This window comes from Chaetodon auriga, chromosome 24, assembly GCF_051107435.1.
Source record: "Chaetodon auriga isolate fChaAug3 chromosome 24, fChaAug3.hap1, whole genome shotgun sequence".
Lineage (NCBI taxonomy): Eukaryota > Metazoa > Chordata > Actinopteri > Chaetodontiformes > Chaetodontidae > Chaetodon > Chaetodon auriga.
This window is the reverse complement of record NC_135097.1, coordinates 18692713-18836891: the sequence shown is the minus strand read 5'-3', so window position 1 is coordinate 18836891 and position 144179 is coordinate 18692713. Positions and strand designations below refer to the sequence as shown.

Below are 144179 nucleotides of genomic sequence, written 5' to 3'. Positions count from 1 at the left end.
TCGTCTTCTTTCGTGGATGTTGATTCATTTTTCATTCCTTGTATTTATTTTAGCGCTGTTTTGACTGGAGAGGGAAGTAAACCGGAAACTGGTTTGCTGATTTCAGGCGGAATCGGAAGTACGTCACGAGGCTTGTGCACAGAGCCTATTGGCACATTTGAACATACTTTATCTAGTTCTTCTATACACTCCAGCCTCACCAGTTCTGATTCAGGAGCAAGATGACACCATTCATCACGCATGGGTCCATGCTGCTCAAATTCCTCAATGGCTTTCTCAATCTCCTCATTGTGTTTCTCATACTTGGCTCTGTTTTCCTGCACAATTTGGCGCACAGGTTGGACTACGTCTGACCCTGGTAGGTGAACACAGGCACAAGACAAGAAGGACTCATATGTTGGATACCACTGACTTTTTAGCTGTGTCTCTGAACGGTGTGGGAGGTAAAGTTTTAGTAGTGTGCCGTAAAATTCTTCAGGATTTTTTTCTTGTGAGTAGCGATGATATCTGATTACAGCATGTCCTTTTGTTCTGCTTTGAACAAATCCCATGTCATTTAGAAAGGGCACAACATTTTTACCATTTTTTTGCCTGCCATAGACAATCCTGCAACTTGAAGCAAAATCCGCCAAGCACATAGTTTCAAAGTCCTGTGTTTCAGGTCTGGCTCTGTATTTTTCTCTTAAACCTGTCATCCACACGTCTACTGACTCATCTGTTTTGTTTTCCAGCAATGACATAGGATAGCTCATTTTCAGTGCATTATCGTCTGTCGGTAGAAATATGACTTTACGAGAGCATTTCTTCATGTGTATGCCACATACACGAGTTACACACTCCTGAGCACTTACTTCTCTTTTTTTGGAATAGGCTTGATTTGCTTCATTTCTTCATCATCAGTACTGTTGGTATCAGTGTTTTGAATCAGTGTTTTCAGGTATTCACTCATTCCATGTTCTGCTTTGGTGATGTAGGATGTTATGAACATTATGCATGAATATGGGTTCAGAATGTATTGAATATCAATATTGGCATCCCAAGCATCGAGTAGGTAAGGATTGTATCCATTTATCCAGCAGTCTTTTGGATCACGCTTCAGTATCACAACACTGGAACTGGTCATTAACTCAAGGCATTGTTTATACTCTTCATAACTCAAATGACACCTAGTCAGCAACTCAGGTAAGTCCACAAATTGAGTTTGAGGGTCATTAAGCAAGTCTGTCACTGGTTTAAGCTTCTCTTTTTTGCTGCTGTCAATACTGCAGAGTCAGTATTCTCTTCAGGTCGTGTGACCATGGTGTGATTGGCAGGAGGCTTAGGAAAGCCAAATTGGCAGCCAGGCGTCTTATTTTTATGACATGATTTGGAGTGGTTTTTACTGTGCATCTGCAGCTCTTTTACCTTTCTGTGCAGTTCTGGCTGAGTGTTTGGGTCAGGCAACTGGGCTGTTATATACTTATCAATGAAATCACACACAGTCTTATCGGAGTCCTCCTCAAACACAGGTGCTCCTTCTACCTAAGAAGAAGAAGAAGAAGAAGAAGAAGAAGAAGACAGTGTATGTGTCCGGAGCCTCTAGACTGGAATTCAAGGCGATAAAAGTAGTCAACAACCTTACCAATGGGCTGTGCAGGAGACAGGATCAGATGTGTGAATAGTGCATTCACCCGATGTTCAAACATGCGCATGGTTGTCACAGGGTTACTTCGTAGGATCTCACACTTTGTTGCCCAGTCAAGCTCTTCAAAGTTAACGTGTTCACCTTGTTGAGTCTCTATTGCCTCTATCACTTCAGGCCATCTCATTTCTGCTGCACTAAATGTACAGAAAAATCTCCGAGTTCCTAATTGCCTGATCATAGCAAACAGATCTCTTGTTGTTTTTGCCCAGTATGCAGGTGTGCCTCTCAGTGGCTCCATAAATCTGACTGCATCTTTATTTCGCACTAGTTGTTCAACCTCACCTTTGTCTTGCAGCATTCTGGAGTTTATTTTCCATCCATCTCGAGTCACAAGCTTTCCTTTGCGCAGCTGTATTTTCATGCTGGAAGTGGCTATGTGTACTTCTGTTACAAATTGTGCAAAAAACAAATAATTTGTATCTCTAGCGAAATGATCATCAACACAGAAAAGCCTTGCTTTGAAATAATTACTGGGTGATAAATGGATAGGTCTGTCATCATCAAGTGTATTTTCACCAGTGGGATATTGAACAGGAAAAGCAATAGCCTCCAGTTTTGGTGTTTTAAAAAAGCTTACAGGACGTTTCCCCTCACAGGGTGCCAGGCAATAAATTACCTCACTAAAAGTTAATATGTCCTCTCCAATGTCTGATGGCTGAAGGCATGATTCTAAGACAATGCCACCATTGGAGTCATCACCATCCTGCTCTGTAGCAGCTGACTGGTCCTCCAATTGGTTATTACATGGCAGAATATTATCATTTTGTTCACGTTCATGTTCCTTTTGTGCTTCTGACATTGCTCTGCTCTCACACCTGTCAATTTCAATCAAATCATTGTCATCATACTCATCACTCTCCATGTTTTCTTCTGTGTGATCATCATCACTATCGTCATCAGCAACAGTTGGATCACAAAATGCGGCTTCATCTCGTATAGTTATACTGTTGTACTGGGGATGGATATTCGTGAGCTTATGCAAGGATCTCATAAGTTTAGGCCAACTAACTGTCTGGAAAACTTGATGCCCTTTGTAGCACAACCTTCTTTTCAACTTCACTCTCATGACTTGAGACTCACTTGTAAATCTGGGTAGAACATCAGCAATGTCTTGCACTTCTGATGGCACACACACCACATTGCCATGTATTGCTCTCTGTTGACCTTTAGGAAGAGGAACAATTTTTGCAAAGGTAATACATTTGGCTATGAGATGCCTTTCCAGTATGTTCAGATCAGACAGTTCAGGAGGTATTTGTGCCAGCTCTAACTTATTGGCTACAGCAAGGCTGGACATGGTTCCTCTCTTAAGGTGGTCATTGCATGTGTAACAAATCCACTCTTTTGTTCTCTCATCAGGTACTGTGCAACGTTGTGGACTTTGACAATCATTGTTACAGACATGAACATATTTTCCTGTCAAGCAAGCCTCAACCACACGTGAATTGTTAATGTAATTATTTCTAATGCAGGGTCTTACTTGATTTGCAAACAAAGCCCGGTGACAAACAGTACACACATAAGTGGGACCATTTTTTATCTGTGACTGAAAAACCAATACAGCTTGCCTAATTACACTGTTGTCACTCTGAACATTGCGTGTGTTGTACATATTCACTCGTCTGTATTTTGTCTTAATTTTCATAGCACATTGCATGTTATGCAGCAATTTAAATACAACATTTTTTCTGTACTTGTATTTCTGGTGTAGTTTCACGATTTGTATCTGTTTCAGCCTGAATTCAGGATTGTTTGCATAATGACTCTTTATGTAAGCTTTCTGTCTATTTTGGAAGGCCAAATCATGTTTATAACAACTAGTAATATAGGACTTCTTCTTTTCCTGGAAGTCAGTATCTTGTTGGTAGTGTCTGGTTGTGTAAGACTTTTGCTTTTGTTGGAATACTGTATCTTGCCTGTAACGGTGAGTAATGTAAGACTTTTGCCTCTTTTGGAACAATTTATCTTGCTTATAACGGTCAGTAATGTAAGATTTCTGCCTTTGTTGGAACGATTTATCTTGCCTATAACGGTCAGCAATGTAAGACTTTTGCCTTTGTTGGAATGATTTATCTTGCCTGTAACGGTCAGTAATGTAAGACTTTTGCCTCTGTTGGAACAATTTATCTTGCCTGTAACGGTCAGTAATGTAAGATTTTTGTCCGTGTCGAAACAATGTATCTTGGCTGTAATGGTCAGTAATGTAAGATTTTTGCCTGTCTTGGAACAATTTATCTTTGCTGTAACGACTAGTCATGTAAGACCTCTTCTTTTCTTGATAAACTTTATTTGTTGCATACATCTTTCTCTTCTTCATTTTTAGAGCTTCTTTTCTGTCTATTATGTCTTTGGTTGGAATCTTTCCCTTTTCCAAATGTTTGGCCCTTCTCTTAGCTTTGTTTCTTTGTTGTTTGTTTAATTTTGACAGATCTGGCATATGTGTCTTACCTGTTTCTGCTATTTCTGCTGTAGAATGTTCCACCATAATGTCAGTTACATTGCTTTGCATCATCTGATCTTTTCCAGAAGATTCAGTTGTAGTTGCATGTGTGTTAGAGGTCAATGTTAAACTTGAGTTATTGTTACTAGGATACTGTGTGGGGAGAGAGATCATGTTTGGTGAACTTTGCATGTGCTGTTCAGCCTGGGTATCACCAAAAATGATGTGATCTTTGTGCTCACTCACAAGCGATACAGAAGTATCAATAGTATTGCCTGTGTGTAAGACATTGTCATTCTGACAAAGCATGTCATCACTGTGAAACAGCACAGGTGTCAGCTCATAAACACAGCTTGCTGATGTGCCAAAGATATTGTGACACTGGATCAGTCTGTTGATCATGCCACCCAAACATGTGAAAGTCAGCATTACAGCTGTGCCAGCTCTATGTGGCAAACCGTCATAACTTCTGGAATGTGAGTCAAAGAAACCATATCTGCCTGAATTATCTCTGAATACAGCAATACATAAAGTAGCCATCATCAGGAGTGCATACTTCACATCTGATAACAAACAGCAAAGTCCTGCCTCTAGGTCCAGTAAGCTGTGTCCACCTTCAGTTGAAGTTTCTCTGAATGTGCCATACCTGGAAAACTGCTTTGTCACATTGTATACATGGCTGCGTGCTGGTACTCTGTCTGGGAGCTCATCAGTGTTTAGAAAATCATTAGCATGCCTTTGCTCCTGAGCTAATTGTCTCACGACCTGTGTATAAATCACATCACCTTTATACAGCACCAGATCTAGGTCTGCTCTTGACAGGTTTTCATTCTCATGGAGGAATGCAAGAAGAGTTAAAGAGTTGCATGTACACTGCTTGTTCCTGGAGAAGCAGGGGTATCTACTGGAAGCTTGACTGCGAGATGCTAAAACACGTGTAACATCAGACCTGCCTCCCTGAGATACACTGTGAAAGTGAGATGGCCCTGGTAGACACTGAACATCACTGTGACTTCCCGTCTTTACACCATCAGCATAAGACAGCTGTGACACAGACACAACATCAGCAGGCCTGTGACCCTCCTCTACACAGTCTGCACGCTCTGAGGACCAAGAGAGACTGTGACTGTGGATTTGGTGACACATAATCAGATAGACACACCCTCTGCCATCGCACTTTTGCAGCTTGAGACCTCTTCCCTCTCTTTGGCATGTTTACACTGAACAATAAAAATTTGTCTTCCTGTTGTTTATTTTCAAACAATGTAAAACAGATTCTGTCAACCACAATATTACAGTGAGATTAAATGTGTAATGAAACTTCCTGAAAATGAGTTCAAAACAGTAATTGTGTTGGATTTGTGCTTCACACCAATATTCAAATAGGTTAATGTACCATATAATGGAACAGGATACCACAAAAGTTTTAATCCTTTCACAGAGCAATATTTAATATGTCTTTGATATCTCAACAGATACTGATGTATCGCTTTATAAAAATATGCAAATTATACTGGGTCAATAATTTACTCTTGAATAGTAATTTGTATTTGGAAAAGTCAAACACACCTTATAACAAGACACAAGATCAGAAAGATCATACACTTTTTAAGTAGATTTGAACAGTTTGAAAGGTTTTACATTTTTAACCGTTTCAACAATTGAAACTGTTTCAACAATTGAAAATTTTGGACAGTAAACCACTGTAGACCTTCAAAGCTTCAACAGTTTTCAACAATACTTCAACAGAATGGACAGTTTTTCAACAGTATTTCAAAGGATTGTTCAACACAAGTTTTCAACAGTATTACAATTAAACAGGTTCAAACAGTAAACCGCTGGACAACTTTCAACAGTTTTCAACATTTCAACAGAATGATCAACTGTTTCTCAACAGGATTTCAAAGGATTTTTCAACTCTTCTTCAGCAGGATTTCAACAAGTGTTATATAGTTTTCAAAACATTTTTCAACTCTTTTTCAACAGGATTTCAAAAAGGTTTCAACAGTATTTCAAAAGATTTTTCAACTCTTTTTCAACAGGATTTCAACAAATTTTCAACAATATTTCAAAAAATGTTCATCTCTTTTTCAACACAATTTCAACAATATTTCAACAGTTTGTTCAACTACTTCAGCAGCAGTGGAGAACTATCCAGACTAGACTTTGACTACCTAAAACACAGAAGCAAACAACATTAAAAAGACAGTCTTGAGAAAATAGCAATTCTTTTCAAAATTTGTAGTTTTAGTGTGCACAAGATTAACATATGAATGTCTTTCCAAACAGTAAACCTATAAAACAAAAATGCCATTGTTAATGTGCCTCAGAACAATATTACTCCAAAATAAACACTCACAATATACAGTCTCCTCTTTGTAAAGAAATAAATATCAGGTGAACCACTGAGCAAACAATAACTAACTTGTTTCCCATGAATTACCTCGAAAAGGCGGGCCGCTACAGTCTAGTTTGTCCCCCCACAGTGTTAATGTTTTGCATTTTAAACATTAAAAGTTAAATGCGACTGGCTGGCCATAGTTTCACATGGGCAAGCAATGCATATTACCGATGACATAACACCGATGCATACAATTTGCAACACCGGCACGTGTGCGCGCACACCCACACACACTCCAACGAAAGCCAAAAGCCACAGCAAAACATAGTCCTCTGTTGTTACAGAGACATTGAACTGCCACAACTACCGTCTCACAAAGGGGAAATGCCACCTTGTGGTGAAAACTGAGAACACACATTACAAGGATTAGACTGTTGTACATATGAAAGCATTGCAAAACTGTGGCTCTTCACCTCAGAAGACATACTTTCTCTGCACTGTAATAAGCGATTTGCTTCACACAACCTGATCATAACTTTCTGGATGGCACACGTGCAACCAGTGACATACAGACCTGAAATGGCAAAAATATTATTCTGGTAACAGGGTTTGGTTAAGCTGGACTTTGATTTCAGAAAAAAAAAAACACAACCCTCCATTATAGAGATACAACAGTTATATCTACATACCAACCAAGATGTAAACGTTTCAACCATAAGACCATTTTAACACGGGTGGCACGGTGGCACAGTGGCAACACTGTCACCTCACAGCAAGAAGGTCCCGGGTTCGAATCTCGCTGCGGGCACTGGGTGTTCTCCCCGTGTTCACCTGGGGTATCCTCCGTAAAAATATACCCCCACTAAAAACATGCAAGAAGATCACCACCTGACCAATGGTGACGAAGAAGATGGGTCCCCGGGCGCCGGTCTGGCTGCCCACCGCTCCTGGTCTGCCGCGGAGGAAGGACGACCAGGATGGGTCAAAGGCGGAAGACAAATTTCACCTCCGTGTGCTGTGTGCATGTGTGTGTGACAATAAAGGGGAATGTCTCCCCCTGATTCTTCTTCTTCTTCTTAACTGATCCAATAGCTCTGCTGGTTAAACCAAGCATGCAATGAACAATGGCAGCAGTAGCAACTGTTGGCTAACCACGCCCAATTACTCGTTAGCAGCTGCAGAAACCACACTATTTGTAACGACGTTAAACAACAGAATGCAAAAGTCTAGTGGTGCAGAACCACACATATGGAAATTAACGATGTGCATCATAAGAACAATACAGAAATGATACTCACGTCGTGCATCCACTTAACTCACTCAAACACACTTCCAAACACAAAACAGCTAACAAAGAAGCTGATGGTGCAGCTGCAGGTTGTGCTTAAGTACGCTCTCAGGTGACGTGCCACCTCCCCTGGAGAAGGAGGGAGGGACCTATACACACGTCCTCAGAATTAATGATGGGAATTTCGGCTCTTTTAAGAGAGCCGGTTCTCATGGCTCGGCTCTCTTGAAAGAGTCGGCTCTTTTGGCTCCCAAGTGGCTCCTCAGATGTTTTGTTGCTTAAATTAATTTATTACCAAAATAATGTAAAATTATGTGTAAAATGAATTACTAATGTACAAAGCGTACTTTATATCAGATTTTAGTGCATTTCCTGCGGTCACTCATTTTCTCACCTTTCCAGCGTTTCGTCTCTGTCACGGCTCTCTGTGTGTGTGTGTGTGTGTGCGCGCGCTGTGTCTGTAACTCCCGCCCCTCCCCCTCCTCAGTGTGTACACACAGAAGCCACCACACATCATATAGTTGACCAATCACATGCAGCTTGAACAGAAAAGAACTCAAGAAAAAAAAAAAAAAAAAAAACACCCCGCAGCAGCTCTGGCTCCCAGGCAGGAGCCAGCTCCGATTGTTCACTTCAAAGAGCCGGCTCTAAGAGCAGTTTCATTCGCGGCCAACACATCACTACTCAGAATCATAGCCTTTTATACACTATTCAATGCAAATACAAGATAATAAATGCTGTATGCATTACGGGCCAGAGGAGCGAAGACATGAGGAAGCCTAAAACAAACGTCTGTAGAAGGATAGATAGATACTTTATTCATCCCCACGGGGAAATTCACAAAAGCACAGTGTTTCCGCATGGCCTCAAACTGGCACCACTCGCTTGCTAGGCCAATATGATAACCACTACACTACAGACATATGAATATACACTATGTAGATAACAGCTTAAAAGGTAAAACGTTACGTCGTCATACTTTCTGGTAGAAACATGATTGAAACCTGCCTCTAGCTGGCAGCAATCCATGCAATACACACCCATTAAATAGATCTGAAGGGTCGGAAAACAGCATAAAACTTCAATTGTGATATCTCACAAACTATGACAAATACCAAAACGATGTCTACAAAATTTAAAGTAGCCCTTATTGTGACCCATTTAAAGGTTGAATGAAATTTCAAGCTGAAAGTATGAAGGAGTAGTTAGAGTTCAAAGAGGGCTGGGTTTGAGCTTTTTCAAACGTGTTTCTCATTGACAACAATGCAAAAAATATTGTGGAAAAAAAATAATTATTGAAAAAGTACAAAAGATATCAAAAAGTTGAATTGTGGAAAAATTGTGCTAGGTAAGTGGAACATTTTACAAGTTGAATGAAGTTTCTGGCTGGAATTATGAAAGAGTTAAAAATGTTGAAATATTGCTGATTTTTGAACATTCATTCCAATTCATTCCAATGGCAAAAAAAGTTGAAATAAAGTTGAATAATTCCAAAACTATTACAGATATCACCACCAAAAGTAAAAGCAACTTAATTCAGTAAGTAAGTTGCATTTTTTGTTTGAATGAAATTTTTAGGTGAAAGAATGCAGAAGGAGTTAGGTGCCAAAAAACTTGGAGAATAATAATAACTAGAAAAATTGCATTTCCTGAAGAAAATGCGTGGGAAGGCTGGAAGATGCAGAAAATTTAAGCCAAAACCCGCAGAAAACCAGAGTTTAATAAAGGTGCTCTCCTCACTGGAATTAAAACCTTAAATGCTATACCTCAAAAAGCACAAAAGGTATTGAAAAGCTGAACAGAGAAGGCGTCACAAGTGGAGACATGGTTCAAGTGTAAAGCATGTACGTTTTAGTGGAATGTGTCTTTTAAAGCGTGAGAAATTTAAAGGTCTGACCGGGTCAACTGTGGTATAGTCAGGCAAATTTTGAACACTGAAACATCACCATGAGTGCCGGTAGAATTAGAATTAAAAGTAGTGGCAGTTTTATCTTGGTGGGAGTAGTAATAATCCAAGTATTGATAGTGGTAGTAATGATAGTGTCAGTAAAGCTGCTGTAAGTCTAAAAGTGGATTTGTAGCAATAGAAGTAGTGGTTAGATTAGTAATCATCATAGTAGTGATATTAAGAGTGCCAGCACTATCCTTGGATGAGCACTGGTGTTAGAAGCAGTAATACTGTTAATAGAGAACTAAGAATAACGTGTTGCATTCTATAAAATGATGTCATAAAAACAGCATAAACTGTGATAACTCAAAAAGCACAGACTATATGAAGGTACCATCATATAGTTTGAATATACACCTACCATATGAAGGTGTATATTGCAATAGGTGTTTTTGGTTTCAAGAATGTAATAATGAAAATGGCTTACAGCATATATGCACACATCACCGGGGCTAATTTATATATTACCTGCAGCTCCCTATGTCCACATCATAATTGCACACTGTGCAAAATGCATGATGAGGAACTTTAGAGGGTTGAAAGGATGGCCACTGTTCTTGATATTTACTCACAAACTTCTGGGGGACATGGACCCTCTTCTTTTTGGCAGGTCTGCTGCCCTGTCCCTCCCTATCTTCGTCTTCCTCATCTGTGGTTGAAAAACTTGCTGCAAAAGATTTGTTGGCTACATGTTTAAACTGTATGAATAATTACATTCCTCCTTATATACAGGCCTACTGCAATGGATATATATATAAAGGCTAAAATACACACACACACACACACACACACACACACACACACACACACACACACAGATGCACTGCTCCCTCGCACCCTCTTCTTTCTCTTTTTTCTTTGACAATGCATTAGGGTCATTAGCGGAACATGATCAATAGATTTGCTAAGAAATAAACCTTGCAAATCTTTTTTTTTTTACCCCCACTTAGACTTCGGCTCGAATGTTTCCACAGTGAAAGTAACGTTATATGTAACTATGAGGTGCCGTCAGGGACATTATTCAGAATTACCTCTCACACACACATGTGAAATGCTCTTACACACTACAGAAACACTCTCACACAAACAACTGAAAAATTATTCGCTCGCATACACTACTGAAACGCTCTCACACATACAAGTGAAATGCTTTTATATACACTAGTGAAATGCTCTCACACACACTACTGGAATGCTTTCATACATACAAGTGAAAAGCTCTCACACGCACTACTGAAATGCTCTCATATACACTACTGAAATGCTCTCATATATACAAGTGAAACGCTCTCACACACACTACTGTAATGCTCTCATACAAACAAGTGAAACGCTCTCACACACACACTACTGAAATGCTCTCATACATACAAGTGAAACGCTGTCATACACACTACTGAGAGGCTCTCATATAAACATCTGAAATGCTGTTGTAAAAGCAGTCTGGAAAGCAGAAAAGATCAGGTGGTGGCAGCAGGGGGCGAAGAAAAAAGCCGTGGTCAAGTCGGACAATTTCCAGCAGCCTTCAGTCTTCTTCTTCGTTTTTGCTTAATTGCGGATAACAGTTTGCATTTGAAGTGTATTGTCGCCACCAGCTACATTGGAGTGTGGACCAGCCTTACAGCAAGTCACAGAAACACTCACATCCCATTAGATCTAATTCAGATTTCTTAAAATGTTCTCAGACTCATACATCAGTTTGTACAGAGTCTCTCCAGTTGTTTTAATAATGGCATTGAAGTGTTCTATATGTGATTTGTGCTTTCTATTCATGGTTAAACCTCAATGTGGCATGAATTCTCATGTAATTCAGCATCTTATCAGTTTGCTGCTGTATATAAATGAGCTGAGCAGACCTGTCCCTCTAAACCACATCAAAACATTAAAAACATTAATAGTCAAAGAGACAAAGAGGACAAAAGCTATATGATATTATTGATCTGTCAGATACTCAGACTGTCAGGGATTCACGTCTGTACACATGTTTTTAACAATGACATTACTTATCAGAAGTTTTTGTGTTGATAAAGACTTTAATATTAAAATCAGTGCAATGTTAACATATATTAGACAACAAGTATTGTAGGTAGTTTATGATCTGTAAAACTGTTTATTCAGCCACTGATCACAATATTCAGCGAAACGTTTCTAGAAAACTTCATATAGTACAGTCAACATCTAAACCAATCAGCTGTTAGATTAGGTGAGAGCCAGGCATTTCCCATCATGCCCTGGGTCTTGAAGTCGGTGGAGAGCAACGCAGGTTTGGAAAACTGTGTCCGCCTCAATTTCATGAGGTTGTTCAGTGAATTCAGACCACTGAATGACGTCAGAGCAAGTCAGGACCAAGTCGGACACAAATCTAACCGGCATGCATTGTGTGTCGATCGCTGGTGATCGATTCTGCGCAGGCCTGGCTCATCTCAAACAAGCCTATATTGCTCCGATAGCATCTCGAGTCAGACAGACTGCAGATTGAAGGATATGGATCTAAACAGCCAGTATCATCTGGAGAACTGCTCATTCCTACAACATACAGGCATTGTGGTTAAATTTTCAAACAGACCTAAAGGAGCATGTGACACTGTTCAGTTGCTCCTCAGAGTTGTGTTGTATCTCTGCGTTGTAACTGCTTTTATGCAATAATGCATAAATCACAATGTACAGCAGTAATAATTTCTAACTAGACTGTTATAACTAGTCTTACAATTTATGTTATTATATGACAACTGTAAATGCAATAAAACCTTAATGAGTAAAATGCCAATATGTTATTTATCAAGCCACTTGTTCAACAAGCACAACTGAGTTTGCTATGAATTTTAAAATTTTGCAGATTGTTGTAAACAGTCTCTCCTCTCTCTACCTGCTGCAACAGGCAGTGACAGTCAGGGGAGGACACATTTGAATGACATATGACTTTTAAAAAAAATATGTAAAATAAGGCAGTTTTTTTTCATGTCCCCTTCAGGAATCACTCTCTGAAATTTTAGTGTTTATTGTCTCCCGCAACAATGAAATATAGCCGATATATGCCTGTGAAAAACATTAACCTTGTATAAAAACAAGAAAAGATGTATTATACCAGGTTTTAGCAAAAATGCTATTTTTCACCTGTAGTCCCTGGGCAGGGACTACAGGTGAAACCATGTGTATGTGAGACCATCAAGGACCCTTTTAGTACATTTGTTGTTGTTTTTTACCATTTAATAAAATTGTGCTAAATATAATAATTTTTTCCAAAAAGAAATATATATTTTTCTTTCTCTGTTTAAGATTGACTCCGAAGAAGAAAATGACTGTTATCCCATTACTACCAGATCAACATTGAGCATGTGTGCAACTAAGGGCAGCGATGATGATTGTGTTGAAGTTGATGGTCCTCAGATTCGCACAGACATGAGCAGTAATGGCACCACCACCATAAGGAGGAGTAATGAGTATCCCAGTATTAGCAGTCATGATGGAGATGGAAAACCTGGCACTAGTGCTGGTCATGAAGACAGCTATGGCTCCAATCACACTGTCAGCAGTAGTGGTCATGATGGAGGCTGCCTTGCAAGAGGTGATGGGAATCCTGGCACCAGTGGTGATGATGGAAACTGCCTCGCAAAAGGTGATGGGGACCCTGGCACCAGTAGTGATGATGGAGGCTGCCTCGCAAAAGGTGATGGGAACCCTGACACAACAGATCATGATGGTGACTACGCTTCATATTTGACACTCGTGGCTACTCTTCCGCCTGACTCTTCAGGTGATGAGGAATTAAACCAAGCCATAATTGCCAGTATGGAGAGTCAAATGTGAGTAGCACACACATAGTATGTGAGCTTGAGAGATCAGGATAACTCTCGAGAATGATGTGATCTCATAATTGATATGAATCCTTTATTCCTTACATTATCACATCCACGTTTTGGATTAAATCGTTGCTTACAACCAACAATTTCACAAAATACAAGTTGTTGTAAATTATGTCACATCAATCAATGTGTGGCTGATCATTCATTTTTGATTTTGTGTTTATAGTGCAGAAAAAGTCCCGGTCCAAGAGATAGTGCTTGAACTGTCAAGCAAAATTAGCACAAAACGGCAGTGCAAATTTAATATAAATCGCTCTGCTGTCTGGGAGGGAGCCATGTGGGGCTTCCGAAGGGTATCCTACAACTCCAACTTGATGATCTGTGTAAAATTCTCCGATGACATGGGGAGAAATGAAGAAGGAGTTGATTTAGGAGGACCAAGAAGGGAATTCTTAAGACTGCTGATGGAGAATATTGAAAGAAAACAACAAGAACTTTGCTCTTGACAGTACTGGTAATGCCTGGTTTTTCTAAAAATACATGATGTGAGCCATTTTAATTGATAGTGATTTTGACATGCAACTTGTAGCTTTTGAACTGATTTACAGTGTATTTAATATTATACTGGAAATCCCATGGTTAAATGTAGTAGAGTGTCTTAATGTATTTCCTCAAATAGTGACGTGGGCCTATACTTACCTCAACTGCAGAAGGTACCAGGCTTTTATAAAGTGGGCTTGTTTTAGAGGCAAGGCTTTTAGCATAATTGGTCATATTTTAGTATGTAGCATTGTTTTAATCTGCCTGTTTGCCCTGTTACAGTTACTGCATTATGTGGTAAATTCAAACTCAGCACTTTCTGTATCTGTTTTCAATTAAAACCCCTCTACAGTTTCATCAGATTGAAACCCTTCTCTCAATACATCTTTTATTGTGAAACATTTGCGGGAATGTGTTGTGAAAAACTTTGACTTGCCACGTTCCCATATGGCCCTTGAAATTTGGGTACTGTCATCTTGTGGCACATGTATGGTACTATACAATCCAGTTTCGCTAAGAAATGCATCCACAGTGACTGAATTTGGATAGTCACACTGAAAAGGAAAAGTCAGTATTTTTCACATTGGACCTGGCAAAATTATATTGCTGAATTTATTAGATTAAGTTATTGGAAATGTACATCATCCTTGGCATGCATATTATATGACAGCTCACTTCTCCACTTATGTTTTAGACCTAACTTTTATTTGTTTGTGTCAACCATGGCCCCAGTCATCATTTGAGACCCGACCTTTAATTGACAGTGTTATGTGTACGAACACCCTGAGACCAGAGGAAGGCGAACTCACTGTGAAGGCTTCAGAGAGAACACAGGGCACAGGCAGGTAGAAACAAAAAGGGTTTATTAACCAAGGGTGTCCACAAAAAACGGGTAAACAAAAGGCGAGAGCACAAAAACCACTCTGCACAGTTCAACCAAGGGTGTCCACCAAAACGGGAAGAAAACAAGGCGAGAGCAAAAACACGCTCTGATGAATCCGAGCTCCAACTCCTCTCACAACCGAGGCTGGGCTGAGGGCTATCCACAGGGCAAAAAGCTCCTACAAAAGAAAAACAGAGCATAGGTTAGCGGACCGAAAAGACACAGGGGATCAGAAGGCTGGCAGAGGAACAACTGAATACCACGGAGGTAAGCAGACGATCTGATGAATACTGGAGAGAGGAGCCGGGGTTAAATGCAGCAGCTGATTAGGAGGTGATGAGGTGATGACTTGCAGGTGTGTGAGAGGAGGCGGGTAGGAGGAGCTGCCGAACAGGTGCAGCCTCACAACACGGACCTGGACAGACAGGGGAAGACAGACAAGACCACAAGGGGGCAAAGGAAACACAGGGAAAACACGGCGAAAAAAAGGGGAAGACAGAGCCCTGCCTGACAGACAGCCAGTGTTTGTTTGCCGAAATGTGTCAATATTATATTTCCTTTTATGCCATTGTTTTGCAGCTCTAAGAGAGGACTGGTACTACATTGCTGGCAAAGCCATCGCATTGAGCTTGGTACATGGCGGTCCACCACCAAACTTCCTCTCGCCAACAGTATCTTGTCTTCTGGTCAATGGTTCAGCAAATCCAAAACTAGAAGACATAGCTGACAGAACTCTTGGAAGAAGTCAATAAGGTCAGTTGATAGCTTTCAAATGTTATACTGCATTAGAATTAGTTTACATTAAAAGGTTCTGTTGTTGTTTTCCATTATGAAAAGGAGTATCAGCCCACTTTTTCCATATGTTGTAGTTTGAAAGCTACCACTATTCAACAGACAAGTGTCGACAGCAAAACATATTTTCCTTGTTATTTATCACATTGTAGCAATATGTGGAAAAAAAACCTGTACTGCCATGAACTGTTAGGGCACCTCTAGGCATTCTGTAGTATGCAGACCACTAGTGTCTGGGTTCTTAAGAATAAGTTAAAAGACTAATAACTTCCCTAACAAGCCATTTTGCCGCTTCTTGTGATGCTAGGTATCTGAAAGTACAACCCTTGAGGACCTTGAGAAGTCAAGTGCACCTTTGCTTGACTACTTGGCCAATGCAGGATGTGTGAGGCCTATGCGGTCAATAAGAGACAGAGATCTGCTGGTTCAAGACATTGTCATGTTTCAGATGATCCACAGGGTTCAAGGTCCATTTCTAAGGTATTCAGTGTTAGTTGTTTGGTTATTGGAGTAATCATTAACCAACAAGGTGTAAGACTAGCTTCACAAAATCTATTGTGTTTGTATAAAACCAAGGGACAATTTGACAGTGTACAAGTGAATTATGGATTGTACAATTTTTCCATGCTGCTTGTACAGATTCTGTGAAGGACTGAAAACTCTTGGGGTTCTGGACCAAATATGATAACATCCAGGCAGCTTTCGACCCCTGTTCTGCTATGAGCTGAACACACTGTCTGCTGACCAGATGGATGATCTTTTCAGCATTCGTTTTGAGAAATGAAATACTCTTACTGGACAATTTATTCAGTATCAGTTGATGTTAATTGCTTTAGAGATGATTCACATACATGTAACCCCAGCCCCATGTAGCTAATAAATACTGACTGACAAATTATTGGGGCGTTGTAGTACAATGGGACGGGGCCTGAGTTCATCTGGAGATGGCGCTATATACCTGTGATAACTGTAATAATGATATAAAATAACTTGGCGGTGCCTTCAATAACTTTTAAGAAGAAAACACAAAATTTGATACTTCCCTTTTAAAATAAAAGTTCGCATTAACTTGTTTTATATATTTCTAAAAAGTATCACCCTCGTAATTAGAACACAAGATTTAGTTCAAACAACCAGAATTATTTATTACAAAGTCACACATTAGTCATCTGCAAATTAGTTAACTGGTTCACTGTTGACCTTTAAGCATGCACTGATAACAGTATTCAAACCTCTAATATAATACTCTGGCAGGTTTGACCCACAAATGATCCCTGATGAATCGAACAAGAAAATGTAAGATAAATCTAAATAAACAGGGAAACTCCAGTGTCCACAGCCCACACTCACACGCTCATTCACACAGGGCTATTAAATGTAAAAAAAAAAAAAAAAGACTTTGCAGGCCCAGTCGATGCTTGTGAGCGGGGAGGCCGGAAACAAATGGCCATTTCACTGGCTTTAACCAGCACAAACAAAAACGCACGTGCAAAGTGTCAAGTGTACTCACAAGTCCGCCAACAGTCAGAAATGAAGATGGGGGAAAAGGGCAAAAAGCAAGGTGTAGTTTCAGCAGCAAGGAATGGAGCGTGCAGCAACACGTGCGACAAACCACGCTCGAGTACAGCAGCTACAGTCTCTCTACAACAGTCCAGGGCTCTCCCGGTCTTCACTCTCTGGGACAACTCTCCGTCAGTCTTGGAAGTTAGTAGTTTGTTCACATTACTTTTATAGCTTTCAGCTCTCCTGCTCGGACGCTGATGAAACAGCCTCTCCTACCACTAACTTTGCCGCGGCGTGTCGGTGACACTAAGCACCTCCTCCTGAACAATGTGAGGACAGGACTGACTAAAGACCACAGACATACAGAGGTGAGGGAATAAAAAGATGCTTCACTGCCCCACAAACAACATGGTCTCCTGTCATCTGTGCTGACAACCAACTAGAAATGTTTTTTAAAATTAACACCACCCTTTTGTCTCTGACTTTTAACTATATATAAAATGACTGTTTTTTAACATGTTATAATCCAACAGTTCATGAAGTGCAAATATGATTAAAAATGTAATGTTATTTATTACCAACATAAACATTTTAATCCCTGAATATGAATGAATGACAATAAGAGCCACAGGGCTACATACACATTAATTTGACCAACTACCACTGATAATATTTTTGTTTTTACAGAAGAGGAAGGGCCATCCAAACTAGAGAAGATATTGGCTTTCACAACTGGAGCATCTGTGGTACCACCTATCGACTTTTCCCCAGCTCCTTCTGTCCTTTTCATTCACAAAGGAGATGATGACTTCTCTACATCAATGTTCCCTCTTGCCAACACATGCGTTAACTGCATCAAGTTACCACTACATGTGTCTTACCAACTGTTCAAGGAGAAGTTTGACTTTGCATTAGGAAACACATATGGGTTTGGCAGAGCATGAACATGTCATGCTCTGAAAACTTGAAACTTTGTTTTTTTCTTTCTGTGTCTCACTTTCTCTGTTTGTCTCTACCTTTCTGCTTGTCTCAGTCTGTTTTCTGAAAAAAGTTACTAGCTACTAGAAGACAGTTACTAGTTTCATTTCTGAATGCCGTATGCAATATGACTGATGTATTTTATATAGTTTCACCACAATTCAGTTGACTCAGTCAGCCAGTGTTTTAAAACATGTTTACATTTATTTTTAACGGCACGTTTCATATTCTTACCAAACTTTCTTTTAACATATACTTGTTTACAGTTAAAATTTAAACATTTAGGCTAAACATATGCTCTGTATCCCTTTCTGTGACTCACTTTCTGTCTCTTACTTGTCTATCAATCTGTTTGCCTCTGTGATGTGTCTGTTTCTCCCTCTGCCTGTTTAAGTCTCTGTTTGTCTCTCTTGTCCTGTCTTTGAATGTTCGTTCCTTTGAACAAATGTTTATCATGTTCATTTATTCTTCACAGAATACACTGCACAAGTGAAGAAAACATTTTAACACACCTTAATTTAACTCCCATGTTATTCACTGAAAAAAGTGCAGAAGTGAAGAAAAACATCTATTCCATGGTTCCCATCATTTTCAAGTGGGTTCACTTGTTGAATAATGTTCATTGTGGTCTCATTAATGATTACATCTATGTCTGGAATTACAACATTATCATTGGTTTGAAGTTCAGGTAATGGCCCTTCTTCATCAATGCCATAGTAGTTATCGGCATCAAAAATGCTGTTTATAGCTGGATGGATTCCTGCATTGTTAATGACACCTGAATGCAACAGCTGAAGAGGTGTCTGCCCCCCTTGTGTGGAGAGGCCATCGTTGTTCCATTGATTGACGAATTCTGTTACTGCTCTTTCAAAATAAATGTAGTTCATACAATGAATCCAGTACACCCTGTTCCTCCATGAAGTTAAAGATGTTTATAAAGTGTCTAGATACAACTCTATTGAGTTCTGCCCATAGTCTCTCAATCCTTTGGTTGTGTACTGATACACCTGTAATAACACTGTTCAATCCTCTTCTTTCCAACATAAAACGGGCAACATGACATTTTCCATACCATGATCACATCTGACCCTTAAGGGCAAGCCAAAGTTCTGTACTCCTCCTAGAAATAATGACAAGACGGTTGAGGCTCTATTTGTGGACAAGCAACGTAAGTATAAAATCGTTCGGCTGAAGCCATCCACACAGCCATGAAAGACCATCCACCACCTGACCAGCTTGTGGTTGCTGTCAAAATGCCTGTTGGGAAGAAATATACTTAAAACTATATGTGTGTGTGTGTGTGTGTGTGTGTGTGTACAGTATATGTGTGATGCACAACACACACACGTACATATGTATATATGTACTTGTTTTCCTTATACATAACATTGACTTACCATAATTGGTTAGGGGCCTGAACACTGTAGACTCTTTGAAGCATAGCAAGACGACGTCTAAATGATCGCCCAATAGGATCCACATGATGCAGGCTCTGTCTGACCTACCACTACTGAATACTCAAGCCACATGACCTCAGGCTTCCGATTAAGTATGCTTCACCTGCATTTGGAGTGTTCTGTAGTATACTAGTTACAACTCTGTCCAGGTCTTCATTTGACAATATAGAATACCGTAATGGCTCAACTCCCAGTCTTTGTCTGTGTCTGTATAGTGTTCTTTGACTAATTCCAAAGCATGATGCAATTCTCTGCCATGACATACTGATGGACACACAGTGAGAAATCTGTTCAGTGGCTATGCTGTATCTGGGCAGTCCTGGATGGCCAGTCAAGGTTGTTGGAGGTGTCAAATTTGTGGTCACTTCAGTGGATCTCTGTCTGGCCTCATGTTCATGCAGCAAGTTGTGAAAGCATCTATACAGTGATCTTAGAAGTTTACTGACATCCCTATCATCACACACAGCAAGAAATTCAGATAGAGTTTGAGTGTGCTCATTAAGCTCTCTATAAAGCCTCTCCTGATGGAAATTGTCAGACTCCTCTCTTTGCAGCCTCTCAATGCATTGGAGAGCACTAGTAAAAAAAAAAAATTGACAACATCCTCCTCATTGCCTCTCACTTTAAAGAATAAAGCTTGGACTTGAAAACGAAGAATATCAGATGAACATACATTGTGGTTGAAGCAAGGGTTGAATTACTTCAAACTCAGCAAAAGCACATGCAGTTCCCTGTGTGGAGTCTTCCGGTTTCCATCAGATGACAGGAAGGCCTTCCTGTTTAACTGTAGTTTTCATATTCACTACTGAACTGTTATAGTTTACAATTCTATATCAGAGCAATTCAGCTGTATATATGAGCACATTTTACTAGTATGTGGTAAAAGTTTTTAGTATGTAGCGTAGAAGTCCCTCAAAATATGAAAAAATGTTGGGCGCCAGACAGGAGAATATTCAAAGAAATCAACCTGCCAATATTTTAAAATAAATACGACCAGAAGTTTAAAAAATAACCCAGCAGCTGTCTTCTTCGCTCCAAAATGACACAATGAAAACTCAACCAAGATGCAGTTAGTAATCCTTCTTATTTTCAATCAACCATTAATCAAAACATATCAATTCAATAATCAACTCAAATATCTCTCAATTTCATACAGATCCATTCATAAAACAGAAACCCAAGTCAAAGGAAATATCCTGAGAGTAACCACTACATCCAAAGTTCGTTAAATAAATAGTAACATTTCCCATCTGTTAATGAACAAAACAAACGGTGGTTAGGTGGATTGTGTGTGAGGGGGTGTAGTTTGGGTGTCTTCAGTCCAGTTCAGTGCAGAAGGTATTTGTGTTTGGAGGGAGGTGGAGTGTAATTCAGTCCAGAGGGATGTATGTTTGAGGAGGGAGAAAAAAACAGAGTAGTTTGAGGTCTGATGTTAGGAGAAGCCGGGAGAGTTTCATGGAAAACGGGACTTATCTGCTTGTCGTTCGTCACCCAACTCGGACAGAGATCTCTTCCACTGTATCCAAACAGGCCACGGACCGTAGAATAAGCTTCTTTCTGCCTGCTCCAGGGATCAGCTTCTTCCTCCAGCGTCCAGTTGAATGTCCTTAATACTAAGTTTAATTCATTTGCTTTTTTGAAATGAAGCCGTCAACTTAAGCAAGATTTGAGTTATCTCTTTTTCTTTCTTTCTCACTTCTTTTTCAGTCCATCTTCAAAACTCGTTTGTCTGATTTCCCCTCCTCCATGAGCTCGCAGTTGACTCTGATGTATCATCTCCCTCCCCCTTCATTTTCAGCTCAGGTGGAAAAGGCTGGGTTGTTATTTCCTTTTTCCTCCTTCCTGCTACAAGTAGTTTATGCAAATGTTGTGCGTGTAAGAGACCATTTCACTTGTATATATGAGAGCATTTTAATAGTGTGTGTGAGAGCATTTCACTTGTATGTATGAGAGTGTTTCACTTGTATGTATGAGAGCATTTCAGTAGTGTATATGAGAGCATTTCAGTAGTGTGTGTGAGAGCTTTTCATTTGTATATATGAAAACATTTCAGTAGTGTATACAAGAGCATTTCAGTAGTGTGTGTGAGAGTGTTTCACTTGTATGTATGAGAGCATTTCAGTAGTGTGTGTGAGAACGTTTCAGTAGTGTATATGTAATTATTTCAGTAATGTGTGTGAGAGCGTTTCAGTAGTGTGTGACACACACACACACACACACACACACACACACACACAGTTTACCTTTTTAAGCGCCAACTGCAGCGAGTGGGGAACGGAGGACGGAGAGGGAGGCAGAGAACAGGAGGAGGCAGGGAGGAGGGGGGTGGGGATGTTACACTATAGGTTCGGCAGACTCATTATTCTCCGCTTTTCTACAAAGATTGGCTGAAACTGCTTCACCACACTGCTGCATCGTGTTGTCAGACATGAGTACCACACGTGCACATTTGCCACAGAACTCACGTCCGCAGCTTTTTGCGTAGTTTAGAGGGGCAAGTTGTACCAGTGTATTTAGATGTCAAAGTGCGTACTTGCTACGCAAAATGCGTACAGGTTGGCAGGTCTGCTGAACAGGCTGCCTCGGTGTGTTGGTGCGCATTGTTTTGTTTTGTGTTTTAGACCTGTTTTTTTTTTACGAGTTCTACTGCCGCTTTGAAAGACAAAGGGACAGTCCAGCAACCATCCCCCACAACACCTCCCAACAGCTCCAGCTCCAGTCACCTCCACCAATAGCCACCTTAAAGCCCCCCCCCCCACCCCACCTCAGTGACGACTCTTTTCATCCATGAGAGGGATGTCAACAAACTCTGCAGGAGACAGAACCCCCGGAAAGCAGCTGGACCGGATTCTGTCTCCCTGTCCACCTTGAAGCACTGCGCTGATCAGCTGTCTCCAGCGTTCACAGACATTTTTAACACCTCACTGGAGACACGTGCCAGCCTGCTTCAAGTCTTCAACTATCATCCCTGTTCCCAAGAAGCCAAGGACCACAGGACTTAACGACTTCAGACCCATCGCCCTGACCTCTGTGGTCATGAAGTCCTTTGAGTGCCTTGTGCTCTCACACCTCAAAGACATTACTGACCCTCTCCTGGACCCCCTGCAGTTTGCCTACAGAGCCAACAGGTCTGTAGATGATGCAGTCAACTTGGCCTTCCACTTCATCCTCCAGCACCTGGACTCCACAGGAACCTACGCTAGGATCCTGTTTGTGGATTTCAGCTCTGCCTTCAACACCATCATCCCAACTCTGTTTCAGGAGAACCTCTCCCAGCTGAGCGTGCCTGACTCCACTTGCAGGTGGATTACAGACTTCCTGTCTGACAGGAAACAGTGCGTGAAGCTGGGGAAACACGTCTCCGATGCTAAGACCATCAGCACTGGATCCCCTCAGGGCTGTGTTCTTTCTCCTCTGCTCTTCTCCCTGTACACAAACAGCTGCACCTCCAGTCACCAGTCTGTCAAGCTCCTGAAGTTTGTGGACGACACCACCCTCATCGGACTCATCTCTGATGGCGACGAGTCCGCCTACAGGTGGGAGGTTGACCATCTGGTGACCTGGTGCAACCAGAACAACCTGGAGCTCAACGCTCTAAAAACAGTGAAGATGGTTGTGGACAACAGGAAGAACTCAGCCTCACCTGCCCCCATCACCCTCTGTGACTCCACTATTGACACTGTGGAGTCTTTCCACTTCCTGGGAACTATCATCTCCCAGGACCTCAAGTGGGAGTCGAACATCAGCTCCCTCATCAAGAAAGCACAGCAGAGGATGTACTTCCTACGGCAGCTGAAGAAATTCAACCTGCCAAAGACAATGATGGTGCACTTCTACACAGCCATCATTGAGTCCATCCTCACCTCCTCCATCACCATCTGGTACCCTGCTGCCACCGGCAAGGACAAAGGCAGACTGCAGCATGTCATTCGGTCTGCAGAGAAGGTGATTGGCTGCAATCTCCCATCTCTTCAGGACCTGTATGACTCCAAGACCCTGAGGTGTGCAGAAAAGATTGTGGCTGATCCCCCTTCTTAACACCATTAGGAACTGCAGCAGTGATGAGCCTTTGTTTTTAGGAGATAATTTTAACTGTACAGATAATCCAGAGCTGGACAGAAACCACCAGGAACCTCATCCTGCTTCATCATGCAGGTTCAGACAGTTGACAGCAGTTTATGAGCTGTTAGATGTGTGGAGGGTTTTCTGTCAGAACCACAGAAAGTACACCTGGTGTCAGTACCGCCTGTACTCTTTTAAACACCATGTGAACATTTTTAAAAGCTGTGACATCAACCCAGTGGTCTTCTCAGATCCTTTTGAGAGTAGCTTTTGAATGTTTTTGGTTTACCCAGAGATCATGTAAATCTGACTTTGCCTGTCTCCAACAGTGGTGGGATTTCAGGAAAGTACAGATCAAGCAACTGCATCAGGAGTTCACTAATGCCACTAGAGACAGATCTATGAGGCACCTGGAGACTCAGGTGGTAGAAGTGCAGAGTTCAGCTGATTCTACAGGAGACTAAGAGCTTTTAGATTCCCTTAAATCTAAAAAGGTGGCTCTAGCCAACCTGCTGGGTGTTGCAGCTCTGATCAGACCCTCTCGGTTCTTCTTTGGTCTGGAGATGAAAAACAGACAGAGAAAGAAAGTTCACTCTCTGCGGGCCTACAGCGACTCCATAATCTCAGGTTCGTCTGAGATAATAATGATGATAATAATAATTTCATTTTGTTGAACCATGCATTCCTCTAAGACAGAATTCATCACCTCCTCCCGTCAACAGGCTGTTTTGTCTTCAAACACAGAAACCGTAGAAACTGTTATTAAACCTGTCGCAGTTTTAGACTGTTTTCACCTGTCGACCTCCACCAACTCATTTCAATAATTTCGTCATCAAAATCATCAACCTGTATTCTAGACCCCATCCCAACTAAGGTGCTTAAAGAAGTTTTACCTTTAATTGGCTCATTAGACATGATCAATCTGTCTTTATCAACAGGCTTCGTACCACAGTCCTTTAAAGTAGCTGTAATAAAACCTCTACTTAAAAAGCCTACTCTTGATCCAGTTTTAGCCAACTATAGTATTAGGCCCTAAACATCTTAGAAACTCACTTTCAAGATTCAAGATTCAAGATTCAAGATGGCTTTTACTGTCATTGAGCATGGACATGTCAATGAAATTTGCATTGCAACCCCTGTGTAGAAAGAAAAGATAAAATAAGATAAAATAAAATAAAATAAAATGAACTCACAACTAAGATAAAATAAACTCACAGGGCATAAAAAGTCAGCATTTAAAACGTATATACAATATACATGAAATGCAATAGTACTGTGTGTATACTTAAATGTTAAGTACACAGAAGGTGCAAGTGAAGGTGGTCAGAGTGCAGTGTGCAAAAAGAAGTGTCCTCACAGTGTGTGGCTATATGGGGGGGAATGTGTGTTCGGCAGCGGGGGGGAGGGAGTGTGGGTGTTGCTGCGGGGTGGTGAGGTGTGTGTGAGGTGCTGCAGGGGGTGATTGCTCTAACAGCTCTGGGGAAGAAGCCGTCCCTCAGTCTGTTGGTGGTTGTTCGTATGTTCCTGTACCACTTTCCTGATGGAAGCAGTACAAACAGTCTGTGGCCCGGGTGGCTGGGGTCCGTGGCGATGGATCTTGCCCTCTTCTTGACCCGGCCTGCATATATAGAGTCCAGGTCAGGAAGGGGGCAGCCCACGATGCCTTGTGCAGTTTTTACCACCCGTGCCAGCTGTTTCCTCTCCTGTGCCGTGCAGCTGCCATACCACACTGTCACACTGAGGCAGAGGATACTCTCGATCGTGGCCTTGTAAAAGTTCACGAGCAGCCGAGAGGAAAGTCCAGCCCGTTTCAGTTTCCTGAGGAAGAAAAGCCTTTGTTGTGCCTTCTTCACCAGGCGGGAGGTGTTCATGGACCAGGAGAGGTCAGATGTGATGTGGAGGCCCAGGAACTTGATGTTGTCCACACGCTCCACCACTTCTCCACCATGAGGAGGGGGGCGTGATCCGTTTTCCTGGACCTCCAAAAGTCCAGAATGACCTCCTTGGTCTTCCCTGTGTTCAGAACCAGGTTGTTGGCTGAACACCACTGGGTGAGCTGGTAAATTTCCCCTCTGTAGTGGGTCTCGTTGTTGTCTGAGATGAGACCCACTACTGTAGTGTCGTCCGCGAACTTCACGACTGTGCTCGTGGGGTGGATGGCAGCACAGTCATGTGTGAACAGGGTGAAGAGGGCTGGGCTGAGTACACAACCCTGTGGCGTGCCTGTGCTGAGGACCAGAGGGGATGATGTTGCATTCCCTATTCTCACCACCTGAGGCCTGTTGGTGAGAAAGTCTCTAATCCAGTGGCACAGTGACACAGGCAGACCCACCGCGTGCAGCTTCAGCGCCAGCTTGTCTGGGATGACGGTGTTAAAAGCTGAGCTGAAGTCAACAAATAGCATCCTGACATAGGTGTTGGGCTGCTGCAGATGGGTCAGGGCTGTGTGCAGGGTGATGGAGACAGCATCCTCTGTAGACCGATTCCCTCTGTAGGCAAACTGAAGGCTGTCTAGGTCCGAGGGGATGAAGTCTCTGATGTACCTGAGAAGAATCCGTTCAAAGCACTTCATGATTACCGGGGTTAGAGCAACAGGCCGGTAATCGTTCAGGCAGGTGGTGGACGTGTTCTTAGGCACCGGTATGATGGTGGAGGACTTGAGGCACTCAGGAACCATGGACAGCTGCAGGGACAGATTGAAAATGTCCAGGAACACTCCTGCTAGCTGGTCAGTGCATGTTCTCAGAGTCTGGCCTGACACCTTATCCGGTCCTGTAGCTTTGCGGGTGTTGATCCTCCTCAGGGTGGATGTCACCTGGTGCTGCTGTAGGACGAGGGGCTGGTGCTGCTCCTCCAGCCGGGGTAGATGTGTAGCTTCTCTGCTGCCTGACGTGTCAAAGCGGGCAAAGAAGCTGTTTAAGGTGTCAGGCAGAGTGGGGTCGTGGCTGGCGAGCTGAGTGCTGGACTTGTAGTCCATCATGGTTCTGATGCCTCTCCACATGTTCCGGGGGTTGTTGTTATTGAAATGGTCTTCAATTTTCTGTTTATGCTGTTTATGCCGGAGCTTGGCCTGCTTAATTCCTTTCTTCAGCTCTGCTCGAGCCCTGTTATAAGCCAGCCTATCTCCAGATCTGTAGGCAGTGTCTCGGGCTTTCAGCAGGGACCGTACTGTGCCGTCCAGCCATGGTTTCTTGTTGGGAAACACTGTGATGGTCTTAACAGGGAGGACAGCATCAGTGTAGAACTGAACGTAGGACAATACAGATGATGTATACTCCTCCAGGTCTGCCCCTTCATTGAACACACTCCAGTCTGTGTGCTCAAACACCCGATTGGATTGTTGTCATACCATTGAATGGGCAGAATCCTGATACCATCATCCCACAGATATGAGCCAGTAGGGCCCTACTCTACCTACTAGTAGGTGCAGGAGGCTGTTATCACCCATTAATCTGGTTAACCCAATGTTATTAATGCCCAGTAGGCACAGAAGGTTTATTATGGAGCCCATGCCTCCCCCTCCCGTTTTTGCTTATTTAGCAAGAATATTAAAAAATGAATCATAGAAAATGGCGGATCTTGTTCATTAAAAACAATATATTTTCGAAAATACTATAACATGTTATTTTATGCGCTTTTATGTGAGATTACTTTAGCTTTGTCGGACGATAGCCATAATTTATTGTGGTTGCTAGGCAACCCATCACCGGGCGCCTTCGTAAAGATACGGAGAGACACGAAAAGATACGGAAGGACCAGGAAACAGACTGTGGAGGAGTTTAAGTAGCCTACCTATCTCAGAAAGACGGGGTCATGGATATATTAATAAATCAAAGATTGGGGCTTATTTTGGGAAAGCTGTTTTTTTTTTCTTCCTCCCTTCATTTCGTTTGGTTTGATGCGGTTTGATGTCGGCAGTACGCCTCGCACTCCAGGAGGTGGCGGTGTTGCACCTGTAGGCGCTGCCTGCTATAAATTGGAAAAGATGAGGAAGAAGAAGCTTGTGGCGAGGAAGGCGCGTTAATGGCAGGTTTGTAACTCATGTTCTTGTGTAGCAGTAACAACAACAACAACAACAATAGTAACGATAAAGTAATGCGTCTTATTTCTGATAGATGTCACAGACATTCATTCTATGTAATGTTATAGCAAAGATAGGATTCCAAGGTCCACATAAAACACACAACATAACAGATGTTTCCAGCACTAGCTAGCTAGCTGAAAGGGTTATGATGGGATCTACTTGGAATACAGTGCCACATCTCCCATTTGCCAATATATAATTTTAGTATTTTTTTATTTTACGTGATGCTCGTGTATAATTTTGTAATGTGATCATGTTAATGTTAATCTTGTTTATTCTTTTTTTTTGTTTGTTATTTTGTTAAATATTTGAATAGATGAACATGGTGAAAACAAAGAGAGTGAGACCACACATAACTATAAAAAAAATCCCACTGAGAGGAAGGGCAACAGTGTCCAGGAGATATGTGAGTGAGAGGACCCCGTTGCCCTCAAACCCACCAGCAGAAAGGTGCTGCTCTGCAGCTCCACCATCAGCTTGTAACTTCCCAATTGCAAGTGATGAGGAAGCAAGCACCAGCAAGAAGCAGGGTACGGTGGAAGCATGGGCCAAGGCAAGGGAAATACTCCTCGGTGTGAGGTCGGAGCTTTTCTGTCCCTCAGAAAACCCGCCTTGCACAGTTTGTGGAGTTTCCCTCGCCAGTGGTGCAGACATCTGGCGATGCAGTGACTGTGGCAGTGAAAGGTACTACTGTGGAGGCTGTATCAGCACTGTACATGAAGGCTCTGCTGTCACACATGGACTGGAAAAGTGGGAGGTTTGTGTCCTTAATTTTTTTTCTTCAATTTAGCAAATTTCTAAACAAATAATTATTTTTTTAACAGTGTATTTTCCAAAAAAGTATGAGTGGTACTCATAGAAAGAGTGGTACAGAATAGAATTGTATATCAGACTTGCATTATGATCGTAATGCTTTAATCTCTTGGTTATAACCTCTATCTAGTAGACACATATTCTTGTTTTGTATTGTACTGTGCAGCAAAACTTCATAATGTGATTTTTATATTTAAGGATGGGGAATTTCACCAGAAAGTGCCAGTAGGTTTTCGGTGGCACTGGACAAGGAAGGATGGGCACCAGTGTGAGACATCCTATTCCCGTCAATTAAATGTGTTTGATCAGCAAGGTAAGTAATGCAGTATTTCAGAGACAGTCATATCCACCCTGCACAAAATGGAAAGTTGTAAAAAAAATTACAGTGTTTAACACTTATTCTGTCGTGAATTGTAGGAAGGCTTCATGATGTGTGGATCCAGTTCTGCCACTGTGAAATAGAGGTTGCATCACTCGTGCGTTATGGCCTTTGGCCAGAGACAGAGAAGCACCCTCAAACTGCAGTCTCCATGGCGCTGCTGGACCTGGTCTGTCGCCTTCAGCTTGAGTGTGGTGCATCACTAAAAGCTGTCTGTGAAGCAATTCAGTGTTCGCCAGTTGCCTCCAAGGTTTGTTTATTATTAGCTTCTGTTAATATGTATCCTTTCTCAGAGTGACTGTCATATGCAAATTTCCAATTTGAAAAACTTTTTTTATGACTAACCTATTGTGATTATGATCACTTTATAGTGTCATGACTTGTATGGAATTCTCATAAATGAGTCCTATGAGGAATACAGACACTTCCGATACCAGGTGTCAACACTACGCCATCTTGGACCAGACATAACAGATGGAACACACTGTCCTCTCTGTCCAGAGGTATAATGTATACATGTGCTAAATCAGTTATGTTGAATCATTAGGAATGTCCTGATCACCTTTTTTTGGTCCCGATCAGATCCCGATTTTTTAATGATGAGTAATTGCTGATCCTGCGAACTTTGTTGGAAAGCTAAGCTAAAGTATTGCTGTGCTCGTTATGAAGTGCCTAGACGGTAGCTTGTAGAATGGCTCCAAGAATTCCAAAAGCCGACAAAAGCCAGTGTTCTCTAACACAGAAATGGGCTGGTCGTCTAAACCATTAAACTCTGTGAGCCTTTTGGTAATCATCCTGGGTCTACATTTGTCTTCCAACTCATAGAATTGCCAAACGGCCAACATAGTTGTTTTGTTTACAAATGTGGAGACTAGTGATGTGTCCTACTGTGCCAAGGCTTCGAAGCATGTGTCAAGTAAAATCCAGGATGATTTCCATGAGGCACGGTCTACCACGTGAGAGGTTCAGGAAGCTTCATGTGTGCCGTCTGAGCGTATTTTCAAAACCGCGTGAAACAATCTCAAAAAAAGAAACCACCTGAAGCCAAGCACTGTTGAAAAGTTGCTCCTCTTGGACACATCAGGTTACATGGAGCCCTATCCACTCTCCTCTCCTCTCCTCTGCTCAGGCGTCACGATCAAGAATGAAAAATATAATCTGTTATAATGTTTTGTTTGAAAGCTGTTGCAAATACCTAATGACATGTTTTTACTCTGACTGTCACTTATTATAGAATGGATGTCTGGTTGTTGCGGTGGATGGGCTGTTTGGACTTCCAAGGAAAAAATCATCTGGAAGTAGCCTTGAAGCCCCCAAGCACTTTAACCGGTTCTTTTGCCCCCAGGATGTTGTTGATGCTTTTACTGGAGAAAAGGAGCATTCTTCTGAGCAGGTAAAGTTTATACATTGAAGTTTAATATCTTCCTCCTTCATTACTGGGGGTAAAAAGTAATTTCTTATGTATTTAGGACATGTGATCAAATGGGGATTTGACAGTGTAATTTGAAAGAGTACCATACCCAGCAATGTGAATACAAACATATGCAACAACTTTTACAGGGTTGTGTCAGCTTTCAAGCAGGCAATGCCCTCCGCTCAAAGGTGAAGAACTCCAAACTGGATGAGACTGGTGTTTTTGGCGTATCCTGTAAGCATGAACATCCACGTCGTTTTCTGAGCCTGAAGAGAGGTGAAAGGTAAATCTAAAGCTTGCACATAAGAATCTTTTGTTAAGATGGTCTCTAAGTATTTGTTTTTTCTTTTAGCCTTTCAAATGCTGCCTACCTGCTAAAGGAACTGCGAGAGCAGTTTGGGACAGACAAGAAAATTGTGTTCATGTACGATATTGCATGCAAACTGAAACCTCACCTGCAGGTAATTTTTTTATATAAATCTTTTATTGCTTGTCTTTCAGTTATAGAGAAGCCAAATTATCTGTGTATATGTATTATTTCTCTTGCAGAAGTTTTATCCCGATCTTCTGACAAATACGACATTTGCTGTTCCTGCATTCCATGCTTATGGACATGATGTTGCTTGTCAGGTTGGCATCCAAATTTTTTGAGAGATTTTAGATTTTGCTAGTAACTGGAAAAAGTTATGATTAGTAGTCTATAACTTATTTAAATGATCAACGTCTGGTTTTGTTTTGATTCTCTTTTGTAGATTTCCTATAGCTGTAGGAATGTTGAAGGTTCAGGGTTAGCTGATGGGGAACAGCTGGAACGACTGTGGTCATACCTTCGCCGTTTTGGTAAGGTGACCAAAGAAATGACACCCTCACACAGAGTCGACCTTCTGACTGATGCTTTACTGCATCACAGTTCAAGGATAAGGAAGAGCCAAGGTAAAGGTGTAATCTGTTAGTGTCTTTCTCTCATGTTATTGTATACATGGTCTTTGAAGATGCTTTAAAAATGTACAAACAACCTTTTAAGTCATTGTTATCTTAATCTTAATTTGTTTAATAAGTTAAATTAATAAGTTGTCCAATAATCGATCAACTATGGAGACAAATAAGACAATATTATAATGTCTTACTTTGGATTTCTTGACTCTGTTTAAAGCAAAAGCCCTGGTTCTCAAAGCTGCAAAGGTCAAGTCAGTTGAGGAGGAAGCAAATACAGAGATGGCTGAAATAATGGAAAATACAGGTAGGACACAAAATGTTGGAAAGGTTTTAACAGAAATGTAATAATGATCACTGTACTAACTATACTATACCAGTTTCAAGGTATTGAAGTATGTCATGTTCTTGTCTTAAGGCCTCACACAGCAAGACATACAAGTCTGGACAAACGAATACCACACAGAGGCCGAGCGGTTTGTAGACTGGACCTGGGAAGAGGACTATGTCCAAAAACTAATAGAGCACCAGGAACTGTGAGTTTTTACAGCAAAATCTATTTTAGCTGTTCTAACTGTCTGAGAGGAAATTACAAATAATCCCTGGGCTCTAATTTCGTGCCTCGCCGCTGCCAACCTGCGCCTGTGGACCCCTGCGCAGCGGTATTTTAGTCTGGCATGGCGGGGTGTGCAGTCGATTTGGTAATTTGGTAGACTGAGGTGCGCCAAGCTGGGCGTGGTGACGAAGTAGTGGAAGGTTTCGACAGTTTCCGCCTGGTGTAGCGATAATTTCGTGACCAAAAATCTCGCCGGCGGCGGACTGAGAGGCTCACCAACTCCAACCTGGTCTAAACCTGGCGCAGGCGGAGTGCAGCTGGCGGATCTGGCACGCAATGCGCACACATCACCAAAGCCTCGCAGGCAGGTTTCCAGAACATTTCAATGCAATAAATAATCATAACAACCACTATTCAGTGTAACTATCTGAATCAGCACATACATTGATCGATATTGATTGTCTATTCGCATCTGATGACAGATCAAAGGCGGCTGACGCGTAATGGAAACTCAACCTGACTGACTGAATCTTAAACTAACGAGCTGTCGTCTCTCACGGCCACAAACAGCCTCAGCATCAGATAGTGAGGATATATTCAAAATCTCTCATCTCAGAAAATTCAAGAGAAAAGAGAAAAAGAGAGACATTCACCACGGAGCTTGGTGATGCCTCCTTTACGCACAGGTGCCTCTGATTTCATCCCGTTACGCACGGTATTTGTTTGTGTATCTTTGCGAACACTGGACACCTTTTGTCATTGGGTTAAAATGTAGTTTTCTAAATGTGAACGGTTTTATTGGAGAAGAATAACGATGTTATTGTTGCGCTTCGCCTCCGCCAGGTCTACGAAATTAGAGCCCCCTCTGTGCAGTTCAATACCACAGAGAAATACACTGAATGTATGTCTTCTTATATAACACATGACACAATCTAAACAAAATGGCCAGTTAGGGTTGCTGCACTTTTTGTTTGAATTGAATGACTATATCATGTGTTAACAATCATGAATGCAGTATACAGATTGCAACAGTTTTATGTATGTTGGTACTAACAACACATTGTTTTTCCCAGACAAGTCTTGAGCAGTGTGACTGCCAGCAGGACTTGTGATGTCATAACACGTCTTGCTAAGTAAGTATTGCTTCAGCTGGATCCATATATATATATATATATATATATATATATATGTTCTTACTCCTACTTTCAAACATAATGTAATCTGTAGTTATGTGAGCCTTTATTTGATCTCAATCCATTTATCAATAAGATTTATATTGCATAATCAAGACTTGTATTTATTTATTTATTTATTTATAACTTTCAGACTAGATAAGAAAATAAAAACAGTTGAAAAGCAACATGGCCTTGGAGAAAGATGGAGTCTGACAAGTGAATCATGTCTGCGCATCCAAAGTGCAATAGAAGACAAGAAAAGACACAACTCATTGCAGGCCATGTATCGACTTGTCTTAGAGCGGAGGTTTCTGTGTGGCCTTGTGAGAAAATATGCAGGTACAGTAGGTATATAAAATGTTACATTTGGTTAATCCTTTCTTCCATTTATGAAACTGAATCAACCATTTGTTTTGCAGAGGGACAGAAAATTGCAATCCGACTTTCAAGGAAGATCTCTTCAGTCTGCCAGAAGATAAAACAAAAAGTGAAAGAGTTCAACATTGCCACCAGAGCAGTCAACCAGCCACATGCCTTAGACTACACTGATGTCATTCAAATCGACAACCCCATTTGGTCAACCCTGACTACATGAGAAACAGACAATATGCCAGTGAAACAGCAGCTGTTTGTGTTATGGAACACAATACGACGGGCAAATGAAGAGAAGGCATATCTGTTGGAAGACTGCAAATCAGCCAAAAGGTTTTATGAAAAGCAGATAACTGAAATTGACCGACAATCCCAGCCAGAAGGTCATTCCTCAAACAGGCAGGAGAGAGGCACAAGAGCAGCTTTGCAGAATAAGAGGAGAGAATTTTCAAGGTATCTCTCACAGTTTGAAAGTGTCTTTACAACACTGACCACGGGTGACTGTGATGTGAACAGTACTGACTCTGACACAGATGAAGAGGTGGAGGATGTTGAGAATGAAGAGGAAGGTGATGATTTGGAGGATGAGGAGGAAGAGGGACAATAATCATTTGGTCTTTAGAAAGACAACACTTACTCATGGTATTTCTAAGACCTGGTCTATGACCTAGTTCACTAATCTATATTAACACTTTCACCACACACATTCACTACCAAAGTTTTTTTTCTCATTCTATTTGTGAATATTTTCTTATCTGACTCAGATATTGCATGAAGGTAGTCCATACCTTTATCAGATGTTATCTTGAACTTGAATATGGTTTGCTTTTGCACTTGTACATTTGTATAATTCTGAGATTCTTTGGTGAGTGTTTTTTTTTTCATTGTTGAGACTTTTTTGACACATTTTTTGATTTTTCATGGTGCTTTTCCACAGGCAGTTTAGTGTTGTGAGAAAACCATGAACTCTTTTGTGATATTTAAGGCTAACATCCTGTGTAGATACTGTAATCACATGTTGGATTTTTCTATTGTTACTGTGTAGCATTGTTAGTTATTGTGGCTGTGTTGTAGGGAACTATTGTGGAAATCAAAAATGTCTGATGTTACTTTTTGACATGTCGCATGACAATAGTGAAAACAGTTGTTTCATGTTTTTTGGTACAACTGCTTCATGATTTATTTTGCTCGATCTTTGAGGAGGCAGGCTACATGAATGGTAATATTAAAAAAAATGAAATACCTGCAACCTGTCACTGCATGTGCTCATTTCCATTCAATTTAGTTTCATGATTGTTTACATTTTATAAATTTGCAGCCTGATTAAGTGTGTTTTCACTTAAAAAGGGTGAGGGGATAACAGACAACTCCATCAAATCACATCCATTACAGTAGTTCAGCCAGCATAAAAGACACGGCCATTTCATCAAGAAATACAGCACAAATCTGTATAGTAGTTACACTATAGGTAAGGTAAGGAGTCTTACAGGAGTCTTACAGCCTGATGGCTGAGGGAGGGGAAGGGAGAGAGTTCAGCAGTCTCACAGCCTGGTGGATGAAACTGTTGGTGAGTCTGGTAGTGCGGGAGCGGAGGCTCCTGTACCTCCTTCCAGAGGGCAGGAGGCAAACTACAGATGTCGGAAATTACCCATTAGACATCCTAACAACAGCAATGGTAACTGATCTACTCAAAATCCCTTGATAAATATCTGTGATTTTTGTTTTCACACTATGCCAGCCATCCTCCACATAGCCACACAGCCCTTGTCACCTAATACTACGGGGTCAGAGGTGCCCACATCAGAAGGCAGTGGGTTTCAGGCACCAAGTGAGCAGGCTGAGTGTGAGGGAACATGCATGTTGTCTCCTGCCAAAGAAGGAGCGGCCAAAAAGAGGGCTGCTACTGGGACACAAATCAGGGTCTGATCACCCCCAGCTGGGTGTCAGATACAATATCAATAACATTCAGTTGTAAATCTCTCAGATATGGTTATTACAAATGATTTTCACATTCTTACTAAGAGGGAGGGGGGAATCTTTATTGTATGGGCTGACCCATCAAAAGGCTCTCTGAATCTTATCCTGGGCCCAGCAGTGTCCATAAAATGTGAAAATCCATACTTTGTCGTAGGCATATGACAAAGATATCATTGGAAAGGTCTCCACCCAGGGAACAACATATGTCATTTTGGGGATTGTGACATCTTAATTTTTTAAATTATAGACATTTGAACCCTGACTTTCTGAGTATTTTGAAGGGCTGTAATTCAGCACCAAAGGGGGCTACAGAAATGGGACAAAGTGTTCTAAAGAGCTTGTAAACTCACCTGTATGACTATACCTAATAGATATAGTCACCAAGTGGGGGCGCAGTCCAAAATGGTAAACATGTGTTTTCACTCACTTGACAATGATATACTTAAATTCTAGTCTCACACATGTATTTCTCACTCCCTTAAACCCATTGCTTTGCATTCATTGTTATCATTTATGACCTCCTATTCTAGGAAATAACTAATCGTTTTAGAAACTACAAATCCCTTGAGGTGCGACTTGTAACTCGATAGAAAGTCACGTGACATTTGTAGTTTCTCTCGGTTTTCAGATACATGTTAAAATAGGGTTGTAAAAAGATAGAAATACAGATTGCATCGAATATCTAGTAAAGCCAAATTAGCGATGGTATTGCTTTAGGTTGATATATGTTGTGAAACTGTAAGAAATTGTTAATTTAAGATGTTTTTAGAACCGCTCCATACAGAGTTACGCGAAATAGCAATGGAGGTTGGTCCTTCCGCTTTATAGAACAGTAGTTTTAGGGTATGGATTTGTTTATCTACTGAACACATGAACTATTTACTATAGCCGAACTTGTAATGGTAATGTTTGTGTTGCTGTCAAGTCAAGAAATGACACACAAAAATGCATTTGAGTCATTTATTTGAAAAATGTAGGATAGCTTTTCTATAGCCTGGTTGACCGAATCCAAACCAAACGCAGCCAATCAACGGCGGCGAAGTCCCGCCCTTCTACTTCCTGTACATGGGTCCTCAGAAGTAAAAACTTATCAATGCGTTTCAATCAATGGGTAGATTAACAATTATTTTCTGATCCCGTTTGAATTGTGCCATGGCTTTCACATATGTTGTTCGTGATATTTAAAAATAATGTTATACAGTCTATGGTATAAGCCTGCTCTCTGCGCGAACGATATACGTCACCACCAGCATTCCTGTGGCGTGACGGCACATACGCGACATATCATGTAGTCTTCTAATTGTGTTTTCTCAACAGCATATAACGGAACAATTGCACAATAGACGGACAAACTCTTGCCATGAATAATTATCATTTAAGCCCATAAAACACGTTTCTGTAATCCAAGGCATAACGACGGATCAGAAGATAGTTATTTTCTGTCCATTGAACGCCGTTCATTTTTTTCGCTATAATAATAATAATAATAATAATAATAATAATAATAATAATAATAATAATAATAATAATAATAATACACTACTTCATATTGTCCTATGACAATGACTATGACACATTTTTATCTTGCTCCAGGTAAAAGCCCTTTTAGGTGTATTTTCTCAGATCCTTCCTAGGACCACTGGATGAAATCAGTCTAACAGTGTTTTAAGTGGTACAGTAGCTAGTGGCCATATGTGTTCAATGTATTGATGTCTGTCCGAAAAAAGGAAACATTTTTTTTGAGCAATGCAAATAATTTATTGTTGGCATTTAGCACACATATTCCGCTTGAACCCACAAGCAGTATGTGACCATCCACTGCACATACTGCACTGGGACCATGAACGCCACTTCTTCTTGCTGTTCTTCTTTATGTCATAGAAATCTGCTCCACAGACAGAGCAGGCATTGCTTGTACCTTTGAAAGTAAACCACATAACAAGTATCAGTTCATTCTACTATTTCATGATTATAACATCATACATACAATTTATGTATGATGTTATGTTTATGATTTAATTTAATCTGAAATACATGTCAAGTACAGATATCTAGATTAAATGTATACTGTACCTTCGACAACAGCTTCCACTACAGCCACCTCCCCAGAGGAATGTGGGGGGCCTGCTGCTGCACCTAAATATAAAAATGCAGATAATTTGCAAATGTCTTTCCTTTACATGTATTTTGAGTCCGATGTATACAGACATAACCACAGACTAGAAGACAGAGTCGTGTCAGATTCAGATTCAGATTCCAGACACTGCAATGCCATACATGTAAACTTCCTCAGTTGATAAGACATTCTTTTGAACCTCTAATCAATTTTCTCAAAATCTTAAAACTAGATTCCCAAACCCCTGGCTTTTCTATCAAAATCAAATAGTGTTTGAGTGCCTGATGGTGGCCTTCTCAAATTGAACTTGAGAAGTGAGTGGGGCAGGGGAACCCACAGTCTTGCTGACTGTCTTCACTAGGCTATATTTTTGAGATTTGGCTCTAAGATTACCAAACCAGGATGTGATGCTGTATCTAAGGATGGACTCAGTGGTGGCACAGAAGATGATGTTCATGTTACTACTCACACCGAACAAGCAAAGTCACCTGAGAAAGTAAAGGCACTGATGGATTCTGGCACACACACCTGCCACATGAGTGTGCCAGCTGAGGTCACTGTCTACAGTATGTGCACACCCAAGTACTTAACAGAGCTGACCTGTCTGATGTTGTTGTTGTTTAAAGTTTGGAAAAAGACAGTTTGATTCAAAAACTGAGTTCAGGCCACAGAGAGAATTTGGTTCAGAGAAAGAGGTTTGGATTTTTAGTAACTGGGAAAAAACGTAAAACGTAAAAAGGAATATCCTAAGCATTATAATGATTGATTAGTATTCTGATTCTTTTTCTAGTTAGACACTTACCATCGTCAAACATGGACGCGAAGATTTCCTCCACTGTCTGATCATGGGTACCAGCATCCTCAGCTAAATGAACAAAGACACAATGAAAAAATATACACAAGGACACAAAAATCATATGTACTTGGCAATGTTTTATAGAATTGTGTATATTTGCTCATTTAAGACATTTTCTGGTTCTGCATAGCATTTGTGTCTATCTCAACAGCACTAATGGATTGTCATGTGTCTAGGGCCCAATTCCAATCCAACCCCTTACTGACTTAAAGGCGCGGTCACGTTGAGTCAGTGAGTGTGTGAGGGCTGTTCCACTGTCATCAAGTCATCAAGCCAGTGAGTCCATGAATGAGCCCTTTCTGCCCCCTTACCATAAGTCAGCATCGATGCTGACTTACCGTGAGGAATTATCCACAGTTCATAGCGTTGTGAAGTCAAACACAGGGGATGCCGTCAGAACGCGAGTGTTAAAAAAAGTAAATAAACGTAGCCAGAGAGAGCTCTGCAGGTCTCTTTATTGTTAATGGAGGGGGCAAAGAAAAAACAATTAACAATTTCACATGCGTAGTTTATGTTTATTGATGAGAAATCGACCTGATCTGATCTAGGATAATTTTGTTTTGAGTCTGCCTCCTCACACTCCTTGTGTGTTTGAAGTAAACGGTAATTTATTAGTCCAAGACGAGTCAACAACATTCAGTTGCCAAGGTAACATGTCGTGAAAGTGGGCAACTGCTGTTCCATTCACGTCTACAGCATCTGGACCCTCACAGACTCGGTCACTTACAACGGACGTCAGTCAAGTCAGTGAGGGTTCAGGGCTTGAGTCTTTAGGGGGCGGATTGGAACTGGGCCTAGATGTTTGCTCGTGCAGGCTACAGAAACTAGGCATTAGCATCTCTTTTACCTTGTGGTGTACATTCCACGGTGTCGACAGGTAATTCAGATTCTTTCCCTAAGCAAGTCAGAAAACCACAACAGTCTATAGTTAAACATGTTGAGTTTTGAGACACGTAGGTACTGTATAGTGCTGCTTGTCCTAAGGTTTCAGGTGAGCTAGAGCCAATCCCAGCTGACATGTGATATACAGCCTGAACAGGTCACCAGTCTAATACAGATCAAACAAATACACTGATGGCCATATCTTGAGACAATTGAGTGTGTCTTTAGATTGTGGGAAAGGTCAGTTTAATATGTCACCTGAATATGCAAAGCAAGACCTTCTGGCTGAGAGGTGACTGAGATACTGCACTACCTTACTTATTCAATATATTTACATCATAATTCGCCACAATTTTAAGAAGCTCTCACTGATCGGCTTGTATGTCATACCTTGTGGTTCAAGTTGGACTGCATCGACTTGGAGTGGTTCTGGTGAAACAGGGAACATATTTAAGAAGGGTTCAAGTCAAATATAATTCCTGGACTACTCTTTGTAATAACAAGAAGCAAACTTACTTATCTGGAATGATATTTTATCTGCTGCCTTTAAGATCATCTCCAGCTGCTTCCATCCATAAAATGAAGGCTTCCTCAGTGGGAGGTCAGTTGGCAGCCCTTGCATCTCTATAAGCAGTGTCTGGTTGGCCAGTGCCTGGTATGGCAGTCTTCCAGAGCCACCTGCAGCAACTTTACGAGATAAAATTAAAACCATTATGTCAAGTTCACTTTTAAAAAGCTGAAAAATGTACAGTATGGTTTAAGGTCACTTTGTGTCCAGTCGAAGCGGGGCTGCCTGCTGTGAAGACTGTAGCGTCTACATGAGACGGCAGAGGCCCACATGGACTAGACGAAATGTACAATTTTCATTAATTATGGTGAATTGGTACAATTATTTGAAAAAGCAGCATCGTCAAACTCTTCCTATGCCATTCATCATTGTGCATGTGCAGTTTCAGGTGGCTTGACCGCATTACCGAGAAGATACCATAGACTGTATAAAACATGGACGTAGCACCTGTGACGTCACCCATTCGTTTTGGCGAGTCTGTTTTGTGATCAAAATATGGCCAATATGGACCTCGCCATCTTGGGTTTAGTGGGAGTATACTTTCCATATTTGGAGGAGAGACGGTAATTCTACAGGTCCGCCGGCCGAGAACCCGCCCACTGAACTCCAAAGTCGCCAGCTCATTGTCTGTCGGACCTGTCCTCAACGTATTTATATGAGAATTTTAAGCCTAAATAACACAAAAATGGTTGTGTTTTTAAAAACTTCACTTGACACCAGATTCATAAAATGAACCAGGCTGTAAATATGTTTTTTTAAGCTGTAAATTCAGCGATTTTAACGTGGGGGTCTATGGAGAGTTGCTCACTTCTGGAGCCAGCCCCCAGCAGCAGCTGAGATATTGCAGCTTTTTGAACGCGGAAGCGAGCTTTACTTCTCAGACCCAAAACTCCCCGCTTGGAAGATACACGCATAGTGACAGACAGACATTTCTTCCTTTAAGGGTAGGATACAAAGTCAACAGATATTCACATGAGAAAGAATAAAGAAAAAAAGAAGAACATTCAGAAAGATTGTGAAATCATTAAAAGACAAAGTATAACCCAAAGAGATTAGGGCCAGGTCATGTCTATATCAAATTTTAGACTGATGCTGCTATGCTGAACGTCATTGCTGGATTAGCACATCTATCGATCTATCTTTAGCACATCTATTGATCTTTCTATCTTGTTCAATTTTTTAAGTTTATTGTTTCTGCAGGAAAGAGAACTTACTGTATTTCTGGTTGAATAAGTCCTGGACCTTTTTCACCAGGTCATGGACAGACTCCACAGGAGATGGTGAACAGCAGCTTGCTAAACATATATTGACAGAACATATTAAATTAAAAACACAGTGAAACACAATCCAGTGGACTTAGGTGACATAAAACATGTTTGAGACAGTAGAGTACAGGTACACATGCAGCTGAATGATGGCACAAACAGTGACAAAATTGAAGTTAAAAGTTAATAGTGAAGACAAAGCTTATTAGGACAAGACATAAAAATGTGAGTTTATAATATTACCTGACATTTTAAGAGCAAACTTGTTTGCTGTGTCTGTTTCCTCCAGAAAGGCTGCAGCATTTTTGCTGGCAACCTGCATGACTGATGTCATGGAATCCAGGCAGTCGACACATAATGCAGCGGTTTCTACGCCCAACTCCTCCAGTTTGGACACCTTCACCACACACAAAAAAGACATCTCATGCTAAAACAGGATCAGTAGAACAAATGTTAGAATATTAAAGAATATAAACATGCAAAGAAATTAGTTTAAAATCTCCCTCTCAAAAAATTTAATCTTGCCAAATATCTATCTGAGCAAATTTTATCACTTCACTACTTCACTAACACTCAAGTCTTGTTCTGTGTTACTGTATACTGTATTTAAACAGGACCACAACAACTCAATAAAGAAAATCTGCAACACCATCACAGCTTCACTGAGACACAGTACTAACAAACCTCCAACTTAAGCTGCTTTATGTGCCTCTTAATTTTCAGGGCCCTCATTCCAGGACTAAAGTCCTGTGGTTTGGTAGAAGCCTTTAAAGCTGCTGCCTCCTGCTTGTACCTCTCCCTGTCTTCTTGCCCTAAACTGGACCACTGTCTGACATCTTTCAGGGTACCTGGGAAAACGTTTAGATCATTAATCTGTGTTATCTTTGCTCACAACAAAGATGTGTTCAGAAAATGTACAAGTACAGTACAAGTATCTACTTGTTAGACCAAAGTTCCAAAACAATTCCTGTAAAACCTGCTATGAGGATAGAAATTTTATGCAGTTATTACAGTAAAAATTCTGTTAAACTTTGATGTAGACATTGAATTGTATCCAGAAGAGAAGTTCTGTACCATCTGCTTTTCCAAATAAACAATAATTAAAAATTCTATGTTAAGTGAAGAAAATACAGAATTCAATTGACAAACTTACCTTTTTTTTTTAAGACATCTCTGCAAAAGAGATTATATGCTGATAAATCTCTCGTCAGCAATTTCAGCTTTGGTGGATTTGAGGGACTCTTGAAGGCCCTCTTGTAATTCCCAATCCAGTTCTGAAAGAAAAATGAATTTTTACCCTTGTTATTAACTGTGTGAAATATTTTGAAATACACTATTTCTTGATGTAAATCAGTATAAATAGTTAGGGATAGTTCAGTTTTTTGAAGTGTGGTTGTATAAGGACTCAAGGAGAATATTTAGATGTATAGTGCAGATTTTATACTGATGCAACATGTGTACCTCATACAACCCCACTTCAACCTGAACTGTTCCCCGAAGTACTCATGATTTTGAGTTGGTAGAAAATAAACCAGACCTCTATGATACTGATGTCTAGACCAGTTGCAGCGGAAGCCTCTTCAACAAGTGGTGATCCTACTCGGGTCATTCCTCTCTCGAAGAATGACTGGAGCTTTGTCCTGGTCCCTTCATCTATTTTTGTACGTTCTGTTCAACAAAAGAAAAAAACATTTAAATGGAAACAGTATTTTTTTTCTTACACGGATCCACATTTATTCCAGTTAAACACCAGGTGATGACTGAGTTTGCAAAGGTACACTTACCTCTGATTTTCTCAGCCATCATGAGCCTGAATGAATGCACAGAAATTCAAGTTCAATTCAAGTTGTTCTACAAGTTATATATATATATATATATATATATACAGTATATATATATATATATATATATATATATATATATATGTATATGTATATATGTATATATACATATACATACACACACACACACATACATACATACATACATACATATATATACACATACATACATATATATGTACAGTATAGGTGCACTGTATACTATACTGTGGATATACTGTATAGGATGAGTTCAGGTAATGTGGGATATCAGGTAAAGTGGGACGTTAATGTATTGTCACGATTTAGTCAAAATCATATTATACAGTGATCAAAAGTGATCCTGAATTGTTGCTACAACACTTCTTGCCACTAAACAATGATTTGGGTTGGTCAAATTAGGTAAACAACATATACTACTGTTTCATAACGCGGTAGTTCAAACACTTGTTGAAAAACAGGATAAAAAAGTGGAAAATAATCTTTGTTTTTATAAAATCATGATTCTGCTAGAAACTAGCATATAGCTTCTAAAAAAAAGATTTTATTCCTATTGAATTCAAACAGAAATGATTAATACCTGAGTTCACCCTAATATAGATAGATAGATAGATAGATAGATAGATTCAGTATTTTCAAGGGAATGCATTAAATGGGAGATGTGGCACTGTATTCCAAGTAGATCCTATCATAACCGTTTCAGCTAGCTAGCTAGTGCTGGAAACATCTGTTATGTTGTGTGTTTTATGTGGACCTTGGAATCCTATCTTTGCTATAACATTACATAGAATGAATGTCTGTGACATCTATCAGAAATAAGACGCATTACTTTATCGTTACTATTGTTGTTGTTGTTGTTGTTACTGCTACACAAGAACATGAGTTACAAACCTGCCATTAACGCGCCTTCCTCTCCACAAGCTTCTTCTTCCTCATCTTTTCCAATTTATAGCAGGCAGCGCCTAACCGCCACCTCCTGGAGTGCGAGGCGTACTGCCGACATCAAACTGCATCAAACCAAACGAAATGAAGGGAGGAAGAAAAGAAAAAAAAAAACAGCTTTCCCAAAATAAGCCCCAATCTTTGATTTATTAATATATCCATGACCCCGTCTTTCTGAGATAGGTAGGCTACTTAAACTCCTCCACAGTCTGTTTTCTGGTCCTTCCGTATCTTTTCGTGTTTTTCGTATCTTTACGAAGGCGCCCGGTGACGGGTTGCCTAGCAACCACAGTAAACTATGGCTATCGTCCGACAAAGCTAAAGTAATCTCACGTAAAAGCGCTTAAAATAACATGTTATAGTATTTTCGAAAATATATTGTTTTTAATGAACAAGATCCGCCATTTTCTATGATTCATTTTTTAATATTCTTGCTAAATAAGCAAAAACGGGAGGGGGAGGCATGGGCTCCATAATAAACCTTCTGTGCCTACTGGGCATTAATAACATTGGGTTAACCAGATTAATGGGTGATAACAGCCTCCTGCACCTACTAGTAGGTAGAGTAGGGCCCTACTGGCTCATATCTGTGGGATGATGGTATCAGGATTCTGCCCATTCAATGGTATGACAACAATCCAATCGGGTGGTTTCCCACTCGTTCAAGTGCACTTTTAGTTATTCCTTATTGTTAATAAATCCTTGTTTGGTTTGCATAAGCCCTGTGTCCGGGTCTGCATCCTTGGGTCCAAACTATTTAGTGGCGAAAGCTTAACATTTTTAAAGTTTTGGACCAATCTTTCAGACAATCCGTTTGAGGTGGAATGATAAGATGGAATTTTAATGTGTTTAACAGTATTCATCTTGAGGAATATCTCAAATTCACCTGAAGTAAATTGAGGTCCATTGTCTGTCACCACTTCTTTTGGCCAACAGTATGCTACAAACAGGTTCCTCAATGCTTCAATAGTTTTGCTGGCTGTTGTGGTTTGCATGTGGATTATTTCAGGCCAGCGAGCATATGCATCCATGACCACCAGAAACATGCTTATTGTCCTCTGCAAAATCAAGGAAATCAAGGTGTGTTCTCTCTCATGGATGTGGAGTCCATTTCCATGTATGCACAGGCACTGTGGTAGGCATGCTATGCTGCTGTTTACATATGTGTGATTTTTCCTTAAATAAGTATTTTTTCAGGACTCAAATGAGCAGACCAAAAACAGAGACAATATCACAAAAACAAAGTCAATTTATTAACAAAAGGAAGAACAAAAGGCACACTCAAACTGAGCGGGAATAACCAAAAACTATGCTGGATACTGAGGCTGAGAGGCACACAGTGGACTGAGAACACTGAAACGGAGAGCAGAACAAAAGCATTCAAAGTCCAAAAAGTGCAACATAAAAATCCACTGGAAAAAAGGCTCCAGGACAATTCAAAAGGCAGAGCTGACAAAGGCTTTCTAGCAATCTACTCACATGAGGGACAGGACGTTCACACAGTCGAGATCAGGATGAACTGGCAGCCACATGTCCAGAGAGCCTCTCCTAAATACTGCCAGCACTCAGCTCTAACACGCCTAAGGTGTGCAGGTAATTAGACAGAGCAGCAGTGCATGGGAAAAAACCCGCCCAGTCTCAGACAGACAGGGGAGACAGACAAACAGACAAATAACACCAGGGAAAAGGGGAAAGAGAAAACACTGGGAAAAGACAAAAGGCAAATCCTAACAGTACCCCCCCTCAACGGGTTGTTGTAAATCAAATTCAGCTGTCCGAGAAAAATGCTCAAAAAGAGGCTGCAGGAGTCGAAGTCCGAGAAGCAACTTTATTATCGATAATAAAGGGGAAAACACTCAGAGACACACAAGCTGTAACTCCAGTGAAGTTCTCCAAGTCTCTCCAACTTACAAGAGTCAGTGCCCGTCTTTTATACAGTTTGCTCAAGGTCACGCCCACCCTTGGGGCATCTTCTCTTTTTCTGATCTTTCTATTTTTTATACACCATTACGTTATCTTTTGACCGCTAGCCTGGGCTTGTAGGTACTTTTACTCTTCTTATTCCCTTGAAATTTCACCATTAGCTTCTGATTGTCACAGGCTTTGTTTTTTTTAAAAAGTATTTACCTCTTACAATTACACCATTAGCTTCTGATTGTCATAGGCTCTATTTTTTAAAAAGTAAGTATAATCACAATAATCACCAGAAATCAATATGCATTAAGACATAACAAATCATAGTGTGATTGATAACATTGTTATCCTTTCATAGAGTGATGATAGATAAGTAACATAGATTGAACACAGTAAGGTTATATAAGGACACACAGGGCAATGCAAGGTTACAGACAATACCGGCCAAAACCGGTTAGAACCAACTAACACTGGCTGCAGAGACACCTGCAGAATCATGGAAAGCACCAAGATTCATGATGCAGACATTTGCTCATATGATCTCTTGATTTTTGATATTTGCTGCACAGTGTCAGCCTCGCACAGCATCACCATCTCGACTCCTCTATGTGCCTCTTCTCCATTTCTCTATTGCTCTTGTATTTTTGAGTACATGAACTATCACACTTCTGCTACAATACTTGCTGCTGAAAACTACCATTGATTACAGTGTTTGACTCAATTCTTCACATATCAGTTGAGAAAAATTATACTACAGGGTGCCTCCAGGCGACCCAGACGGCTGGAGGGCAGAGATCACTGCTGCAGACTGGCTTCAGCTGGTAGACGTGAAAGGTCGGGTGCACCCTCATCGATGGTGGGAGTTTGAGGGTTACAGCTCCAGGACTTACAATCTTTTCAATGACATAAGGTCCAATAAACCTGGGCGCTAATTTGCGTGACTCAACCTGTAGCTGAATGTTCTTGGTTGAGAGCCATACAGACTGACCTGGAGTGTAGGAGGGAGCTGGGACCCTAAGTCTGTTGGCGGATTTTTGTTGGATCTTTTGGGTGTGAATTAATGCTGCTTGGGTGTCCTTCCATATCTTATGGATGCATTTGATGTGGTCCTGGACCGCTGGAATGGTGATGTCAGCTTCCTGTGTGGAAAATAGAGGAGGATGATATCCAAGTGAAGCTTCAAATGGAGACAACCATGGATGAGACGAGGAGTACTCAATCCAGGGTAATAAAGTGCTCCAACTGGTGGGGTTCTCTGTGGTGACACAGCGCAGCGCAGCCTCCAGGTCCTGATTGGTGCGTTCAGTCTGACCATTTGACTGCAATCTGACCACATGTTGAAAAATGAGATTGGCAGTCTCAAATGCAGATGGGAGCTTAGGAAAAGCGACAAAATGAGCAGCCTTGGAAAAACGATCGACCACAGTCAAAGCCAAGGTGTTAACTTTAGAAGACGGTAAGCCAGTAACAAAGTCTAGCGCTATGTGAGACCAAGGTCTCCCGGGGATGGGCAGGGGATGAAGCAGGCCAGTCGATGCGTGATGAGAGGCCTTGCTTCAGGCACCTATGGCACACGCAGCCACATAAGCATGTGTGTCAGCATCCAGTGAGGGCCACCAGAAGTGTTGGCGCAGGAGAGATATGGTGCGGTTTGCTCCAGGGTGACATGCCCACTGGGACGTATGGACCCACTGCAGGACCTGGGAGTGTACACTGGAAGGAACAAAAAGTCTATTAGGGGGGCCGTTACCTGGGTCAGGTTCACGTCTCAGGGCCTCACAGACCACCCTCTCAATGTCCCAGGTCAGAGCTGCAACAACCCGACCAGCAGGTAGAATGGTGTCAGGTGTTCCGGGTCTCTAGGTGAGAGTGAAATTAAATCTACTGGAAAATAATGCCCTTCTAGCCTGACGGGAATTGAGTCTTTTAGCAGATCTGATGTATGACAGGTTCTTGTGATCTGTCCACACAATGAATGGCTGTTTGGCCCCCTCCAACCAGTGTCTCCACTCCTCCAGAGCCAATTTAACGGCCAGCAGCTCCCGGTTCCCCACGTCATAATTACATTCTGTGGGAGAGAGACTGCAGGAGAAGAAGGCACAGGGGTACAGGAGAAGAAGGCACAGGGGTGCTTCAGTGTCTGAAGCATCCATCTCCACCACAAACTGTCTCTCAGGGTCTGGCTGCGCCAGGACTGGCGTGGAAGTAAACAGTTCCTTAGTGAATGCTCTGTCTGCCTCAGCTGACTAGCTGAACTTCACAGAGGAAGAAGTCAGTCTGGTCAAGGGCGCGGCAATTTTGCTGTAATCCCGGATGAACCGTCGATAGAAGTTAGCCAACCCCAAAAAGCACTGCAACTTCTTCCGAGTATCCAGGACCGGCCACTGCTCCACCGCCCTCACTTTCTCCGGGTCGGCCTTGAGATTGCCCTCCTGAATAATGAAACCAAGAAATGACACAGACTTGACATGAAATTCACATTTCTCTGCCTTCACAAATAGTGTATTTTCCAGAAGTCTGGTTAGCACCTGGTGGACATGGCGCTCATGTTCCTCCGCGGAACGAGAAAAGATGAGGATGTTGTCTCAGTAAACAAAAATGAACCGATTGAGAAAGTCCCGGAGAACATCATTAATTAAGGCTTGAAAGACGGCTGGAGCATTGGTGAGCCCAAAAGGCATCACAAGATATTCAAAATGCCCCAGTGGTGTGTTAAAGGCTGTCTTCCATTCACCCCCCTCCCTGATGCGAACCAGATGATAGGCGTTACGTAAGTCCAGCTTGGTGAAAATAGTGGCTTCCTGTAGAGAGATAAAGGCTGAGTTCATGAGAGACAGAGGATACTTATTCTTAACAGTTATGTCATTAAGTCCACGAAAATCTATTCAGGGTCTGAGTGACTTGTCCTTCTTGGACACAAAGAAAAAACCCTGCCCCCACAGGGGAGGAGGGCCGAATGATACCTGCTGCGAGTGACTCCTTGATGTATCATTCCATGGCTTCTCGTTCAGGTCATGACAGATTGTACAGTCTGCTGGAGGGAAGAGGAGCCCCTGGAAGCAGGTCAATGGCATAGTCGTATGATCGATGAGGAGGGAGAGAGAGAGAGCACGCTCCTTGCTGAACACCTCCCACAGGTCATGATATGCAGGAGGAATACAGGAATGATCAACACAGATATATTAGACGAACCAGAGCTCCCCCCATCCAGTGGAAGGGCCGAGCGTAGGCAGAGAGCGTGACAGTAGGGACTCCAGCCTAAAATCCTACCCTGAGATCAGTCTATGTGAGGATTATGCAGTTTTAACCAGGGGTGAGAAAGAACCAGGGGTGAGTGTGGAGACTGAAAAATGTGGAAAATAATCATCTCATGATGATTACCGGAGATGATCAGTGGTGCGGTGTTTAACTTCCGCAAGGATCCTCCCATTTAAAGCATATACCCTAATGGGTTCCTCCAAAGCCTCCAACTCGTAGCCTGCTTGTGCTGCCACCTGTTCGTCCAAGAAGTTGTCCTCTGTACCGGAGTCAATGAGAGCGGGGAGTGGAAGCAGCTGACCATCTACAAGCAGGGAAGCCTGAACCTCGCACTTACTTCCTTAGTGACTGCAGAATTAGGGCTCATCAATACCCCCCACATCTAACAATATGTCACACAGATTCACCTCACTTTCAATGTCCTCATCAATTGTAGGCCACCAAAATAAGCTTCTGGAGAGAGACTTCATTTTCACCATGCCTCAGTGGCTGTCATGTAACTCTGAAAATAACCTGCTCTGTAGTTTTTTTCTGGAATGACCACTCAATGCACACAACCATCTTCTACTGTAAGGTCAAATGTTGTTGTCTGGTATTGGAAGTCTGGATAATGCATCAGCATTTCCATGCTGCTCAGATGGTTTGTACTGGATCTCATAGGTATACGCTGCTAAAATCAGGGGCCATCTCTGCATCCTAGCTGTGGCTAAGGGAGGGCTAAGCCCTGTTTTTGGACCTAAGATCTTCAATAGTGGTTTGTGGTCTGTTATCAGTGTGAACTTGCGACCAAAAAAAATACTCATGAAACTTCATTGCTCCAAAAACCAGGCCTAATGCTTCTTTTTCTATCTGAGAGTAGTTTTTTTTTCAGCTTTAGTAAGCATTTGAGAGGCAAAAGCTATGGGTTTTTCACCTCCATCTGGCAACTGATGTGAAATCACTGCACCTACCCCTACTGGTGATGCATCACAAGCAAGTATGAGTGGCAGCTCTGGGTTACAATGTACAAGGACTCTGTTAGAGAGAAGCTGTTTTTTAGCTTCATCAAATGCATTCTGGCATGATGCTGACCACTCCCTCTTAGCATCTTTTTGCAGTAACCCTGTCAATTCAATTCAATATTCCTTTATTAGTCCCACAAGGGGAAATAAATAAAAAATATATATATACTGGCAGCAGTGGGTCAAAAGCGCTATCATTATCAGGGCGCCAACTGCTGCCTGCACAACAGCCTCACATTTCTCCTGTATTTGGTGAATTCCCTCTGCATCAATGAAATGTCCCAAATAAGATACGCTGTGCTGGAAGAAGGCACATTTCTCTCTCTTAACCCTAAGGTTGTGACATTTCAGTCTTTTTAGCACCTCTTCCAGGATTCTCATGCGTGTTTCTGTGTCAATATGTCATCCAAGTAAAAGATTATGGTATCTATGCCCTGCAGAACCTGATCCATTAGCTTCTAAAATATTGCAGGTGCACTGGCTACACCTTAAGGGAGTCTGTTTACTCGATACAGGCCTTTGTGTGTGTTTATGGTCAAGTACTGTTTAGAACTTTCTTCCTGCTCTACTTGTTGGTAGGCCTGTGACAAGTGAAGTTTGGTTTATTTCTCACCTCCTGCTAGTTTTTTGAACAAGTCCTTCAGTTTTGGAATGGGGTACTGATCTACCTCAAGCCAGGGGTTGATAGACACTTTATAGTCCCCACAAAACCTCACTGTGTGATCAACTTTTGGGATGTTTACAGTAGGTGCAGCCCACTCACTGTAATTAACAAGTATAATAACCCCATCAGCCTCCATCTTGTTTGACTGGGCTTCAACTGCTTCCCTAAGTGTGTATGGCACTGATCGGGGTTTGCAAAACTTGGGAATGGCCCCTGACACCACGTGGAGTTTGTCTGTCACCTTTCCTAGACTGGGCTGAAACACCTCTGGGTATATGTCACATAGCTCCTCGAAAGTCTCAGGCGCTACTCTGTTTATAAACGACTAATCCAGTTTTAACTTTTTGATCCAGTCTCTTCCCAACAAGGCTGGACCGTTACCTTTGACCACAAGCAAGTTAAGTGTGCAAATGTTTCCATTACATTTCACCTTAGCAGAAATGTGACTGCTTACTGTAGGTTCTCAGCACATAATTTGTAGGCATTAGCATTGCTGTCTTAAACCTATGTTTGTACAGTTTCTCTGAAATCGCAGACACGGCTGCTCCTGTGCCTGCTTCTATTTTTAGCCTTTTCTAAATTACTCTTACATACACATAGTAGGATTTTTCAATCTCTGTATCAGTTTCAGATGCAGTGTCGTCACCAGTGGCAGCTACTGAAAAAAATCTCGTGGGATAATGACTGATCTTGAAAGTGTTGGCTTACAAAAGCAAAACCCGTTATCACAGTGGTATATAGAAATACAATAACTTTACATCCTCAACATTGCACGAACAATCTGCCTTTCCACAAACAAATGAAATACAGAATCAGGTAAAAAATAAAGTATCTTGAAATTTGTTCAGATTGCAGGATCAAGAGCTTTCACAAACTGTACAACATTTTAAAGGTAGTGAATGAAAACTAACTATTTAAAAACATCAACAGGATGGTGTCTTCAGACAGTCTCTGCTTCTCCTCCAAAACCTGTCCTCGTTCTGGTGGATCCTGTTGGCTCTTGCAGCTGCTGTTCAGAGTCCCTGAAGGCAAACAAATGTGTTTGTTAGGCTATGTGCCGTATTGTAGTCTATGTGATGCACATTAACACACTTTATTCACTTAAAAAGTACAAAGATTTCAGTATACCCACTTAAAATAGGCTGGGAGTTAGCGTTAAACACTTTGGTGTTTAATCTCTTCAATACAAGGCCTATTTTGCTAAGCTAAGACCTCTGAGATATCTTGATTCTGATCAAGTGATCAGAATCAAGATATGTGTTCTTGTGTCAGAGTAAATTCATCTGGAAGACAGTAAAAAAATAAAAAAATGTATCTCTGCCTAAAAAATATATACAGAGAGTGAAAACCACCTTTGAATCATGTGATAGTAGCCAATTTCATCTAGAAATTAGTAATATCTGATGAGTGTCTGTGCAAAAGTACGGGCTAGAAAAATGACCCTGAGCAGTTTTACAGATGTTTTAACACAGGCACGTCCAGGCACTCATTTGGGCGCATTTGAGCAGGGTACCGTTATCTCGTTCAAGCATATGGAGAAACTCCTCTGCTGAAAACACTTTTTCAGCCTTTTTGTTTGCTTGCTATTGTTCTTATCTCTCATAAAAGGCCAAAAAGCAAATAAAACAGTAAAATAATACCTCAGGCTGGTCGGCAGTGTGCTCTGTGAGCGCTCTGTCCATTCATGTGTATATGAGATGGAGCGGTGAAACTAACTGCGCAGTTACATCGGTCAATAGCTCAGCAACCAATTGGTCAATTTTGATGATCGACACCTCTATCAACCAGTCAGAGTCAAGATATTCGAGGGGCAGCACCCAAATTCACCATAGTAACACCAATGACGATCAAGAAGAACCCCACAGATAGTATATCACATGAAGAGCTCACCCTCCACTCTAGAAACTCCCTCCTCTTCATGTAAACAACCAGGACCTTCGTGATTGAGCTCAAACTAACATAAAGTCATAGGAGGAGACATTAGCAGCGTTTTTTCGAGCTGGAATATAACTTTTGACCACAAAACAGCAAAGGTAAGACATACCTCATGATTTAGCAAAGTTTTTTTCTGCTGCTGTTCGGCTGCTATGTGCATTTTACATGAGAGTCTATGAGAGACCCCTGGGATGATTTTCAAGCTGACTGAAATCATCTCTAAAGAGGTGAAACCATGTGAAGCACAACTTTAGTCTGATTGGACAATGACGTTTTTGACAGATCTAACGTCTAGAAACCTAATTGCAACTGCTGCTTGGTTAGAAAAAAAATTACCTATTTTTCTCATTGGTAGTGTGTCGCCCAAATCACCCTAATACAGAAACCACCCATGGTCCTCACCTTCAGTCACTAATAAAACAGTTCAACATCTCTGATGTTACCTGCCTGGTAGTTCGTGACAAAGCCCGGTGCTAGTTTAGTCTTTTGTGTCCCGGCTTTTTATTTTGCTCCGGCTTGACAGGCGGGGCGGTCAGCTCGATCTGCGGTGAAGCGATGTCCTCAGGCATACCGGCAGGAAGGTTGTTCTCACCCGACGGTGTCTTGCGGACTTTATCCCGGTTGCTGTCATCTGCCGGGGCTGTAGCATCAAGGTGCTTAGTCCACTTGGTCTGCTTCTCTCAGACATATTGTACATGACACAAAGTACCGCCAATCGGTACTTTCAACACAATAAATAAACAAAAGAAATACACACTTAAATACCTGAGAAGATATAAGATTAAGATTAAGATCAAGATTTACTTTATTTATCACTCAACACAACACAACACAACACAACATGCATTCAGTAAACACAACAACACTACATGCATATGCCATGCTTTTGGTGAAATTGTTTCTTCTGCATTTAACCCATCCTGGAAGTCCTTCCTCCACATCAGACCAGGAGCGGTGGTGCCCGGGACAGTGCCGACAGCGGCGCGGGACAGTGCCGACAGCGGCGCCCGGGGACCCAGTTCCTTCTTGTCACCATTGGTCAGGTGGTGATCTTTTTGCATGTTTTTAGTGTTTTTTTTTTTTTTTTTTAAATGGAGGATACCCCAGGTGAACACGAGGAGAACATGCAAATTCCACACAGAAAGGCCCCTGTCCTCAAGCAGCAGGCACCAAAGGCATGGTGGAGAACACGCCCCCGGCACCCACAGCGCCCCAGGTGGGAATCGAACCTGGGACCTTATAGCTGTGAGGCAACAGTGTTACCACTGTCCCACCATGTCACCATGATGTCACTATATTAACAGTTGTTGAATAATCTAGTAAATGATCCTAGTGATTCAGTCAAGGTGGGGGTCGAACTTAATGATCCACACCTCAGAGTCAAAAGAATTGAGGGGCAGCACCTAAGTTCACCATAGAAACACCAATGACGATCCAGACGGAAGTAACCCCAGAGACAGTATATCGCATGAAGAGCACTCCCCCCACTCTAGAAACCCCCTCTTCTTTATGTAAACAACGAGGACCTTCGGACTCTGCTTTCATATGATACCGTTCTTGTGTGGTTTGCATGAAGTGGTGAAATCAGCAGATGCACTGAAGTGGACATTTGCTATTTTCTTGTTTTCGTTACATGCCCATATAATTTCTTGGGGTATGATTTATGTTTTGTGTGGGTGGCAGTGATTGCTAGAGGCTTTGAGCTGAGTTTCTCCCCATCATTCTGGTATGCGACAAGTTAGGATTGGTTCTTCCTGGCGTGAGCATTGACCATCTGAACTGTGCGCATCTCACGCTGCCCCCTGTGAAGGGGCGCTCATATTGAACAGGTTAAAATATTTTAGTTCCAAAAAAATAGAAAGACATTTTTTGACTAACCATTCAGGAGCGTCCTGCTAAATTCTATGGGTCTGAGGTTCAGTAGGAGCCTCTCCTTCTTCAGGATCCGATTCAGGTTCGAACGTATGGCCCCGAGAGCAGCACAAAACCCCTTCCACACCTGAGAGACAAATTGTGGGCCTCTGTCTGACACAATATCAGCAGGGATTCCATGAATGCGGAAAACCTGTTGTATTAAATGGCCAACTGTTTCTTTAGCCGATGGTAACCCAGTTAAGGCAACAAAATGGACCGATTTAGAAAACCGGTCCACTATGGTAAGAATGGTGTCGTTACCTTTAGACCGTGGCAGCCCTGTGACAAAGTCCACTGCGATGTGCGACCACGGTCGGTGGGGAATTGGGAGGGGCTGGAGGAGAATGGAGGGGGGCCGATGCGATGCCTTGCTCTGGGCGCACACCGCCACAAACTCACAGACGTCTGGCTGGCCATATGGCTGGCCACCAGAATCTTCTTTTGAGGAAAGACAAGGTTCGGGCCAAACCGGGATGGCAAGTTAGCCTGGAAGAGTGTCCCCACTGCAGGACCTGGGAGCGTACCCCAGCGGGAAGGAAGAGAGCATGGGGCGGCCCACTGTCGGGGTCCAGCTCGGCCTAGAGAGCGTCGCGAACAGCAGCCTCCACATCCCATGAAACCTCCGCCACCACTCGGTCGGCGGGTAGGATGGTCTCTTGTTCCTCCTCCGCGTCTTCTTCCACCAGCGTGAATTGCTGGGACAAGGCGTCGGGCTTGATATTGCGTGAACCAGGCCGATAACCTAGGGTGAAGTTGAATCGGCCAAAGAACATGGCTGTTTGGATGTACACCAGGTTCTTGTGATCCGTCCATACCACAACGGGTTGTTCGGCCCCCTCCAACCAGTGACGCCACTCCTCCAGCGCCGGCTTGACAGCCAGCAACTCCTAGTTCCTCTCAGCAGGGCTTAACTTCCGGGAGTAGTAGGCACAGGGGTGAAGAAGCTGGTCAGGAGCCGCCGGTTGGGAGAGCACCGCCCTGACTCCCGTGTCCTAGGCATCCACCTCCACAATAAACTGCTTGGACGGGTCAGGCTGGGCAAGAACAGCTGGTTGAAGGCCACCTCCGCCTCCTCCGTCCAGGTGAACCTAAGCTTGGTGGAGGTGAGACGGGTTAGTGGCGCCACCACGCAGCTAAAATATTTAATAAAGCGGCGATAGAAGTTAGCAAATCCTAAAAAGTGCTGCAGCTGCTTGCGGTTGTTTGGAGTTGGCCAATCAGCCACTGCCTGTACCTTCCCCGTGTCTGCTCTGATCCGACCACTCTCGACAATGAAACCAAGAAAAGACACGGATGACTGATGGAAAGTGCACTTCTCCGCCTTGGCAAATAGTCTGTTTTCTAACAGTCTCTGCAGTACAAGTCGTACATGTTGGGCATGTTCATCTAAACTGCGGGAGAAGATTAAAATGTCATGTAGGTAAACAAACACAAAGCGGTCGAGACAGTCCCTCAATACGTTGTTAACTAAAGCCTGAAATACGGCAGGGGCGTATTTGTGAGCCCGAAAGGCATCACGAGATACTCAAAGTGCCCTAACGGCGTATTGAAGGCTGTCTTCCATTCATCCCCCTCCCTTATATGCACCAGATGGTAAGCGTTCCTCAAGTCTAGTTTGGAGAAGATCGTAGCCCCGTGGAGGGGCTCGAATGTGGCCGAAAGTAGCAGTAAGATGTATTTATTCTTTATGGTGATGCCGTTTAACCCCCGGAAATCAATGTACGGATGTAGCGTTCTGTCCTTCTTCTCCACAAAGAAACCCCCCCCCCCCCCAATCGAGCTGAGCCGCCTGCGGTCGGGCCACTCGGTGTCCCGCACCCGTCCGCCTCCCTCCTCCCCCGGACCCCCCACACCATCCCCTTCATCCCCGGTTCATCCACAAACAGACAGCACTTCAACACATTTCAGTAACGTTATTTTACCATGCAGTAACACCATCTCATCCTCTCCACCCGCAGATCCACCATTTCACCACAAGAGGGAGCCAGAGCTGCATGCTACAGAGCCCTGTGAGTCAACACCACACTTGGAGGTGGAGAAAAAGGCTGTGAAGACAGTTTTGAATATGAAAAGTCAAGAACTATCTTCAACCACAACATCTGAGCCTTCCACCTCCTATTCCCGCAGGGCTCCTGTGGCAGCACCTGGCTCCAAACATAAACTACAACCACACAGACACCCGCGCACTTTCAGAAAATTACAGGAATGGTCGCTGGAGGTGCGGGGGGAGACCCTATTCGTGGGGGACTCCAATTTGTCCTGCATCCCATCCTTCACAGATCCCAACATCCAAATTGACAGCTACCCCGGAGCCACTTTTCATCACATTACAGAAATCTTTAGGAAACTCACCCCCCATACACAGGTCAAACAGGTCATCCTCTCAGTCGGCTTAAACAATTGTTTATCTGAACATCAGCCGATAACCACATACAAAAATCTTCAACAGTTATGGAGAATCAGCCACATCACCTTCCCTAATGCAACCATTCACATCCCTGTTATTAATTTTTCTGCCAATTTGGAACCCCGGAAAAAAGAATTGATCACCAAACTTAACAATACTATTACAGCCAAGTACAACTTCATACCAGAAATCAACCCCTTACTGTTTAAGACAGACCCCAAGGATCACATTCACTGGACCCCCCAGACGGGCCAGATGTTGTTCAGGTACTGGTGTGAACAATTAAACTGTTAACGGGGGAGAAATGTCCATCCACAACTCCCCACCTGTCAAACATCACTAATCTTTGTTCTCCTCTCTCCATCACTCTCACACCCGCACAGCTGGAGATACTGGAAAAAGGACTCACGTTCATCCCCACACCCAACCCACCCACCCGACCGGACCTCAGGAAGGACCTCTACACTTTTCACAGGAGGCTGAAATTAAGAGATCATTTCTGGGGAGGACGGAGGCGGGAGCCTGTGCCCTTCACTGGACCATCACACTGGCAACCACATCCAGACACCATTTCACCAGAAATAATAACATTAATCAATAAAAACAATTCACTACTCACTAAATGGCGCCCCCTTCCACATAGACATTCAAACATAACACATGAACAGAAAAAAATCATAACAGCACTAGGTAACAACACACACATAGTCATTAAACTGGCAGACAAAGGGGGCCAAATTGTTTTACAGGATTTGAATAATAATTTATTAGAAGCAAACGGACAACTCAATAACACAACTTATTATAAACCACTTACACAACCACTTCAACCGGAAACACAAACATTAATTTGGGACATTACACAAACACTGTACAATAATAAACACATCACAGCTAAACAAAAACAATATTTGGATGGTCCTGATGAGCCCAGGCCCCGCCTCTTCTACCTCCTCCCCAAGATACACAAGCCTCCTGAGACGTGGACGGTCCCTGTGGTCCCGGTCGGCCGCCCCATCGTAAGTGACTGTGGATCAGAATCATAAAGAATTACCGAATACATAGACCATTTCATCAACCCACTTTCAAAACTTCACCCCAGTTACATCAAAGACACCTACGAATTTGTAAATAAAATCAATAATATGCATGTACCCAGCCACACTCTTCTTTTTACAATAGATATAGACTCCCTGTACACTAATATTGAAACTCCACTAGGCCTTGCGGCCATAAAACACATTTTCAATAAACATCCAGACCAGATAAGGAAATTTTACAGTTACTCGAAATCACCCTCACCCGCAACGACTTCCAATTCAACAATAAACACTATCTCCAGCTGTGCGGCTGTGCAATGGGCCGGAAATACTCACCAGCCTATGCAGATATTTATCTAGCCCTTTGGGAGGAAATGGCTATTAAAACATCACCCACCAAACCCCTGCTGTATCTCCATGACCTGGACAACATCTTCGGCCTCTGGGGGGGGCACAGAACAAGATTTTCTCCTCTTTTTGAACACGCTCAACACACACCATCCCAAAATAAAACTCAAACAAAATCTACAGCACAACACAGTACAGTTTTTAGATACAGAGGTCTTCTTCCGTAGCTCCAGTGACCAGAAAAAGCTACCGGCCACTAAAGTTTTCTTCAAGGACACAGACCGTCACGCTCTCCTTCACAAGTCTAGTTACCACCCCAAACACACGTGCAGAGGTCTGATAAAATCTCAGCTGATCCGCTTCCATAGGATATGCACCTTTCCGGAGCATGTGGAGGAAGCCACCAGCACCCTCTTCAGTGCATTGAGACCTCGGGGCTACTCGAAGCGCTTCCTCCGTAACATCAAGGCGGAGGTCGGCGGCACCTTTAACTGTAAGCAAAAAAACAACAACATTACAACCCAGCCTTCCAACTCCCTCGTTCCCCTGGTGATGACTTACTCGGAGAGCACACTAAAATTGATGGGTGCTCTCCGGGGGAATTTCCAGGGGACGAGGGATGCTTGTGAATCGTTGAGAGATTGCCGCATGATCTCCGCCTATCGAAAAAACAAAAACCTAAAAGACATCCTGGTGCACACAAATTTGAATAGACGCACGGGAAGGAGGAGGCGCTTCGAGGCTCAGAAATTGCATTTGTCCATCTCCCCCACATTTTTAACCCCTATTCAAAAATTGGTTTTAACCTGTGGCAGGCCTTGAAACCCACAACCAAAAATGTCATTTATGCGATCAGATGCAAGGCCTGCCACAAACTATATGTGGGTGAGACGGGCAATCAATTAATTTAAGAATTAAACAACACATTTTTAAGATGAACAGCGGGAACGGCACAAGTGTCTTATACACTCATTTTAAACTGCATGGCCCCCACAACCTCCAAAGCATGGGCCTGGAGAGCAACCAGAGATGGTCGACGGCGCAGTGACGGGCAGCAGAGAGAAGATGGATCCACCAACTGAACACTATTCACCCTACAGGGCTAAATGAAAAGTTCTGAAAATGATCCATCCACTACTGAATTTTAAGTGAATACTAACCTCTCGTTTTATCTTATCTCCCCCCCCCCCCTTTTTATTTTTTCTTCTCTTATTTTATATAATATTTCTTAAAAAAGGAGATAGAGACATTTTTATGACTGTTTACTCTGATGAATTTAACTAATTTATTATTTAAAAGTATTATAATCTTAATGCTTTATTTATTACTGGATTGTTGGAACTTTAGAGTGCTCTTATTATTTATACAGGTGTGTTTTTTATTTTGCACTGATCTTAAGCACTCCCCCCCCCCTTTTTTTAGCACTACTAACAGTTTTCATCTTTCATTTTTAATTTTTATTTATTATATTATATATTTTAATATTATGAGAAAGCATGCCGTTTTTATCGATATATATTTTTTTATGTGTGTATATGTACAATCTTATATGTGTGTTTTTTGTGTGTGGTATTATTTCGCTTATCCCTCCAATCAATCCAGTGTCTTATATTCCATTTATAATTTATTAATCCATTCAATTATTTATATTATTTTTTTTTTTTAACATGAAACGGTCATGTCAATGTCCTCTCTCCCCTCCAAATAAAAAATAAAAAAAATATATAAAAACTCTTGGGAATGAAGGAAAACTTAATAAAACTAAAACAGAGGAAAATGATTTTAACTCAGTTACACTACAGTGTTGCTGCCCTACCTGCGTCGGGGACGACTCTCAAAACGGTCCCACCCTGGGTCAAACCGGCCATCCGATTTTGTCCATTTTATTTTTACCATTCTTTTTTAAAGAAAAAAGAGAAAAAAAACCCTCCTGAAAAAGGTTTTTTTAGGGGGAGGACCCCTCACTAATCATTTTAAACGGCTCTTTTAATCATAATTTTGTTTCGTTTCTCCCTTGTGCCAGTGCCCACCGCAACATCCAATGGGATGTTACGCTTTTATCCTCACCTATATACTGCTCCATAGCCTCCTGCTCCGGCTTCGACAGGCTGTAAAGACGGCTGGATGGTAACGGAGCCCCGGGCAGGAGGTCTATGGAGCAGTCATAAGGTCTGTGAGGAGACAGAGAAAGAGCATTACTTTTACTAAACACCTCGGCCAAATCATGATAGCACGCAGGGACCCCAGAGAGATCCAGGGAAGCGGTCTTCTCCGGAGTCTCTGCAACCGCTGCAGGGGGTACGGCCGAGCGCAGACAGGTGGCATGACAAAAAGAGCTCCAGCTGAGAATCTTACCGGCTGACCAATCAATGTAGGGGTTGTGGGCTTCGAGCCAGGGATGACCTAATACCATGCTAGCAGACCGGGAAGACAGGACCTTGAACAGTAGCAGTTCGTGGTGATTACTGGACAAAACTAGCTGAAGGGGGGCAGTTTGGTGGGTGATTGTGGTGAGGAGCTTACCATCTAGCGCGTTGACCTTGATGCCGGCATCTAACTCAGCCAGGGAGATGCCAGCCTGATGTGCGAACTCCGAGTCGAGGAAGTTGTCCTTGGCTCTGGACGTGTGAGCGCCAAGGGGCTGGTCCGGCCCGACAGTACGCCCACACTTACTGCCGGGCCGACTCTGTTGGCCGAATAGGGAACTGAGCTACGCAGTGCGACATGTCCCCGCAGTATAAACATGCACCAGAGCGCATCCGATTCCACCTCTCTACTGGGGTGAGCCGAGTACGACCCGGCTGCATGGGTTCCTCCCCCTGACAGGAAAGCAGGGGAGTGGAGTACTCCGCAGCCGGCCGCCTGGAGCTCTCCCCTGCGGGAGTACGTCACCCCCCCTCGTGGCGACGCTTGCGTAGCCGATTGTCAAGACATACAGCAAGATTAACTAGCGCGTCAAAGTCCGCGGGAATATCGCGGGACGCTAACTCATCTTTTAATCTATCGTTCAGCCCCCTGGTGAAGGTCGCCTTCAGCGCCTCCTCGTTCCAGCATGCGTCTTTCGCCAAGTCCAGAAATGCACAGAGTACTCCCCCACGGATTGAGATCCCTGGCAGAGCTCCAGCAGTTGGGCCGAGGCGTTGCCGCCATGATCAGGGTGATCAAACACAGAACTAAACTGCTGGATGAACAAATCGTAACTCAGCCCCTCCAGATTGTGCTGTTATGATTCCGTAAAATCAGTAAATTAGCTGGACCAGTGAAGCGGATAAACAGCCGGAAACAAGGAGCCGTAACAAAAACGATTCATTATAAACCCAAGAACAAGAACATAAAATCAGCCCAATAAAACAAAAGATCACTACACCTTGGCAAGCGGGTAGGAGAAAGAAGCCTAAGCTAAGATATTGTTGTGCTTTGACCCCTTGTGGGAGTGATACTCCTTCGTCTGGATGTGCGTGGGTGGGAAATATTTCACACAACAAGGAAGATCCGTTCAGGAACTTTACTGAAGTTGCTTGGTAAGTACAGAACATACAGCTGTAAACAATAGCATTGGTGAGTGTTGCTGAGGTGGGTCGTGGTCCCCAGCTCGGCACAGAACAGCGAGTCTGCCTGTCCATGCAGTGAGCCGCGGGCACCATTCAACAACAACAACTTCTTCTAACTGAAGACTCCAGTAGGGAGACCTCACCACACATCCCATGCGCGTGCACGCTATGCTTACTGACCAATAGAGACGCTACATCTAGCAACACGCAATACATCCTGCACGGGAACAAAAGAGGGTCAACATAGTCACTGTAGACTGTCCTACACTACCCCCCTCCAGGAGTACTGAGTCCCTTCAGTACAGGTAACTAAATAAACATGTTTACAAAAGAGGAAAACTAAATTACTGTTAGCTCACATCACAGTATTAGCAACTCAAAATAGTAACAGTTTAATGACAATAAACAACCTCCTTTTAATTGAACTACTCTGTTAGAACTAGATGTTTCAATACAAGTTTTCAACTCGAAATTATGCCTTAGCAAATCAACAGATTAACTTAACAGTCTCTCTTTAATAGTTAGTTCCTGTATCTCTCTGGCTTATGAACTACTCGCCCTCTTGAGGTTTTCACAGTGTTTTCTGGAATGCTTCTGACTTCTTGTCCTTTCTCCTGCCAACATCCTGGGGCTTCGGGCTGAGGTGCCTCCTCTCGATCACATGGTGTCTGGAAAGCTCCGTCCTCTGCTGGATCTCTGACAGTGTCTCTTTCTAGTGGCAGCTCTGGTGCCAACAAAGCATCCTCTTCAGGTGGCTGCGTAGCCGGGTCTTGGCTCCTCTGCAGCACTTGGCTCCTTAGACGCTTGACCCAAGCAGGGACCATGTCACTGTCGTATGGCTTAAGCCGGTCATGATGCATTATCCTACTACGTTTCCTCCCCTGGATCTCGTAGAGGACAGGACCACGGCATGCAGAAACAATTTGGGGACCCTGCCATGGTGCTTGAAGCTTGGGGCTCCATCCCTTCTTTTTTGTGTCGTCTCTCACATAGACCAAATCTCCAACACCGTAGGAATGTTCTTGTGCTCGGACATCGTACGTCTTCCTCTGACGTTCTTGTGCAGTGCGGTGCTCTCTTGCGGTGTTTTGTGTCTCTTTGAGTCCCTTCTCCAGGCTGTAGAGGAAATCTGCTACCCCCATCCGGTCAGATTTTAGCACTGCTGCCCCGCACTGGATATCCTGAGGTTGATGAACTTCTCTTCCGAGCATCAGCCTGTTAGGTGTGAACCCTGTGACTGCGTGCTGTGAGCTGCGATAGGCTGAGGTGAGTAGTGGCAGATGTTCGTCCCAGTTCTTCTGGTTCTGGTCCACATAGCATCGAATCATCTGCAGCAAGGTTCTGTTGAACCGCTCGACCTGCCCGTTGGAAGCAGGGTGGTAAGGGGTGGTCCTCGTCTTGGTGATCTGCAGGAGCCTGCATACACTCTGAAACAGGGAGCTCTCAAAATTACGACCCTGGTCGGTGTGCAACTCGAGGGGAGCTCCAAACCGGGCAATGAAGTCGTACACAAGCCTCCTTGCTGTTGTTTCTGCCCCTTGGTCCGGAACAGGGAAGGCCTCAACCCATCTGGTGAACTGGTCAATGATGATGAGGATGTACTTGTTTCCACAGCTGGATAATGGGAAGGGACCGAGGATGTCTAGATGGAGGCGGTCCAGAGGTGCCCCGGCTTGGTAACTTTGCAGCTTGGCTCTTTTCACTGGTCCTTTAGATTTACATGCATTGCAGTGTTGACATCTCTTTAGGAACAGGCGGACATCCTCACCCATTCCATACCAGTGGTAGCTCTGGCGTAGGCGCTCGAGGGTTTTTGCCCCTCCTAGATGACCCGAGTGGGGAGGGTCATGGCAAGCTCGAAGCACCTCTTGTTGCATGGATGTAGGGACTAGTAGCAGCAAGGCTGGTCGTTGGGCTCCTACTCTCTCCCAGGAATAGTAGAGAACTCCTTGTTGCAACATGACCTGGGGCCAGCAGAGCCAGAACTTCCTCACTGCAGGGCCCTCGAGCGTAACCTGATCTTTATTAGGAAGTGTCCCAGACTCTTTCCACATGTGGAGAATGGAGAGGACGGGATCAGCTTTCTGCAGTTTGGCTAGCTCTTCCAAGCTGGCTGATTGCAGCCAGTTAACCACTGGGGCCCCCAGCACAGGTGCAGGTGGCTGGCCTGCTTTCATCAGCTGAGTCACATCACCACGGGTCTCACTGCTGGTCTGAATACACCTCACTGCTAGCGGCACCACATCATCCACATCATCTTCAAACCTGGCCCACTGCTCATGAAGTCTTTGGCAAAACTTGCATCCTCGACATGGCAGGTCAGACACGTTCTTCCCAGCTTGGTAGCAGGCACATTCATTGGACTGTTCTTTGGTTTGCCTTGACATGGCATCCGCATTCAAGTGTTGCCGCCCTGCTCGATGCTCGATGTCAAAGTCGTATTGGCTCAACTCCTCCAGCCAGCGAGCCAGCTGACCCTCAGGGCACTTGAACCGGAAAAGCCAGGTCAGGCTGCCATGATCCGTCCTCAACAGGAACTTCTTGCCCAGGAGGTAGTGGCGGAATTGGCGGGTGAAACGAACGACAGCCAGTAGCTCACGTCTGGTGACACAATACCTCTGTTGGGCTGGTGTGAGGTGGCTGCTGGCGTACGTGAGAACTCGCTCTTCACCCCACTGCAGTTGTGACAGGACAGCTCCAATACTGTGGCTCGAAGCATCGGTGTCAAGGATGTACTTGCCTCCAACAGTGGGGTATCCCAACACTGGGGTAGTTGTTAGCTTCTCCTTTAGCTGTGTGAAAGCATCCTGGTGTTCGCCTGTCCACAGGAATGTGGCATCTTTCCTTAGAAGGCAGTGGAGGGGGCTTGCCAGTTCTGCAAATGCTGGGACAAACTTGCGGTAGTAGTTACACAGCCCGAGGAAAGCTTGCAACTCCTGAACATTGCTAGGGGGCGCCCAGAGTTGTACATACCTGATCAGAGCTGGGTTTGGGCGGATCCCGTCGCCACTCACAATGTGGCCCAGGAAGAGGACTTCCTCTTGAAGTAAGTGACATTTAGACGGCTTCAGCTTCAACCCATAGCTGTGGAGACGGCTGAAGACCTGCGCGAGCCGATCCAAGCTTTCATCCACTCCTCGGCCGAGGACAATAACATCATCCAGGTAGATTAGCAACGTTTCCCACTGAAGTCCCCTGAGTACGAGCTCCATCGCCCTCTGGAACGTGCTTGGGGCGTTGCAGAGTCCAAATGGCATGCGGGTGTACTCATAGAGGCCCCATTTGGTGATGAACGCCGTCTTCTCGCGATCCCTGTCATCCACTGCTATCTGCCAATAGCCAGACTGAAGGTCAAGTGTTGAGAACATAGTGGCTCCCCCGAGAACATCAAGGCACTCCTCAATCTTAGGCAAGGGGTATGCATCCTTGACTGTCAGGCTGTTTAGGCAGCGGTAATCCACACACCACCGCACTCCTCCATCCTTCTTTCGGACTAAGACGACTGGGGCAGCCCACTCGGATGAGGATGGGATGATAACACCCGATTCGAGCATGGCTTGGAGATGCCTTTCCTCCTCACCCTGAAAACCCTGAGGTGTCCTTCTCACGGGCTGGCGCGCAGGCCTGGCCGATCCTGTGTCAATCTTGTGCGTGACTGCAGACATGTAACCCAGATCGGAGTCACTCTTGGCAAAGAGAGATTGGTAGGTTAACATCAGCTGGAGAAAACGCTGCTGCTGCTCCTCACTGAGTGCCTCACTAGTAGCACCAACCAGCCCTCGGAGATGTTCAGGAAGATCAGAGATGGTTGCTACTCTTCCAACCATCAGTGGTGGCGCACTCTCTGGCTCGTTCCCTATGCTGGGCCCCGCACTCTGGTCAGGTGAACATGATGGCTCCGTAGGATAAGCTTCAACTAAGAGACCAAGACATGCCCCTTTTGGCAGTGCTGCTTTGCTAGTAGAGAAGTTGCATAGCCTGACTGGCACCCGCTTCTCCATGGTGGTGGCAACACTTCCAGAGGCTACTGCCTCTGTGATGCTCAAGGGCTCTAGCACGGCTGGAACACCTGGCCTTGGATCTTCCACCTTGCCCCACACCACACACTCAGATGTAGGTGGTATGGTGGTGGTCTCTCCCAGGATAACTCTGGCTACACAGTAGTCTGCTCCATCTGTTACCACCTTGGAGGGCACCAGTTCATCACCAATGAAGACCTTGCCACGGGTGTGGATGACAACATCGTGAGCCTTCATCAGATCATATCCTAGGAGGACAGAGTCACGTATGGGGGCCACATGTACATCCCAGTCGACTGTTTTGGATGCAATTTTAAAGGTGACCTTCAGTCCACGTTTTGCCGTCATGCCATCTCCTATTCCTGCATTACGAAGATAGGTGTTCTGTAGGTGGTCTGAATTGTCCCCTGAGACACTCTGATACAGCTCTTCCGAGATGACTGTTGTCTGGGCGCCAGTGTCCACCACAGCCTGTGTGGGGATGCCATTCACAGTCACAAGAATCTGCAGACTCTCACCCTTGTTTTTGGTGCAGCTGATCTGTGGTCCCTGTGGCGGGTGACCTGGATTTAGTGTCATCTCTAACTGCAACCGTCGACTTAGGTCTTTGTCACCATAGTTGTATGCATTTGTTGGGCTTGGCGACCTTGTACATTCTCTCCTGAAGTGCCCTGGTTCTCCACATTTGAAACATGGGCCAGTTGTCCCACGGGTTGGGCTTGGGGACTGGGAACGCATCCGGCTGGGCTGCACTTGAGGATGGTTCTGCTTCCTCTCCAGCGGTGAAGGAAGTTGTGTTGTTACTCTAGTTTGCTGGTACTCCGTGTATGTGGATTGGAGGTGTTCACAGTGCAGCTGTAGCTTCCCCACTATATGGACAAGGGTTTTGACTTGGTCCGTCAGTGCAGCGAACTGATCTGCAGTCACATATTGGGGGGTCTGTACCCGGCGAGCAGTAGCTGTGACATCCTCACAGGCGTCCACATCATCGGCCCAAGAAACACGCCTGGTTCTGTTCTTTATTTCAGTTTCACGCCCCATAGTGGCTCTGAAGTTATGTTCGTGAGCCTCGACACGCTGCTGAGCCTCTGCAAGGGAGTGTGGATCTCTGTTCATGACTTCGTAAGCCACCTTTTGGTTCCTCAGACCCTTTAGGAAAACATCAGTTGCTAGTTGGTCTTGCAGCTGGAGATCCACGCCTGGGTAGGCAAGCGTAATGAGACGCCGCACCTCTTCTGCAAACTCAGCCGAGGTCTCTTTTCCTTGTCGGAGCTCCCCCAGCTTTCTCCTTACTGTGGTAGGGGGGTCTTTTTTCCCAAAACGCTGAGTGAGCTGCTCTACTAGAAGAACATAATCCTCCCTTGTACGTTCTGGCAGTGAGCAGACGTATCTTATTGCAGCTCCTCTCAAACACTCATGCAGCCTGTCCACTCTTTCGACAGCAGTCCATCCATATTTCCTGGCTTGGCGCTCAAATGGCAACAAGAAAGAGTCCCAGTCATCATTTCCGTCAAATATGGCAAGTTTAGGTCTATGTGCCTCCTGCAGGGTGGGCTGACTGTTGTGGCTGGAGCTATTCAGCCTCTGCTCATCATAGTAGGGGGATGGGCGCTGGGTTTCGCCCTCAGTCTCTCTAGTGTCCCTCCGTCTAACATCAGGCTCAGGATTAACACTCCTCCCGGTGGGGCCGGGGCTGCGGGCCCACCTGTTGATGACACCCAGTTCAGCTGCGAAGGGACCATCAGCACGATCCCTTGGTCTTACTGGCACCTCCCAAGGGGCCAAGGGTGCAGCAGCATGCCTGCCCAGTGTGGGCCGCTGTAACATCTCACCCCCAGCCCCGCTGGAAACAGCGAGTGGTGGCATAGCTTGCTGTGCAGCTGAATTTCCTCCGGCTATGTGTGTAAGGACGGGAGCAAGCATCATCTGTAGGCTCTTTGTCTGTTGATCTTGGTTATCCAACAAAGCTTGCAACCATGCTGGGGCTGGATCAGGCTCAGAGGGGCCTGCTGTGGCTCCCTCTTCAGTCATTTTTTTTTTTATTTTTTTTTATTTTATTTTATTATTATTATTTTTTTTTAAGTGTCTCTATTCGTCTCTTATGTATCACAGTCTTTTGCTCTTATGTATCACAGTCTTTGCTCTGGGGCTCTATTAATTTTGTTTTCACAGTACCAGGGTTACCCTTTTGCAGGTGCCTTGTGATGCGCTGCTCCACGGCTGATGGGGTGAAGACAGCAGGGCAGCCTCTCCCGTTGCACTGCGCGGCCTCGGCTGGAGATCTGCGCACACCAACAGTCCTCCGTGGTGAAAAACCACCGGTAGCAAGCAGCGGTGTTGTGACAGTGGCTCCCGTCGTTGCTTGCCAGCTCGTGCGAGCCCCCGTTAGTCTCCGCTAGCTTCCGCTAGCTCCTGTTAGCTCCCGCTAGCTCCCGTTGGCTCCCGCTAGCTCCCGTTAGCCTCCGCTAGCTCCCGTTAGCTTTAATTAGCGACTATTAGCTTTCTTCTCTCTCCGGTGGATGTACTCACGGTTGGAAAAGTTTGCCAGCATCCCACTTCTGACACCAGTTGTTGTGCTTTGACCCCTTGTGGGAGTGATACTCCTTCGTCTGGATGTGCGTGGGTGGGAAATATTTCACACAACAAGGAAGATCCGTTCAGGAACTTTACTGAAGTTGCTTGGTAAGTACAGAACATACAGCTGTAAACAATAGCATTGGTGAGTGTTGCTGAGGTGGGTCGTGGTCCCCAGCTCGGCACGGAACAGCGAGTCTGCCTGTCCATGCAGTGAGCCGCGGGCACCATTCAACAACAACAACTTCTTCTAACTGAAGACTCCAGTAGGGAGACCTCACCACACATCCCATGCGCGTGCACGCTATGCTTACTGACCAATAGAGACGCTACATCTAGCAACACGCAATACATCCTGCACGGGAACAAAAGAGGGTCAACATAGTCACTGTAGACTGTCCTACAATATAACAAAAGAAACGATGAAACTCAAACTCCGACTACTCTATCTAATCTCTGAATAACAGATAAACACAAAATCAGCCTAATACAACAAAGGAATCACTACACCGTGGCAAGCAAGTAGGAGAACAAGACAGCACAAGACTAAAGAAAATCCGAACCAAAACAAAGATACCAGGACAAGGACTAACAAGGCAAAAAATGAGACTAACAAGGCTAAGACGAGCAAACAGGCTATAGCAAGGACAAGTAGAGGAAATGGCTGGAGAGTCTAGGCAAAACTACTTTGACAATCTGGCCACGCTGCTTAAGAGTCAGCGCAATCAGTGGAGATCTGCCTCAGGTGTGTCGGAGACCAGCAGCATCGCCAGGCCACACCTCCACTGCAGGTGAGGAGAGAGAGAGACAGCCATTAACAAAACAAATTAAAAACACAAAAAAACACATGAAAAAGTACAGACTATGACAGTATGCTGAAGAATTCGGTCTGTATATTGCCGCCATGTCTGCTACTTTCACACAGGCAGTGCTACGTGAGTCTACGCTCTCCCCATTACCACGGTAACAGTTTATGGGTGGGGCGTAGGCATGAGCAGCAGGTCATTTTCATTTAAAGCGACAAGCATCAGAAACAGCGCATTCTTAAAGGGATTGACCACAGGGAAATAGAGGAAGGCGACAATCTTTTCCTAAAAGCTATTTTCAGCAAACAGCTTCAAAAACATGTTTTATGGAAGTCATAGACCTATGTAACTTACTGAAAAAGCTTCATAATACAGGACCTATAAAGGAACGTCACCATTTAAGATTAGTTGCTTTTATGTGTAAAACTGTTTTAGAATGGAAATTACACTTGAGAAACATTCAAATATGAATGTTTTTGAAGGACAGCATGGCTTCATTTTATCCAGTTTACAGTTATTGTGAAAAAAAACAACGTGTTCATTTTGTGCTCCTGTTGCTCATATGCTGTAATTTTGACGGTAAAATCTGTGGTGATTAGTGATACATATGTGCTTTTGGTTTTCTGTGTAGTTGTGTGGGGCTTGTTTTTTGTCTGTCCTCTTTCAGCAGAAGTTGCCCTGACATAGCTGGTCCCAATCACAAACATTTACCAAGCCTCTTCAGTCTCCTTCCCTTCCCAGAACCTTTCTGCATGGACAGACTGGAGTGCCCCCTGCAGGAGAGGGGGAACCTATGCAACTGGGTTGAGCACGTTTATCCCCCAGTGAGAGACAACATCGGGTACAGACGAGAATCTGCCTACACTGTGGACAAGCTGGACACTACATCTCCTCCTGCCCTCAGACACAAAAAGACAGAGCTCACCAGTAAAAGGGGTGAGCCGATCCAGTTCTCAACACAGCCCCCCTCCACGAGTAAGTTTACCGGCCATCTTACATTGTCACCATAGTCAAGCGCTGCTTACAGTGTTAGTGGACTCAGGGGCCAATGATAATTTTATTGATAGGGATTTAGTGAACAAACTTGGGATTCAGATAGAATCTCGTGAGGTCCTTAAGGATGCTAGTGCTCTTGATGACAGGTTAATTGTCATGGTAATCCACCGTACCATTCCCTTAACCCTAGTCTTGTTGGGTAAGTACAGAGAGCAAATTCAGTTTTGTGTTCTCCCCACTCCCACTTCCCCTGTGGTTCTTGGGCTTCCCTGGCTACAAGTCCACAATCCCAATATTGACTGGCAAACTGTTAAAATAACCAATTGGAGTCTGTTTTGTCACACCCATTGTCTTCAGTCTGCAGTTTGTATCTCTTATTCGTTTTCATTAGCCTCTCATGAGTCACCGGATTTATCTTCTGTGCCTTCTGAGTATCACCATCTGTCCCAAGTCTTTAGGAAAGATTTAGTCCTCTCCTTACCACCCCATAGACTGTATGATATGGCCATAGACCTCCTTCCTGGGGCTAAACTCCCAGCCACTACACTTTATAATATCTCTCGCCCCGAGAAGGAGGCCATGGACAAATATATTTCGGAGTCGCTCACGGCTAGCATTATCCGACCATCTTCATCCCCTCTAGCTGGATTTTTCTTCGTAGAAAACGAGGATAAGACACTCCACCAGCGCATTGACTTCCGCTGTCTAAACGAAATCACCATCAAGAACAAATACCCCTTGCCTCTCAAAGATCCCTCCTTTGAGCCATTATGCAAAGCTACAGTCTTCACTAAGCTCGATCTTCATAACGTATATCACCTGATCCGGATATGAAAGGGAGATGAATGGAAGACATTCATCTTTAACACACCGCTAGGCCACTTTGAATACCTGGTGAAACCTTTTGACTTGACAAACGGCCCTGCTGTTTTCCAGACACTTATTAATGATGTGTGACAGGACATGCTTAACAGATTTGTGTTTGTCTAGCTAGACGATATTCTCATTTTTTCCCAGTCACAGGAGGAGCACACACTACAAGTTCAACAAGTCCTACAGTGCCTCCTGGAGAATTGCTTGTATGTAAAGCCTGAAAAATGTGAGTTCCATGCCAAGCCTGTCAACTTTCTGGGATCTGTGATTGCACAGGGACAGCTGCAACTGGATCCTGCCAAAATAAAAGCATTGGCAGAGTGACCCATCCCTAATTCCTGGAAACAACTTCATCGCTTTCTAGGTTTCGCAATTTTTTACAGGAGATTCATTTCTGACGACAGTAAAGTAGCAGCCCCTCTCACTAAACTCACCTCTGCAAATGACCCCTACCGCTGGACTCCTGAGGCTGAAAGTGCTTTTCGTAGGCTGAAAGACCTGTTCACCCAGGCTCCGGTGCTCCTGCACCCTGATCCCGAGCACCAATTCGTGGTGGAGGTGGATGCGTCTGAGTCGGGACTCGGTTCAAGGAGCCCCAAAAGTAGCAAGATCCATCCTTGTGCATTCTTTTCCAGGCAATTATCCACTGCGGAGAAGAATTATGACGTTTGAAACCATGAGCTTCTGGCGGTGGTGTTGGCACTCCAGGAATGGCGGCATTGGCTGGAAGGAACAGCTCACTCATTTCTGGTATGGACAGACCACAAGAATTTGCATGGTGGGCTTTATTTTGAAGTAGATTCGACTTCTTACGGTCCTACTGCCCAGGCTCACGCAATGTTAAACGCAATGTGTTCACTGGGGCAGCTTCATGGGAGATTGAGAGGGTGGTCAGAGAGGCACAGAAGAGTGATCCAGATCCCGCATGGTAATAGGCCCGTTGGCCGCATGTTTGTTCCAAACTCTGTTCATTCACAGGCTCTTCAGTGGGGAGAGTCACCCAAATTAACACGTCATCCTGGTATTCATCACACTCTGAAATTTCTCCAGCAATCCTTCTGGTGGCTCTCTATCACTCAGGACACCAAAGAGTTTGTGACAGCTTGAACGGTATGTGCCAGTAAAGCCTCTCATTGCCATCCAGCTGTGTTGTTACACCCATTACCTATCCCTAATGGTCCCATATAGCAGTGGACTTTGGTACTAGGTTACCCCACTCCGATGGTCACACCATGATCTTGACTATTGTAGACAGATTCTCTAAATCAGTACATTTTGTGCCTCTGCCTAAAGTTCCTTCTGCATCAACATCTTGGTGGCCGAGATTTTTTGGGTGCACGGCATCCCAGCGGACATTGTGTCCAACCAAGGTCTCCAGTTTTCGTCACAAGTGTGGAAAGCTTTATGTAAAGCTCTCGGTGCATCCTCTAGTCACAGCTCTGGTTATCATCCCCAATCTAATGGCCAAACGGAGAGAGCAAGAGAGAAAAATCACCAATGCGGCAGTTGTGACATTTTCTCCTTCTTTGTTAGTTTACAGACCTCTGACTGTTCGCTCTTCATTACCACAACATCTTGAGTCTAATACCAGACACTCGTCTTCTCTTCCTACTGAGGAATAGAAATAATAAGTGAGACTTCCAGCCCATCTTTCCATCCAGGCTGCTGAGGTTGTTGTTCTGAAATGAGCAAGCATCCTAGAAGCTCGGGAATCTGCCAATACCTACTGTAATAGTTGCTATGCAAGCAATTTACAACGGAACTCCTTAAAGGCAAAGGCAAAGGCAGCATATACTGCTGCAAAAACAGCATTGCTCATCCTTGATCAGCAGTTCAACTATCGATAGGACTCTCCTTTCCAGTACCCTGGTATAGACCTGGCCAGGGAGGCTGAGGAGTGTGATCCCTCTGAATTTGGAACACACCCTCTTGTCCCCTTTCTGAAAGACGGAGACCACCACCACTCCAGTGGCACTGCCCCCAATGACCACACAATGTTGCGGAGGCTTGTCAACCAGGACAGCCCTAGAACCAGAGCCTTGAGATACTCAGGGCTGATCTCATCCACCCCCAGGGCTCCACCGTCGCAGAGTTGCTTCACTACCTCGGCGACTTCAGCCCCAGAGATTGGACGACCCTTCCTCAAGCCCCCGACCTCTCCTTCCCCTAGTTTCTGTGTCCGTGGATCAGACCGCCCAGGCCCCTGTCTTGGGCTGCTGTCCAATCCACACTGCACCAGATCCCTATGGCTCCTCCTGTAGGTGGTGGGCCAACTGGAAGATGGACTCATGTCTTTGTTTCTGGTTGGGCCTGACCTGGCCCCATGAGTGAAGGCACGGGCACCAGGTGCTCACTGGTGGGCCCCATCCCCAGGCCTGGCTCTGGGGCAGGGCCCCGGTATCCCTCAGGGCAGGGTACACTGTGCCAAAGGCAATTTTCCCCCAGAAACATAGCTCCTAGGGTCATTAGGGCTCTCAAACTCCTCCACCACGATAAGCTCAGGAGGGAGCAGCCCATTGCTGTTATTATTTAATCATCATCCCATGTAACAGTCTGGTCTGGTTAGGTCTACTTTTGATTTATTACATTTAAACATATCTATCAAAACTCAGATAGTGAAATAACAAAGGAATCACACAATTATTACAAAAAGATCCACATTGTATGCAAGCATGCAAACTGAGCAGTCATCTAGACCAGTGTTTCCCAACCGTTTTGGAGCCACAGCACATATTTTACATTAGAAAAATCACATGGCACACCACCAAACAAAAATGTCACAAAAAGTGTATTTATTGAAATATAATGAAAATCTAGTCTCAATTTATTTAATTTACTTACTCAGTGTGAAACCTGGGCCTGTTAAACACAAAGCTGGTATTCTTGCAGGAAGAAAGACACACACAGGGATCTCAAGTTTTGAACAGAAGTTAGAGTGAGATTTTGGCAGCAGCAGTGAGGGTTGGGGTGGGGACAGAGGTTTGATCTGATAAATGACACCTGAATTCATACAGAATTCCAGAATACAGCAGCATCAGTAAAGATTAATATAAGAAGTGCATGCAAATTAGACACAAAAACAGTATATACAAAAGAGTGAGGATTTAAATAAAAATAAAAAGAAAGAAATTGTAAAAACAATTGTAAGAAATTGTAGATCGTATTTACAGACTGTAATGTACATGTTTTTATTGCACAGCTTATTGTCCAGACTATTGCACTGATTACTTGGAGTAGCTTTTATTGTACAGTCTGACAGCTGCAGGGAGGAATGACCTGCGATACCGCTCTTTCACACACTTTGGATGTAGCATCCTGTCACTGATGTCACTAGTGGTTCTTTCAAATGTTTCTCACATTGCTAGACATTTCCACACATTTCACCACTATGGAACCATTGCTATTTGGTTGTATGGCATTCATAATAAGCCACTTTCCCATTTTTATCACTTCCTAAGTGGCTGGCTCGGAGAGTGGCTGCAGCTGCGGCTGTGGCTCTGGCTGTGGTTGTGGCCGTGGCTTTGGCTGTGACTCCGGCTCAAGCTACAGCTGTGGTTTGCGGCTCTGGCTGAAGCTCTGGCTTTGGCTTTGGCTGTGGCTCAGGCTCAAGCTTTGGCTGTGGCTCTGACTGTGGCTCTGGCTGTGACTCGGGCTCGAGCTTTGGCTGTGGCTCTGGCTCAAGCTTGGGCTGTGGCTCTGGCTCAAGCTTGGGCTGTGGCTGTGACTGAGGCTGTGGCTCAAGCTTGGGCTGTGGCTGCGGCTGTGGCTCTAGCTTGAGCTGGTAGCTGGGAACCTGGGGCTGAGGCTGAAGCTTGGGCTGGCAGCTGGCAACCTGGGGCTGAGATTTAGGCTGGTAGCTGGGAGCCTGGGACTGAGGCTGAAGCTCGGGCTGGCAGCTGGCAACCTGGGGCTGAGGCTGAGACTGAAGCTTGGGCTGGTAGCTGGGAACCTCAGGCTGAGGCTGGGTCTGGTTCACGGCCTTATGTCCGCGGACCCCCTTCCTTCCTGTCCCCCTGAATGGAGACCTCTCGTCCTCACGCACGAAGCTTGCCAACTCCAGAACTGAACATTGCTGGAGGGGAGAAAGCTGTTGGCTAAGCCTGGGGCTACCTGACTTATGGACTAGAGCTGGCAGGGAACTAGTAGGCCGCTGGCTAACTGACTCATGGACCGGAACTGTCAGGCTAGTAACAGGCCTGCGGTTAGATGACTTGTGGACGGGAACTGGCAGGGAGCTAACAGGCCTGTGGCTAGCCAATTCATGGACTGGGGCTGATGGGGAGCTAGCAGGCCGGTGACTAGCTGACTCATGGACGGGAACTGGCAGGGAGCTAACAGACCAGTGGCTAGCTGACTCAGGAACTGGAGCTGGTGAGAGGCTAGCAGGCTGGGGGTCTGATGGCTTAGGAGCCGAGACTGCTGACTCGCAAACTGACTCCTGCTCCAGCATGTATTTAAGGGAGTCTATCGTGCGCCACAGCCTCGGCATGGCAGGATGACTCCAAAACCAGGCCTTAAGATAAGATAAGATCTTTACTTTATTGATCTCCACACCTTGCCATATAACAAAGTCTCTAAGGAGGTTACAGCAACCCACGCCTCCTGTGGGTCCAAGGAGTCATCCCAAACATAAAGGGACAAAAATTCATAAATAGACTCCACATCTCTTGTCTCCTCCAACCGAGGAAAAAAGTCAGCTGGGTTCAGTTCTGGTGGGATCATTCTGTTATGATTTGTGGTCATTGAGCAAGAAAAAAATATAAGGTGTGAACCCAGAAGTGCAGACTTGACAAAATAGGCTGAGCAAAAACGCTTCAAGTGATTTATTTAACAAAAGAGGCAACCAAAAATCCACCAGTCCAAAATCCAAAACAACCAAAGCGATACTAGAAAAACAACAAACTAATAACCAATGGGGAAAACAAAGACTAGGCCACGATACTCACTGGAGTCATGGGGAACAAGGAAACCACACACATGGGGATGATCCCACCAAGACAAAAGAAACACACAGACTTAAATAGAAGGGGAATTAAACATACACAGGTGGACACAATCACAATCACAAAGGTTGGAAACATACAGGAAGTAAAGTAAACTAAGACACAAGAGGGAAGGCTACCAAAATAAAACAGGACTCTAATAACTTCAGCATGTGGACTGCCAAGGCCAGGGGTCGAACCACCGACATCCTGATTAGCAGACAACCGCTCTGCCTCCTGAGCCACAGCCGCCCCAGAGCACATGGGAGGAAGAGACATCGCATAACATAGATGCTCATTGGTTCGCTGCTCTAAGATCAGACCACAGCAGTCTTCCAGAACAGGAACTCAGTGATCACACAGTGGCAGACGTCCAAAAAAAGAGTGTCAGGTATGAAGAGCTGTGCTGTTACAAGGACCACTTCAGGAAATTATTCTTGCAATGAACCATCAAACTATACAACAGTAATTTTAACAGTTAATTACTACCAACCTCACAAGCTGCAATATTTCAATGTCTACATATTATTTGCACTACTGCAATATTGCATATGGTATATCATTTATAGCTCTGTCGCTCTCTCTTGTTTATATACTTAGTTACATTATTAAAGAACATTCTTTTCTCTTAGTTTTGTTCTCATCTTTGTTCTTCTTTATTGTATATATTTTGTGTGTATGTGTATGTTTAACCTGCTGCTGCACCAAAAGAATTTCCCAAATTGGGATCAATAAAGTCTAAGTCTAAGTCTAAGAGATGGAAAGCACCAGGCCTGCACATGACCCACACATACTGGCTAAAGAAGCTAACTGCACTACACACACTGCACTGGCAGTACAGATGAACCAACTACTGATTGATGGGACCCACCCAGAGTGGTTGACCCTAGGGTGGATGGTTCTGAACATGACGGACCCCCAGAAGAAGAAAGCCAATGACTCGATGCCATACACATTGATCCTGGAATGCTTGGAACTGCACAACATCAACAAGACACTGAGAGCCTTCATCAAGAACTCAATAGGGCTGTGGAAAACAACTCTGGAGGCCAACTCAAAGCCAATTGCCCAAGTCATCATCAAGTGTGGCATATACCAAGGTGATGCACTATCATCACTGCTGTTCTGTATAGGCCTGAACCCTCTCAGCACTCATCATGAAGAGCAGCTACAGATACTGGTTCCGTAGTGGACGGCCAACAGCCACCCTCTCTACTTGGATGACATCAAGCTGTATGTCAGGAATGAGCGAGACAACAACTCCCTGATCTACATCTCCAGGATCTACAGCAACAACATTGGGATTTCATTCGGACTAAAGAAATGTGGGTGGATGGTATCAAAGAAATGGAAGATGATCAGAACTGAGGGGGTTGAAGGCAGCTTTGCAGATGTTCAGGACAGCTACAAATACCTTGGGATACCACAGGCAAATGAGAACCATGAGGAGGCTGCAAAGAAGTCTGCCACAGCCAAATACCTGCAAGGAGTAAGGCAGGTCCTGAAGAGTAAGTTGAATGGGAAAAACAAGGCCCAGGCTTTCAACACATATGCACTACTGGTCATCAGATACCCAGCTGGTATAATCAGCTGGCCAGAGGAGGAAATAGAAGCCACTGATATTAAGACAAGGAAGCTCCTCACAATGCATGGAGGGTTTTCTCAGTTTCCCACTCCAAAGCCTTTGACATGACCATACACCAAGAATAAAGCATTAGCCTTCATGAGTTCCCCTGAAACTTAGAAACCATCATTGTTTGCTGTTGTTTTTCCACATAAAACTAGGCTGGGTTAAAGTTAACTGACATTATTCTGACAGCAATCTCCTGGAACAAGCACTAACAGCATAAAAATATAAACTGTCATTGAAAAAAGACAGACATGAAGAGAGTAATTGGGAGATTGCCATTGAAAACACATAAAAATAAATAAATAAAATAAATTTTCAACTTTGTATTTTATTTTTCAGTGCCAATGCTTATTTCAGTGCCACCATAACTTTTTCCAATGTTTCTTTTTATGATGCCAAACAAGTTGTAGCCCCATAGCACTGACACTTTGCACTCATAGGCACTTCTGAGCCACACCCAGTTGCTAGGGTGATTTTGAAGTTTTGTCTGTTTTGTGTACTCAGTTTCATTATATGTTATGTGTACATTGCTTTCCTTAGATGCTCTGTTTTGTTGTGTTTTGTGGCACAATATTTTGGGGGAAGGTGTTTTATGTTTGTTTGTTTGTTTGTTTGTTTTTTACATTATGCCTTCTTGTTTTAAGTCAGTAATAAGAGTGCAGTTGGACAGCAAAGTCTTTCTGAATGTTAGATTCAAGCATACCCACATAAGAGAATTGAGAGCATAAATGGAAAATAAATGGGTTTTCTCTAAAATTGTAAGGTCTAAAAAATTCTTATTATTTTGAAGTCATCTTCTACTTCCCTTAGTACAATACTCAAAACCCACTTTTAAAATCTCAGCTGCTTAAATTCATACAAGATTGTAACCATGGCCCAAAAACACACCCCTCAGAAAATACATAGAATTCACTCTGTCAATGACAAGCAATATATTCCTGTCATTGGAGTTCCCGCCTGTCTCTATCTTTATGAGACGAGGACTTCCACACTCACATGCACATAACTGACTAGTGTTGATGATGATATCTTTTTATGATTTAAGTCCAGTGACCACCCACAGAACAGCTGAGGTTAAAGGTTATTGTTATGTTTTATCTTTACATTCAGCTTAAATACAAGTAAAAAACAGAACTGTCTGTTTATTATTCAAGTGATTCACTAGTTTTAAAATGATGCACAGTATTATTTGATTATCATTATAAGTTGGCCAGTGCATTAGATGTAATCAGAGCACCTTTACTGTAAGATTCATTGTAAGCTACAAAAATTCCAGCATACATCAAATGCACTGTGATCTATTATTTCAAACATAAGAAAGAACACTGTCACTGATCACCATTCACAACATCCATGTCACTCAAAGGAAGTCTTTTCTCCCTTTCTTTTGTTATTCAGATGCTGAATTGTATAATTTGCATATCGCATTTTCCAAAGGACACATTAGTATCAACCTATCTGAGAATGCTGAGTCTAATTCTTTTCCACAATTGTCTTAGATGACCCCTGAGACCAACTGTGTGCGAGCTCTTCCTCATTCATCTCATTTTGTCTGTACTGTTAAATCTGCAGCCTTCCTCCTCTAACTCCTGTGACTAAGGAGTTTTAATAGTTGAGATGAAGCAGTAGTTAAATTGGTGTCTAGGCGTGGTGTTGTAGGCAGAGGGGAAATTATTTTATTACTTTGGCTTCTCCCTTCCCTCCTGATAGGTCTGTGATTTGATACCACTGACAATCTGTGATTTCCCTTGGGGATGAATAAAGTATCTATCTATCTATCTATCTATCTATCTATCTATCTATCTATCTATCTATCTATCAGTAAAAAGACCAGGCAAGGAACAACTTTTTGGTATTTTTTGTTTTCACTGTACATACTTTGTACCTACATATACAATATGTATGTAAGTGTGTACATGGAATGGTGTGAATTTAGGGGGTAAAATGTGTACTGAAACTGAACTGAAAAGAATTATATTAAATTATTCAAACTAGAAGGTACTTGCAGTATTCTGTTATTACAGATGACCAATGATGAACAATCTGCCATTTGGCAGGAATTTAAAGAAAAAATGGAAGCATTACTACTACTGGGTACCCATTTTTATATGAGCTTGACCATCCTTGAAAGCTGCACACAGGTCATAAATGAGCATCAACCATCAGGGGACGGATTCTATAGACAGGTTTGGTATACCTAGCTATTACCTGTGGGTTTGATATGCTTAGTTTTGGATGCAAGATTAACTTGTTTTAAATTAGTTTACCTTTAGAGGTGTTAGAGAAGCTTTTCAATGACTGCTGTGTTTTGGGTCATTACTATTCATGACCTTTCCACTGTGACATAAAATCAACAATCTTTGACAATATTCTGGTTTTCCACATTTGCCAATCTTGAGAACTCTGGTGACTTTCTGGTGACTTTAAACAATTGAAATAGCAAATTGTATAGCATACTGCAACAGTATTTTTATGTAAAGTATTTTTTAATTTTATTTTTAATACTATGGGAGGGAAATACAGTTCTGAAGTCCTACGTTAACAGTTCTTGTCAATTCCTGTAAAACTGGCCTAAAATGCCTTTCCTAGGCTTCCAAAGTCAAAGTGCCAGAAACAGATTGTGATAATGTAAAGGAAAAAAAGGTCTGAAAATCAGTCATAACTCAGGAGGAATAAATAATTGTGAATTGTGACTCTGTACCACCTCAGGCTGCTGAAATAGGCTATTGAAGTACAATGTTTTACCCATACAGTAATATATATATATATATATATATATATATATATATATATATATACACACACACACACACACACACACACACACACGTATACGTATATATATATATGTATATATATATATATAGGCTATAAGCCTTTACATTACTGTAAAAGCTTGGCTAAAGTAAAAAGACAAATGTACACAAATGTAAACATAGTCACTTAGGAACTATATACTTTGCCTATCCTATCCAGTATTAGTAAATAGAATATGATAATGTTGAAATAAATCACAGACTATTTTTAAAATGGTATAAAAGCCATTAGCCCGTCAATTCAATTAAATTTTATTTATAGAGTACCAAATCACAACAGAAGTTGTCTCAGGACACTTTCCAGGCACAAACCTCAAGCAGGACCAAACTCTGGGTGGGCGGCCATCTGCCTCGACCGATTGGGTTAGAGAGAGAGGGAGAGAGAGAGAGAGAGAGAAGGCAAGAGAGGTAGGTGTCGGTGATGGACAGAAATACAATCACAGTGACAGCTCTAATTTTGCCCATCGCACGTATTCTGATTCTCTGATTGTTTACACTTCACAAGTATTACAAGACCTTAACCTGATGTCGTATTGGAAGCAATTATAGACAGGAGACGGAGGCATGGACAACAATGTCAAATGCTACAGACTGATGGTAAGACATTGTCTGAAGTGAAAATCTTACTAAAAAAAATGGGTAGTACAAGGTCTGCAAGTCGACTGAGAAGGGATAATAGTAAAGCTGTTGATTCTAATAAAGAAGGAACAGAAGACAACACAGTGCAACTGAGTTCATCCAGAATTAGGAGTTCTTAGATGGTACTGTACCAGGGGATGCAAGCCATTTCCCAAGATGAGGGAGCAAGGATATTGGGAGAGTGAGGTCTACCAATCACCACATCACAATGAGTCATGTCCTGGATTGTTCCTAAAGTCGGAGTTTTGGGGATATTATATCCTTACTTGTAGAAAAACCAAGACTCAAACCCCAACAGTCAGCAAAGACAAGATGCCTCAGCACCAGAATGTGATGGCAATAACCCCCAATGCAACCAAGCAATTCAACCTACAGCTATCCCCAGTGTAATACCACCTGACAGCACAGCTGCATCAGACTCCATGCTGTAGTTAGTGGATACAGACTTCAAACCCATAAATGACTATTACAGTAAGCAAAACTCCTAGTCGTGTTCCAATGATAATTTATTTGACAAATTAAGGAAAACTAAACCTAAAAAACAAGAAGGTTACAGGGAAACACGACACGGTTCTGCCAGACTGGAATTGAACCCAGCCTATGGCATCTACTACCTGACATTTGTAAAGGTCTGGCAATGCCAAGATATAATTCGGATCTCTACAGCTCATCTGTGTGATGGCAGGATCATAGCCTTCATCACCAGTCCCTTCACCAAGATCAACCCCTCTAAGAGGATGATGTGATGGAGGAACAGCTTAACACTATGGCCATCGCTGTGGGGTCACAATCGGACCTCACCGAGAAAGTGGTAGCCACTGGTGAGACATCACCATCTCCTACCGGCACCCTTTGTATGGATGAAATGGTGGTCCTTGAAGATTGGTAGGCCACACCTGTAAGAACACCAGCATCTGCATCTGGGATCTAGGTGAGGCTGGAAGGAGGTGGAGTTGTCCACCTGGTTGTGTGGACCATCAACTACCTCACCAACAGACCAGTCTTCACGACTGTGTGCTTGATGTGCTAGTTTCCAGCACAGGGGCTCTTCAGGGTACAGTGCTCTCTTTCCTCTTCAGCCTGTACGCATAGGACTTCATGCAACACATACAGCTGTCACCTCCAGAAGTTCATTGATGATACAGCCATTATTGGATGTGTATAAGAGGAGAACCAACTCATATACAGGGAGGTCATATCCAACTTTTTCAAATGGTGAACTGAACCACTTGTACATGAACACCAGCAAGACAAAGGAGATGGAGAAAGACCAAGACAGGAATGTGCCACAGACCAGTGAACATTCAGGGTTTGGACATCGAGAATTTGGAGTGTGCAGGACACTGTTAATTTTATGGCACTGTGGTTTTATGGCACTGTGGTTTCATCTGCAATTTTCTATGCAGTGGTCTGCTGGGACTGAGGGAGCTCTTAGAGGGACAGATAAAGACTGGGCAAACTGGTCTTGAGAGCTGGCTGTGCCCTCGACTGCCTTCTGGACACCATCGAGGAGGTGGATGAGAGGAAGATGTTAACCAAGCTGACAACCCCTCTCACCCCCAGCATGAGATGGTGGGGGCTTTAAGCAACTCCTTCCACAACAGACTGCTGTATCCATTGTGTAAGAAGGAACACTATGGCAGATCCTTCATTACGTCACATCACAACTCACAAACCTACTCATTGCACTAGTTTGTTTTTTATGCAGTTCTCTTTTTTTACCTCTCATTTTGATTATGCTGCTGTCACAATTGAATTTCTCTGGCATGGGATAAATTAAGTTTTATCCAATTTAAATATAAAATAACATTTGTTTTAGGTAACCCAACCAAGCAGTTTTTGTGGCTAAACCTAACCAAACCTAACCTGCAACCGTCATCTATTATTGCTAACTAATGTGACACAAAATGTGGCACAGACATGGTGGACAGGCGTGGACTGGCAGCTGTACATGTCTTTTTTCATGTCTTTTTTGCAGACCTCCTTCTCTGTTAAGGGATGGACACCCATCTCCCACCTATTATGAAAAATAATTTAACAACTCTTCACAGTGCATGTTGGTCATTTCCAACAAATTCACAGTCACAGCCAGCAGCACAAATGACCCAAGTGGTTTCAATGACCATAATAACGTCCCCATGAAAGTTAAATACCTAGTACCCATACCAGTTATTTAGAACAGGAGAGACACCTTGGATAGAAAGTGAAATATTTTCCAACTTCTACAACCAAGTCCAGTTTCCCTTGATTTAGCCGTCCCTGGATAACCATGACCTGGATGACAGAATCTTCACCACAAACACCTTGTAAAACCATTGACAGTAAACACAGTTCATTTGCAAATGACCGCATTCTGCTTTTATTTATGTTTTAGAAAGCATCCCAACTTTTTTGAATTAGGGTTGTATATATAAAATTAAAGGTAAGCCTTTTTCTCACATTTATTTCAACATGAAGTGCACACTGAAAAGGTGTGTCCATTTGGGCAAAGTCTTCTGTTTATTACACAGTAATCTCTAAAACATCTTACAGTTCATGTTCTCATTTATAATATACTGTTTGACGGGCATCCCCACCCACCTTGTGAACTGCTGAGAGGTCAAAAAGCACACGTACAAACACGCCCTCACACACATGTCCAACACACACACACACACACACACACACACACACACACACACACACACACACACACAGGCTCAGATAAACAACTACAAACTCATGACCAAAGAGAACACACCCTGTCCCTATCATTCACAGTTATGTCACAGTCACATTTATACATTTTACAACATCAGCATCTACAACACCAACCAACAGATCCACCCTACACCCTCACAACACCCCCCTGACCATTCTAGCCCACTATATAAATCCTCTGCTCTCTCCACCTGTGTTCTTCTCCTTCTGATTTTTTCAGTTAGTACCATGGATACATTAAAGTTTATAGTTCTGCTCTTTTGGATATGTGGCTGCAGAGCAGGAAGACAGGGACAGCACAGGTGAGTCACTCTGTAAAAATGTAAATACCTAAAAACGGTATTTGTCATCATGTCCATGATGATTTTTGGCTGGAGGATCGCAGGTCATGGCCTCTGTATTTTCTAAAGGAATTTGGGCATTTTAGAGATGTTTGGGCACTGATTACGAGTTCATTCAGATTTTTAGACTGAACATTTATTAGATGTAGCATTACTACATGGAGGCTAACAAGGAAAACAACACATAAAAGATTCAATATGACTGCACAAACATTTTGTTCCTTTGGAGCAAAATTCAGACCTTTATGTTGGGAACAAAATGTATAATTTAATACAGTTAAATTATGGCTGTCAAAAAATTTGACACTTCTTGGTGTCAAAATATTTTGAGAAAAATATGTTGTTGGGAGTATCTGGATTCATGTATCTCAGTATTTCTAAAATCGTGGTTATGACTGTGTATTTCTGTACAAGTTGGTAAATGCTTGCCAGAGAATGCTATTTCCTTCTCAGACTGATTAATGTGGATTTACAAAGACCTAAGGACGCTAAAAATTAAAAAAAAATGTAAGTTGCTTAAAATATCTGGTAGCTGACTTTAGGATTATTATAGTTATTTCAATGTCAATTCTATTCATCATAATCTTTAATTGATTGGTTGTTTGTGCTTTTATGTACTTAATTCTGGTTTACAGAGGGGATGACAAGTTACAGGGGACACTGTAACACTATTAAATAGCATGACAGCGCCCCAGGTGGTAAACTGGTTCCTGTTTCACAAAAGCGATTTGTGAACATTGGCATGATGGCAGTGTCTTGTTTCCCAAATTGCAGATGAGTCCTACAGGGCTCTCACATGGTCATGCATAGGTTGCAAACATGCTGTTTGTTTTCATACGTTGAACCTGTTAACATAAAGGGGAACTATTTCATTTGATTTTATTGATCACAATTTGGGGAATTCTTTTGTTGCAGTGGCATTTCATGTAGGTAATTGCAGTTTACATGTTGAAAATTTGACAGGATTGCAGCTCAGTGGTTGCACTTAACTACATAGCAATGCCAACTGTTGTATAAATCACAGTGGTTTGGACAATTATATTCCTATATTTTATGCATCTGGACCTGCCCTACACAGCCATACAAGTGTCAAAGTATTTGAATAGAAATTATTTAATATAAACACAAAATCCTTAGAAATATTTGGATACTGATGACTTCACTCATTGCCTTTTTAGGTTTCTTCATTTTACTATAAATGGAAACAAGCTGATATACTATTAACCAAACTTTAACCTGAGTCTTCCTCTCTTACAGTCGTGCAGACATGCAGAAATCACAGAGAGAAGCTGGTAGGTTGCTTTTACTCATTCAATAAATTCTGTGTATCATTAGCACACATTCATACACTTAAACACACAATTTATATGGCAAACCAGTTTTGATTTGAACATAAGCATAACTTGGATGCCATGATCACACAGAGCTGGAACAGTACAGCATGTCATCCACTATCTCCAACACACTGTCTTTGGATAGATGGGGACTTTGCCTCTTTACAGCCCCTTATCTTCACTATCCATTATCAATAAATGCTTTTGCACTGTGTAAATGTGTTACAAGTGTTAACATAGCCCCAACATAGCCCAAACACAAACACAAACACACACACACACACACACACACACACACACACACACACACATTATGTTCCAATGACAGTGAATGTTTAAGTAGAGACAGTACATTAATAATATACTCCTGACTTGACTCCCGACTGAAATGTGTGCCCTCCACTGACACCAAACCTATCCCTCCATCTTTTTGAACCATTTCTGGACCGTCCCAGAATGCACTGTGTGAGTCCCCAGTCTATTACGCAAAAAACATATATTTATACAATTACTTTCACACAGCATACACCTAACATTCAAGGACGGATTACCAACCAGTCAAGACGGGAAACTGCCCTGGGGCCTGTGTTTGTTTTGTGGTATTTGAAATCACAGTGTTCCTGTATTATGAGTTAATCTTGAGGCCCTGTCTGTAGAAAGGCCTTGTGTCAGACATTATTAGTAATATCATCACTATTAAATTCATATTGTGCTCACATGGTGCAACATCTTGCCAATACCTAGACTTATTATTTATCACAAATTGTTTTGGTGCTAAATTATATTACATTGTTATTCTTAATCTAATTTACCTCTCCATTGTCCATTTGTCAATCTGCCTCTGTTTGTGTTTGTATTTCTCCAATAGTAGAGCTGGCCTCCTGTGACTTTAACCAGGACAGTGACCCATTCTGCAGGTTCAGTCACAGCAATGCAGACAACAATAAGTGGACAAGACGCAAAGGTCCAGTCCCGACAGCTCACACTGGCCCCAGTGGAGACTACCCTGATGGAAGTCAGTCTTGAATTAATGGTTTATTTGAAATATTGCATTTCTGTACGATTACCTAATTGGTAACCGGGCCATGATTGAGGTTAATTTAAGATGGGATGTAGACACTCAATTCTGACTCATAATTTGGAAAATAAATGTTTCCTTCTCTCTTAATCTGTTTGCAGAGGGTTTCTATATTTACCATGAGTGTGGCAATATGTCTAATAGACAGAAAGCTCGTCTGCTGAGCCCTGCCCTCTTATCATCGGCTTCTGAGATCTGTGTCCAATTTCGATACTACATGTATGGCTCAAACTATCAGAGTACACTGAGAGTTCTGACCAAGAGGTCCGGCATTGAGGAGGAAGAGGTCTGGAAGAAGACAGGCATCCAGAGCCCATCCTGGCTGGAGGGCTCTGTTACTGTGTCAAAACCAAGCAGTCAGCATGTCAATGTAAGTGTTAGCAAGTCACTGTAGATGTTGCTTTAATGAAAACAATGAGGAAAACATGATGAAAACATGATAAAAATGTCATTTCTATCTGTTTCATTCATTGATTCTATGGACTGTTTCAGTCTCGTTCCACTCAGATCAGATGTTTTCATTTTCTGCAATTTTTCATTTCATCCCTCTAAGCTTTATTAGACATTTAAGTAACATGCTTAATGTACATCATCAACAGATTGTACTCGAAGCTCAGGGAGGCTTCACTGATTCCTGTGGTACAGCTCTAGACAACATTGTCATTACAGAGGAAGCATGTCCCTGTGAGTTTACAGACACACACACACACACACACACACACACACACACACACACACACACACAAAGACACACACACTCACTGAATCATTGATTGTCTAAATGTTTCATCCACAGCTTGCGTTTCTGGCTGTGATTTTGACACTCCTGGTGACCTGTGTGGGTGGATGACTGAAACTGAAAATCCTAATTTGTTTGGCTTTGATCAGTGGTCTGGACAAACAGACACTGAATGCACTGGACCCAATGATGACTTCTCTAAACCTGGATGTAAGTGATTCTGCTTTTCAAAAGTCTGTATGGAAAATAGTGTGCATCATACAGCCTGCCCTAATGTACCAAATTGAGTTCTGATGATATGATCACACTCAATGTGAAACATTTTTTTGCCTAATGTTATCTGGATGAATATGACTAGTGGAGTCTTTTTACAGTCCATGTTCACCCTAAACAGCCACCTGTGCAGATTAAGGTTAACATTAATTTCCTCCTGACCATCTCCTTTTTCATCTCCCTATGTTCAATCTCATAATTGTGAATTCAAACTGACAACACTAATATCCAAGGGGGGTGGAATCCATGGCAGCTGGACTTGATTGTAGATACTTAAAGAAGTTTTGGCTCTCATCCAAGGACCTTCTTTAGTTCTAACGGACTGGTGGGAAGGCCCAGGTATTTCACCTCTGTGGGATGGTTCTCAAAGTCAGTGATATACCTGCTTCATTTGTAGTCCTCACTGGAGTCACCTGAGGCCAATTGTAAAAGACAGTTGTTGGAGTTGTCACACAAAGTCAAATATGAATGGTTGTTAAATCTCCTGGGAAGGGATAAAGGGACAGCATTGTAGGTGAGGGATAATTGGTGTTACAGACCACCTCCTCTGCTGGGGGATGGTTTCTCTGAGGAGGTGAACCTCAAGATTTAAGTGTATTTCTCAGATGCACTGTTTTGTATTATGTGCATTTTTATGTATTATTATGTAAACAACGCAAAAAAGGCAAGAGTCACATTAGTCCTAAACAGTACACTTTCATTCAAGATGTGACCCTTTAAGAAATAAAATATGTCTAAATTCTATTTCATTTAATAACTCTAGATCAATGGTATATACCATAATAAATTGTTGTCAATTGTTGGGCCTTTTGCTGTTAAATATATGCACATTGTCGTAGTGAATAAATCATCATAATGATAGTCTTATTTTATTTTATTTGGTTTGTGTTATTCGTATCTAAATGGCTGTTGTTGCTGACCCTTCAAAATGTAGTGGGCTTCTACATGTTGTTGGATTCTTTCGAGGCTATTCCAGGAGTCAAGGCTCAGATCAGAAGTCCTGTAATAACCCCCACCTCTGGGTGTCTGGACCTCACCTTCTACTACTACCTATATGGCACGAGCAAGACAATGGAGCTTAGTGTCCACATCACCACAGGTAGAACACTGCATTTATTGTTGTGTTCATACAGACAGAATGAAAATGTTTGTCTGGCTTGAATTTGTTTTTCTTTTTACCAGGTGGAAGTCTTGGCCCTGCTCTCTTCAGTGTCATGGGGAGCCAAGGTGAAAGCTGGATGCCTGCAGTGGTCCGCTACCAGGGAACTGCAGCCATTCAGGTAAATAGTAGAATTCTGTCTGTCTCTGTATGTGTGTATGTAAGTGTGGATAATCTTACATAAATTTTCTTGTCACACATATATGTGTTTCAGTTTGTGATTGTGGGTACCTTTGGAGAAACTGAAAAGACGGATATTGCTGTTGATGCTGTGTGTGTCTTGGCATGCAAAGGTGAGAAACTGACCAGAGGGAATTCAAGATACTCTCAATACCATTATAAAATACAAACAATATAAACAATATATACTGTGTGTTTTCACAAGAAACTATTTATTTTTCATTTATAGCTCAACCACCAACTCCTGTCCCACCAGTAACAACTCCAGGATCCACGACACCCAAATCAACAACACCACACCCCTCTACGACTGAATCAACAACTTCTGAACCAAATACGTCTAATTCAACAACTCCTCAAGTAACTACACTTCAACCAAATACATCTGGACCGACAACACCTGCACCAACAGATCCTGGACAAACTTCACCTGAACCAACAACACTTGGGCCAAGTACTCCTAAAACTAAATCTTTCTTTCTTTCTTTCTTTCTTTCTTTCTTTCTTTCTTTCTTTCTTTCTCCATTATTCATCAACCAATTCCTTTCTTTCTACTGTACAGAACCAGACCCCTCCATGACTGAATCAACAACTCCTGGACCAAATATGCCTCAAACTAAATCTTTCTTTCTTTCTTTCTTTCTTTCTTACATTCTCCATTTTTCATCAACCAATTCGTTTTCTTTCTACTGTACAGAACCAGACCCCTCTACGACTGAATCAACTACTCCTGGACCGAATACCTCTAATTCAACAACTCCTCAAGCAACTGCACCTACACCAACAGGTCCTGCACAAACTACACCTGAACCAACAACACCTGAGTCAAGTATGCCTAAATCTAAATCTTTGTTTGTCTATCATGTATTTGTTTCTTTCTTTCTCTGGTTTTCATTAACCAATTCCTTTTCTTTCTATTGTACAGAACCAGACCCCTCTACGACTGAATCAACAACTTCTGAACCAAATACGTCTAATTCAACAACTCCTCAACTAACTACACCAAACCCAAATACTTCTGGACCAACAACATTTACACCAACAGGTCCTGGACAAACTTCACCTGAACCAACAACACCTGGACCAAGTATGCCTAAACCTCAAAAAATTCGTTTTTTCTTTCTTTCTTTCTTTCTTTCTTTCTTTCTTTCTTTCTTTCTTTCTCCATTTTTCACCAACCAATTCCTTTCTTTCTACTGTACAGAACCAGACCCCTCTATGACTGAATCAACAACTCCCGGACCAAATATGCCTCAAACTAAATCTTTCTTTCTTTCTTTCTTTCTTTCTTTCTTTCTTTCTTTCTTTCTTACATTCTCCATTTTTCATCAACTAATTCGTTTTCTTTCTACTGTACAGAACCAGACCCCTCTACAACTGAATCAACAACTCCTGGACCGAATACCTCTAATTCAACAACTCCTCAACTAACTACACCGAAACCAAATACTTCTGGACCAACAGCACCTACACCAACAGGTCCTGCACAAACTACACCTGAACCAACAACACCTGAGTCAAGTATGCCTAAATCTAAATCTTTGTTTGTCTATTCATGTATTTGTTTCTTTCTTTCTCTGGTTTTCATTAACCAATTCCTTTTCTTTCTATTGTACAGAACCAGACCCCTCTACGACTGAATCAACAACTTCTGAACCAAATACATCTAATTCAACAACTCCTCAACTAACTACACCAAACCCAAATACTTCTGGACCAACAACATTTACACCAACAGGTCCTGGACAAACTTCACCTGAACCAACAACACCTGGACCAAGTATGCCTAAATCTAAATCTTTGTTTGTCTATTCATGTATTTGTTTCTTTCTTTCTCTGGTTTTCATTAACCAATTCCTTTCTCCATTTTTCATCAACCAATTCCTTTTCTTTCTACTGTACAGAACCAGACCCCTCTACGACTGAATCAACAACTTCTGAACCAAATACATCTAATTCAACAACTCCTCAACTAACTACACCAAACCCAAATACTTCTGGACCAACAACATTTACACCAACAGGTCCTGGACAAACTTCACCTGAACCAACAACACCTGGGCCAAGTACGCCTAAATCTAAATCTAAATCTTTCTTTCTTTCTTTCTTTCTTTCTTTCTTTCTCCATTTTTCATCAACCAATTCCTTTTCTTTCTACTGTACAGAACCAGACCCCTCTATGAAAGAATCAACAACTACTGGACCAAATATGCCTCAAACTAAATCTTTCTTTCTTTCTTTCTTTCTTTTTCTTTCTTTCTTTCTTTCTTTCTTTCTCATTTTTCATCAACCAATTCCTTTTCTTTCTACTGTACAGATCCATGTCCTCCAGATGCAGAGTATATTGATTGTGGTCCAGCTTGTATTCCCACTTGCATGGAACCCTCCACCAACTGTTCTGGCTCCTGTATCAGTGGCTGTTTCTGTAAACCAGGGTTTGTCTTCAAGGGACGGCACTGTGTGCCACTGGAGAAATGTGGCTGTCTGGATGACCAGAACAACTATTATGAGGTCCTAATTAATTTCCCATGTGCATAAATTCCTGCTTAATACCAACATATGATGACAAGGCAATAAATGACAAGGCTGTATTATGTAGTGCTAATGATATACTGTACACCATGCCAGTACTTATCCGTGTTCAATTTTGTTTCAGCCTGGTGAGATTGTATTTGGTGATGGCTGCTTAAAGCTGTGTCGCTGTATGGGGAACTACACTTTGGAATGTGTTGATAACTCCTGTGACTTCAATGAAGAGTGTCGTGAGGTTAATGGTGTTGCAGGCTGCTATCCCAAAGGTAATAAGTTTGTAACAAATCAAGGAATTAACACAGTGACTGGTACTAGCAGCTCAAAACAGTATATTCAAATGTGTCATCCAACCACATCAGCAGCAAAAAGATTTTAAAACTATTTAGAAGATCTGTCTTCATAGAAAGCATGATAGATCAAACTCTGTTTTGGACAAGCTTTCATTGAAGACAGTGTTGCACTTGGTTGTACGCATCAAATGTTTTTGTGGTAGTTGTGAGAAGAATGAGAGACGCACAAACCCTGCCTTTTTTTCTCAACTCTGCACTCTTGGGTGAATGTATAATGTGGCCGTGCTTGCCAGATTGTTTTCAGACTTTCCAGTATCTGAAAGATTTGGGGGCAGGGGGTTTCGGACGCTGTTTGACAACCAAGCAGTTCATTTGAACACTCTTGCCCATTAGAAATTGTATCAATAGTGTTTTTCTTTGAAAGTGACACTGAGTCCAGAAGAATAAAGTAGCTATTATTAAAGCCAAAGGCATTTCATAAACTACGTCTGGTGAAGTAAATAGTACATTGCAAAAGCCTTGTGGTGTGGTTTGCAGTCAGTCATGAAGGCATAACTGTGTGTTGCTAAATATGACCTTACTAGTGAGCTAGCTAAAGATGCTATCTTTTTAGTTTCCTGTGATGACACATTTATTACAGCACCTTACAAAACAGTTTGCTGCTACAGCAATGATTGTCCTGTTGCAACCAGTAGCTTGTGGTGGTTAATATTCACAAATGTGAGAAAACTTTAGATAGGTGTTGCTGTGTAACCTGCATTGCTGTGTCAGTTTGCTGACTCAATGTTGTATTTCATATCTATGATATAAGCTAATTTGGTCCCAGGTAATTTGTTGTCACCATTTGCTGTATTCTATAGAGATAAGGGTTTATCTTGGGCTTCCTTAATCTTTAACAGACCAGTATAACATGTTTGTAACAAACTAACTGCTAACATTACAGTTTCTCAGTTCTCAGTTTCTCATTTACATTTTATTCCCATAGATACATCCACATGCATAGCATCTGGTGATCCCCACTACACCACCTTTGACAAACGCAAGTACAACTTCATGGGCAACTGCAGCTATTTGATGTCTGGATCCTGCAATGAAACAACTCTGCCATTCTATGAGGTCCATGCCGACAATGAAAATCGCTATAATCGGCCCACCATCTCCTATGTGAAAGCTGTACATGTATATGTATATATGGTGAAGATCTCCATCCTCAAAGGTGGCAGTGTGCGGGTAAGAATGGAGGGAAGGAACAATAGTTGCACTACAACATAAACATCATGAACCTTTTCAGTTACTAATTCCTTTGTAATTGCAAGTGTAAGATTCCGTTTTTAATAATGGAATGTTTGTGTTTCCTCAGTAATAAGAAAAAATGAGACTTTATTGATCCCACAACTGGGAAATTATTACAGCCAGCAAACACACACATAGAAAGCAAACACAGTGGCATACAAGGCTCAAGATAAGAAAGTTTCCAGGATTAAGATTAGAAAAACAACTATGTATGTGTACATTTGTACAGAGTATAAATATATTAAATGCCATAAAAATCCTACTGCCATGAAACGTACTATTGCCAATATTCTTATGAAAAAAATACTAATGGCATGTTGTACTGCACTTCAGAAATAGTGTTGCATTGTCCATGATCGATGTAAGCCTGGCTAACATCCAACTCTTACCCACCTCCCTGATGGTGTCCAGAGGGCAGCTCTCCAGACCAGTTTGTTCAATCTTTTCCTGCCCCTCTCTGAACTTCCACAACCCCAGCAGACCACTGCATAGAAAACTGAAAATGCCATCACAGAGTCATATATTTTTTTTTAACATTGTCCTACATACTCCAAACGACCTCAGTCTTCTTAGCAGGACTTTGGCCCTTCCTGTACAGGGCATCTGTGTTGTTCTTCCATTCCAGTTTGCTTTTGAGGTGAGTATCCAGGTATTTTCAGTCCCCCCACCATCTCAATGTCCAGCTCTGGTTGTTAACCATAGTCTGCTGTACCTTCCTGCGAAAATCAATCACCATCTTCTTCGTTTTGCTGTTGTTTATGTGCAGGTGGTTTAGTCCACACGAGTCGACGAAATTTGCTATGACTTCCCTGTATTCCAGTTTGTAGCAGTAGCAGTAGCAGTCTATGCCGGCTGTATGTTCAGAGAACTTCTGGATCTGACAACTGTCGGCGTTGTGTCTGAAGTTTGATGTGTAGAGGGTGAAGAGGCCGTGCTGCAAACTACCACATTGGACATGCAGTCCCGAAGCCTCACATACTGTGGTCTGTTGGTGAGGTAGTGGAAGTTCCAAGCAGTCAGGTGGCAGTCTATGCCTGCTTCTTCCCCCTGAACAGTGATGGTTGGATTGTGTTGAAAGCACTGGAGAAGACAGAAAAACATGACCCTCGTCATGCTTCTAGTATGCTCCAGATGAGAAAGAGATCAATGGTGCAGGTAGATGACTGTGTTGTCCACACCGGCACCTAGACAATATGCAGACTGTAGGGGGTCCAGCTCACTGCTCACCAGGTGACGGAGGTAGTTCAGTATGATCCTCTTTAAGGTCCTTGGCAGGTGGTTAAGGCTACTGGCCTGAAGTGGCTGGGCTCCCTGGGATGTATGGTTTTTAGAACTAGAACCACACAGGAACTTTTCCAAAGGGCTGGAACTCTCTCCAGACTGAGACTCATGTTGAAGATGTGCAAGATGACCCGACACATCTGATCTGCACAGTCTCTGAACAGTCTGTGATGTGAAGTGGAGGGGGATTAAGTGGTGTGAGGAGGGTGCAGGGTGCTGTGAGGGGGAGGGAGAGGGTGTGGAGAAGTAGCGGCATCAGGTCTGGACTCAGATTCAGGGCTACTTCCTGCTGTCTCTGCTGTGACCTGAGACAGTTTTCAGGTCCCCCCAAACCTCTTTGGCATTGTTCCCTTTAAGGTGCTCCTCTAGCACTGGAATTCCTCTAGCAATGGAATTTCTCCTTCGGGAGACTAATAAAGACATCTGATAGCTTCCTCCTGTAGCTGCCCTTCCCTCTCCTTATCTCCCGTTTCAACTCCCTCTGCACCATCGTCATCTCAGCTCACCTTTGTCCCCTGATCTAAAGACCCTCCTCTTCTCATTCAGTAGGGCTTTCAGTTGCGAGGACACCCAAGGACTGTTGTTTGGGAAACACTGCACCTTCCTAGTAGGCACAGTGTTTTCCACAGAGAAGTTAATTTAGTCCATAATGCAGGTTGTTGCTGTCAATGTTCTCCCTTTGTGGACTGCACAACACATCCCGGTCATCTTCTTACATACCTGATGGCTAGTGGTTAATTGGAACCGCCCAGCGGGGGGAAAGGATGAGCTGTAAGCATCCTTAGTGTTTGCATGCAGAAAGTCCATTGTCTCTGATGGGGCATTTAACATACTGGGTGAAGAGTGAAGTTCAGGAAAATGTGATTGAAGTCAACAGAGATGAGGAAGAGGGTGATGTCTGCAGCTGTGAAACCACAGTGTGTAGTAGCTCACATCAGCCGATGTACACCGTTATCACATGCGAGAACTCCCCTGGAAGATAATATGGCCAAATATAATGGCTAAGAGACATTGAGGCTAACTGCTCAATGTCTCTTTCATGCAGTGCTGCTCTTTTACACTGATGTGCTCTGGGTTACACCATCTGTTCGCTATGGTAATTATTTATTTATTATTTCCTTGGGGATCTCCGATCTTTTCACTGGGAGTGCGCTCATGTTGCCCAGCGCAATCAGCTGTTCTTGTGTGTAAACAATGGACCCAAAGTTCAATCGATCTCTTGAAGTTGATGAAAATAATCCACAAAGTAGAAAAAAGCTAATCACTAGTCTCACCTGTTGTACATCCATACGTACGGACAACCGACCAAGACTAATGATGATGAAAACATGAGAAAAACACAAAAACACACTAATACAAAGAAAAACGGCCAGAGCTGCTGTAACAAGCTGCCGCAGCGCCATCTTGCAATAACAGATCACTCATTATACTATTCTTCCCCGTACAGGTGAATGGGACAGATGTAAACCTGCCTGTGAGTCCAGACCCTCGTGTTTCTGTGTTCAAGGCAGGAAAGCACTACACTGTGTCCATGAAATTTGGTGTAACTGTTCGCTATGATGGAAACCACTTCATGGACATCAAAGTAACCAAAGAGTGAGTAAAGACTGACCAGATGCTGCCACTAGAGACTTTTTCTTTACATTTGTTCTTATCCCAGCCCCACACAGAATCCTATTTTTATTAACTTTTGGAATGGCGCTGAAAATAAACTGTTCATGTTGGTTTGGCACAAACTCTTGGATATGGCGGAAAAGCAAGATGGAGCTCTCACTGATTGCTAACTTTTAGATTTTCTTGTAATCTGCAGCTATCAGAATAAGCTGTGTGGACTGTGTGGAAATTATGATGGAGATACCAAAAATGATTTCCGTAAACCAGATGGGTCATTGGCCAACAATGCCAATGACTTTGGACACAGCTGGAACACTGACCCGGAGTGAGTAGCATACTTTAATACTTCTCCATATGCACACTTTAAGGAGTTTATCTGACACTGCTAGTCTCTTAGGTGAGGTCACTGAAATCACAATCACATAACATGTTTTCCCAGTTTTTCAATGAAATAGAAAAGAGCTCAAATAAACTCTGTCATTTTCAATCTATGTTCAAACGTCAAACTTTTTTATTTATATGGCACTTTTCATACTTAAAAAGCAACACAAAGTGCCTCACAGATGCTAAAAAAAACAAAGAAGAAAACCCAGCCCTCCCGCCCCCATAACTACATACAGAGACATATAGAGACACACACACACACAGACACGCACACTCACACCCGCGCACACACCCATACAGAGAAGATAAGGAATAAGCCACCTTTGGGGGCCATCCACACTGAGAGGGCCCCCGGCTCATGACTGGGGAGCACCGCCCGAGACCACCCTGACCCAGGCAGACAGGAGGCCCCACACCAAGGTGCAGAGGCCTCCAGCCATCCAGGCCAGAGCCATCCCCTCAGCAGCGCCCCCATCAATAGACCAGGAGCAGCTCCCAGCGTGGGGTCCCCCATGAGGAAACACTTGACCTAAAAACCAAGGACCCCCATGAGGAAACACTGGAGCTAAAAACCAAGGGACTAAGACATAAACATAAAATAAAATAAAATGAGTAAGTGAAATTAATAGTAATTGAACATGTCGTTAAAACATGCAACTAAAATAAGATACGAATAAAGATAAATATGATAAGAAGCCTGATTAGAGGATTAGATAAATCAAACAAATCAATTAAAAGCCTGATTAAAAAGGTGGGTCTTGAGCCTCTTTTTAAAAACATCAACAGTCTCTGCGGCACTGAGGTTCTCCGGCAGGCTGTTCCACAATCGGGGGCCATAATAACTAAAAGCCGCCTCCCCATGTGTTTTAGTTCTTACTTTTGGTATGGTTAAGAGGCCAGCACCGGAGGACCTCAGGGTCCACGAGGGGTGGTAGGGTAAAAGTAGGTCAAATAAATAAGAAGGCCCAAGATTGTTAAGACATTTAAAAACTAATGAAAGAACCTTAAAATCAATCCTGAAACACACGGGGAGCCAATGCAGCGATTTTAAAACTGGTGTAATGTGCTCCCACCCTCTGGTCCTCGTCAGCACTCATGCGGCTGAAATCTGTAGTAATTGAAGATTGGAGATACTCTTTTTGGGAAGACCAGAGAGCAGGGCATTACAGTAATCTAAGCGACAAGAGACAAAAGCATGCATCAGCACCTCCGTGCTGGCCTGAGAGAGAAACGGGCAGACTCTGGCTATATTCTTAAGATGGTAAAAACCTATCCTTCCACACATCAAAAACATAACAATGTTTTTGATGTGTGGAATAAAAGTAAGCTCAGAGTCAAAAATCACGCCCAGATTTTTTACAGAATGTGTTGGATCTTGTAGTTTTGGTAAAAGTTTCTCTCTCTGGCTTTCAGGACCAATGACTAAGACCTCTGTTTTGTCCTGGTTGAGCTGAGGGAAATTTTCTCCAATCTATGACTTGGTGTCTAAAGTGCAGTTAAAAAGGGCATCAATTGGCCCTGTGTCATCAGGAGACACGGCAGTGTACAGTTGCGTATCATCAGCATAACTATGGAAGCTGATGCTGTGCCTCCTGATGACGTCCCCAAGGGGTAGCATGTAAAGATTAAAAAGAGTTGGACCTAAAATTGACCCCTGGGGAACCCCACACTTGATCTCATGGGTTCCTGAGGAACATGCATCCCAACTTACAAAGAAGTGTCGGTCAGTGAGGTATGAGACAAACCAGTTAAAAGCAGTGCCTGAGAGACCGACCAGGTGCCTCAGTCTGACTAATAAAATGTGATGGTCTACTGTATCGAAGGCGGCGGTTAGATCCAGTAGTACCAAGACTGTGAGCTTGTGGTTATCTAAGTTGCACCTGATATCATTTAAAATCTTTGAAAGAGCTGTCTTGGTACTGTAGTTCATCCTAAAACCAGACTGATGCCTTTCTAAAATGTTTTTGTTTAAAAAATCATTTACTTGGTTAAAAACAAGTTTTTCTAAAATTTTACCCGTAATCCAGACATGTTGGTAGTTAAAACCTGTTGAGATAAAAGACTGGATCTGATGTTATCAATTTTGTGCCTGAAGTGGTCTGCAAAGTCTTCACACAGAGTATTTGTTATTGTCTTATGAGATCTGTTAAAATTACTGTTTGTTAAAAGATCAATGGTGGAGAAGAGAAATTTGGGATTTTTTTTGTGGACAGAGATTGATTTTTTGGAGTCAGAAATTCTTGCCTGTTTAATAGTGTTATTGTAAGTTTTGAGGTGTTCACGTAAAACTTCATAGTGGACTGTTAGTTTTGATTTTCTCCATTTCCTCTCAGCATTCCTGCAGTTTCTTTTCAGTTGCTTAATTTGTTACGGTTCATGTTAAGGAAGGCCAGGACCCAGTTGCAACTCAGGATTAATTCAGTGAAAATACAAAAACAAAAATCACCTGAACCAGGGACAGCACATACAAGCGAGCAAAAAACAGAAAATCACCTGAACCAGGGAAAAGTATCAAATCAATGATGATCAGAAAAAAAGGAAAACTATGAATGATAATAAGGAAACTCAAAATCACCAGTCTTGCTGGGAAAACACTGACAGAGAAGCAGAAGAAAAGGCATCTATGAAAAAACTCACAGCGAAAGCACAGTACAACAGTGAGCACTGGAGACGGGGAGAGCGAGATGAAGCCGAGACAGTTTCTGGCAGCGAGCTGCATGCGTCGGGGAACAATGGGAATAGTCCGGCACAGGAGGTGAGTATGAGGTGACTTAAGAAGCCGAGCTGATTAACTGATTGGGTGCAGGTGCGTCTCATGAAGCTCGCTCCTGAAGCGACTCGGTCCGCCTCTCTCTCCCGCTCCAAACTGCAGAGTGAGATGGGGGAAAAAACACAGCACCAGGGAGACGCAATAGCCCGAGACCACAGCCCTGACATAATTTCCTCATTTCTCCACAGAGATATAGATTTTTTCTTAATTGTTTTTGTTAAAAGAGGAGCCACTGAGTCCAGTGTTGACTTCAGAGTGCTCTTAAAATTGTCAACGATAAAGTCACAGGGTGCTGGTAAAATCTCTGCAGGAGTGCTCTGTAAAATCTGGATAAAATTTGCAGCCACTTCAGGAGTTAGGTAGCGTTTCCTCACTGTTCTCATTGGAGCCTCCCGCTGATTAAAACTGGTGATGTTAAAAAACACACAGTAGTGGTCAGACACAGCCAGATCCACAACAGAGGACACACCCACGGACAGGCCATAAGTTATGACCAGGTCCAGGGTGTGCCCCCTGTCATGGGTCGGCTACGTAACGTCCTGTTTAAAATCCAGACAGTTTAAGAGGTTTAAAAATTCTCTGGATACTGGGTCCAAGAAGTTGTCTATGTGTAGATTAAAATCACCAGTTATTAAAATCCTGTTGTAGGTGGTGTGAATGATTGATAAGAATTCTGAGAATTCGCTGATAAAAGAGGATGAATACTTGGGTGGTCTGTAGACCGTTATGCAAAGAATAGGAGGGCTGCTAAGAACAAAGGCATGGTGCTCAAATGATGTAAAACTGTTAAAAGATACTGCATTTGCAGACATTGTAATTCTTGTAATAGATGCAGTTCTGCCTCCTTTTTTGCCTTTTATTCATTTGTTTTTTTTTATTTGTAATGTCTTTTTGATTTATGTAATGTTGAATACTTTAGATCTCCAAACAAAAGAAATGGGTACAGATCAGGTACCCCTTCATTGTAATTATGAGGGACAATAACTAACCAACACAAAGAGATCTTCTTCTGTTTGTGCTGACAGGTGTAATAAGAAACCCAACACAACCATCCCTGAGTGTGATGAAGAACAGCAGGAGCTGTATGAGAGCTCTGGATACTGTGGCATCCTGATGGACAAAAAAGGGCCTTTTGCTGTGTGTCACCGCAAAATCAACCCCAATGTAAGTCACTATGAGCACATTAACATGCACACAACCTACCTACCTATCTACCAACACTGAAAAATATGTATTTATGCAGATTACTCTTACAAAAGTCTTCATAGAGAGTTAAATTAATTTGTTAATAAAGCATTGAGCGCCCATAGATGTGGTTTGCAGTGATTTTCCAACAGAAAAGAGGCTAACTGAGGAACATAATACCAAAAACCCCATTAGCTGTATTACATGTTTTATTGCTTTTATAAACCTGAAATGATTTCAAAAGATAAAAACACAGTGAAATGATTTAGTGATATAATAAAAAACCTCTTCGGCCAAGCAATGTAGACCTTCAGTGGCATTTAACAAAATGAAGATACTGTGCAATTGTGATAATGTGCAACACAGAGATGCTGCAAGCACACAAGACATCGTTGGTAGAATGCTTAAATATGATACATACATACATACATACATACATACATACATACACACACACACACACACACACACACACATATATATATATATATATATATATATATATATATATATATATATATATACACATACACACACACACACACACACACACAATAAGAATCCCCTTCTCGCCCCCGCCTGGGTGCCTCCTTCAAGCTCGGGTCCTCTACCAGAGGCCTGGGAGCTTGAGGGTTCTGCGCAGGATCTTGGCTGTTCCCAGGAGTGCGCTCTTCTGGACAGAGACCTCAGATGTTCTTCCTGGTATCTGCTGGAGCCATTCTCCCAGCTTGGGGTTACCGCCCCAATCACTACTGGGACCACTTTTGCCTTTATGCCCCACATCTTCTCCAACTCCTCCTTGAGACCCTAGTATTTCTCCGGCTTCTTGTGCTCTTTCTTCCTGATGTTACAGTGGTGGATGTCACTACATCCACAACTGTGACTGTCATCTGTTCTTTGTCTACCACCTATATGTCTAGTTGGTTCGCCATCACCAGTTTGTCTGTCTGGAACTGGAAGTCCCACAGGATCTTGGCTCAGTCGTTCTGTTGTCGTTCCTTGTCTTGATATCAGTGGCTTCCATTTCTTCCAGTGGCCAGGGTATTATACCAGCAAGGTATCTGATTACTGGCAGAGCGTAGGTGTTTATTGCCTGGATCTTGTTCTTGCCATTCAGCTTACTCTTCAGGACCTCACCCTCTGAAGGTATTTGGCTATGGCTGATCTCCGTGTTGCCTCCTCATGATTGCTATTTGCCTGTGGGATCCATAGTAGCTGTCTTGAACATCTGCTATGTTGCCTTCAGGTAGTTCAACCCCTTCAGTGGCAATCATCTTCCCTCTTCTGCACACCATCCGTCCACAAAGTCCGAATGACATCCCGATGTCATTGCTGTATATCCTGGTGAGGTGAGTGAGGGAGCGTACAGCTTGATGTCATCCATGTAGAGGAGGTGGCTGATTGTTGTCCCACTTTGGAATCGGTATCCAAAGCCACTCTTGGTGATGATCTGGCTGAGGGGGTTTAGGGGGGACAGTGCATCTCCTTGGTATATACCACATTTGATGCTCACTTCTGCAATTGCCTGTGAGTTGGCTTCCATAGTTGTCTTCCACAACCCCATTGAGTTCTTGATAAAGGCTCTAAGTGTCCTGTCGATCTTATACAGGTCTAGGCACTCCAGTATCCATGTGTGTGGCATCAAGTCATAGGCCTTCTTGTAGTCAATCCAGGTAGTGCACAGGTTGATACTTCTGGTCTTACGGTCCTGGGTGACTGCCCTGTCAACAGTTAGTGTTTGGCAGAATTCCTTTCTGTGCTCTACTCATGTACTGATGAGCTGCTATGATGCCTGACAGGAGCTTCCATGTTGTACTCAAGGTTATAGGATGGTACTGGGCCCTTCTGTGGGTCCTTCATGATGTGGCCGTGCCGTGGATGAGTACCTCATCAATCTCTAATTTCGACAGTAGGTTGTATCTTACAGATATTAGAGCCGTGGGTCACAAGTTGCTTTGCAGTCTTCATAGAAGTGGGGTTTCAAAGCATCCATCCATCCAGTTCTGTGCCCTGCTCCATGTATGTCGTGTTCCAGTAGCCGACTTCTAGTTAGGTTGTCCTGGTCCCCCAACACCTAACGCAGACCTGGATATATTGTCCTGAGCGGGATTTGTGTGTGTCCCAGTCAGTAGCCTAAACCACTAAGCTATCCAGTCAGCTATAGGTGTATGTATCAAATATATATATATATATATAATTGAAAATTGAACTATTATATATATATATATATACAAGTACAAGAACAGTACAGTATGAACTATATAGTTCATACTGTGTACTTATATAAAAAAAATTCAAAAACAGCTTTAAACAGCTTTTTTTACAACAGCTTTAAACATGGCTTAGCCAATTATAATGAAGAACTGGAACTATACATTTTATGATAATGGACTCACAAACAAGACCATACACTAGGCACACCATGAGTAAGGGTTGGCTTGATTGTAAATTGTAAAAATATTGTTAATGTGAGAAGAGAAAACAGCAAAGTTTCTGTTTTAAGATGAAAAGACAGAATAAAGAATTTTAACTCAACAAACTATGTGTCTTCAGAATTACTTCAGGGACTGTGTCTTTGACCTGTGTGAGCTGGATGGAGCCAAGCCTGTCCTGTGTGAAGCCATCGAAGCCTACGTCAATGAATGTCAGGACCGTGGGATCAACATTGGCTCATGGAGGAATGAAACCTTTTGCCGTGAGTGTTGGGTCTACAATGGAAGTAGGAATGAGGAATGTAGGTAGGGGAATAGGAAGTGTTTATCAATTATCAGAGTAGGAAATAACTCACAACTGGCCAAAAATTCTCAGCAATTCAGATTTAGAATAAAATGATTTTTTTTAACTCAGGAAGTGACTACTATCTCAGCCAAAATGTTGGAAAGCTCCAAAGGTGTCCTAATGTATTAGCAGTCACCAGGATATGGCATTCAGGCAGAGAGACTCTGTGAGAGTAGTATGTAATTGCATTGGGGGACCTCCTTCCCCTCAAACAACAGGTCCAACCATAAAGAGGTTCAAGATCATACTTTGCGGGCATCCATCCACTAGGCTTTGTAGTGTACCAGAAAGGAAGAAAAAGATACTCTGTCTGTAATATGTAACCTTATATATGGGGGTGTCTTTTTCCTCAAGCTCAGGTCCTCTTACTGCCTGGGAGTTTGAGGGTTCTACGCAGTATCTTAACTGTTCCTAGACCTCAGATGTTGTTCTTGGAATCTGCTGAAGCCACTTTGTGGGTCCCTGGCCCCAGTACTCCAATTACCACTGCTACCACTGTTGCCTTTACTCCCCACTGCTGGACAAAACTTTTCATTTCCCATTCGCTGGTCATAACATGAGCTGTGACTCTAATACATCTCTGACAAGCTTGTGAAGTCCACCCATCTGTGGTTATAGAGATGTACTCTGCATCTTTGAAGGTTTAACCTTTGGTCTCTTGGTACAAAGCTGCTATCACTACGTAACTAAAATGTGGCCTTGGTGGAATTGTATATTTTGGCTCCGGCATGCATCTTGTTATTCAGCTCTGAGACTCTTATGCATAAGCAATGCAAACGCTTTTTTCAGGCTCCTTTGGCCTGGCTGAAGCTTTATTGTTGTTGTGATTTGAGCTTTTCGGGTGGCGATGCACGTAATGGCTTCTCATACTTGATGTGTATCCCGGAGTGTAGTTGACCGTCATCTGGCAGTATTTGTAAGTTGTTTTGCATTTCTTAGTTTCCTTTTCACCATTGTCAGTTCTTGAGACATCAAGTTTGATTGAGGCAAGGATAACAGTGATAACGTTACCAAAGCAACAGAAATGCCGGGAGGGCTAGGTCCAGCTTATGTTACTTTTGTAGTCAATATGCAACAAAACGCTGGTACATCTGTTTCCTTCCAACCATCAGATAGGTGTTACCCATCTGTCACGAAAATGTTCATCTTTTGGAAAATCATGAAAATCCATTTCTAATCTGTATATGTAGAATTTGAATTTGATTCCTAACTTTTTTTCTTTTCTTTTCTTTTTTTTTTTTTTTACAGCAATAGGGGATACTACACAGTAGTAGTGTTTTGCCAGTAGCCATGTTGTTGTTTACATCTGTTTTCCAAGCAGATACATCTTTGGCTATCTTAACACTGACTTGACCGTGCTATCTACCCCCAGCTATGATCTGCCCCCTCAACAGCCACTTTGAGGCCTGTATGGAACCCTGTCAAGAGACATGTTTTGGTAGTCCTCCTTTCTGTGATGGACCCTGTTCAGAGGGCTGTGTGTGTAATCCCGGCTATGTCCTGAGTGCCGGCAAGTGCATCATGAAGAGCTTTTGTGGCTGCAATGCCACCAACGGCCAGTATTATGAGGTACAGTGAAGTTGGTCTGAGAAACCACAAGGGTTTCTCAGACGTGTATTACTCATGTTGTAGGGACATAATCTGTTTATACAGTCACATTACAGGGACTTGCTTCTGTGTGCGTGTGTGTTGGGTTGGGATGGATGAAATTAAGGTTAGGGGAAAGGGAATGTATTATGTCAATGAGTTTCCTGTCAAGTATAGAAATACAAACATGTCTAGGTGTGTGTATATCCTCTCCTCTAATGTTCCTCAGCATGTTTTTCTGTGTAAATTGTAAATTTGGGAGACTGCGAAATCAAACTCACAAAACCAAGAACTGTGCACAGCATGCTACTTGATTACTCGAAATGCTAGTTGAATTGTCAGTGGTCTTGAACTCGTTTTGCTTCAGTGACCCTTGTTCTTCACTCGCATCAATATAATTTCATAACCCTGATTCCAATAAAGATGTGGAGCTATGTAAAATGTAAATACAAACAGAATGCAATGCTTTGCAAACAAACTGTGCTTAGCATCAGTGGTTTTACAAAGTGTTCCAGAGCACATCTAATTTTTACCATTGTAAAAGATATCTTTTAAAATTGTGTTGCACAAAGTGGTGAACGACTGAGCCTTTCAAAGATGCCCACATACTCAGTCATGACACTATCACCTGTTACAAATAAACCTGTTTGCCTTTGCAATGTTCCAAACATGTTTTTTTTTTCTCTTTAACATTTCACAACTTTTCCCAGTCTCCTGGTGCCCCTGACCAAACTTGAAATATGTTACTTAATGATAAACAATGTTTTACACACTGTCCCAGCTTTTTGGAATCAGAGTTGTATTTATCATACAAGACAATTTTTGACTTAACCTTCTTCCTGCTTACACATTTCAAATGTGTCTGTGTGTGTTTGTCAGCCTGGAGAGGAATTTTATGTAGATGATTGTAAGCTGAAGTGCAGGTGTGATGTTCCCTTTGTTACTTGTGAGGCCTCTGAGTGCCCCCCAAGGGAAGAGTGTAAACTCCAGGATGGAGAGCTGGGGTGCTATCCCATAGGTAAGTTTACATCCACCGCACCACTAACCAAGATGTAACTGAAATGGTTTTGAAATATACTGATCTTCCAAGGGCATCATAGCAGAATGACATTCCAATGCTATATCTTAGCTGTATCGACCAGATCCAAAATTATTTTCATTCATAAATTTAAAATGAACCATAAACAAATTGCAGCATATAGTGATCACTAATAATAAGTAGCAATTTACCCTAGAGACTCCAAATAACCTTTCCCCTTTGATTACATGGACAATTCCATTTCACCTTTCAAGCTATCAAAATCCCAACAAGGGAGCAGTGGGAATGTGGTTTCTCACAGACAGCACTGATGCTATTGCTCTTTTTTTTGTGCACTAAAAACAGAAATAATAATAATAATAATAATAATAATAATAATAATAATAATAATGAGAAGAAGAAGAAGAAGAAGAAGAAATTACATTGTTAAAAATGAAACATCTCTGTCTACACAAATGGGGTGAACCACACGATACACTGTTGCTGGACATTCGGTCATTTATGATGTTACAGTTGCCAGTAATTTAAATTCTGGTCTCACAGTAGTCCTCTTTAAAGCTGAATGGTAGCCAGTTTACTTTTTTATCATTTAAAACAACATCTTCCTAATTAGAATTATTCCATGTTAACAAAGTAGCCAGTCATCTTCTTCTTTGCTCAAATGATGTGGTAGTGAGATTTTGTGTTATTCCTTGGTAAATACCAAGGTATTTTAAAATGTGGACATATATGAGAAATCAGATTGAGCAATGATAGCTAGTGAGAACTGAGAACAACCCAGAAGCTGCTTCCCTTTCAGTAACAGTTCAGTATCTTTGAATAGGCATGGTCTGCTTTACAAAGTCTACTCATTTCACTTAATTTTAATCTTCCTGACAGTTTTTTCTTACAGAATTGGATTTGATGTGTGTTTTCACTAATCATAATCATGGAACTGAGATTAAGGAAGTGCCTAAATATCAGTCAGTTTGAAATATATGAGAACATCAGACAGATGTGTCTGTCATGAGGTGCTAGTGAAAATCAAAAGCAGACGAGAACTGACCTGTTTTTAAGTCATTGTTGTATTGATAGTTTAAGGTCTAGGACAGCAGTCACTCTGCTGCTTGTAGCCGATGTTAGCAAAAAACATTAGGTTGCTAGCTTCTCTATGTTGTAGTCTGTTGTTCTGGGATTGTTCAGGATGTTTGTATCTCTGTGTCAGGCTCTCAAGACTGTGTGGTGTCTGGAGATCCTCACTACAACACATTTGACAAGAAGTTCTACAGCTTCATGGGCACATGTACCTACATACTGGCCAGAACCTGCAAGAACAACACAGGTAGAAACAGGCTTATACATGCCTTTTTTTATTGCACCCGAACAGATTTTCAACCATATTGAATTTCTGTAAAACACTGTTTTCACTGTTCCTTGAAAGTCAACTTAACCAACTTTGAAAAAGGATATTTTTGACGTCACCTCACCTTCAACCTGCCACAACTCTTGTGCAATAGCAACCCCTTTAAATGACACATACACATATCTACTTCAAGTTATCTTATGAATGAATACCTGATGTCCTTTTACCAGGAGGTGGCACAACAACTACATGATAAATTAAAACGACCATAGTGGTCATCAGTCTAATTTATGCAATTTTTGCACAGGTCGTCTTGCATAAAGTCCTTTTTCCAAACAAAACATAATTTTCTTGTAGGCACATCTGGTTTTTGGACATTTTGTGAAAAATTCACTCAGTTTTCATTCATATAATGTTTAAGAGGCCTATACTGCAAACAGCAGACACTGACCTGTTTTTTTATGTGAATGTAAACGCAGTGGCTGTGACAGCAGTAGGTAGAAGAGAGACCTTATTATTGAGAAACTGCATGTGAATTTGGGTTTACTAACTATTACAACACATGACAGGTAGTCATCATATATTTTGTCATGGGATCTGTCCCTGAAATCTGCTTTAGTCCACACCTACTCAAGTACAACAACCTGGTAGAGCCATGTTTAACTTTTGCAGCTGATATCAATATTTAAGTAAAAAATAAAATCACATAACAAACCTGTATCAGCCAGTATGAATTTTGAAAAAAACACACAAAAAACATACAAAATCCTTGGTTATGTCTGGTATTATTCTCCCTGTGCAGGTCCTTGGTTTTCAGTGGAGGGAAAGAATGAGGAGAGAGGAGTGTCAGGAGTGTCCTACCTGAGAAAACTCTATGTCACTGTGAATGGAATCACTGTGACCTTGATGAAAGCCAGGAAAACACTGGTCAGTATGGACAACATACATAATTCTGTCTATAGATAACTTTTACAAACTGTCATATCGTAAAAGGAAAACTGGTCAAAACATATGCATTTACATGTGCCACACACGCACACACACTAGCTATATCACTCTGGCTATATGGATATTAATCTTTGGTTTAGTGGAATAACAACTCAAAGCCAGCCTCTTGTTCTATTCATGTTTTTTTTTTTTTTAATCTCATCCTTATTACTTGACTTTTATCTCTTTTTAATGTCTTTATCCCAGAAACCTGTCCTCACTCTTCTTCCTCATTTTTCCTTCACTCATCTGTCCACAGATTAAACAGGCTATCAGAGGGTCAATGTTCCATCATCTTATCCACCAGAGCTAGACAACCTGAGATCAAAACCCCTGTTTGCAGGGCTTTTATAGTTTTTGTAGATCAAATTTGAAAAGTTGACAGGAGATGATAAACATATTCCAAATATTAACTCTACAGGTAACTTCTGTTTAACATTGTCTTTATACTGCCTTTCTGTACTTCCCTCCGGCAGGTGAATGGACTGCGAGTGGCCCTCCCTCACTCCCCCTCTCCTCTCATCTCTCTCAGTGTTGCTGGTCAGTACATCACTTTGCAGACACCCTTTGGTCTTAAGGTGCGCTGGGATGGAAACCATTATGCCCAGATCTCAGTTCCCAGGTTGGTACAGAGAGAGATAACAGTCATAGTTTAATCTCTATGTATGTTGACACAAGTAAAGAGGCAGATTCGTGAAATCGGCTGGACATCTGTGTAGGCTGCAGGCCTTTAAAGGTCTTTCAGAACTGCTATCTTTAATAAATCCTTCAAACATTCGTAATACTTTTGTTATTTTCCATTGACGATGGCATGACTAATTTTAAGTCACATGAAGAGATTTCTGCATTTAGTCGCTTTGTCTCTAGAATTCCATGAATTGCCAAACAGTATTTTTTAAAAGTCTCCTTGAGACATTCCTCTTTATCTCTGTATTCTCTTTGTCTTTCCAGCTCCTACTTCAACCAGATGTGTGGTCTCTGTGGCAACTATGATGAGAGATCAGACAATGACTTCACCAAACCAGACGGTACTCTGGAAGAAAATGTCAATGACTTCGGGAACAGCTGGTGGACAGGGGAGGATGAGGATGACTTGTGCGTTTACACACATTAAGCTTTGTGCTGTAATCTAAGAATGTGCAGATTTACTTCAAACTTCCTTGGGAATTCAAGCATGTGACTAAGCTAAACGTGACTAGGCTCATGGATGGACATGGATTATCTGTACAAGCATTCAGTTACTAATAGTCTGGGAATGACAGGAAAAAAAAAATTATGCTTTTGTCTCAAGTCTGAATGCACAATGGGACATTTTTTTAGTTTTTATTTTGGTGGGAACGTTTATTATATTTAGGAGAGAAATTCTTAGTAATATGCAAAGAGTAATTTTGAGAAAATACACATCTGCAATTATTGTCTGTGTTCAAAATGTGCCATTGCTGTGCTCAGAAATGAGACACACATTTAATGGATGTCTTTAATTACATACTAACTCTTCCTGACATAATTCTGAGGATTAAAAAAAAATGGATTGTTGATTTAAGAAATGGAATGTGGGCCACATTCCATTTCCATTCCCTTGTTATGTTTGTATTGATCAGGTGTACCCCTGGCACTGAGCCTCAACCAGAGTGTGACCCCGACCTTGAGGCAGATGTGATGACAGAAGACAAATGTGGCAAAATCCAAAACCTTACTGGACCCTTCCGGTGATAAAACAGTCTTTTTTCCGAATTACTGAACTGCTCTAACTCTTAGACTACGAGGTGTACTGTTGTTTAGAAGGTGCTTAGCTAAAACCATCACCCCGCTGACTTGTTTAGAATCTAAACAACCATTTCAAAAAAATTTAAAAATGCTACTAAATAGCTAAAAATCAGTGGAGTGCCTCATTAACAGTTAAAACAATGTTTAAAAAAGCTGAAAAAAGTATTAAATGCTTTTATCTCCTGGTTTGGATTGATAAATATAACTGTGCATCATCTGCATAGCAATAAAAAACATGGAGTGTTTAGTGATAATGTTCCCTGAAGGAAGCATATATAGGGACAGAACCCTGCAGAACTCTGTGACTGGTGCACAGACGTGCACAGAGCAGTCATCATTAAAGTGTATGTGTACACTTGTCACTATCTCTCATATCGTCTTGTCTTGTATTTTACATGTAAATTTTTATATTTGTATGGTTTACAAGACACAAGTTGGGGACTATTAAGAAGATGGTGCAAGTTAACTCAGCAGAATACCATTAGTTTGCAGCCAGTGTTATTATTTTTATAATTATTTAGCTTCTTTCTGTCCTTCCTTCATGTGTTGGGCCATCTGCCTTCTTTTCTGCACACTGACTGTTTTTCATTCTTCCAGGGACTGCATCAGTGTGGTGAATCCCTTTCCATTCTTCCAGAGCTGTGTGTATGATATGTGTCAGGTCAGTGGCCAGCTGCAGGTACTGTGTGACCACCTCCAGGCCTATACTGATGCCTGCCAGAGCGCCGGAGCCAAAGTTCACTCGTGGAGGAATACAGACTTCTGCCGTACGTCTCCAACATTTTAAGACAACAAATTGTATTTGTACAATTGTTGTATATGTACAATCATTCATTGAAACACAACATTACGTACTGTGCTTGAGTTGCAGGGAGGTGGTTGGAGTTCCAGAGTACTCATGACACAGACTGGGCTTAGGCTCGAGCAAAAGGTTAAGCACCTGAGCAGAAAAAGACAGGAGTCAGGAAGGCAGGCAGTAGAGAAGGCAAACATAGTAAAAATACTTATGTGACCCCTGGAGTCTCATTTGTTACCACGAGCATGGACAGACAATTCAACGATTATTGTGGCAAAGTGGGGTGAGGTGAGGTGAGGTGAGGACTTGTACTCATCCTTTCTGTTAGCATACAGCAAGTCCGAGGTTCTCCTGTCTCTGGTGTGGCATTCAACATACTGGGTGAAGATGTAGAGAGAGGAAAACAGGGGTGCATTATTCGTTTCAAGAGATGAGGAGGTAGGACTAAGGGTGCAGTGTGATGACATGCAAGAACTCCCTTGGTTGAACAGCTAACATCTCTCTGTCACTCATGCAGCGTTTCTCCTTTACACTGATGAGCCCTGGGTTACACCATCTGTTGTTCACAAAAATCACTATGCCCACACCCTTCATCTTACTGCTCTCCGTTGCTCTCCTGTCTGCTCTCAGGAGTTAAAAGCTGTCCAAAATCCAGCCATCATTGACCATTATTATGTCAGCATATCAATTTTGATATTTGACATTTTAGTTTCTAAGATCATAGTAAAATAAATATCAGCATTTTGGCATTGTCATTATGAGCATGTTTAGCATGCTAACATTTACTTGAATGCTGGTAAGCATCAACCTTCAGCTGCAACTCATCATTTTCGCTACTGTCTAATCAGGTGATTATATTCTTTGTTAATCAATCATTTGGTCTATAAAATGTCAAATAGTAGAGAAATGTGCCCATCATAATTTGGCAAAGATTAATATAATTCACATTGCTTGTTTCATCAACACATAAAAACACCAAAATAACCAATATACTATCATGCAATTTTAAGAGAACCAGCAAATCTTCTCATTCGAGAGGATGACACTGTCAATATGTATATACATTTTTGCATTTTCAGTAAATGCATTAAAAAATAATCAGTTGTCAGAATGAACCAACAATTTCAGCACAAAGTCAAACAACTTTGGGCTTCAACCTTCCATATCACAATATGGATAAGTGTTAGAAAATAAGTGTTCTTTTCAATTAGCATTGCAGACTCTTATTCCTGTTTGATAACTGTCTGGATAAATAAAGGGCTGTGACCACGGTCAGCATACTCCCTGATATTGTTGATAGACTGTACTCAACATTTCCGTTGCCACATTTCCAGTGCAAAGCTCATTATCAATCCAAAGTGAATGAGCTACACACTTCCATTGAGTGCTGTGGCTGCTATAATAAGCAAACTCAATACTGAACTGCATATCAGTTCCTCCCTATGTAGTTTGCAGCTTAACTATTGCAACACCTCAGCAGAGACATATATGTTGGCTTTAAGTCAGTAGGTTACTGCACCCAGGCATTATTGGACCAGAACAAAAGGATCTCATTGTTTTCTTAATCCTACTGCCCCTGCTTAATCTGTTTATCCAACCCTCTCTTTGTCTGTCATCCCTCCATGCAGCCCTGGAATGTCCTCCCAACAGCTCCTACTCTCTGTGTATGACTTCATGTCCAGAGACGTGTCTGGGTGCGGTCAGCCTGCCTGGCTGTGAGGATATGTGTGTGGAGGGTTGTGAGTGTAACACAGGCTTCATCCTCAGTAACGACAGGTGCGTGGCACTGAAAGACTGTGGCTGTGTGGACATCAGTGGATCCTATCATCCTGTAAGTGGGAACAACTTCCAAGTGATTTTAATCACATTCTGTTTATCCTGAACAAAAAAACGTCATGCTCACTTTGCCATATGGTTTTAGTCATGACATGGAATGAAACCTGACTGGTTTTGAGTTTTGGAGATATTACATAACCTGACCTCAACAAGAATAGTATCAGAAGCAAAAAATAGTAACAGTGAGTGGTGTGATGGTTCATTTGGGTACATGGATATTCAATGATGTTGTCTAAGTGAAGGAGAGAACCGTCTACCATCCATTGTGCAGGTTACATGAAATGACATCATCTGAAGCTAATGCCTGCTTACCTTTGATCCAGCACCTTCATACTACATATCAGTGTTCTGTTATAATATCCAAGTGAGCATTTCAGACATTCACTGCTCAGAAACTTTTACAAAAGAGTATTGGAAAAACAAACTGACAAAAAGGGATACATTGCAGTGCCTGAGTAAAGAAGAAAGAATAATGCAGCTCATCTACCAAACTCCATTACAAAATATTGTGTTTAGTTAAGGAGCACTTACAAGTTTGTTCCTTTGTTGATTTACCAAACCTTGTGGGCTTAATGAAACTCAGGATTGGAGTTATTTTCCTTGACATGAAAATGTTATATCTCTCTCCACAGGTAATTTGGGCTTTTAGGGAGAGATGAGCTATTCATTCCCCTTTCACTGTAGGATAGCTGTAGGATTCATTTCCTATTAAATCACTTGTATATTGTGCATAGTCTTTTGTTAAGTTATGTGAAATGGTGTAATTCTTGAACCATTTTGTTTTTGAAAAATTACATTTTTGTAATATTATTTTCACATTTTTTGATAAATGTTCACCTTTGAACAAACACTGAAACCACATGTATTTATCACACGAGTGCTGATGTAATTTTGTAGAGTGAATCCGAGAAAGATACAGGCAAAATCTGTCATTTGCTCCAGAGTCACACTAAAGTCATTTCAGGGTGTGGTCAATTTTGATATTCACCGGAGATGTTCCTGTGACCAAACAGCACCAATTGTAAATTCTGTTTGTGTGCAGGGAGTTCTGCCTTGTAATATTATTCTATTGTTTTAGTTTACCACAATGTACGCACTTCTTAGATCATATTTGTGCCATTTTTTCTTTACCTACATACTTAACCAAAGATAGAACATGTGGGGGAGAAAGAGAGGTATTACAAAAGGTTCTTGGCAGGAACCAGTGAGGTTATATGCTGTGCACCTTAATCATTTGTTCACAGGTGTCCTGATGTAGCCACTTTTATAGACAACAAATACAATTTTGGGCAGAGATAATTATGACTCCTACAACCCTGATTCCTAAAATGGTGGGGCACTGTGTAAAATATAAATAAAACATGATGTGATAGTCCTTTTTGACATATACTCATTTGAAAACAGTACATAGACACTATATTTACTGTGTCTATTTATTTCATAGATTTTTGTAAATGTTATGATTCCTCTGAATTTGATGCCAGTAACACCTTTCAAACAAGTTCGGACAGGGGCAACAAAAGAGTGGGAAAACTGGAACAGGTGTTTTTTGAGCGTTCCAAAGCTTTCCAATATTTCACAGATAACGTGGTTAATTGGTAACAGGTAAAACCAGTATCCTTGAAGGGTCAGGCATTCACAAGCAAGGATGGGGCAAGGTTGATCACTTTTTTTTGTTATTACTATATGGACTTGGGAACACCTCTTAAAGTTGCAGTGGGTAAGATCAAGAAGAGAGCAGATTTAGCTGAAAATTTGAACCAACGCAAGTTCCATGTCACTCCCCCTCCCTCTCCGCTGCCCTCATGCCCTGCCTCCAAGCCCCTCCTCCCTGCGGCGTCTGCACAGCTGCCATGACAACCAGTAACATTAGCCTTAGCATCGGAAACAAGCCCAGCGGCTACATCACAGTAGCTAACATACCATACACGCTGTGGAGTGTTACTGTAACAATCACCATATTAGCTTTATGGTTATTTGTTGTCTTAACCGTATATGCTGTTGTTGGCAGCGGCGGTATAGGGAGTTTCTCCTTTGCGGGTGGCTGTTGCTACGCCATTGCTTTCACTAGCCCCCTGACGCCGCTCACAGAGCTGTTTGACTAAACGACAGCCTGCAGCATAAGTGGAGGGAGGGGGCGATTCACAGCGTTTGTGAGTAGTGATTGACAGATGTCAGACACTCCCTCAGATGCTCCTCTGGCTCTGATTGGTTGTTTTGTGTCAGATGCGGTGGATTCTTGCAAATCGCAGTAGGAGCAGTAGGTTGGACCAATGGAGCCATTTTTTTTTCACAGATTACATGTTTCATGTACTGCTGTCTGGGCATAGGGACAGTTTTAGCAAATATGACAAAAAAAAATTACTTTTATACAAGTTACCTACTGCAGCTTTAAAACAGCTTCCCAACTATTTGGAATTGGGATGGTATGATGTTTTCAATAATATACAAAATATAAGCAGATGGAGGCTTCAGTCCCAAAATGTCAGCTTTGGCCTTTGAAATGTCATATTGGTTAGTCCTTTGCACAAACTAGCATGTACAAAACATCAGCTAAGAGACTGAGAAAAGACTCAGTCATTGTATATATTGAATAAACAAATGGGCTGTGAATCTATCTAACCTGGACAATGCTGTTTTTCTGGAAGCCTGATACATTTAGACCTTGCACTGATTGTATTCTGTCTGCCTGCAGTTGCATATTTTGCATTTTGTGTGTCTGTGTTCGGCAGGTTGGTGATGACTGGTACTTGGAAGGTTGTGAGCAGAAGTGTATATGTCACAGTGGAGGTTTGATCCAGTGTCACAATAGCAGCTGTGACCCAACCACTGAGAGCTGCCAGCTACAAGATGGAGAATATGAATGTCACCTTCTGCCAGGTTAATCCAGCACTGGACATGGAAGACACTGTTTAGATGGAGACTGATGATCTGTACTGATTTACACTATATTAGAGTTAAATAATGCAATGGAAGTTCAATTTGGGAGAAAATGGGGGAAATATTACACATATCCATGCAGAGATATTGAAAATTCACAGTAAAAACAAGTACCTGCGAATGTTTTATGAGTGTTTTACAACAAATTCCATGTACTGCATGCAGAGGAGGACAAGAATGTGCAATCTGTGTGAAATATCATTATACCCTAACAGTCCACACTCAACAGAGTTCAGCTAAATTCCTATCTCTCTTGTTCAGGAATCTGTTCAGTATCTGGGGATCCCCATTATACCACCTTTGACAAACACACCCACCACTATATGGGAGCCTGTACCTACACCCTCGTCAAAACTTGCAACATCTCCTCTCGCTTGCCATACTTCACTGTGGATACCCAGAATGAACACAGAGGAAGTAATAAGAAGGTTTCCTATGTCAGGGCTGTGGTGATCAATGTGAATGGAGTCACTGTCATCCTTGGCAAGGGCCGCACAGTTCAGGTATGTTACTTGACAGAGACTGATTTTACTAAAACTTTGGTTTTGCATACTAGGTAGTACTCTATACTGTCCTATTCATTCATCTATGTACTATCAGGTCAGATTTGCCAGTAATATTTATTTCTGAAACAATTAATTGATAAATCAATTACTCAATTGTAAGAAAATTAAATCAGCAACATTTTTAAATCAATGAATGATTTCTCATCATTTTTGTGCAATTATGTCCAACAACTACTGGTTCTGGCTTTTTCAGTGTGAATATTTACTGCCATTCTTAGTCTTCTATGGTAGTAAATTGAATATCTTTGTGTTTTACAATGTTGGTCAGACAACGCAAGATATCTGAAGAAATTTTCTTGGAGCCTGGGAAAGTGTGATGATTATAGTTTTTAAACTGTGGTTTTCGGTGCTTGACCGGGGGAAGAAGAATTAATGATCTTTTTCTCAGCAGACCATTTTAACTTTTTCTCAGATCTTTTTCTCAGCAGACCATTTTAAATTGGTAGATGCCGGTTTGACCAATAATATTATTTATTGCTGCACATTGTAATGATTCCTGAAGCTGAATGATCATTAATGTTGTTAGTTCAACCTGTCCTTTTCCTCCTGTGACAAGTCAAAATATTTTCTGCACTGTCTATGATTTTGATACATTTGGAAACAAAAAGTATAATGCTGGTTAACATTAAGCAGTGCTGTAAATGAATGCCTCTGCATATAGACACTGTCTGTCCTCTTTTCTTGGCACTCTCCACCATCAGAATAAATATGTCTGTTATTCAGGTCAATGGAACCGTGGTTCTCCCACCTGTCACCTCCATTAGTGGAATTAAGATCTACTTGAGTGGCAAGTTTGTTGTCCTGGAGACATCCTTTGGCCTGAGGGTGCGTTTCAATGGTAACCACCATGCTGACGTCACTGTGCCACCCTCCTACAGTGGCCTACTCTGTGGCATGTGTGGTAAGAACCAGTATGATTTTTTCAGTTATCAACCATTCCAGGTTCTTAATACTACAATCTGTAAACATCATACCTCTGAAACTGAAATTGTGATGCATAATTCAGACATTTATTTGTCTCAGTGTACAGTAGTTCTCCAACTCAAAACTGCTAGTCCAACCAAAATGTTCTTACAAAGGCAATCCTGAGTGTCTTTTCCATCATGTTGACTGATCACCCTGTGGTGAGTTCTATTTGACCCGTTTACTGACCCGGCAGGAAATTTCAATGGAAATCCCAATGATGACAACTTGAAACCGGACAATACACCAGCTGCTAACACCAATGAACTGGGAGACAGCTGGCATGTTCAGGACCCACGCCCTGAGTGAGTCATATCACAGCACATAAATACTGAACTGCACTCTCTTATGTCAGTCAAACAAAGACACTTCACTTACTGGTAAACAGTAAGGGCAAAAAGAACCTACAGAGACCCAACAATGCCCTCATAAGCAAGCACTTGGCGACAGTGGCAAGGAAAAACTTCCTTTTAACAGGCAGTACCAGGCTCTGGGTGGGCGGCCATCTGCCTCGAACAGTGGGGCTAGAGAGAGAGAGAGTGAAAGACAGTTACTGCAATTGCAGTAAAAGTGACCATGGGTGTAATAATAATGGAAATCTGACTAATAGTAGCAGCAGTTTTAGTGGATGGCAGACAGGGCCAAGCCGGGAGACGCAGCTCTAATCCACAATCCAGATGCAGCGACTATCCACGGTAACCTGTGAGACGACAAAGCACAAAGACTCCAGGGAAGAAGCTATGTTAGTAACATTCCTTGGCAGGACATAACCATCTTAATTAGGGTCTTAGAGTCTGTCAGTCAGCAAGTAGCACTTTTTATGGAATTTATTGTCACTTCCATTTAGTCACATGTGAGGTTGATGCACGTTGCAGGAGTTAAAAAGACACCATAATCACAGTTGGGGTTATTATATAATTATTTCACATTCAGAATATCAATAAATAAAATGCAAATAATGAAGAAATATATATACACACAGTATCTGCCACACAGTATAAATACAATTGTTATTCAAGTTGTTTTGAATGTTATCCATGTGCAGACAAATAACAGGCTACAGAAAGAAACACTGCTGTGTGCCTTTACTAGTATTCACACAGTGCACACTTGTAAATGGTAAATGGTATTGGTATTTATATCACGCTTTTCTAGTTTGGCAACCACTTAAAGTGCTTTTACAACACAAGCCAGCATTCACACTCATACAATGGTGGCAAGGCCACCTACTCATTACGAGCATTAACACACACACACACACACACACACACACCAATGCAATTTGGGGTTCAATATCTTGCTGCGGGATGCTTCAACATGTAGGCCACTGAGGCTTCAGGCATCGAACCACTGACTTTCTGATAAGTGGACGACCACTCTACCTCCTTAGCCAACGCTGCCCCAAAACAAATTAATCAGAAGTCTCTACAGTTGTTAAAGCCAACTAACAGCTGATCCAGCTGTGATCAGCTGCAACCATAATCAGACATGGCTTCATGTGATGCGAAAAGAATGTTTTCTTCTCTCCTTTCATGGAAGATTTTCTTGTGTCTCCCCATGCATCCTTGGTGTGAGGGATTGAAAAGCAAGGAAAAGATGCAAGAGAGGGCAACGTGGATGATTTAAGAGATGTTGGATGCACCCATACTCGCCACTCAGCTGCTCTCACTTAATTTTCTAAAGCAGAAATACCATATTCTTTATTCATTAATGATTTCTACTTGTCTTAATGTTGCAGTTGTTGGACCACTGTTTAGCTATTGCCAAAATAAAACAATTAAAAAAAAATAGTTTTTCTGTAACAGAATAGAAACTCGGAGGAGCAGGCTTTTAGTGGAAATTACTACAACAGGTACTGACTTTCATTGACAACATTTTAACAGTGAACAAGACCCTTCTAAGAAACTTAGAATATATACATTAGTTTTCACAGTAATTCACCAACATGTTTTGACATATGATGATGATGTTGATGAAGTGTTCAGAGGGCAGAGGGCACTACAAAAATCATCACTTTATTTCATTCTAATGGATGGTCCAATGTTTCTCCAGCTGCATCAATGGTGGAGGACAGGAAGACTGCAATGATGAGGTGAAAGAGGAGGCCAAGAAACCAACCAGCTGTGGCAGGATCACTAATCCCAATGGTATGATACACACACACACACACTTGTCCCAGTTTGTCATGGGTCAAACAATAAAATAAATGCTGACAGCACCCACCCCCATCTTTATTTGATGTTCTGCATGTTAGGTTTAGCGTTTTTGAATAGGACCCAAAGAAACAAAGCGGGGAACTAAGGGAGCTGATTAAACAAGAACAGTTTATTTACAACAACAAAGAATACCAATGCAACAGTATGAATGAATGAACTACAAATGAAAAACACAAAAACAGCCTTTACACAAAAAATAAACTACAATTGGGTAGGAAAAATGCAAAACCAGGCTAGGAACTAAGCTACTAAGGAACTAGGCTAGGAGTTAACACACAGGGTAATAGGAACCAGGGTAGGTGCAAACACTCTTGAGACAAAAGGATGGAAAGTCTAGCATACAGCTGAGAACAATCTGGCAACAAAACATCGCCGGCATAAGTGGAGAGAGGTAGATAAGTTTCAGATGTGTCGTCTGCCCCACGAAACAGCCTGGCCACACCTCCACTGCCACACTGGAGGGGAAAGTTCAAATACAACACATTAGTCTCAGCCATCACACAGAAAAACATAACACAGAAACAAAGTAACAAACTGCACTACTTTAGACTTTAGACTGCTTCTTTATTGAGTCCAGTTTGGGAAATTATTTTGTTGCAGTCCCAATTAAACATACAGACAAACACAGAATGTATACAACAGTTGTCTGAAATAGTAACAAAAAAGTTACAAAAATATAAACAGGAATAACAGCAGTTTGTTAAAAATAAAAATATAACTAAGCACAACTAAATATATAGTTATATAATATGTATTATAAGGTATAATACATATTATATAATATTATAATAATACAATACAAATACAATATAATGTTTAGAGCCAAAAATTTGTGCAGTTTCAGATGATAAATAAATGTAAACAGTAGACCGTATGTGCAATATTGCAGTAGTGCAGATAATATGTAAAATATTGGGGTTTGTGAGGTTGGTGGATTAACCGTTTAAGCTGCTAGTGCACAATGTGATGGCTCATGGCAGGAATGATTTCCTGAAGCGGTCCTTGTGACACACTTCATCTGCTCATGTAACTGGCAAACTATACATTATATCAGCTTTCATGGAATGGATTATTTGGTGAATACAGTATAACATATGTAAGGGATAATGCCTGTGGACAACAACATCAACGAGGGTTCGTTCTTTACCAAAGGATACCAGGGATACCACGAGGATACCAAATGTTCATTGGCATCCAAGTTGATTAAATATTTATGGTGTTGATATTTGGCACTGATAATCTGACCTTGTCACTCTTGACAAGGAAGCACCAGGCTCAGTACAGCAGAGAGTGGGGAGTGATACAAAGTAATAATACTACTATACTAAGTAGTCTGTTATGTGTATGATGGGCTAGATGTAGGGCTCAGGAAATGGTAGACAAAATAATTATCATAACACATCATTAACTATAAAAACTGCAGTAACCTTTTTTTTTAAGTCTGATCTTAACCTTTATGGTTTAAATTGCTGTCATGTATTTATCATTGTTTACCTAGGACCACAAAAAGACTTAGCTTGACCTTTGATACTAGATTTAAGCCAGCCGAATAGAGTAGCTCAATACAATTGTGAAAGTAGTCATCAAGTAAAATGACTTTGTCTAGCATTTGCCTCGACTACATCTCTGCATCTTTGATCTTGACCTCAGATATCTTTAAGCCTTGCCACTCTGTCGTACTCCCCGAGCCATACTTTGGAAACTGTGTGTACGACATGTGTGCCACTGGAGGTGACATCGTGGCTCTTTGCCAGGCCATAGAGAGCTATGCGGACATGTGTGCTGCTGCAGGAGTTCCCATCGCATGGAGAAACAATAGTTTCTGTCGTAAGTGTGTGTGTGTGTGTGTGTGTGAGAGAGAGAGAGAACGTGTGTAGAAAACAAAGAGAATCTTTAGCAATGTATAAATGTGACTTCTACTAAATTTATTATTGCAACCATAATGACGGTATTTGATTGTTTTCCTGACAAACCAGAACTATCATTAAGGGTCTGAGGATGGAGGGTGTCATGTGAAGTACATATGTGACTGAGCCCTGGTGTATGTTGATCTGGAAGTTACTGTTAATTACACCTAGGATAAGGTGTGGTGGAATTCTTTACATTTTAAAATCAGATAATGTAACTTTTGAATGAAATAACAAAATGTCCTTGTTAGTATAAATACAAGCTAAATGAAATATAGGAGCAAGCAAATCCAAGTACAATGCAGAGAGAGGAGGAGAGCTTGAAACTTGAAAAGTAGGCAAAGATCACAATTACAATTCGTCATTTGACAGATGTCAAACCCAGGACCTTTGTATCCTCAGGTCACATGACTTACACTGAGACACTGAGGACATGCCTCATCATGTGCCCTCTCACATGTAACATATGTATTGTTTGTGTTTGCGAGATATTGGCAGTTTTGAATTATGAATGAAACCTGAAGGTTTTAGGTGACAGTTAAAAACAGAGAAAGAGAAAGTGAAAGGGCTCTTATCAACATTATCACGTCCACACATTCACATTTACTTTTTTTTTACTTGTTTAAATTTTGTTCAGGCAACAAAACTACTTGTTAGGTTTAAGAAAAGATTATGGTTTGAAACCCAAACCATGTTTACACAATAAAAGAATATGTATGTGACATAAGTAAATGATGTAAGTTGAAATAAGTCACTGTTGACTTTCGGAGAGAAAAAGTCAGTCAGGAAAACTGTGAAAACATCCTTTTCCATTGAGAAAGGCCTTCACAGTGCTGTTCTTTGCTCTTCTTTCAATGAACAGATTGTCTCCTGATATAGCTGGTGCTATAACAGCATCTACAGAAAACCTCTTTAAGAGCCACCATTGTTGTTTTCAAACAGTCACACGGCCAGTTCAAAACTGTGGCCAGTTCACACTTGACTCTTTACATTGGCCACATTTAAGAATAGATAAACTCCTGTGAGTAACACATCCTATTTGAGCATTAAGGCTTACTGTGTGCCCAGTCATCTCAAACCGTCTTCATTCACAATTCAAAACTGCCTTTATCTCACAAACAGAAGCTAACTGTACACACAAAGTGCTCCAACCAGGGACTCCATCGTTCTGCTGGGGGACTTCAATGCTCACATGGGTAGAGACAGGGATACCTGGAGGGGTGTGATTGGGAGGAACGGCCTCCCAGATCTGAACCCGAGCGGTGTTCTGTTGTTGGATTTCTGTGCTAGTCACAGTCTGTCAATAACGAACACCATGTTCAAGCATAAGGATGCCCATCAGTGCACGTGGCACCAGGACACCCTAGGCCGGAGGTCAATGATCGACTTTGTATATCATATCATCTGACCTTCGGCATTATGTCTTGGACACTCAGGTGAAGAGAGGGGCTGAGCTGTCAACTGATCACCATCTGGTGGTGAGTTGGATCCGCTGGCAGGGGAGGAAGTGGGACAGACTTGGCAGACCCAAACGCATTGTGAGGGTCTGTTGGGAACATCTGGTGGAACCCACTGTCAGGGAGGTCTTCAACTCCCACCTCCGGGAGAGCTTCGACCAGATTCCGAGGGAGGTTGGAGACATCGAGTCCGAATAGACCGTGTTCTCCACTTCCATTGTTGATGCAGCCGTCCGTAGCTGTGGTCGGAAAGTCGCCGGTGCCTGTCGTGGCAGCAATCCCCAAACCCGGTGGTGGACACCGGAAGTAAGGGATGCCGTCAAGCGGAAGAAGGAATCCTATTGGGCTTGGTTGGCTAATGGGATTCCTGAGGCAGCTGACGGGTACTGGCAGGCTAAGCATGCGGCAGCTCGGGCGGTTGTAGAAGCAAAAACTCGGGTTTGGGAGGAGTTCGGGGAGGCCATGGAGGAGGACTACTGGTTGGCCTCGAAGAAATTCTGGCAAACTGTTCGGCGCCTCAGGAGGGGGAAGCAGCTCTCTATCAACACTGTTTACAGTGGAGGTGGGGAGCTGTTGACCTCCACTGGGGATATTGTTGGGGGGTGGAAGGAATACTTCGAGGATCTCCTCAATCCCACTATCATGTCTTCTGCAGAGGAAGCAGAGACTGAGGACTTGGAGGTCGATTCATCCATCACCCGGGCTGAAGTCACTGAGGTAGTTTGCAAGCTCCTCGGTGGCAAAGCTCCGGGGGTGGACGAGATCTGCCCTGAGTACCTCAAGTCACTGGATGTTGCAGGGCTGTCCTGGTTGACACACCTCTGCAACATCGCGTGGCAGTCGGGGACGGTGCCTCTGGACTGGCAGACTGGGGTGGTGGTCCCTCTGTTTAAAAAGGGGGACCAGAGGGTGTGTTCCAACTATCACTCCTCAGCCTCCCAGGGAAAGTCTATTCCAGGGTACTGGAGAGGAGAATCCGGCCGATAGTCGAACCTCGGATTCAGGAGGAACAATGTGGTTTTCTTCCTGGCAGTGGAACACTGGACCAGCTCTATACCCTCCACAGGGTGCTTGAGGGTTCATGGGAGTTTGCCCAACCAGTCCACATTTGTTTTGTGGACTCTGGAGAAGGCATTCGACTGTGTCCCTCGCGTCATTCTGTGGGAGGTGCTCCGGGAGTATGGGATTGGAGGCCCTCTGCTGAGGGCTGTACAGTCCCTGTACAACCGGAGCAGGAGCTTGGTCCGCATTGCCCGCAGTAAGTCGGACCTGTTCCCGGTGCATGTTGGACTCTGCCAGGGCTGCCCTTTGTCACCGGTTCTGTTCATTATTTTTATGAACAGAATTTCTAGGCGCAACCAGGGGCCGGAGGGGGTTCGGTTCGGGAGCCGGCAGATTTCGTCTCTGCTTTTTGCAGATGATCAAGCCAAGACCTTCAGCATGCACTGGGGCGGTTCGCAGCCGAGTGTGCAGCAGCTGGGATGAGAGTCAGCACCTCCAAGTCTGAGGCCATGGTTCTCGACTGGATAAAGGTGGTTTGTTCCCTCCGGGTTGGAGGAGAGATCCTGCCTCAAGTGGAGGAGTTTAAGTATCTTGGGATCTTGTTCATGAGTGAGGCAAGAATGGAGCGTGAGATTGACAGGCGGATCGGTGCGGCGGCAGCAGTAATGCGGTCGCTGTATCCGTCCATCGTGGTGAAGAAGGAGCTGAGCCGAAAGGCGAAGTTCTCGATTTACCGGTCAAACTACATTCCTACCCTCGCCTATGGTCATGAACTTTGGGTCATGACCGAAAGAACGAGGTCCCGGATACAAGTGGCTGAAATGAGTTTCCTCCGCAGGGTGGCAGGGCGCTCCCTTAGAGATAGGGTGAGGAGCTCTGTCACCCGGGAGGAGCTCAGAGTAGAATCGCTGCTCCTCCACATCGAGAGGAGCCAGCTGAGGTGGCTCGGGCATCTCTACCGGATGCCCCCTGGACGCCTCCCAAGGGAGGTGTTCCAGGCATGCCCCACTGGGAGGAGGCCCCGAGGAAGACCCAGGACATGCTGGAGTGACTATGTCACTCGGCTGGCCTGGGAACGCCTCGGGGTCCCCCCGGATGAGCTGGAGGAAGTGTCCAGGGAGAGGGTTTGGGCGTCCCTGTTCAGACTGCTGCCCCCGCGACCCGACCCTGGATAAAGTGGGTGACAATGGATGGATGGATGGATGTGTAGCTATGATATCAGAGTCACCATCACAAATTTGGTGTCATTTGGGAAGGCATATTCTCAGAGTCACACAGTCCTTTGTCTGAGGATACAGAAGTCCTGGGTTCAAGTCCCAGGGTGAACAAGTCCTTGCTTACTCTTCAAGGGTATCAAGCTCTCTTCTTCTCTAAAACCATGCATTGTGCTTGGACTCTCTCAATTGATTGCTATATTGTTTCTTCCTGTATTTGCCACTTATTTTCACAGTAGCCACTATTCAACAAAAGTTACATAGGTTTGATTTAAGAAAATAAGCTTTCTCCTTAATCTAAGGAAAAACAGGTCCAGCTAAGGATTATGCTTTATGAAAGGAGAGGGTGTCTTCCTTGTTCACCAAGATCAATTAATAGGCAGCTATGCATTTCAGACCCTTCCAAATGAACTGCTAAATTTAAGTATGGCATATGCTACATATGGATATCTTGCAGTTTATACTTTTTGGACACACTGACACAAGATTTATCAGATTTATCGGTAATGAAACCTTTGCCGCCATTTAGAGTTATCAGTGTGAGAAAACTACACATTACAGCTTTACATTTGAAAAAAAGAGAGAAAGAAATTGTTTATGTTAAGAGATTGATGAATGCTGTAATGCTATTTGTTTTACAAAACATCTTACAAACGTACCTTTTCCAAAAATCCCCCTCTCCCTAGCTCTTAAGTGCCCCTCAGGCAGTCATTACGACCCGTGCAGCCCTGCTTGCCCCCAGCCCAGCTGTCAGTACCCTGCGGACATCGTAGTACACTGCAGCCAGCCCTGTGTGGAGGGATGCATCTGTGACTCTGGCCTCATACTCAGTGGAGACAATTGTGTCCCGCTCAGTGAATGTGGATGTACTGATGGAAATGAAAAGTACAGGCCGGTAAGTGTACTCAGATCAAACGCTTGATTAAACCCCTAACCCTAACCACCAAAGGGAAGGATTTTAATTTTCCTTTGACTTTATTGTGAGAAACTATGTCTAAATGCGGCACGGTGGTGCAGCAGGTAGTGTGCGTGCCTCACAGCAAGAAGGTCGCTAGTTCGATCCCGGATCGTGCACGGGTCATGCAGGGTCTTTCTGCCTTTCTGTGTGAAGTTTGCATGTTCTTCCCATGCATGCGTGGGTTCTCTCCGGGCACTCCGGCTTCCTCCCACAGACCAAAAACATGCTCATTAGGTTAAATGGTGACTCTAAAAATTGTCCTTAGGTGTGAGTGTGAGCGTGAATGGTTGTCTGTCTCAATATGTTGCCCTGCAATCGACGGTTCAGGGTGTACCCCGCCTCTTGCCCGTTGACAGCTGGGATAGGCTCCCACAACCCCGAAAGGGATAGTCGGTATAGAAGATGAATGAACTATGTCTAAACAATACATTGGACTTCTTCATATTCACTATTTGTGGGTCTCCATGTGTATATGTGTGTGTAGGTGGGAGACACTTGGTTCACTGAGAGGGACTGCTCAGAGCGCTGCAAGTGTAACAGCAACCACAACATCACCTGTGAGCCCTGGCAGTGCAGCCCTGTCCAAGAGTGTAAAGTTGTAGAAGGAGTACTGGACTGCCACTCTACAGGTGAATGTAACAACAGATTTGTTTCGTTCATAGATTCTTTTTACGCCGTCCATCATAAATCATAAAATAACCCTTTCCTTCATCAGGTAAAGGAGTGTGTCAGGTGGCTGGAGATCCTCACTACTACACCTTTGATGGTTTGATGCACACATTCATGGGTACCTGCACTTACACCCTGGTGGAGGTATGGGATAAATTTGAACTGCATGACACATTTCATTGCAGCCACTGGCTGCGTTGCCGTGTGTCTGTTGTAAATTATTCTTAAACTATAGGAAATATAAAAAAAATTAAACCACGTTGTTTCAAATTACTTTTCTGAATTCTTTAGGTGTGTAACACTACAAAAGTAACTCAGTTCAAGATAGTGGCTAAAAACGAGGAGCGTGGTCATCCAGGGGCCTCCTATCTTCACTCTGTCAAAATCTACCTGCCTCATGACACTGTGGTGGAGCTGCAAAAGAGCCGCAGAGTTATAGTAAGGAACATTTTTCACTTCCTGTGAATGGATAAATCCAGTCAGTTCTCAGTGATTGAGTCATAACTGCAGAAAATAGTTATGGGTTACAGGATAGTGAAAAGGCTCAATGACTGACTGATTCTTTGTTTTCTCGGTCTTGTCTTAGCTGAATGGAAGGCGGGTGCGAACGCCAGTTTCCATTGCATTGGCCGGAGCCAAGGTGATAACCAGTGGATCATACAGCCTGCTAGACACAAACTTTGGCCTGCAGGTGAAATTTGATGGAGTCCATCACCTGGAGATCACTGTTCCCGGAGAATATTTCAACAAGGTATGCTCGAAATCAGTCTTATTGTCCCTCAAATTTATTAGTGTCATGTCAAAGACAAAAGGTTGCATCATTAGTATCATTATACGAGTAGTTAGATTTTTTTTTTTCCCTTTTTTACTGGATCATGAATGCTACAAGATGGAACTTTGTTGAGATTCCTTGTGTATGAAATACTGTAATAACCCTTTTTACCTCCCTTTCCAGTTATGTGGCATGTGCGGGAACTACAACCACAACTCTTCTGATGACAACCTGATGCCCAACAAGGAACCAGCCAAGGATGCGATTGAACTGGGCAACAGCTGGAAATCAGATGGAGACAATGATGACGGGTCAGTGGGTTACAGTCATTACACATGGTTCACTATGTATAGTGGCTTGACAAAAGAAAAAAACCTAAAATGTCTGCTATACCGGTACTTGCTGGATTGATGCATCGACTTTGTGTAACATGTCCCTTAAATCCACAAGCATCCGAAAGCCACACTCAAGTGTGTTTAATTATACACGGTGGAACAGTGGTAACACTGTCGCCTCACAGCTAGAAGGTCCCAGGTTGGATTCCCGCCTGGGGCGCTGTGGTCTGCCACGGAGGAAGGACTTACCAGGATGGGTTAAATGCAGAAAAAGAATTTCACTGAAGCATGGCGTGTGCAGTTCCCCCTCTGTAACTATGCATGTTGTGCTGTGATCAAATGCGCCATTGGTATACTATACCTGACAGTTAGAAAACTGTGTGCTTCTCCTTGTTACATCACACCTGCTCTCTGATTACAGTTTCACCTGTTTGTCCCTTTGCTCATCCTCTACATACCAGCTTCTGTACCAAAAAGCAAACAAGGGAACATGTAATGATCACAAAATAAAAATGGCCCCAACACTATGATTATCTAGAAACTGTGAGGGCTATCAGCTGTGTTAAGTTTCTCTGATAATCTCTTCCACATTCTATAAGGATTTCAGAAAGAACAATTTATATTTCCTAATTAGTATATCTTTCAATAAAGTCTATTTATATACTTTTAGAAGGCCTCTGGTTTGATGCGAGTAAACTGGCAACTGGCTAACTCAGTTGACTCAGTTGAGTGAAGATATTATGAGTATTCAGCTGATCTATAACCTAACAGTCAATTTCTTCCCTTGCGCATGGAGTCCACTTTCCTCATAATATTGTTGGTTTGCTGTATATGCATTGTTAGTGCACAAAAGCTCCTTATTTTTAATTAACTTCATCTTCTTGATTGGTAACACCATCCTTAGCAATGACACAGCTGTGTGCCAACAGTCGATTTTAATAGGGCCACTCTTGAGCTAGATTTATAACAATGTAAAGTGCTACTAGCAAAAAATAGTATCACAACATGTTGACGATTTAGTGGGATCTAGTGCAGTCATTCTTTTGGGATGACAAATGTTCTTCAAAACTATCAAAGTAATCATTATGTTTTCAAGTCTAAAGATGTTACACTGTATTTGCAATAAATCAAACAAAACAACCATATTTTTGCTATGATCTGCTTTGCTTTGACCTGTGATTACAGGGAGATACAGTGTCTTACAAATTGTCACATGAAAATCATGAGTTCATATGTCATCAAAGTCATTTAGAAATGGAGCAGCATCTGTAACAGAAATGGCACTGCAAATGTAACAATTCATCCATCCCCTCCAGCTGTCAGTTGGACACCCGTCCAGACATCCACCCCAACTGCACCACCAACGAGGAAAAGTTGTATGAGGCTCAGTGTGCGGAGGTCATCCTCTCTGACCCCTTTAAGCCATGCCACTCTGTGGTGCCACCTGAGCCTTTCCTGGGTAACTGCATTTATGATATGTGTGAGTATGATGGCATGCTGGAGACGCTCTGTGACAACGTGGCAGCATATGCTCAAGCCTGTCAGAGCGCCGAAGTCACCGTCAGCTGGAGGAACAGCACTTTGTGTCGTAAGTTATAGTAACACTGTACACTGATTGACAGTTGAAATAAAGAATCCAGTATTAATATTCTTACACTTAATTCCTTTCAAGCCCTGCCATGCCCTCCTAACAGCAGCTACTCAAACTGCACACCCCCATGCCCCCCCACCTGCTCTGACCTCTTCCCCATATTCTGCCACCTCCCTCCAACAACTTGCGTGGAGGGCTGCCAGTGTGACGCTGGCCACGTCCTCAGTGACAACAAGTGTGTTCCCTTGGACAAATGTGGCTGTCTGGACTCAGATGGAAAGTACCATGATGTGAGTGAAGCAGAGTCCATACTGCTGCTGGCTGATGAGTCTAAACAAGATGAAGTATCACAGCACATCCTTAATACTGAAATCAGAACTGCATGCATTAAATCTGAGAATTCACAAAATAATTACAGACATAACAAAGTCAAACATTTGTTTGTATAGGATAATAGTAATATGTCTATCACTGTATATTCTCTACATAAAGGCTTTTATGTGAATATGAAAATAATGAAATCTGTGGTAATTATAAGGAAAAAAGAATTAGTGATTATAAATGCCATACACTCATAGTATGCTTGCACTTATACTGAGTTAGAATTACCACTTCCAGTGTTATTTAAGTATAGTGCCAAGCTGCAAAGGCGCTATGTCTTAGTACCAACATATGGTACTGAAGCTCCTCACTATCAGATGTAAGCCACAGACAACTCCACAAATGTTCCACAAACATGACTTTGTATTCAAAGTCATTCAATTTAAAGTCTAACTGAAAGTGACACTGAAAATTGCTTGTAAATCCAAATATGTTTGGTGTGTGTGTGTGTGTGTGTGTGTGTGTGTGTGTGTGTATCTGTGTCTGTGTCTGTGTATAGATGGGAGACTCGTGGCTGACAGATAAATGTGCTGATTTATGCACCTGTGCAAGTGCTGGCAAAATCACATGCGATGACCACAGCTGTGATTCCAAGTCATTGTGTGTCCCAGACAAATATGGAGATCTCTACTGCAAACCCACCAGTGAGTTCACCATACTGACCAGCTTCATTTGTAAAATCATATGTCGTAACTGCTAGGCAGTGTACAGTGTAGAGAAAAATGGAAAAAAATATCAAATCCAAGACTTCATAGAAAAAGCACCTGGTTCAGAGTACATGTTTCCATTATTTTGGTCATAAACCATAGTGACCTGTTTTTTTATCATCCTATCTAGGGTTTGCCAAGTGCAGCATCTCTGGGGATCCTCACTACCGAACATTTGATGGTTTCACCCATCACTTTCAGGGTCCCTACACCTATGTCCTGACCACCAGCCTGCCGAACTCCAGTGTGTCCCTGACGGTGAAGGGGAAGAACATCAGACGTGGGGGGAACAGGAGGGTGTCATTCCTGGATCAGATGTACATTAATGTTTACGGTTTCAACATTCTCTTCCTGCAAAAGAAGACTGTCCTGGTCAGTAATTTATCCGATGAAAGCACAATTATTCTATTTTATTTTGTTGCTTTTTTATGGTTTGCAAGTGAGTAGTAAAAGGCACACTGCAATCATATTGTATCCCTCTAGGTGAACGGGGAGCGTGTTGCACCTCCTCTTGGTCTGGCTGATGGTTTGACCATCACGATGAACTCCAGACAGGTCCAACTTTCCACTGACTTTGGACTTACTGTACGTTTTGATGGCAACAGTCGCGGAGGTAAAACAAGGAACCTCTGCCCTCATTAACTGAGCCCTTCTTTGTCTTCTTTCTGAATCCATTCATTTCCCTCTTCTGTCTTGCCATTGGTGCGTCAGAGATTATACTGCCCAGCAACTATGAGAATTCTGTCAGAGGGCTATGTGGAAATTATGATGGCATCACCAGCAATGAGTACATGAAGCCAGATGGGACAGTGGTCAGAGACCTGAACATGTTTGGAGAAAGCTGGAGGGTCATTGACTCTGAGGTACTCATTGACTCTGAAGTACTAAAGGCTGATGGACTAAAGATCTTCCACCTTCCCCATACAGCCCACACCTACAGGTACGACCACAACCAGGGCTACTGCTTTAACTGTTAAGTACAGTTTTTATAGATATTGATATTTATTGAAAGCTGGGGCTGATTAGAAACATTTGGTATCCCTAGTGTGGAGATTCATTTTTGACATTGGAAAACGCATGTGAGTTGTAACATTCTAAACTCAAGGTTTTACTTAATACCTTAATAGTAGGGGACAGTCTTCCCTGAGGTCCTAATAAAAATTCCAGTGCCCCAGTTCAGTGATAGGGAAGCTGTGTTGCAGGAGATCCCATCCTTCAGATGAGACATCAAACTGAGGTCCTGACTCACTGTGGCGATAAGTGCCATGGGTTTCCTGGTGCTCTGGCAAAATTCCTAACCTGGCTCTCTCCATCTGGACACCCGAAGTACTTGCTACTTGTGACTTCTCACTAAAATATATTCCTTGAAATCTTGATGAACATGATGATTTCAACATTGAAATACAGTAACCTAGTCTCAGGTGTTTGCTGTGTTAATGTTGAGATCTCTCAGAAAGTGTAACAGTGATGCTAACATGGATTAGTTTCGCTTTAATGTTTTCCACTTCCGTCAGTTTTTGTTGTTGTGCTTTGTTGAGAGTATGCTGCTGACCTTGCCTGACATCCTGATATACTGCCCTGACCTTTCATATATTCCTATTATGGGCATGTGGTGTTTACTTTAGTGTTAGAGGATGCCTATAACCAATACTTAGAAGAAATGCAGGATATGCAAGGTAGCCATCATGCAAACACATAGTCAAAAATAAATGAGTAAATGCTCTGTCAATACAAAAATGTTTCTGGGTTCCACCATTTTTATATTGTTTATATTGGGTGTGATGGCACATTTTACAACAATTTAAACATTTAAGAAAATTCTGACCAACAACATGACACTGTTCGTGGTGCATGTGGTTATTTTGCCTTGTTTGATATTGCTATTCCTTCAACTTCCTCAAGGATATTACAATTATAATTAGACATCAGATTGGACACAGCAACTTTAACAAAGCTCTGTGTTCTGTACCATCCTTTCTGCCCTCTGTCTACAGGCAAGAGGATGAGACTGATCCAGATTCAGGATTTGAGACATTTGACTGCTCTCAGTCTCAGCTCACTGACTACAACAGTGTGGCTCAATGTGGAGCCCTGGCTGACCCCAAGGGACCATTTGCAGTCTGCCATTTGACCTTGCCACCTAAAACTTACCAGGAGTGAGTATTCTGGGAGTGTGTGGTGACACAGTTACAGTGCAGTTTTGATTTGTGTATATACATTTAATATAACACATGTTGTACTACACACCACTCTTCCAAATTATCCCTGTATGAAATAATGTTGTGTGAGTTGACAGCTTTGATGCTCAGTGTGTGTGTGCTTGTTCCACAGTAACTGTGTGTTTGACTTGTGTGCTGAGCGGGGAAGTGCAGCACTGCGTTGTGCCAGTTATGAAGCTTATGTTGCAGCCTGTCAGGAGGCTGGAGTCAAATTGGGATCCTGGAGGCAGAAGTTGGACTGTGGTAGGATGCTGAGCACACACATAAAGTCATACTACATGCACATCATGTGAGAGTAATGACGGTGGTGAGATTCTAGAAGAATGGTAGAATGAGGACCACACCAGTGATGGACTTGTTGTAGCCACTTTACCTCCAATCATGTATACTTTATATGTGGGCTTCACATTCTTTTGATGTGTTTTTCCATCTATTCCAGAACACCATTTGTTTCTGTACTATATGAAAATCAATTATCTGACTGCTGTGTGGTAATGCAGGTATTTTTGAAAAGTTTGCATTGCCTCTCATACTGATAATGTTACTTTAACAAGACTGGATGTTGGGAAGGTCTGCATATAGGTTTTCAGATTGTATGAAATTTATGAAAACCAATGGAACATGGAGACAAAAAGCATTCACATTTCTTAAACATAGTTCTAGTATATAGTTTTGCTATAATGTGTGCGAAAATGTAGAAAATTTGAAGTCAATGGACAAAAACAAACAAAACCACCACCAGTGGCCTTGATCTTATAATGTCTTGAACAGTGCTTTATGTGGTTTTGAAAACTTCGACTAGCTCATTTAAAATTAACTAATTGTAAAAATGCAAATTATCAGTCATTGTGCATGTCAGACAGGTTTGTGACCTCTCTCTCCCCTAGTCCTCTCCTGTGATGCCAACAGCACTTATTCCTCCTGTATGTCACCTTGCCCTGCCTCCTGTGGCAACCTGGCAGCACCTTCCGAGTGTGACACTACTGCCTGTGTGGAAGGGTGCCAGTGTGCCAGAGGCTTTGTCATGAGTGAGGGAGTCTGTGTGCCATACCCACAGTGTGGCTGCACCTTCCTCAACAGATACTACCCTGTAAGAGACCTTATGGAACAGACACAGTAATAACTGTGTGTGCCATTGTGTGATGATGTAACTTTGTTTCATCCTCCCTCTCATCTCTCTCCCTACTTCCTACAGCTGAAGGAGACATTTTTGACTGAGGACTGTTCTCAGTCCTGTGAATGCACCAGCACTGGCGTTGTGTGTCAACCCAAGACCTGCGAGGCTAGTGACGTCTGCACTATCTACGACTTCAGACGTGACTGCCACAGAGGTGTGTGTTTATGTTTTGAGTATCAAATGGCATACCATTTGCCTTATTTGCCTAATATTTAATTTTGGAAATACTCGACAAAAAAATAAAAATACTCGACAGACCAGCAATGCCCTAACCCTGTCAATTTAATTAGTATCTGCAGTCTGTGTGTAATCACCTAATGTACTATTTACTAGATACTATCTGAACCTGGTCTTTAAATGGATGCTACTTCTCTGTAGCCTTGTAGCTTTTTATGTACTGTAAGAAGGTAATCCGTAAAGCTCATAACACAAATGTGTGCTGTATTTCTTTGTTCTATTTCATACTTTTAGAGAGAACATATATTAAACTGTCAAAAAGCTCAATAATCTCTGGTTTTGTGTTGCAGAGAGTCCCTGCCTCAGCTACCCCTGTCTAAATGAAGGAATATGTAAGCCAGTTGGCAACAACGATTTCACCTGTCAGTGTGCAGAAGGCTTTGAGGGCACAAACTGTGGGGAGATAAAAGGCAAGCAGTATACATACAGAGTATCCACCAGAGGTTTTGCAAGTCATACATACTTCTCACAAGTCATGCATAAGTCTTGCTTACAGTTCAAGTCATATGTCCTAAAATTTGAGTGTTGACTATTTTTGTGTAGCTTTGAGTAGTGCAATTCGGTCTCAAGCAAAGTGACATAATGACGTGAGATTGTGAGAAAAAGAAAGTAAATGTCCATAATGTCTGGTTTTGTGTTGCAGAAAATCCCTGCCTCAGTAACCCCTGTCTAAATGGAGGAACGTGCCAGACTACCAGCAGCAATGCATACACCTGTCAGTGTGCAGAAGGCTTTGAGGGCACAAGCTGTGAGGAGATAAAAGGCAAGCAGTATATATACACAGTTTCCAGCAGAGGTGATATCAAGTCATTGTTTTGCAAGTCATACGTAAGTCTCACAAGTCATGCATAAGTCTGGCTTACAGTTCAAGTCATATGTCCTAAAATTTGAGTGTTGACTAGTTTTGAGTAGCTTTGAATAGTGCAATTCGGTCTCAAGCAAAGTGACATAATGATGTGAGATTGTGAAAAAAAGAAAGTAAATGTCCATAATGTCTGGTTTTGTGTTGCAGAAAATCCCTGCCTCAGTAACCCCTGTCTAAATGGAGGAACGTGCCAGACTACCAGCAGCAACGCATACACCTGTCAGTGTGCAGAAGGCTTTGAGGGCACAAACTGTGAGGAGATAAAAGGCAAGCAGTATATATACACAGTTTCCAGCAGAGGTGATATCAAGTCGTTGTTTTGCAAGTCATACGTAAGTCTCACAAGTCATGCATAAGTCTGGCTTACAGTTCAAGTCATATGTCCTAAAATTTGAGTGTTGACTAGTTTTGAGTAGCTTTGAATAGTGCAATTCGGTCTCAAGCAAAGTGACATAATGATGTGAGATTGTGAGAAAAAGAAAGTAAATGTCCATAATGTCTGGTTTTGTGTTGCAGAAAATCCCTGCCTCAGTAACCCCTGTCTAAATGGAGGAACATGCCAGACTACCAGCAGCAACGCATACACCTGTCAGTGTGCAGAAGGCTTTGAGGGCACAAACTGTGAGGAGATAAAAGGCAAGCAGTATATATACACAGTTTAGAGCAGAGGTGGGATCAAGTCGTTGTTTTGCAAGTCATACGTAAGTCTCACAAGTCATGCATAAGTCTGGCTTACAGTTCAAGTCATATGTCCTAAAATTTGAGTGTTGACTAGTTTTGAGTAGCTTTGAATAGTGCAATTCGGTCTCAAGCAAAGTGACATAATGACGTGAGATTGTGAGAAAAAGAAAGTAAATGTCCATAATGTCTGGTTTTGTGTTGCAGAAAATCCCTGCCTCAGTAACCCCTGTCTAAATGGAGGAACATGCCAGACTACCAGCAGCAATGCATACACGTGTCAGTGTGAAGAGGGCTTCAAGGGCACAAACTGTGAGAGGCGATCACTGGGTATGGCCTGGTCAGACATCTGTTTCAGTCTTTAGGGAACAAAAGCTGCATATATTTACTCCATGGATGCAAGTTACAAACTAAGATATAAGATAAGATAAATTCCTATAAGGTACACCTTTATTGATGCCCAGAGGCAAAATTCATTTGTTGCAGCTGTACAAGAACAGGTGCACACACATTGAGAAAAAGAAAATTGTGAAAAAGAAATTAGTGAAAGTATACAGAGTAAAAACAAGAACAGAATAACAATCAGAAACTAACCCAGAACTGCAAAGCAAGCTGTATACACACAGTATCTACCCAAAGTGGGACCAAGATATTGTATTGCAACTCACATGTAAGCAGTATACATACAGTATCTACCAGAGGTGGGACCAAGTCATTGTTTTGCAAGTCCCATGTAAGTCCCAAGTCAAGCCCTGAATCAAGCCTGAAAATTCTCCATTCAAGACCTAAAGTTTTAGTTTGACTATGTAATGCCATTTTAAATGCAGAGCATCAACTTACTGCTATTTGTGCAATATGTCTCCATCTGTAATTTTAGACCCATGCATTTTCAATACTGTAATTCCTTATTTGTTGATTACAATGTGGTCTTTGTACACAAACAAAAGTATCTTTGGTATATTTTTTCCAACTGGAACTCAGTAACATAACATTTATTTTTCATGGTTCTCTCCTGCAACTTGATTGGATACTGCTGGACTGCTTCAAACAAAGTGAATCTAGACGATTAAGTCATTATTTACATGCAGATCAATTAACTTTAGAAAGCCTTTTCTGGAAAAGAGAAATATGGTAGAGATGGGCCTCCATTAAGAGTCACTTTTTTTTTTTTTTTTTTTTAATCTATCTGTTGTTTGTTACAGAAACCAAGTGGATTATCCTGATTGTGGTCCTGGTCTCAGTTGCTGTCTTCATAATTGTGACCACTATTGTGTGTGTTTTCAGGCGCAAAGCCAAGTGAGTCTCAGCTGAATCTGCCGTACTACTATCAAAGCATTTGTCTGTAGAAAGATGTGTGCATGGGTCACAACTGCTGACTAAAATTGAAGAATGTTCTGACTGAATGGAGATGCTGCTATTGTCCTCTACTAAACTATGGAGTTATATTTGTGCCACAATCCTGAGTGAGCAATTGTAGATTTTGAGCACAGAAGAATATTTTGTGAGCACAGAAAAATATTTTGAGCACAGAAAAATATTTTGTGAGCACAAAAAAATGTGTTGTGAGCACAGAAAGATATTTTGAGCACAGAAAAATATTTTGAGCACAGAAAAATATTTTGTGAGCACAAAAACATGTGTTGTGAGCACAGAAAAATATTTTGAGCACAGAAATATGTGTTGTGAGCACAGAACAGCGTACTCGCTCAAGATGTGTCTCTCTCTCTCCCTCTCGACCTGCCCTCACTGTGCGCTCAACTTCCCCTATGCACTCGCTCGAGTTGTACACGGGTGTTACAAATGTGCCACAATTATCAACCAATCAGAAAACTCGGGGGCGGGTGGGTACATTCTGTCAAAGACTGTCAATTTTGCCAACTATCATGTAAGTAACGTTAACGTTAGTAAGCTTCTGCTTTTCTCCCCAACATTAACTAACTGACCTAACTTTAACAACCTACCAAGATAGCTAACTTGGTTTATAGGCTAAAAGTGTACAGACAAAAACAAACTTAATTTCATAAAGGTTCATAAAACATGACATAATGCTAAAGCACAAACTACTTACATGTGGCCGTGGTTCGTTTGCTTCAGAAGACATCGTCTGAAGGTAGCAGCAGCCAGGGTTGCTAAAGAGGGATATGAGTGAAAATTGTCACTCAGCGGCTGATGTCTCAAGATACATGGACGTGTAATGTTACTCTTAATCCAATTAACGCAGCACGCCAGCATTATATGTAACATCATTTCAATAATACTAATATTTAGAGTGAAATACTGACCGAAAATGTGTCTTCCTTCAATCAATTTTCCTCCGTCTTGACATTTGGTGGGAAGCAACAACTCCACCGGGATGCTGCAACCTCATTGGAGCTGAAGCAGCAATATTTTTCTGTGCTCACAAAATATTTTGCTGTGCTCAAAATCTACAATTGCTGGCTCAGGATTGTGGCACAAATATAACTCCGTACTAAACACAAACAAAAATACTCATCAATGCCCATATAGTTTATATACGGCACAAATACAAATTTGTGTAATTCAGACACAATACTCACCTCACAATGGATTATAAACATTTTAGATTCAAAACCTTTCTGAGAGCATACTCGATCAGCACTGGGAAGGGAATAGATTGATTCACTGACTCCCTTCACTCTACCTTTTCTGTAAAAACTTTGTACTTTTACCTGTAGACAGATAAGGTAAGACAAGATAAGACGTTATTGATCCTACACTGGGGAAATTCAGTCATTACAGCCAGCAAGTATTACAAAGAGCAAGCACAGTGGCATGAAGGGGTCAAACTAAGAAGATGTACAGAATAGAACAACTATGTATATGCACATTTATACAGATAGTTGATGGCTGCAGCCTGCGTCCTCCACACCAATGCCTGTACGATATGCAAACTGTAGGGAGTCCAGCTCGCTGCTCACCAGATGATGGAGGTTGTTCAAGTACAATCCTCTCCGAGATCTTCATCAGGTGGGAAGTTAAGGCTATTGGCCTGAAATGGTTGGGTTGCCTGGGATGTGTGGTCTTTGGGACTGGAACCACACATGAAGTTTTCCAAAGGGGTGGAACTCTCTCCAGACTGAAGCTGATGTTGAAGATGTGCAGAAGGACCCTGCAGAGCTGATCTGCACAGTCCCAGTTTCCTCCTGTAGCTGTCCTTGCCTCTCATTATCTCCCATTTGAGCTCCCTCTGCACTCTCTTCATCTCATCTTTGTCCCCTGACCCGCTTCTTTCCATTCAGTAGAGCTTTCCATTCCGGGGACACCCAGGGTTTGTTGTTGTTATGATTAGTGAATCAATATGAATTAAGTAGGACCCAAGAGGCAAACAAATCAGCACGAGAGCCCAAGCAGCCGTTTAACACAAACGGTTTATTTACAATTATGAAAGAAATAATCAACACTAGTACAAAACGTTAGAAACAGCCCTGAAACAAAAACATCAACTTCACCGTGGCAAGCGGGTAGGAAAACAAACGCACAACTATGGTAAGAAAAACAAAACTAGGAAATCCCACTACAGCTAGTAACTGAACAGAGACAGAATATGCACACAGGCAACGAGGAACAAGACCACAATACTAGGATAACTAGAGACAATGAAATGGCTGGAAAGTCTAGCATCAAGCTGGAACAATCTGCCACGCTGCTTAAATGAGGAGAGAGATCAGTGGAATCAGCCTCAGGTGCGCCATCTACTCACAGAACCGCCAGGCCACACCTCCACTGCTAAAATGGAAGGAAACACATTATACAGAAAAAACATTACAAAATAATAACCATGCACAGTGTAACAGTTGTTTGGGAAACACTGTACCTCCTTTGTGGGCACAGTGTTTTCCACACAGAAGTTAATGAAATGTGTTATTAATCATGGCCATGCTTAAGTTTCTCACTTCGGTTCTTTCTTCTCTCGCAGTAAAAAGAAGAATGGGGAGAAAAAACTCAGCATGAAATCACCAAGTAAGAATCGTCATTGTTATTAATGGACAAATAACTTAGCATATATATACACACATATATACATATATACAGTTGTTAGAAATAGCACCACCCGACCCAGCTGCATACATGCTAACAATAAATACTTATTTTTTCACTACCAGTATCTGTTTCCATGTATGTAGTATACATTAATTAAAACTTTGTTTAAAAATACATCTCGTGAAATTAATGTCTTAAAACTATATGTAATTAAAGCTGCAGCAGGTAACTTATATAAAAGAAATTTTTGGTTATGTTTGCTAAAACTGTCCCTATGCCCAGACAGCAGTACATGAAACATGTAATCTGTGAAAAAAAAACGGCTCCTTTGGTCCAACCTACTGCTCCTACTGCAATTTGCAAGAATCCACTGCACCCAACACAAAACAACCAATCAGAGCCAGAGGAGCGTCTGAGGGAGTGTCTGACATCTGTCAATCACTACTCACACACGCTGCGAACCGCCCCCTCCCTCTTCTCATGCTGCCGGCTGTCGCTCAGTCAAACAGCTCTGTGAGTGGCATTAGGAGGCTAGTGAAAGCTGTGGCAGAGCAACAGCCACCCGCAAAGGAGAAACCCATACCGCCGCTGCCAACAACAGCCTATACGGCTAAGACAACAAATAACCATAAAGCTGATATGGTGATTATTACAGTAACACTCTGCAGCGCATACGTTATGTTAGCGACTGAAGTAATGGCTGGGCAGAGTTAGCTTGTTTCTGATGCTAAGGTTAACTTTACTGGTTGTCACGGCAGCTGCGCAGATGCCGCGGGGAGGAGGTGCTTGGAGGCAGGGCATGAGTGCAGTGGAGAGGGAGGGGGAGTGACATGGAACTTGTGTTGGTTCAAATTTTTTCACATTTTGTGGAAAATTGCCACAAAAATTAGGTTTTTATGTTTTCTGTAAAAAAAGGAAATTAGCCACAAACACTACAAGAGCTTGGGCAAAACTTTATTTTAAGAATCTGTAAACTCTAGCCTACAAAAACTTTCCCTGAAAGTTTCCTGCGAAGAACGTTTTATTTTGGTAGTAATTACAGAGAAAATACAATTCAGTTAAGAGACAGTTTGAATTTAATTGGTTCTGCTGAGTTTGTAATCAGTTATGTATTTTGAGAGGAATTTTACTTGAAAGTCATCTTTACTTTCCATTTTTGTACATCAATTTCATTGCTGATAACTAGACAGTTATCCCTGATGGTGAATATTTGTACAGCTCTAATGTCCGTTCTTTTTTTCTCTTTTAGGTGAACCATATACACGCATAAATGACCAAAGAAATGTTAAAATGACTGCAATGTAATGACAAACTGTTTAACCTGTTTGTTATTTCCTTGAATGAAATATATACCTGGTACATGTGATGAACATGCACAATCCTTTCTGAATCTCAGGCCTCCAAAGAAAAATAAAATTCTGTAAGAAAAGAAGGAATTAGTTCTTGGTTTGTTAGTGTTGTGACCATTATAGGTATTGCTTATATGCCCATGTTTTGCTTTCTTAATTTATGCTTTTGACAATGTACTTTTAGTCAGCTGTGTGTGCGTTGATTAACAGAAGAGTGCAAATCTCTATTTTGGTTGTCTTTAAGTGTATATGTATTTTTGGAATCAAAGGCATGCCAAAAAATAAATAACTACATAAATAAATGCAAGCATGTAGACCTACCTTTAATGAACATTTAAGCAACACAATTTAAAATAATAAAATTGTTTCCACTGTATTCTGTTCAAAATATCAGATAATGAAGAGGACACAGCTCATTGTTATGTTGTTGTTATTGTTGTTGGCTTGTTCTTTACTTGTGAGGATCAGGGGGAGGACTGTCACTATAGTAAAAAGAAAAGAAATAATGGTAACACTTTCTATGAAGCCCATACTTATAATGCATTATGACGGCATTTATAATGAATTATAATGCATTCATAATGCCTCATAACTACACTTATAAACACACATAATGCTTCATGATGCATTATATCAACGGTCATAACATGTCATAATGATATTTATAATGAATTATAATGACTTGTACAATGGATTCTCATGAATACTCATGAACATCACATCTATTATGCTTTATGAGGTATGAAGCCCCCACAACCATAATGCACTATGGGGGCCTTCATAATGCTTCATAAGTACATTAATAATGCATAATGACTAGTTATATGGATGCTCTTGAACACTCATGAACATGTATATTGTGCTTCATGAGGTCACTCAGAGTGCATTATAATGCACTCTTCACTGACTGTTTATATTACATTAAGGTTACCTATACACAAACTCGAGTCAATTGTAGTAAGGACTCATAGTATGCTATAATAATCTATGCGGTATCATGAGTCATCATTGTATGTGTTAAGTAAAGTGACATATATAAGGGTGCATTTATAATAATGTATAATTCATCATAAGGCTTTATTGTAGGGGCTAAGTAAAGTGGGATGCATTTAGATGCATTTATAAGGATATATGCTGCATCTTAAGTGATTATTAAGCAAGACATGATAAAACGGAAACTGTAGGAATGGAAACTTAGGGTATAAATATAAATATTGAAAGTAAGAAAAAGGCCAAATACATTTTTACAAGTTTATTTAGGGTGCTCAAACAAAGGAGCCACTATTTAAAGAGGTACAAAGAAGACAAAGAACCCTTCATAAATCCATATCAACACTCATGAACATTAAACTTTCTTATGTCATGGAGGAGACGCCCGAGAATGCCATTCCTATGCGATCTCCCAAGCCAGTACTCCCACTCAATTACCCTTAAATGCTCTTTTAAAAGTTTAGTCGTTCGATTGCCTCGATGACGCCAAACCTCACATTTAAACGTTTGCCAGGCTCGCTCTAAGTTCTGAGTATGAGCTCTGGTTACAGGATCAACAAAGTGTCTCTTATGGCAGACAGTATGGTGATCATAACCTTCATCTGATAGAGCTCTCCTATAAGCTCTCCACTCATCAGTCACAATGCTGGATCCCCTCCTAATATGGCGCTGTATGATGGGAAGAAGCTGCTCTTTGGAACGCCTCGTGACGATCTTGAGAATGGGTCTCCTGGTGGTCTGCGCTACTTCCAGCATACCAAATACCCATTTTTTATTGCGTCTCCATGCTGGTCCCATTCTCCCCCGTTGTACTGTCAAACATATATTTTTTGTCATTATCAGATTAATACTTACAAGCACTTGTAAAGACATTTCCTTGGATACTAACACACAAAAGCACACAGTCAGTCAAACTTCAGGGATATAAATCTGTCCACTTAGGAAGTACAGTGATATCAACCTGAATTGTATAAAGATAATGTTACTGTTGTCACTTTAATTCGAACCAAAGCAGGAATAATTGATTCACAATCACTTGTGCTTCCTAAATATCCCGATTGATATCCCTTAGGGTTAGTGAACTTGTGTTATAACTGTGACGATTGTTTTACCCTAATTTTAACGTTCTTCTATCAAAGAATTTCAATATAATGAGAAAATGTAACTTACCTTTCTTTTGTGTGAGAACTTGCTTTCATCCAGCATAACAAAGCAATGGCGGCCACCAATTTTCATTTGACCCTGAACTTGAAGTTTGCGTACAGCACGTCTGCAGACCTGCATGTAGTAAACAATGACAATTGAGTAAAGCTGCTATGTGTGTTTCCATATTCACACATCTACCCTTAACTACTTAGCTACGAACTGTAAAGCCAAGGACAGGTTTTGACAGAATTTAAAATCATGCTGATGGGCCTGGTTAACAAAGGCATTAATCATATTACACTTTAGAAAATTAATTTGAGATATTGTTCTCCTTTTCACATTTAACAAATTCAAAGGCATGATTATGGTCCATGCACATTTGCTCCAAGTAACCTTTCCTTCAACAAAAGCAAATATGTGGTATGTTTTTATACTTTTCTCAAAGATGAAGCCATCTTGGTTAGGGTCCTGCTAATGCTCGCAACACCATCTTCAATAAGGTCTGTCTGCTTCAAACGTAATCCTTGGGAGAACCTACAAAGAGATGAAAAGAAGTTCAAAGTCAAACCACTTGCCCAATGGACAAAAAAAGTCCATTGACAAAAAAAAAAGATAACTTGCACAATAAGTTTGGTGTTCCGAATAACTTAAGCAAAGAAAACCCACCTGTAAATGAATTCCAGGTGGTTTTGGAGGGACCTGCGGGACTTGTAGAAGATACTCCCTTTGCGAACTGAAACACCTTGTCTATGTCGCCTGCAAAACCTGAAGAAAAAGGTCATGTAAGACATGCAAGACATGGACAAACTCAATTCAAGCCATGCTAAAGTTTGCAGCTTAGATAGGACATTTTAAATTAAAGCTTTGGTTCAGATGGGACTTAGACAATTATGCAGTGTGGGGCAAGTTACTGAAAATCTGCCATTAGTAACAATAGTAGTTGCATCAAAATGAGTTACTAGGGAATTTGAGTTTTGTGTTACTTTTAAAAGCCTGCTTTACTATCTTATTAATGCACACATTCTTTTTATGTGCATTATATTAGTGTCTACTATTGTACCTGCATGGGATACTTGAACATTAACTTAATGGGGAGGCTTAATGAGATAACTGATACGATATTGCTGACAAAGCATCAAGATAGCTGTGTTCTGTGGATCAAAGGGGTGTGAACACTGCATGCAGCTGCGCTGTTCGTCCACTAGGTGGCTTTATGCTATACATTCTATACAATGCCTTGGAAGGCGATTTTATGGAAATTAATACAATCTGTTACACTAGGTCACCTGGCTGAGGGAGTATGATCACTGATGAT

At 42.2% G+C, this 144179-nt stretch overlaps 1 protein-coding gene across 1 annotated transcript; it reads left to right on the top strand.

The window, feature by feature from the left end:
• Positions 1–82004: 82004 nt before the first annotated feature.
• Positions 82005–140716, top strand: zanl (zonadhesin, like). Its single transcript, XM_076725650.1, has 58 exons — positions 82005–82059; positions 84159–84240; positions 85537–85571; positions 86482–86628; positions 86793–87061; positions 87291–87375; positions 87488–87640; positions 88638–88802; positions 88886–88983; positions 89077–89155; positions 89272–89512; positions 89738–89887; positions 90026–90153; positions 90408–90579; positions 90719–90838; positions 91005–91124; positions 91358–91553; positions 91699–91840; positions 92850–93094; positions 95886–96034; positions 96249–96377; positions 100232–100370; positions 102945–103086; positions 104542–104738; positions 105636–105774; positions 107000–107116; positions 107940–108064; positions 108601–108746; positions 109076–109219; positions 109726–109833; positions 110489–110658; positions 112316–112518; positions 115256–115403; positions 115725–115966; positions 116753–116930; positions 117189–117297; positions 119045–119139; positions 120859–121035; positions 125475–125683; positions 126231–126375; positions 126462–126559; positions 126707–126853; positions 127002–127166; positions 127371–127498; positions 128839–129110; positions 129195–129403; positions 129994–130138; positions 130332–130573; positions 130685–130814; positions 130913–131141; positions 132196–132357; positions 132533–132663; positions 133308–133510; positions 133616–133751; positions 134478–134610; positions 136578–136673; positions 139315–139358; positions 140629–140716. Exons 1-58 carry the CDS (start codon positions 82005–82007, stop codon positions 140682–140684), a joined length of 8619 nt encoding a protein of 2872 aa, XP_076581765.1. The 3' UTR covers positions 140685–140716.
• Positions 140717–144179: the final 3463 nt, after the last annotated feature.

Bases quoted from the DNA above. Each gene is read 5' to 3' on its own strand.
- zanl (XM_076725650.1), top strand. From the start codon at position 82,005: ATGGCCATCGCTGTGGGGTCACAATCGGACCTCACCGAGAAAGTGGTA. The intron at 115,967-116,752 runs GTATGTTACTTG...TCTGTTATTCAG, and splicing joins GCAAGGGCCGCACAGTTCAG to GTCAATGGAACCGTGGTTCT. The intron at 130,574-130,684 runs GTCAGTAATTTA...GTATCCCTCTAG, and splicing joins TGCAAAAGAAGACTGTCCTG to GTGAACGGGGAGCGTGTTGC.